At 34.4% G+C, this 144179-nt stretch overlaps 2 protein-coding genes and 1 long non-coding RNA gene across 7 annotated transcripts; 1 reads left to right on the forward strand and 2 right to left on the reverse strand.

The window, feature by feature from the left end:
- Positions 1 to 3790: 3790 nt before the first annotated feature.
- LOC138713723 (decorin-like) lies at positions 3791 to 52568 on the reverse strand. 3 transcript variants are annotated; one of them, XM_069846038.1, is made up of 3 exons: positions 12144 to 12463; positions 6182 to 6248; positions 3791 to 5388 (listed from the first exon to the last, which is right to left on the reverse strand). In XM_069846038.1, the coding sequence occupies exon 3, from the start codon at positions 5373 to 5375 to the stop codon at positions 4155 to 4157; it is 1221 nt and encodes a 406-aa protein (XP_069702139.1). In that variant the 5' UTR covers positions 5376 to 5388; positions 6182 to 6248; positions 12144 to 12463; the 3' UTR covers positions 3791 to 4154. The 3 variants fall into 3 exon arrangements, with proteins under 3 accessions (XP_069702139.1, XP_069702140.1, XP_069702138.1); XM_069846039.1 differs by lacking the exons at positions 6182 to 6248; positions 12144 to 12463 and adding an exon at positions 52367 to 52568; XM_069846037.1 differs by lacking the exon at positions 6182 to 6248 and having other exon boundaries at positions 12144 to 12461.
- LOC138713722 (insulin-like growth factor-binding protein complex acid labile subunit) lies at positions 24424 to 120307 on the reverse strand. 3 transcript variants are annotated; one of them, XM_069846036.1, is made up of 2 exons: positions 120124 to 120196; positions 24424 to 25689 (listed from the first exon to the last, which is right to left on the reverse strand). In XM_069846036.1, the coding sequence occupies exons 1-2, from the start codon at positions 120126 to 120128 to the stop codon at positions 24600 to 24602; spliced, it is 1095 nt and encodes a 364-aa protein (XP_069702137.1). In that variant the 5' UTR covers positions 120129 to 120196; the 3' UTR covers positions 24424 to 24599. The 3 variants fall into 3 exon arrangements, with proteins under 3 accessions (XP_069702137.1, XP_069702136.1, XP_069702135.1); XM_069846035.1 differs by lacking the exon at positions 120124 to 120196 and adding an exon at positions 68173 to 68246; XM_069846034.1 differs by lacking the exon at positions 24424 to 25689 and adding an exon at positions 93626 to 97168 and having other exon boundaries at positions 120124 to 120307.
- Positions 120308 to 134634: 14327 nt separating this feature from the next.
- On the forward strand, positions 134635 to 143388 carry LOC138713725 (uncharacterized). The gene is made up of 2 exons (XR_011335971.1): positions 134635 to 134874; positions 139467 to 143388. It is a non-coding gene; the product is annotated as an uncharacterized lncRNA (long non-coding RNA).
- Positions 143389 to 144179: the final 791 nt, after the last annotated feature.

Below are 144179 nucleotides of genomic sequence, written 5' to 3' on the forward strand. Positions count from 1 at the left end.
ATTCAGACCTCTTCGCGGGGACTGGTTGTCTGTCCATTGTCCCAGTGTGTGTATGTGTGTGGTGTCTCACTGTGGCCCCCGGGTATCCTGACCCTGTAAACGGGGGAGTCCTGCAGTGTGTGCGTGTGTTCAGTAGAGTTTTGGGTCTAGGTGCAATAAGCCCCAGGCTGCGGTGCCGAAATTAGTAAAAAAAAAAAAAAAGAAACCTCTAAGCTTCTCCTTAAACAAAGTTTGATTAGGAGGCATATATTGTTGGATTTGTAGTTGGCAAAGGTTTTTAAGTATTAATTAAGTTTCTCTCATCATTTTAATACTACATCATTATCCCTCTGCATAAACCTTGCAGGTTCAAATTATTTATCTCTGTTACGTATTGTATACCAAAGAGCGTATTCCGAATCTCACCGGTGAGCAATCCGATGGCATCACGGTGTTCCGAATTCCACCGATAACGTCATTGATGCTCCACCGATGTCGCACCGGTGCCATGAACTTGCAGAGGTGGTGGCAGTCTCCATCAGCCGCCATCAGTGAATCTGATTGGTTCTTGTATAGGGCGGGAATTAGCAGACGAATAACATCGTGCACTGTTGTGTCATGGCGGTATGTTCTGCTTTAGTTCTGCTGTATTGTTTACAATGAGCACAATGTAAAAATAATATGTTAATGGCTTATGAGCGAACATGTCAACGGACCGTTATTACTACAGGTTCAATAAATAAATTGTTTATGCTATCTTTTCTTTGAACGAGATGGCAGTACGAAAATTTCGCAAAATTTTGCTAGCGTAGCACAGACAACAACTTGTACAGTCGCCATGACAGCCATCGATCCTTCCAGCAGTTTTGTTCCTTATTTCGCTGCAACGTGACGTCATTGATGCCACCGGACCGGTGAGATTCGGAATACGCTGAAAACAACTTCTATTGTGGGACGATGACGGTCTGGCCGGTGCATACTACATAATCACCTGTACCGTAATACTTTTACAATAATTTCAATTAAAGTATATTTAGCTCAACTATGTCAATGCACGTTGCATGAAAATAAAAATACGAGGAGTTCCGTAAGGGAAGGGCGAACCCGCCAAAAGTACCTGAGATAATCGATGTTCAAAGTATTTTACCTGTAAATGAGATAAGGGCGAAGCCGCCAAGGACACGTCTGTAAATAATGATAATTGCTTTGTACACTGAAAATCCGAATACCTTTATTGAAAATTCAATTAAATATCCAATTTAATTTTCCAGCTTAATATTGATCATAGATGACATTATGAATTCATCAATATTATTGTAATAATTTGAAAATAGTTGTTGTTTTCTAATGCCAGGCGTTTGACAATAAAGTCATTTGTCCTCTTGCACTCCAATATTTTTCAAAGATATTATCATGGCCAGCCACTGAAGCACAGATTTTGAGGTGTTCCGAATCCATTGCTTGGTTTGAGTTGCACAATGGGCAGTTAGGCGACTGATATATTCCAATTCTATGCAGGTGTTTGGCCAAACAATCATGGCCTGTTACCAATCTAAATGCAGCTACAGACGATTTTCGTGGTAAATCGGGAAACAACTGTGGATTATGATGCAGAGAGTTCCATTTTTTCCCTTGAGATTGTGTTATCAAATTTTGTTTGTTGAAGTCTAAGTATGTAGATTTAATAAATCTTTTCACAGAGTAATATGTAGATTTAGTAACAGGTCTGTAAGTAGCAGTGCTGCCCTTCTTTGCTAAAGCATCCGCATTCTCGTTTCCCAGGATTCCACAATGGGATGGTATCCATTGGAAAACAATTCTTTTATTGAGTGATATTAATTGAGAGAGCATTTTAGTTATTTCTGCTGTTTGAGATGAAGGTGTGTGTTTAGAGACTATTGATAGAATAGCTGCTTATTTGAAAATAGTATATTAGAAAAAAGCAAAGGGCGTTGAATGAACTCAGTAGTGGCAGACATTAGTAATAATAATAATAATAATAATAATAATAATAATAATAATAATAATAATAATAATAAATAAAATCACTTAATCGCACTGTGATGTGACATTTGAAAAGTGTCTGAAATTATTAATAAACAAGTAGATGCCTGTCATATTATTATTATTATTATTATTATTATTATTATTATTATTATTATTATTATTATTTATATCTTTATGTTCATTCAGATTTCTGCCCATTAATTCCGGGTACAGTTATGAGAGAAAAATGTGAATATTTTAATTGTCAAAATCTATATGCTAGACGCCACGAACTAGATTATCTGTTCTTTTGTAAAGTCCTCAAATGTGATATATCCTGTGACTCTTTCTTAAACAATATTACCTTACGTATTCCAACAAAAGATATGAGAGCCCACAAACTTTTCTATATTAGAAATTCGAAATTTCTTTCACCAGTCTCCAGATGCATTAAAAATGCCAACATGCATGGCTGCGAGTTCGATCCCTTCAATGTATAGCCTTAGTTTGCTCTTGGCAACGATTTAACATTTATGTATTCTTTTAGGCATTATACTCAATTATCATTGTCTTATAGTATTCTTAGTTATGTATTTTAAAGTCATCCATTATTTATCCATTCATCGTCATTATTGTAATGAATGTAATTTTATTTATGTGTAATAATTATTTTTGTATTATGTTTTTGTTATATTTGTGCTGAACTGTAATTGGCCACTAGCTGTTGTACAGTAAATTAAGTATAAATAAATAACTAACTAAATAAATAAATAAATGCATAAATAAATAAATAAATAAATAAATAAATAAAATTATTATTATTATTATTATTATTATTATTAGTAGTAATATTATTATTATTATTAGTAATTTGAATTATTTGCGTCATTCAGAGTAAACTTATAGAAAAAAAATTTTCACATTAAGATTTTATGTGAAGGCAACGAAAGTGATTTTGAGGTGTGATTTCTAAGTAGTGAAACATATTTAAGGGGAGAGGATGGTATTTTTGATGAAAAATGACTGAATTAAAAAAAAATTCTTTAAAATAGTCTTTGATATGTGTGGATCGCCATTTTTAAACTTCCTGCATTATGGATTTTTAAATTACTCGCCCACTTTTAGTGTTGTTTCCGGTAAATTAAATTTAAAAAAATGTTTTCTTTAAAATACTCTTTGATATGTGTGGAATGCATTGCGTAAAATTTTGTGGGTATTTGTGCCCTTATCGGATGTTGAGACGTCATTTTTAAACTTCCTGCGCTATGGATTTTTAAATCACACTCCCGCTTTTATCGGTTTCCAGTAACTTCATTTTTTTGCTACATTGCCAGACAAAATGGATATAATTTCTGAACTATTAAAGATACATGCATGAAACTTAGAACACACATTCTTTAGACTATTAGGAAAATTTTCTCTGTAACAGAATTTTGTTAATTGATTTCATTTTAAAAATACGTCCGTTTGTTTGCAAGAAAGGAAATCAGAAAATTGTTACTAAATTTTAATTGTTTATTTTACAAAGCACGGACTAATATCAAAATTCTGTTACAGACAGCTTGTAAAACATACTTTTGCAAATATGTTGCAAAAACTGTTTGATTCTATCTTTAAAAAAGGTTTAGATATATCCGTTTTACTACAATCCTGCAAGGGTATATTTTTTTTCAAATTTGGGCCCCCAAATAATTTTTTTCAAAATATTTTTATTTGGTTCAGTTGCCACAGATATGACTTCTCTACATACAAAAAATTAATAATTTACACCAAATAGGAAAAAAAGTTTAAAAAAATACCATCCTCTCCCCTTAAAACAAATATGACAAGTAATAAATGCATTTTTATTAACAATTATTATTATTCATCTCATTCAGATGAAACTTACAGAAATATGTATAAATATTAGAGCATTTTTATCAATAAAATAATTATCATAACAAGTATTTAAGTGATTGAGATCAATAACCATTCATCTTTTGCAAATTTGAAATTAATTTTTGGATATTTCCACAAGTTTTACAACTTTAAAAATTGGTATATTACTTCGTATTGATCTCTAATTTAATCAGAAAAAATTACGTGAAAAAATTGTAATTAGGTAAGAAATAAAAAGGTTTTTTTTTTTTTGCATTTTTCTCGAAACTTGTGTAAATGGACTTGAATGGTTATTGATCTCACCGCTTCAATTAGTTACGAATTCTTTCAATATGTAAATCCTTATAAACAAATGAACTGCGAGCACAAATACTTCCAGTTTCCTCTCTCTCTCTCATTCTCCTTCGTCTCACAATCAGCAAACCTATTATAACTGAAAGAACTAAGACAGTCAACAATATTGCACCTGCTGATACATATAAAATCATTTCTCCGTCTATTTCACTGTTCTTAAACCCAGGATCAAAATCATGGTTTTTATCATCTGACAATTCGCTACGTTTTCGATAGCATGCCAGGGATTGGTACATATCTTCCAGTCGGACAGAGCGCGGACATTTTTTGAGTTGTTCACTACACCAAAACCATACTGCCTTACTATCACAGTAACATAACACAGGAATATTTGATGACGTAGTAACAGCAGAAATGGTGGAGTTGTAGTTGATATAATCGTCTAGGTTATATCCTATTTGTCGCAGTTTGGTTTGGAAGACGTTCATTAAATCGATGTTGCTATGAACGTCAGCTTGTGACAAAAAATCTGTTACTGCGATATCAATGTTGATATTATATCTGAGGTCTTCTAGTCGGGATATATTTTGGAAGGAAATAAGCGAAGGGTATTTTAAATTACAGAAATTAATGTCAAGTACATTAAATGGAGTAACTGAGAAATAAACTGAAGGAGGATACAAAATAATAGGATTGTTTTCTACGCGTAGAATTGTCAAAAAATGGTTGTACTGGAAATTATAACTGTCTATAATTCCTATATTATTGTTTCCAAGATCAAGCATTGTTAAAACGCTGTTGTCTTTGAAGAGATGAGACTCGATGAAATATATTTGATTGTCGTTCAGGTACAAACGTTGTAGCTTTTGTAAGCAATTGAACGCTTCATGATCAATGTATTTTATTTCATTTTTGCTTAAGTCTAAAGTTGACAGTTCCTTTGCCATACAGAATATTTGAGACTCCAGAGTTGCAATGTGGTTGTGGAGAAGGAGGGCTATCTTTAGACTGGGAAAACGCCCTGTTTCATTCTTCCTTAAAGTCTGGATGTTGTTATAGGTGAGATTCAGTTTTATGGTGTCCTCGCTCAAGGTTTGTGGTACACTGGACAAGGAGGCGTACCAGCATGATGTCTCACGACGCACGCACTCGCAATTGTGTGGACAATATGTCTGACTGCAGCAACACAGACAGAGGACTGTGAATACCATCAGACATGGAGCAATAACCTTGGTCATATTGTACCTGTAACTGTAAACACAGCATAAGACTTGTGTCTTATTCGGGTTCAGAATTAAAATAAAATAAAATTAAATTAAAAAAAAAATAATAATAATAATAATAATAGTAATAATAATAATAATAATAATAATAATAATAATAATGATATAATTTATTTTGTGCTCGACCATGCCGAAATGTAGTAATTATCAAAGCTCGGAACTTGGGGACTTGTGTCTTTGCACATGGTTAAACGACCGGACTTCAATGTCAACAAACTCCCGCTTCCCGTACGGAGGTACTGTCAGGTCTGCTAGAAAAGTGGTTACTAGCTGGAACAACATATTGATAGTATTATGGTAGGTCAAAACACGTAATTTTATAGCATGTATAATAAAAATAAACATGAGCAATATATCAAATTTACTGTTCTGCTCTGTATATTTTATTACAGTGTATGACTACGAACATTCGAAGATTTTCGAACCCATAACTTCTTCGCCTGTTAGTTAAACATGATTTGAAACGAGAAAAAACTTATTTCCACGTCACATGAAATGATGGGAGCAAACTTAAAATAAATGTTTTAACTGTCACTGTTTTTTGTTCGATTTTCAGCAGTTGCTAGCTGATCTCATATCTGAGAAAGATAAGCATATCCCAAATTTTTCTCGAAAATAGTTTCAATTTGTGTGTCACTACTAGGGCAGATCCCTCTACGACCTGATCCATGGCTATGGACAAATTTTCCACCGATTTAAGGGACTGCAATGTCTTTCAATTAATGCCGTTTCCAGCCTTTAGTTTGTGTGGCACAACTTACAAGATATAAGCTCTCCATTCGAAGAAAATAATGTATCTCCTTCGAATTCCTCCACGAAATTCTGCACCTAAAATTTAAAAAAATATTTTTTCAAACTTCTATAATACCCATTCGAATAACACGTATTTTCTAATTCCTCTAACAGACCGTTTATTTGTAATTCTCTGATTGTCATTGGCTTCAACATGACACAGTTTCCTCGTCCGTAGATGTGACCACTTTCTTAGTACATAGACTGTCCTTGAGCGCTTACAGCGTGAGCTTTGTGTACGTTGTACCTGTAACCTTACCATGCATACGACACACAAGTCCCCAAGTTCCGAGCTTTGGTAATTATACACCTGGTAGCACCCCTTTAATGCACCTCATTAAAGTACACCTATTCATTAACGTTTAGGTGTTCCACCAATCAGGTCCACACCTGTGGAGTAATGGTCAGCGCGTCTGGCTGCGAAACCAGGTGGCCCGAGTTCGAATCCTGGTCGGAGCAAGTTACCTGGTTGAGGTTTTTTCCGGGGTTTTCCCTCAACCTAATACGAGCAAATGCTGGGTAACTTTCGGTGCTAGACCCCGGACTCATTTCACCGGCATTATCACCTTCATATCATTCAGACACTAAATAACCTAGATGTTGATACAGCGTCGTAAAATAATCCAATAAAAAAATCCACCAATCAGAAAATACCACTGTAGCAATATGAAAGCGTAAGTATCGATTAATCTCGGATATGCAATCGAAAGACAACAATAAATCAATAAATCACCTATATTTGAAATAAAGTCAGTTCTGTTACTATAATAATTAGTGTTAATTGTAAATATTATTCAAATAAATTCAATTTGTCATTTCTTTTTTCAATGTCTAATTCAATTTCAAGGTTATATCAAGATTAATGTTTATTTTATTCTCTAGATTATATCAAGGTTAATGTCAACATTGTTTCTCGGAAAAAATCAATACTTTCGCGTCTGCGCACATCTCACAATTTACGAGGTATTGCACGAGGTCAGTTCCGCTCCTCAGTCAAATAAGAATAACATGAATACTTATGAATAATTGCAAGTTAGAAATGTGATCGAGCATAAAAAGTCGTATGAAACTTGCCTATAATGGTAATTAAGACGCTCGTATGAAAATTATGAAACTCGTTTGCGTTCGTTTCATAAACATACTCGCGTCTTAATTACTACCATTATAGGCTCGTTGTATAATGTACTATTATTTTACGTAGAAGAGTTAAGGCTTTGAGGCTTTATCTTTCACTCTACCAGATCTAGAATTCGTACAAGCAGGTTTACGTGAATAATAATAATTATAATAATAATAATAATATTATTATTATTATTATTTTATTTAGTAGGTTATTTTACGACGCTGTATCAACATCTCAGTAAGCCTAAATGGTAATGGGTAAAATGACCACATAGAGAGGGACGTTTATGGGCGAAAAGTAGGCTAATCGAAATAATATTAGAAAAAAATTAAAATCCCAATAACTAGAAAACTATGCATGACAGAGAAAATCTAAACACAATTTCGAATTCAGCACACAAGTTTCTATTAGAATCACAGAAAATGGTGAAGTGGATGTTTCTGGTCTAGAGACGGCTAAGGAAGAGACGACTAAGGACTTAGTAAGTAAATTGAAATATGAATTAGAGGAGTGTAATAGGAAGTTAGATAAGACGATAGAGGTAAGGAAAGTAGGTAAGGAGTATGGTGGAGGAGGCTAGCTAGGATAACGAAATATAATATGTAGAAAATTAGTGAGATCTGAAAATGAAAAGTACACAAGAAACAGACATAATAACGAACATATTGGACAATGGTGTAATATGTTTTAATAACAAGTATTATTAGAAACAGTGTGTGTTCGATATAGTCTAAATCAGGCATGTCAGAAATCAGACTCTAAATGTGCAGTTTTGTGCGCGGATCGCCGGTCTGTGCGGACTGCATCATTCGAGTATTGCTCTTACCCTTTCTTAGCTGGAGGGGTGTGCAATAATCTAGTCTGCGCTTCTAGGGTTGGATTAAATAGACATTTGGACATTATAAACACACTTAGCAGAAGGAAAAAACACGGTTATTATCAGTGTCTATACTTGACAATTGTAATACAAGAAACTTTAGGCTTACGCAGTTATACTTCACAAAGTAGTGGTTTGTAAAGCACAATTTATTAATATGATTTTTATATAGTATTTGAAGAATAAAAAAATTGCAGTAATTTCGAAACAACAAAAACGAACAAGTATTTCATTTTACGTAGTAGGTACTAAATATTTTAAAGTAATAGATCCTACTCTTTCATTGTTCGTCGATTATTATTATTTATTGGGACCATTGGTACAAAAATGTTAAAGAAAATATTATACTCCCAATTAATTACATGCAGTAGGACATTGTGAAGTTTTTATACTGAAAAAATGTCCTTGCTGTATGTCAATATAAATTAACATTAATATTAATACATAACATAAATTAAGCTTAGAATTTAAATTCATATATAGTTTATTTGGAAAACGTTGAGAGCAAGTATCGACAAGTTTGGAGCGTTACTGAAAGAAATTAAAAGTGTAGTTCACAAGTTGTGAAGCGAGGATATTCTATTTATGTCAGGTTTAAAGATTTATTAACGTAAGTATATTAGAATAATGTAGTGACGTGAGATGAAAAATTTGCCATTATATATTTTTCCAGACAATTTTTCCGCCTTGCAAATAGTTGCTTTCATCGCTCCTTACAACCTCAAGAGCCTCACATGTATTCCTCACTATATTCTCATCACTTACCAGCTTATGAAATGAAAGTCATAAGTCGTCTAACCATTGATTGTTAGTACAGACTCCAAAACAACGCCATTGTCAAGTTCGTTTTGCCGTGAGAGTACTGATTAAGAAATAAGCGCTGGCAATATCATATTTTGAGAACTTTACTAATAAAATACTTAAAATAATTATTATTGGCTGAGGAAAACATTATAACAATTATGTTATATGGTTCGTAATTTCTCTTCTTCGTTATCTGTGAACTCCTCACTTTATTTATCATAACTCTTTCACAGACACAGCCAAATCAGCACCCGTACTGAAACTGTGTTACTGAAACAAAAGGTCATATGCTCTGCAGGTATACTGTATAGCCTTGTCGCGCTCCCCTCCAATGCGATTCACTCCCTCCAAGTAGGGGAATAGAAAGTGCACATCGCACAGAGACAGAAGCACAATGTGCATGCCTGGTCTAAGTGAACTTAAAATCAAGAACGGAGTGATAAAAGTATCAATTTTGAATGAATTAGAAGAGTGTAATAGGAAGTTAAATAAAACGATAGAGATAATGAAAATAGGTGAGGAGTATGGTGGGGGAGGCTAGCTAGGATAGCGAAGTGTAATATGTAGAAAATTAGTGAGATCTGAAAATGGAATGTACACAAGAAACAGACACAGTAACCAACATATTGGACAATGGTGTAGCATGTTTTAGTAACAAGTATTAAGTTATTAGAAACAGTGTGTGTTCGATATAAGTGTACTGAATATCAAGAACAGAGTCGTAAAAGTGGCCAATTTTTTAATGATCTAAATTAAGTTGTTACATTTTAAAGGTGGGAAACTAATCAACTTAATGGGGTCGAAAGTTCAATTATAAGAGCGTCTACAAAAGGTATAACTGTAATGAATGTAATTGTGGCACCGGATACAAAATTGTGAGGTCCACATTACATGGATGTAAATGTTGACATCATCAAAAAAAAATGTATATATATATATATATATATATATATATATATATATATATATATATATATATATTGTATTGTATTGTATTGTCAGCATTTACATCCATGTAATGTGGACCTCACAAATTTTTGTATCCGGTGCCACAATTACGTTCATTACAGATAAACCTTATATAGACGCTCTTTAAATTGATCAATTATTTCCATCTTTAAAAACCTAACAACTTGATTTAGATCATTCGATAATTCTCACCTTTAAAAACTTAACTTGATTCAGATCATCCTAAATTTCCAATTTTACGACTCTGTTCTTGATTTTCAGTATACTTATACCGAACACATACTGTTTCTGATAATACTTGTTACTAAAACATACTACCCCATTGTCCAATAAGTTCATTATTATGTCTGTTTGTTGTATGCAATTCCTTCTTCAGATCTCACTAATTTTCTACATATTATACTTACTATCCTAGCTAGCCTCCACGGTCAGACTCCTCACCTATTTTCAATTATCTCTCTCGTTATACTTAACTTCCTATTACACTTCTCTAATTCATTCAGAATTGACACTTTTAATACTCTGATCTTGATTTTCCGATCACTTAGATTATATCGAACACACACTGTTTCTAATAGTACTTGATACTAAAACTTATTACACCATTGTCCAATATGCTCGTTATTATGTCTGTTCAAGTGAACGTTTCAATTTCCGCTCTCACTAATTTTCTACATATTATACTTCGCCATCCTAGCTAGCCTACTCCTCCATACTCCTTACCTATTTTATTGATTCTAAAAAACTGTTCATCATTAGCCGAATGTCGTCTTTATATATATATATATATATATATATATATATATATATATATAAGAATCACAACTGTTAACTCCAGAAAAAAAAATTGATTTTTTTAGAATAGTATTATGGAGACTATTACACTTTTACTACGTCACACTACTTTCGACCAATAAAACGGTACGAAAGGACGTCTTTCAACCAATCATGGCCGCTTATCGCACAATTTTATCGCGTCCCTAGCATTTGTTTAATTTTATCGCGTCCCTAGCATTTGTTTATTTTTATCACTACCCTAGCATTTGTTTCTTTGTTTGCCAACATTTCAAACTGCACTGGTCTGGCCGTCAAAAAAACAGAAAATTACAAACCACTCCAGTCGATGCACATCACTTTCAAATATGACTCGCATTTTGACATTCAAGAACAAGAATTAATAAAGATCACTGGTCATATATGAAGAGCACCATTCGGAAATCCTGAATGAGTTGAGGGATACACCATGTACACCAACGAGTTCACTTCTTTTACGCACACGTCCAATATAACATCAACTGAACCACCAAAACATTCTAATTTGAAAATTGTACTTTCAATAATTGTTTCTTTTAAAATTATCCATGTTTATTTTTTATTTCATCATCGTTAATTAAAACGTTTCTTGTTTATTTCATCATCCCTAATTAAAACTTTTCTAACACTTGTTTATATTATTTAGGTTATGTTTGTTATAGCTTCTGCTATATATTATGGATAGTCACGTAACAGAGATTGTTTAATACTAAGATTTATTGAAAATCATCTGTCAAGTGACGTTGATTACTGGGATCCGGATGATTGAAATGGAATGCAAATGTTTTAATAAAAATGAAACTGAATCAACAAAGCCTTCTTGACTAGTAACAGTCCACAGAGTTCAATGATGATTCCATAGTTGGCACAACTGATATCGGTAACAAGAAAACATCATCATAAAACACTACTGCCATCTAGCGTAATGTTGAGATGGTACAATAATACATTTGAAGACAGTTGTATTTTCGTAAGCCAATTAATATTTTATTGTACACTTTGTTACTTCTAATCTTTATATAGCCTACTTTCTTCTAACCGTGTAATAGTCAATTAAATCCCACTCGAGTTTTGATTTTCTCTAGAAAAATCACATTTCACATGTGGATATTAAGTTAGAGGAACTGTCGGAATTAGTAAAAATTTCTAGACAGTATTCCTTTCTGGTTATCCTACTTACAGTTTGGAAACCTCAGAGAAATCCAACCAGGCAATGAACTCAAGAGGGATTCGAACTGCACCAGAGCATGAATCCGGCCCGATAACATCCGAGGTAACCGATGGCTCACGAATATTAAAGAGGCAAATTTGTCTTAAAAAGTAGCTTGATATTGGTAATACTTACTTTTGTTCAAGTCAAATATTTTTAATCTTCGTGTTCCAGAAAGCAAGACAAGTTTTTCCTCAATGAACAACGAAGTTCTGCCTTCAAAAATGACATTTTAAAGAACTGCTGTTGTATTCAGTTGCAGATAACTTCACAAACAAGAGCAAATCTGAACGATGTGTACTCCGCGAATGAACTAACTCTATGAAGCAATATCATGAAAGAGGATGAAAACTGCAATGCCTGATAAAATTTATCGGTGATAATACACGTGTATGTACATCTTGCATCGTCGTCATCGATCAGACAAATACGTAGCTTCGTGGATTTCGTAATTCCAGGTATTGCACACTACTCTCTTTCCAGCTAAAGATTGAAGGAAATGTAAATAAATGCACGTGGCATAATGGTTCCTGATTGGCTATTGAACGCACAACGCCTACAAGCTCATGCTTGTCATCTTCTTCCTCACATTAAAATAGTCCCTTCTAAAATAATAAGATGTATAATATACATGGAATACGGGTAAATTAAACATGCTTAGAAGAACACTTTCTAATGATTTAGACAATATGTTTATATTGGTAGTTTCAGACACGGCATGATAAATCATAGTAACGTATTGTACCAACGCGCATGCGTAATAGGCATCAAGTTCTTCTCAAGGTGACCTGCAGCTTCACAGAGCACATCAGCACCGGTATGGCATAGCTGCGCCCCGAGGTCAATTCGGAGGCCTAAGCATGGCATAGTTGCGCCCCGAAAAAGTCAGTAGCAGAATGGACATGGCATAGTTGTGCCCCGATGGGCATAGTACACACGAAAGTGATTGTCGTAAAATAAATAAACTAGACTTACTTAAAAATATTATAATGGTAGCTGCACTGAAATCAGGAAGCAGAATGGACATGGCATAGTTGTGCCCCGATGGGCATAGTACACACGAAAGTGATTGTCGTAAAATAAATAAACTAGACTTACTTAAAAATATTATAATGGTAGCTGCACTGAAATCAGGAAGCAGAATGGACATGGCATAGTTGTGCCCCGATGGGCATAGTACACACGAAAGTGATTGTCGTAAAATAAATAAACTAGACTTACTTAAAAATATTATAATGGTAGCTGCACTGAAATCAGGTAGCAGAATGGACATGGCATAGTTGTGCCCCGATGGGCATAGTACACACGAAAGTGATTGTCGTAAAATAAATAAACTAGACTTACTTAAAAATATTATAGTGGTAGCTGCACTGAAATCAGGTAGCATATGATCAATTTTTCTATTTAAAATAACATTTTTTTTTTTATCGATGACACACAATAAATTAATTTATTTAACTTATTTATTTATTTATTATTTTGCTAATAATTATAACATAACATATAATATATACACAAAAAACTTTAGCTCGCTCCTGAAAGAGGAGAACTCGTGCTCAGGGGCGGATTCCTCAATTGAAATTAATAAGTATACTTACTTACTTACAAATGGCTTTTAAGGAACCCGAAGGTTCATTGCCGCCCTCACATAAGCTCGCCATCGGTCCCTATCCTGTGCAAGATTAATCCAGTCTCTATCATCATATCCCACCTCCCTCAAATCCATTTTAATATTATCCTCCCATCTACGTCTCGGCCTCCCTAAAGGTCTTTTTCCCTCCGGTCTCCCAACTAACACTCTATATGCATTTCTGGATTCTAATAAGTATACAATACAATTTGTCTTATGTCTACTATGCAATTATAGTATATAAATTTAAATTTACAATTTTTCAACTTTTATAAAATCCAGACATAACTTTTTAAATTTAATACTAGAACTATTAGAATTGACAAGATTAGGATATTTAAATATAAATTTGTTATATATTCTTGGACCTAAATTACTACTATGATTAAATACTGTAGCAGTGTTGCATTTTGGCTCAAACAATCTTAAAGAATTCATACCTTTTGTTTCATAACTATGAGAATATGATTCAAAATTTTTTTCAATTTTTATGTATGAATTTTATTAATACAATATAATAAATTTGTCTTATATTAAGTACATTAACGTCTAAAAACAAATTTTGAGATGGAAAATCAATAGGTTTTTGAAGACATATTTTAATTATTTTCTTCTGTAATAAATAAAGTGGATTAAAATTGGATTTAAATGAGGTACCCCATCCTATAATTCCATACATAATTACCGATTGAAATAAAGTTAAATATATTGTGCGTAATAAACTTATTGACAAGTAACTCCTCAGTAAAACAAAATAATATACTATTTTACGTAATTTATTACAAATGTAATTAATGTGTTGGTTCCATTTTAAATGATTATCGAAAATTGTGCCTAAGATACTTAACATCAGAAGACTCTTTAATAATCGGACATTTACACTGTATAAGACAACAATCAGAATTATGTAATTTAATACTTTATATAGATGTAGGAGGTTTGTTACATTTTTCAGATAATGAGAAAGGAATAATTATGGTTTTATTTTCGTTGATAGAAAGGTAATTTATGTCAAATCATTTTTTTATTAATTTAAGTCCATTATTTGAATTATTATATGCATCATACCAGGTTTTTCCACCAAAAAGTAAAACTGTGTCATCTGCATAAGAATAGTGAACACCAAGTCAATTTTTAATAAGTCATTCATATATATTAAAAATTGAATAGGGCCTAGAACTGTGCAATAGGGCCTAGAACTGCATTTTTTTGTTTGTACACCGATATCTTAACCGTACGGTACAGGGTTTAACAAATTGAAACTTAGAACCATTGTGAATTATTAATTCTTTACCCTTTTCACTAAATTTAACATTCATTTTAAATTAACCTCACTATACGCCACAGACGGTGTGAAAATCACTAATAAAATGTCAAGATTGCTAAGGCCCCATACTTCAACGACTCACTCATTTGAATATGTCAGCTAATAAAGTACTGCCAACTTCATGGTGTTCATTTTAACGGTAGGCTATCGATAATCACAGCATAAACAATAGAAAAACAGTTAATAAAGTACTGCCAACTGCATAGTGTTCATTTTAACGGTATCGATGATGAATATTAAATCAAATAAGAAATCAATAAGATTGGTTGATTACGAGTCTCGAGTTCTTGTAATGTCTTTTTCTCTACGGGGCGCAACTATGCCATGCCCCTTTTCTCTGCCTGATAGGAACGGAGCGCAACTATGCCCACAAAACAGGGACCCTTTTTTATCTGCTGAATCTTACCTGACCGTGGGCCGCAACCAGGGACGTCGCTAGGGGGGTGCGAAAGGGTGCGCAAGCACCCCATAAAAAATCGGAGCACCCCTTTCTGCACCCCAAAAGGCAATTTATTAAAAAAAAGTACTAGGCATAAATTATTTTGAAGAACAGAAACAAACAATTTCTTGGATGTGAAAAAAACTACGTCTCTTAATATATCGTTATAGATATGCTGACCAATAATAATAATAATAATAATAATAATAATAATAATAATAATAATAATAATAATAATAATAATAATACTAATACATAGTAATATTAGTAAACATATGTATAGTATGCGCGCAAGTGCATGAGAGAACATTTTGGATTTTTTATGTACCACATTTTTACAGCTCGCACCCCATTTTTAAATCTCGCACCCCATCCGCACCCCTCTTGCCCTGATCCTGGCGACGTCACAGGGCGCAACCATGCCCCATCAACACAGTGCGAGATTCAGTGTTGCCAACCTCAAAGAAATTTCTGTAGAATTAAAGAAATTCTCCGCTCTTCAAAGAATAACATTTAATCACGAATCTACGGAAAAAGAAAATCCACTATTCCCAGTAGAGAAATACTGAACTCTTCGATATCAACGCGCATATATCTAGCTAATGAAAATTCTTTGATATCCCTGTGTTATTGAATCACCGTGTCTGTCAGCACAAAATTCGTCTCCCCTCTGCCTCTAGCGTGTGTGAGATCCGAGAACGATCTCGTGAGAGATGCATGCCTTGATCACGTGAAAGATGCCTTTGTGAATTCCCGACTTCGTCTTTCTCGCACCATCTGAGGTCGAGGTCAGTGTCTTAGTTACAGTTTGTTCGTGGCAGACGACAGTGATTATTGTATTGTATTGAAGTAGCCTATTGTTAAAGCAGTCAGTACACGAAGCGTGTGTTATAGTGTTGTGGTTGTGTCGGATATGGAGGGGATAGAGCCGCTATCATGTTCCGATTAATAGTATACGAGTTCACACACTAACGTAAGTAGAATCCTAGATCATATATGTAACATATAACTCCTCGCTACGTTAAAATCGGCAGCACTTTGAAGAAAACAACCGCCAGGATCGCCACCCGTCCGCCGTAAACGAACACGAGATGGCAGCACAGTCGCTAATGCAATTCAAATGGGTATTATGACGTGACTCCTTATGTAACAACTAGATGGCAGCGTAGTAAACCTGACAAAAGTTGTTAACCTCAAAGCCTATGACCCCGACATATCTGTTACATATATGATATAGGGTAGAATCTAATCATTATATTAATAACATTTTAACTTTATTAAAATCATGTAAGTCTTGTTATTAACGCTCTGTGAGCATTTTACTGGTTAGTTTAATGAATGTGTTGAAATGTTGTCTGCAGTATATCAGATGATGGCTGCCCTGCGTGCTCACTTGCTGAAAATAATGCGCCCTGGTGGCTGCTTTGGTAACTAGCTTGCGATTGCGGAGTAATACATTTCGGTTTTGTTTATGTCTACTTAAATCTTTAGGCTAATTCACACGGGAATAGTTTACAGGAGTCAAGTGCTTAGAGCAAGTCGACTTTCCTTCAACTTTCCCCGTGTGATGTGGTCGAGACAGTTAAGTTGTGACTTAGCGGTCAAGCAGAATTTGAGTTGACGACCCCTTCAACTTTTGTGTCCACTTTCCCGTCACGTGACCAACTTGACTCCACCACTTCCCGCGTGTGAATGCGAACTTGTACCAACTTGGCTAGTAGAAAGTTTGTAGTTTTAGGCCTATTGTCGAAGTAAATTAATAGTAATTAATAATGAGCGCCCCTAAGTGGAATTCAAACGATATCATAAAGTTTTTGGAAGTTTATGAGAAGTATGAACTTGTATGGAATATACGTGACAAAGAATACCTCAATAAAAACAAGCGGGAATTAGTATTCCAGAAACTAGTCAGTGAACTCATGGAACAAGGTTTCGAAAACAGACGTAGAAGTGGTTCGAAAAAAAGTTAAAAACCCTTAAAACAGGACTCATTCTGAGATGTTTCCTGTATTCTGCAGGATCTTCTTCAGCTAATTCTTTCAACAAGGTATTAGATGCACCGTGCATAATTCTTCTACGAATCCATTTCTTAACCCATGTTCTTTTTTCCTTTTTTTCAAGAATATTTTGTAATTCATACAATAACAAGGCGCCAATTAGCTGCACTCATGCCTGAATATGTGCTGGTGGCATCTTCAGTTTCACCAAACTAAAAACGCCAGTTCACTATTGATTTTTATTAACTATAACAGAATACAAGAATTCAAACACCACTACGAATACAACATTCAGCGCGCGCTTTTTTTCAAGCATGGTTTCAAGTTTAATGTCTCCGTGTGATCACAAATATAGCATCAAGTTTAGAGGCTTCAAGCACTTGACTCCTGTAAACTATCCCCGTGTGACTCGGGTTTTTAGTTGGAAATAGTATAGTCGCCTGGAATCTGAAAGCATAACGGCAGTTAGCTTCGTCTGTAAAACAAGTGTGCGCATGCGCGAGCATATACTAATAGCAGTACTGCTTCTACCCAGTGGGTACTACCCACCGCGTAACGTCACTCATGCTTGCAGATCCCAGGTGGAAAGTGTACATAAAATCCAAACGCTCGCGGAAGAATATAACTTGCAAACTTGAACTTTGCACGCTTTCCATCTTTTATAGGCCTATTTCTTAATTTAGAGACATACCTAATTATGAATTCGCGAACAATGGAGTTAGTGAGATGATATTTATTTACTTACTTATTTAAATTTATTTATTTATTTAAACTTCACCACCAACAGGAGCAAGCTTCTAATTATAGATGGCTTACACTGATAAAATTTATATACAAAATGCATAATAATGAAACAAACAAAACAAGCGACACAAACGAAAGAAAGATATATATAATGGATGCTAGAATATAATATTGGAGTTAATATTAGTGCCAAATGTCAATAGGATAATAATACACAACTATTTCAAAATTAGAATAAAACATTACAATACACTTATTCATAACTTAAATACCTAAGGAAATATAGTTCTTTTTAAAATTGTATGACATTTTTAAACTGATAAACTGAAATCTAATTTATTGAGAATCACAGTTTAAAGACAGAGAGTTGTAAGTATTACACATAACAAACAATGGAGAGTTCTTGAAGAAAATAGTTCTAGGAATTGGACTAACAAAAGGTTACCTATGACGTAGGCCTAATTCTGTTCTTTTTACATTGAAGTGAAGGAATTTAAGAAAACCACAGTTATTCAATACACCATTAACAGTCTTATAGAGTAAAATTTGGCTATTTATTAATCGTCTAGATTTTAAAGTTTTATAATTAAATTTAAAAAATGAAATTATTACATGAAATTTGCTTTTCATAAGATGACACGTGATGTTTTTTAAAAATATAAGTAACGTAAAAATTTTTCTGTATTCTTTCTATTTGAATTTGATGGGAGTGGAACTGAGGTGACCATATTATAGACGCGTACTCTAGTTTACTTCTAACTAGAGTTTTATACAGAGTACAGTGTCAATAGTATTTATATTTTTCAATTCCTTTGTATTTCTCGTTATAAATCCTAATTTTCTATAGGCATCAGTTACCACGTTACCACATTTTAAAACATAAGTTATGTGTAAAATCAATACCCAAATCCTTAAATAATTCTTTCTTACTTACTTAGTCACTTATGGCTTTAAGGAACCCGCAGGTTCATTGCCGCCCTCACATAAGCCCGTCATCGGTCCCTATCCTGAGCAAGATTAATCCAGTCTCTATCATCATATCCAACCTACCTCAAATCCATTTTAATACAGGGTTGGGCAGATAAAACCGGCCCGTGTTATGACATTGATAGGTACTAATGATTTGAAACAGACTTCAAATGGAATGAAAATAAAATGCATTTACCTTCATAATAAATGTTGGAAGTGCCCTCCATCTGCATCGAGACACTTCTGTGCACGTTTCAACAGGTTCATGAAAACACGTGTCAATTCCTCATGGGTGATACTGCGGATGCAATTCCTGAATGCTGCTTTTCGCTGGTACTGAGCGAAGCGGATATTTGTCTCTGAATAATTGTTGTGTTTCCTTAATATAGCTGGTCTGTACGTACGCCTCCACAATGAATATTCGCTCTGGTATTGAATAAGTCATGCTTATTTAAAGGAAAACTCTTTACATGTGTTTAGAACGTCTGACTTTAAAAACAACTCTTTACGTGTGTTTAGAACGTCTGACTTTTAAACAGCAACCAGAAGAGGTTTTAAGCAACAACGGCGTAACAACAATGACACAAAACACGTGGAAGATACAGTATAGCCAACATAATTACATTTTCAAGAAAAAAGAAAGAAAAGAAATCAATACACTACATAATTTATTTTCCAAATCATATGACATGAGATGGGGCCGGTTTTATCCGCCCAAACCTGTATTATCTTCCCATCTACGTCTTTGCCTCCACAAAGGTCTTTTCCCTGAGGCCTCCCAACTAACACTCTATATGCATTTCTGGGTTCTCCCATACGTGCTACATGTCCTGCCCATCACAAATGTCTGGATTTAATGTTCCTAATTATGTCAGGTGAAGAATACAATGCGTGCAGTTCTGCGTTGTGTAACTTTCTCCATTCTCCTGTCTTAAATGATTCTACTCTAAGTAATTTCACATCATTAATTTCATACGAATGTTGAGTAATTATCTTATTTTTAGAATACGTCATAAAACAACATTTATTAGGATTTAACAGAAGATTAGTTAAGTGTAAGTAACGTTTGTAAAATATAATTCGATATTTTGTATGTGAATAGAGGAAATCCTCAAACGTTAATTAAAGATAGTAGAGATCTTAATGCTACGAGAATATGAAATAAATCCAGTCTTTTTCATTACGGTTAGCATTTTTAATATAACTGTGATTATTACACACTATTACACTTCTACTACGTCTTACTTACATTACGATATAGTTGTACAGGGACACCATTTTATTTTTACTTCAATTTTTATTGTGCCTGAGTTTTTGAATGTACTTCACTCCCACCCCTTCTACTAATGAAGTTGAACCATCCTCCACACAGATCCAAGACCGCATATACAGTCATAGTAGCCTTACGGTCATAGAAAACAGTACGTTCCAAAAATATATTCGCGTTTTCCAGTGACGAAAGAGCTTCAAAATTGAATCATTTTCGCACAGGTACTGTCGTCCATTTGCCTACGTCGCATCCCGGTTTCCCCCACCAGCTTTTATTCGCCAGCTAGTGGCTAGGCTGTCTTAGCTCTTTTCTGAGAACATTGATTTCTGTTAGGAATTGGACGTCTACGTTATACGAGCCCGTATTATAGAACTGTTTAAAATAACTTAAATAAAAGGGCCTTGTTAAGTAATTAACTGTCACGTGATTTCCTCCCTTTCTACGACCCTGCGACATAACCACTTGGACGGACAGTAGATTGTGTGTCTGAGTAATTTTATCTTTTCGGATCGGGCAGAAGTGAAGATTGAATTTACAGTACGTAAGATACTCTTTTATAGGGTAGGTACAGAATTATTTCAACATGAGTTACTAGTTACAAGGACGAAACTGGTAATTGGGATTACGTACAATAGTCTATAGTGCGATAATATGCACATTATAATTGAAGCCTGTATCGAAATGAACGGCCACTATTTAAAAAAAAAGTGTGTTTAAATATCCATATTATGATTATTTTTCAATTTAACTTCATTATTTATATCGTACGCTAATGTGCTGTAGACAATATAATATACACAGCATAATGAATACGTCCACATGGACAGCTCAGTTCGTGAGTAAAAACACTGACTGTTAATACTGTACTGTATTTTGATTAAACAAAAACCTAATGAAAATGATCAAACTCAAAAGCGCAATATTTTCTAGTTTACGTAAATGGATAAGCTACTTTTCTTCCCTCCTATACCTAGTAAAGTGATTTGTTTGTCTATTACGCGAGTATAATCGAATTCCCGTCATGGAAGGGGGTAGCAAACGGCGTTGATCCAGAGGTATAGGCAAGTTAATATTAAAAATGTTAGTAAAAATAAAATGATGTCCCTGTATAAAAATAGTATGTAACATATGTCTTGAAAGGCTGATTGCGATCCTCTCGAGGTTTAACTCGGGTTGCAACTATAGCTCGACCACCTACAAAAATACCTTCGACTTTTCCAATACTTACGTGGCCATGGAGAAGGAGACGTCATCACTATACGAGCTGCTCGCTAGGCCGGATTACACTAGTCGGACTCCAACTGTGGTAGACAATGACGCTGCCCCTTCCTTCAAAACGTTTATCAAGCTGGCCGAAACTCCCGTAGCTTCCTTGTTGATGTGACAACATTATATTTCTACTTAAAATATTTTTTTTTTCTCTTTTAAGGGGTCAGGTACATCTTACAGCAGTAAAATTTTGGAAATATTTAACATTTTTTCCTCCATTACTGTACCTTGTACAATAATGAAAATTGGTATGTGTAAAACTCTGTCCTTCTGCTAATACTTACTTACTTACTGGCATTTAAGGAACCCGTAGGTTCATTGCCGCCCTCACATAAGCCCGCCATTGGTCCCTATCCTGAGCAAGATTAATCCAGTCTCTACCATCATATCTTGCCTCCCTCATTTCCATTTTAATATTATGTTCCCATCTACGTCTCGGCCTCCCCAAAGGTCTTTTTCCCTCCGGCCTCCCAACTAACACTCTATATGCATTTCTGGATTCGCCCATACGTGCTACTTGTCCTGCCCATCTCAAACGTCTGGATTTTATGTTCCTAATTACGTCAGGTGAAGTATACAATGCGTGTAGCTCTGCGTTGTGTAACTTTCTCCATTCTCCTGTAACTTCATCCCTCTTAGCCCCAAATATTTTCCTAAGAACCTTATTCTCAAACACCCTTAATCTCTGTCCTCTCTCAAAGTCAGAGTCCAAGTTTCACAACCATACAGAACAACCGGTAATATAACTGTTTTATAAATTCTAACTTTCAGACTTTTTGACAGAAGAGTGGAGGATAAAAGTTTCTCAACCGAATAATAACAGGCATTTCCCATTTTTATTCTGCGTTTAATTTCCTCCCGAGTGTCATTTAGATTTGTTGCTGTTACTCCAAGGTATTTGAATTTTTCCACCTCTTCGAAAGTTAAATCTCCAATTTTTATAGTTCCATTTCGTACAATATTCTGGTCACGAGACATAATCATATACTTTGTCTTTTCGGGATTTACTTCCAACCCTATCGCTCTACTTGCTTCAGCAAGAATTTCCGCGTTTTCCCTAATCGTTTGTGGATTTTCTCCTAACATATTCACGTCATCCGCATAGACAAGAAGCTGATGTAACCCGTTCAATTCCAAACCCTCTGTGTTATCCTGAACTTTCCTAATGGCATATTCTAGAGCAAAGTTAAAAAGTAAAGGTGATAGTGCAATATGAAAAAAATTTATTTTTACGATTAAAAAAAGCATTATTTACATTTTTTTTTTCAAAATTCATTTCACTGTGCAGTGATTATGCATTTCCCAATATTCTGTGATGAAATGTTTAGTGTATTTATGTATGTTATATCTACAATATGATGCAAGATCACTTCTCTACCTTTGATAGATTGTCTGATAAAAAATAAATTCGTTTAAAAAACAGATTTCAACTCCGCGAGAGAAAGCACACAGAATGCCTTCTGCTGTGGACTCCACATGGTTACTGGCGCTAACTGGCTACTTCCGCGAACGACGTAGTTTGCGCATGAGATGTACACTCCCGCCATGGAAACACAGGAAACATTTTGAGTTACCCTAACTGTAGAAGCAAACCGAGTGTAAATATCAACAATACTTTTCAAGTAATAAAATAATGAAATGTTATACGTTTAAGCCGAACATAGTGTGCTATACTTCGGGTCTCTGCATATAATCGTATATAATTTTTTTACTCATAAAATATAACGTTTACTGTGTTCTTACTTCGAAAGCATGTCCTATGGTGCCTTGGCGTTGAGTTGCTTGTCGCTATTTTCATTTACAAATAGTTGAAACATGTATTGCAATGATTGAATCGAAGTTCTTGTGCTTCCTGTAAGTCTCAAGAGATGTCAGGAGCTTGACGAGCACAGAAAAGAAGTGATCGATAACGATTCCACCTAGTGCCAAATTTGAAACTAAATGCATGTATGAAGTATAGCATACCATACTCCAGGACTCAGGAGGATAAGATTTTCCAATAGGACAGGAAAATATCTCGAATGCCAAAAGTATGATCAAAGCGATAATGGTTTTCAGTCGTTTGACATAATTCTGGAACATCGCACTACTTTTCCCGTTTTATATTTCGATGATGATGTCTTGCATAGGCGTCTGAGATATAATGGGTGTTCAGTTCAAAGTTTTTCATGGCTCGCTGTATGCCGTCATATGCATAGTCGATGAGCCTAGAGAATTCAATCTTCCTACAATTCCACAGAGGCGTATAACCTATGTGTCAGAGAAGTTGCCTAGCAAGTACGGCGTTCATTCAGAAGAGTCTTACCGATATGTACGGTAACGCCGGTAGTGGCAGGAATGTGAACTGTTTGGAAACACGTACTGAGGTGAGTTTTTTTCTTACTGTCGGGATATGGGGAGAGGGTTAAGACGATTACTTACATATTTGTTTACATTAACGTCGGCGGTCAACATGGACACGAAGCATTTGATTTGTATTGTGGAATGTTACCGTACGCAACCGATAACAAATACCCTGCGTACGACTTGGCCGCGCTAAACACAGTTCGAAAGAGGTTATGGTAGCACACAGACTTTACAGACATCCATCTGTTGCTACGACGTTCAAGTTATACCGTACACGTTCTCAAGTTCAGATTGAACGGCTTGATTAATAAGCAACTTCTCTGACATAAAAGCTGAAACTCGCTTCAAATCGCTGACTCACAACAGTGACGTCATGATACACTTTGAAATGAACACCCAGTATAATAATTAACAGACAACAAAATATTACTAAATAATAAATTTATATGCCAATACCTTAAAAAAACTACACTTCAAGTGAAGTACGTCATCAATAAATTTAAATAATGCAAAATAACTTTACAGTATTAAAATATATTAAATAAAATCTAATCAAACTTTTATGTTCAAAACAATTTTCATCAGTGTTTATATTCAACCTTAATTATGATGTAACACTATAATGAAAAATGGAATTGAAAGTGGAAGTAGGGTCATTATAACTATGCTACAACATTTTATTCCACTGGAAGCTATTGTTTTTTCAATGCTTGCTCTTAACTCAAGTTTCGGATTACATTCAAGAATTTCGTATTGATCTTCAGGTGATGCGCATTCCGTCGAGTTCTCACGACACCAAAACCAAACGTCTTGAAGATCACAGTGACACAAGACGGACATTCCAAAAGACGTAGTAACTGCATTCTTCGTAACATTATAAACCAAATAATCGTGCAGAGTATAACCAAATGGGCTAAGTTTGGCCTTTATAATATTTATTAAATCTTGTTCATCATTGGACAAAACCTTATTCGTTAGCAACTGCCAGCCTTCAACCACGTCGTTGGTACCAAGACGCATATTACGCAGAATATTTATTTTTTGGTATGATAAAATTGACTGTTTGCAGAAATCAACATCTATAACATCCAAACGGTGGTCCCCAAGAGATGCCCACTTGGAGACTGGAAACAAAGTATTATTCTGTATCAATATCAATGAAAGTTGTTCATTTTCCTGAAAGGTATCGGGAAGAATAGCCTGAATTTTATTACTGCTTATGTCTAATTTTGTAAGTTCTGTGTTGTTCTGAAGGAGATCACGAGGGAGTGCACTAATGTTGTTGTTATTCAGGTACAAATATCTCAACTTGTTCAGGCAGCGAAACATGTCATCATTTAATGTGGACATTCTGTTGTGACTCAAGTTTAGAGTCACTAATTCCACTGTTGAACAGAACACCTGGGACTCCACTGTTTCAATGCCGTTATTGCTGAGATGAGAAATCTTCAAACGGTTCAGATGTCTCAAGTCTCCGTTATGAAGTAACGCCAGAAAATTAAAAGAGAGGTTAAGTTTGACTGTGTCTTTGCTTAGGTCTGTCGGTATTGCCGATAAAGATGCATTCACGCAGGTTGTTTCCTTCGACGTGCACACACAAGTACTTGGGCACTTGGCCGTCGTAGTTGTTGACAGCGAGAAGAATATGCACGAAAGCACCAAAGTTGCAGCAAATTTCATCATGACGAATCTGAAAGTTAAATTATGATTTTCAGCATTCTATTATTAGTGTTCCATTATGAGAGAAGTTTAAAATCTATAGAGAGAAAAAAAGTATGAGACATAGCTTATAACGTTTTAATTTTTAGTTTTAATGATTTTTAGGTTATTTTACGACGCTGTATCAACATCTTAGGTTATTTAGCGTCTGAATGAGATGAAGGTGATAATGCCGGTGAAATGAGTCCGGACCCCGGACTCATAAATCCTAATCCTCAATCAGAAACAAGGAAACACAAATAAAAGGCGCGAAGACCAGCACCACCAGTTCTGAAGATAGCCAATAACAGGCTAAAAACTAGTCAACAAAGTACTGTACCTAATATTTATTATTCACTTGTAGTTTCTTCTAAGTATATGCCCCTTTGTAGACCTAGTCTTGTGAGGCGTAGTTGTTACAATAATCGCGTACTTGCTCGTATAAAATATTTATTCAATTTCGATATTATGGATGATTATGTTCAATAATATTTTATACTCTTTTGCTACCCGCCAAACATAAGAAATTCAATAGAGAAGACTGATGAAGTCATATTTCACCTACAATCGGTTTATAAATCGATATGAAATGTTTTAATAGAATATTGACTGCTGGTAACAGTATGATAACACGAATACCAGGTTCGTGCAAAGAATTGACCGGGTTTTCTTTAAATAATTGATTAAATGGCGATCTTACTCGTGTTAATTGTGTAAGCATGTGCGGCTTACAGCTGTTTCGGTGCTTCTTCACACCATCCTCAGAGCCAACTAGATCTCGGCGTCATCTCGAACTTCGCTGCCTGTTGTGTGGGTGCGTTCGATTGTTGAAAAGTGTTGAAATGTGATGTGAAATAGTGTGTGTGTTCTGAAATTGATCTGTGTGTTGAGAATTTGATCAGGGTGTGTTTTAGTACTGTCGCAACTATTGCATGTGAGTTTTTATACACCTGTGTGGTTGTATTTATTTGTTTGTGTTGTTTGTGTGTTGAGATGTCTTTGTAGTGTGTTTTCTGTTCTGTATGCTATGTTGTATTTCTGTGTAACATCTACATATGCCGAACACATAACTAATGCTAACCACACATACAATAACATAAATACAGACATGGAAATCCTACACATACAACCCAAAAAAAAGAAACTCAACACACTAGAACAATATGAAATATACAAACTAAAACACACCATGATCAAATTCTCAACACACATATCAATTTCAGAACACACACACTATTTGACACCACATTTCAACACTTTTCAACAATCGAAGCACCCAAACAACAGGCAGCGAAGTTCGAGATGACGCCGAGATCTAGTAGGCTCTGAGGATGGTGTGAAGAAGCACCGAAACAGCTGTAAGCTGCACATGCTTACACAATTAACATGAATAAGATCGCCATTTAATCAATTATTTATATTCAGTGTTAAAAGTAGTGTACGAAAGATTCAACATGGGTTTTCTTTATTTGAAGTATCAACAGAGGACGAGTTCTTTGTAGTAAAACAAAGATAGTGCCGTGTTTCTATTCTCATTAAAGATGACCCACTTCTAAGAAGCTTTCAGCTTTCAGTTTGAAGCTGAGACTGTTACCTGCAATGTATATTCATCAATGTTGATATGCAGGCTCCCTTATTAGATGTACACTTCAAAGGTCCAATATCCTTCAAGTTATGATTTAAGCCTCGGGGGTCTGCAACCTTCCCTTAACAAGGGTAGAACTGATTTGTAGATCCATGATACTACACCACAAAGAAGGGTGCAAAGCTAATATAGTTGAGGCTATAGGGGATTCCACGTTAGGAAGCAAGCATTGAATAAATGGGGGCTGTTCCCATGAACTATTTATAAATGTTTTTTGGGAATTAGTAACTACTTAGTTCCTTTTAATTAACTGAATACAATTTCATTGAGAACTAGAGCGAGTTCATGTGTTAAAATATTGTTACACCTCTAAAATTATCGTATATTTAATTTGCGAATAACGTGGTAACAGTTAAATTGATGGAATAGCCTTACGCTTTCTTGCCAAACGTCCCCGCTGTGGACTCCAACAGACAAGTAGGGGCGGTACAGTTGAGATCAATATTTCACACTGTTAAAACACGTACAACATTATCTGCGATGTTTACAAACATATGTATACTGCATAAAATATGCTATAATTAGACATCTTGATCACACAACTTTTAACACTGTATCATTTCGGGATATGTATGATAAGAACTTTCTTGTGTTAAATATTAACGTACCTTGTTAACATGTTTCGACCTTTTTCGGTTCGGAACTGGTCGTTGTTGGTCTTGGCGCCTCTTGTTTCCTGTGAGGGTGTGTTCGTAGTGTAGAGTCAAAGAGTGTATGTGTTTTGAAATTGAGTTGTGTGTTGAGAATATCGTTGGGGTGTGTTTTCGCGTGTCTTTATATTTCATATTATTCTAGCGTGTTGAGTTTCTGGCTTTTTGGTTGGATGTGCAGTATTTCCATGTCTGTGTTGATGTCTCTGACAGGCAGATCATTTCAAACACGTTACAAAGAACACATCACAGCCATAACAAAATTACAAAACACCTCCACATTTGCAGAACACATCACAAATGCCAATCACACCTACAGAGACATCAACACAGACATGGAAATACTGCACATCCAACCAAAAAGCCAGAAACTCGACACACTAGAACAATATGAAATATACAGACACGAAAACACATACCAACGATATTCTCAACACATAACCCAATTTCAAAACACATACACTCTTTGACTCTACACTATGAACGCACCCACACAGGAAACAAGAGGCGCCAAGACCAACAACGACCAGTTCCGAAGATGACCGAAAATAGGTCGAAACATGTTAACAAGGTACGTTAATATTTAACACAAGAAAGTTCTTATCATACATATTCCGAATATAATTAGACCTCGGATTTTAGACTAAATCCCTATTTCTTTTGCAGGAATAAATTAAACTAAAATAGCTGCACATTTGGTATGGACGTTTTGGTGCGTAAAATACCTATTCTCCTAATTATGAGTTATTTTAAAGTTTTAGAGTTTTAGTAATATGCTTTCAGTTTTTCATGTAGCAGTAATAGCGTTTATTAAAAATAAATGTGTACAACTATCAATCATTAATTTGTATTTGTTTTGGAGGACTGGCTCGGAATTCTTGGAATGAGGGTGTTGAGGTGTATTGATGACATGATGAGAGGAAACGGGAGAACCCCGAGAAAAACTCCGCGCGCCCGCTTTGTCCACCACAAATTTCTTCCTTACTCAGATGGAATCGAACACGGATCGACACGTTGGAAGGCAGGGAGGCTAACCAGTCCGACAACAGTTATTTCATTTTTCTAAGTAGGCTATCTAGCAGATTTAGTGCAGAGAAACTCAGTAGATTTACTGGCATGTAAAAGAACTCCTGCGGGACAAAATTCTGGCACACCGGCGAAGCTGATGTAACCTCGGCAGTTGCGAGTGTCGTTAAATAAACCATAATTTAAAATTTTATTTACATACACACATACATTACAATACATCTATACATACATACACATACACACATACATACATACATACATACATACATACATACATACATACATACATACATACATACATACATACATACATACATACATACATACATACATACATACATACATACATACATACAGTGCTGCTCATCGGAGTGACTACTACCGCGGAGGAATCGGAGATTACGAATAAAGCTCTCCACCGGTGATCTCCGGTACTACCGAAATTGGAACAGGGGAAATACGGAGGGATGCGGTGGTTCGGAGCGAAGCGACAATTAGCTCAAGGACGACCGGCGCGTAGGGACTGACGGTAGTTGTGAGTGGAATAAAATGGCACAAAATTGGATAGGCTATCCGTCGCATGGAAATTCTTTAATTTAGTTAAATGTAATAATAAAGTCGCACATTGTAAACTTTGTGGGCGAATTTACTCTAAGTGTGGTGGAACTTCGAATGTGTTAGACCATTTGAAGGGATCGCACAAACGCGAACTTGATGAAAACAATTACGCAAAACATTTGATACGATTTCTTTTTAAATTGTTTAAGTGCTATTGTTCCCAAAGGCCCACGGTATAGGAAAAAGTCTTGAAATTTCTCTAAAACGTAACTTCATAGGCAATAAAAAACATATGAAATATTTAAAAGACGACTTGAGTTATATTTGGCAGTTTAGACAACTTAAGTTATATTTTACTGTTTGGATTAAAATATTGAGTTTCTGAATGAAACTAAAGAAACATGTGGTAATAATATAATTACAATTATTCTTAAATTGATATCCGCTTATATTTTTATTACAGAAAAAGTGTGGCGCGTTTTAGAAGAGACAGTTCAAATACTGACACCCTTTAACACAATAATCACAATCCTGTCCGGTGAAGAATCTGAATAAATTATGTTGGACAGTAAACTTTATTCCATTGATAGCCCACGCTTCTTTTGTTCCATTCCGAAGCTCCTTCAATATATTTTACGTTAAACTAAACCGATTAGAATAATAATTTACAAACACTGTTTGCGATTAAACGAGAGTTTCTAGGAGAACTACAGTATACATGTTTACATTAGCCACTGAAAAGCTTTACTTCTGCGTTAGTTTTGCAGTTAGATTGAATGCTATTAATTTGATCAATGACATAAAACTAATACGCCTTTCCACATATACTATGAATTTCAAAACTAGAAAAAAATCTGTCAGCTAACGTAGCACTTCAAGCAAAACAAGAAAAAAAAGAGCCGAAGAAAGAGAGAGAGATTAATATAAAAGAGAGAATAAACAAAAACAAATTGCAACTTATTTTAAAGGATACGCGGATGTCAGCGGACTCGAATCACTACCTGATGCGATTAAAGGAATGCTCAGCGGAAAGTGTATGTCTGCACCACAGCACATATACAACCTGCGCGGCATCAATCGGAGGTAACCGGAGGTTTCCGATTGAAAGCGCGCAAACAACTGCTCCGGAGAAAACCTAAACATAAGCAGTACTACACACATACATACATACATACATACATACATACATACATACATACATACATACATACATACATACATACATACATACATACATACATACATACATACATGATACATACACGCATAACTCTTAGGTTGACCATATGTTGATTTCCCCAAACCGGGAAGCTGACTGTATATAAATATTTATCTTCCAGGCAAATATTTCACGGGTCCCAGGTTGTTAAGCTTAACAATTCTGAACTAATAAATTTATGAAAAATATATCAATATTAACTTTTAAGTGACTGATTGGCATCAGAATAATTACACATTTCAGCAGGCTCTTCCAAGGTTTGTTAGCTTAAAAAATCTAAAGTATTTTTATGAGTTATGCATTTTTTAAATGTTTCTCTTGTTAGGATGAAACAGTCAAATTTTTAAAATAATTTTTACTCCTTATGAATGCTGATGAAAATTCAGAATTATTTAAAACAATTTTTATAATGTTATTTCACTGTGTTTATTCCTTCCTTGCTTAACAGCTATAGTATATCACTGCATTTCCTTTAACAACTGTGTGTCTTTTTTAGTTTGACATTTTTATTGTGCAGGTGACCTCAATATTAATTTTACAACGCGACAAGAAGTAGTAACAGTAACAGTAATAATAATAATACGGTAATAATAATAATAATAATTTTATTTATTTATTTACTATTGTTTATTGTGCTGTACAACAGCCAGAGGCCAGTAATAGTTCAACACAAAGCATAATTACAATATGATAAAATCACAATAAAAGTGCATAAGATAATTATTACACATAAATACATTAATAATTAACGACAATAATGACATTGAATGGACGGAATAAAATGGATGATTAAAATACATAAAATAATGACAATTAAAAGTAATTGTAATTGAAAATGAAAGGATGGAATTACATAATTAAACTACAAAATGATATAAAACATAACGAGAATAATATTATAATACATATTTGAACAAAAGACATAAATTAAACTCATATAAAACTGCAAAAGTATAATACACTACACACCAAATAGATCCAAGTTAGATCCATGCAAATTAGCATATTTTATTCACCTGCAGACCGGAGAGAGAGATTTAGAATTACTATTGTAAAACATTTTATGAAGTCTTAAACCCTTAGCAGGAGTACGAAGACTGATATTGCTTAGGAAAGATTCATAATCAATATAATCCTTAAGGACTTTACAAAATAATAATAATAATAATAATAATAATAATAATAATAATAATAATAATCTTCCTGATGCTCATGATTAATTCCTATATTATTTTTCCCGGAACAATTCGCAAACCGGACGGGACCTTACAATAGGAATCATCCCGGTAAAACCAGGGCGTACAGCCAGTCTAATAATACTATGAAATTTTTATGTACTACCGTATCGATTTTGGGAAGGGAATCGTAATAATCCATACTGAGAACATTTTTTTAGTAAGTTACTTTACGACGTTGTATCAACATCTCAAGTTATTTAGCGTCTGAATGAAATGAAGGTGATAATGCCGATGAAATGAGTCCGGGGTCCAGCATTTGCTGATATTTGGTTGAGGAAAAACCCAGGAAAAAATCTCAACCAGGTAACTTGCCCCTACCAGGATTCGAACCCGGGCCACCTGGTTTCTCAGCCAGACGTGCTAATCGTTACTCCATAGGTGTGGACCTGAGAAGAACATATACAGCAACTCCACAATGATGTTCTGGTAGTACCAAGCTTGTTTCCGGGACTGTAAAGAATGCTTGCAACGTAGAATAGTATGAATGAAATGAAAATGGGATGCGTCATTAGTGATCTATGAAACAGACGTCATTTCCCGAGATTAAACGTTCACCGGACTTTTTATTTCGACGAACGACGAACGGACGCGTGTGAAATGTTGATGTTTGATTTGTAACACTCAGAAGAAACACATCATTGCACTTCCTTGAATCGCTGGGGAATGCAATCAATATAAGAGGAAGCACCGTACGATATATAGCTGAATAACACTGTCGATATCTTTCATTGAAAACTGGAAGAACTTTATGTTTATTTAATCACTTGTATGGATCTCCATTGAGTGATGTTAGTCAAACGGCTAAGGCATTGGCTTCTTACCGATAAAGGCCGGAATACAAAGTTTATTTTAGATTCCATCTTGAATCTTGCGTACACTACTGTTAACACTTAAATACAGGGTGGGGCATAGGAACCAAGTGTTTTTAAAATAATCATAAAACAGTTAGTTTTTGTTTTCAACACATTTTATTGGTAGAACAACGTTTGTGAGAACATACCATTTCAATTATGAGCGGAAAATTACATCTGGAATGTGATGTCCGTCTGTGTTGACGCATTGTTTAAGGCGCTGACGAAAATTCAGCTGTATTCTTTCCAGGAGATCTCTGTTGATTTGAGTGATGTGTTGACGTACTGTGTCCTTTAATTCATCTAATATTCGAGGCTTATCCTCGTAAACACGTGCCTTTAGGTACCCACATAGAAAAAATCACGTGGACAAGTCAGGGGACCGAGGGAGCCATGGAACATCACCAAATCTCGAAATGGGACGATTGGAAAACAGGAGGCAAAGAACTGCCATTGACGCTCTGGAGATATGCGTCGTGGCCCCATCTTGCTGAAACCACCTATCTTGAATGGGTGTAAATGTAAATCGCCATGCCAAATCTATCTTACCGTATGATTGCTGATTCCAAGAGCAGCTGAATGTCTTCGAGAAGAGCGGCCTGGGCTGCGCAGTATCGCTTGTCTGACTGAAAATTTTCTGGAGTAGCCTACGCACTCTGTTTTGGGGGCTGGGCGATTTATTTTTCGGTATTGCGCCTATTTTTTTTATGATTTTTTAACCCAACATAAGATTGTGTCACGCACGGGAACAGAATCATTGCGATTAATATTGAATCTGTAGTAAAACTCACGCCGTATCGAGCTCACCGACTCGCCATTTCTAACAAAACAATCATACACAAACATGCGTCCACTGCTCCATGATGCCGACTGCAGGTGAAATGCTATGAGCCACGGAATGGACTGTCACATGCCGCACGTCTCTCCCTTTCATAATGACTGAGTACAAGCCATTCCAAAAACACTTGGTTCCCATGCCCCACTCTGTACAAATGATTTATAAAATGGCAAACTTACTAGTGTTAATTATACAGGGTGTTTAAAAAATACGGGGCATAATTTCAAGTATGTATTTCCCACAAGTAGACAATCAAAATAGTTCATTACAACATGTGTCCGGAAATGCTTCATTTCCGAATTATGGCCTTCACAACATTGAAATTCACCGGAACGTTTTTCTTTCCGTAGGTCGTTGTCATTACAGAAGATGTTCAAAATGTCCACCTCCTGCTTGAATACAGATCTCACATCGATGTCTCATTGACCTGCGAACACGATCCCAAATTCCAGGAGTATTGCGTATGTCAGTAGTGTCAGAATTGTAAGCTCCGAAACCCGTTGTGGAGCTAGAGACGTCCAGTCGGAGCGTGAACTTGCTTATGTCTGTGGAAGCACCGGAGCAGGCAACGAGTTATAGTGGAGCGCTCCGCTCCGTTTAGGCTCTGTCTGACAACGCTGGCGTATGTCCTCAGAACATGCCACAATTCGATTCCGAAGGGATTCCAAATCAGGCACCGGAGACGAATAAATCAATCATTTTAAATGGCCCCACAAGTAGAAATCGAGAGGGTTCAGATCAGGTGAGCGTGGAGGCCAAGCAATTGGGCCACCTCTACCTATCCATCGATCAGGAAACCTTCGATCCAAGTACTGAATGTAACTTTCGCCTCGGAATGAACTGTCAGAGTGCCCTCTTAATGTCTCCTTTGACGGCAACGACCTGCGGAAAGAAAAACGTTCCGGTGAATTTCAATGTTGTGAAGGCCATAATTCGGAAATAAAGCATTTCTGGACACATGTTGTAATGAACTATTTTGATTGTCTACATGTGGGAAATACATACCTGAAATTATGCCCCGTATTTTTTAAACACTCTGTATAAGCACGTGTGGCTTACAGCTGTTTCGGTGTATACTGTACACCAGTGGTTGCCAAACATCACGAAAATGTGACGTAATAGAAATGCAACCCGCACACCACTATCACAGGAAGAGGGGTGGGGTGGGTATCTCCTCAGAAAATGCAGTGAATAACTGTGCAGAGACGGACTGTGACCAGAAAACACAACCAATATAATATTCTTCTACTTATTAACTATACACACTTTTTTCCATGTTAATTTTTTTATCCTCCTATTCATTATTTTTGTATTGTTAATAAAATAAAATAAATTTATTTTCTTATTTACCATAAAAAGAACGTGTACTTTACATCAGCAGATATTTGAAATTAAAAAAAGTACCAGGCTGGTCACGAAGTTGTAAATTACACTACATACTAAAAAAAACGTCGACGTATTTTACCCGATTAAGACATAGAAGCCGATACTTTTTATTGTCCGTTTATTAATGGGAATATTCAAGTTACAGGTAAGGGTGTGGTAGTCTTCATAACAAGAAGAATAATGACAACGTAAATTGTTCTTTTATACTTCATTAAAAATTTTACAACAAATTAAGTATCTGATATTTTTGCCATCTGCACAAAATTAATACTTTTTCTCCTATGCTTCTTAAAATTAAGGTTTTACTTATTATCTGTTTTTGAAAAGACATCGAAGCATATTATCCTACACTTGTAACATTACATGTGTACGTCCGCTGCTGATAAATGTCTTTACTTATATCGAAGTGATGGCTGTAAACAGAGGGTGGGGGTATGATGTCATGGTTACGCTTGAGTGGAGGCAGGGGCATGTGTCGCGACACAACTTTTGGCGATCACTGCTGTACACCATCATCAGAGCCTATTAGATCCTGGCGTCATCTAGATATCGCTGCCTGTTGTAGGGGTGTGTTTGCGTGTTCAAAAGTGGCGTCAAATAGTGAGTGTGTTCTGAAATTGATCTGTGTGTTGAGAATTTGATTAGGATGTGTTTTAGTGTGTCCGTATATTTCGTATTGTTCTAGACATGGAAATCCTACACATACAACCCAAAAATCAAAAACTCAACACACTAGAACAATACGAAATATATAGACACACTAAAACACACCCTAATCAAATTCTCAACACACAGATCAATTTCAGAACACAGTCACTATTTGACTTCACTTTTCAACACGCAAACACACCCCTACAACAGGCAGAGATATCTAGATGACGCCAGGATCTAATAGACTCTGATGATGGTGTACAGTATACACCGAAACAGCTGTAAGCCACATGTGCTTATATAATTAACACTAGTAAGTGTTCAGGATAACACAGATGGTTTGGAATTGAACGGGATATATCAGCTTCTTGTCTATGCGGATGACGTGAATATGTTAGGAGAAAATCCACAAACGATAAGGGAAAACGCGGAAATTCTACTTGAAGCAAGTAAAGAGATAGGGTTGGAAGTAAATCCCGAAAAGACTAAGCATATGATTATGTCGCGTGATCAGAATATTGTACGAAATGGAACTATAAATGTTGGAGATTTATCCTTCGAAGAGGTGGAAAAATTCAAATATCTTGGAGCAACAATAACAAATATAAATGACACTCGGAAGGAAATTAAACGCAGAATAAATATGGGAAATGCCTGTTATTATTCGGTTGAGAAGCTTTTGTCATCTAGTCTGCTGTCAAAAAATCTGAAAGTTAGAATATATAAAACAGTTATATTACCGGTTGTTCTGTATGGTTGTGAAACTTGGACTCTCACTTTGAGAGAGGAACAGAGATTAAGGGTGTTTGCAAATAAGGTTCTTAAGAAAATATTTGGGGCTAAGTGGGATAAAGTTACAGGAGAATGGAGAAAGTTACACAATGCAGAGCTGCACGCATTGCATCCTTCACCTGACATAATTAGGAACATTAAATCCAGACGTTTGAGATGGGCAGGGCATGTAGCACGTATGGGCGAATCCAGAAATGCAAATAGAGTGTTAGTTGGGAGGCCAGAGGGGAAAAGACCTTTGGGGAGGCTGAGACGTAGATGGGAAGATAATATTAAAATGGATTTGAGGGAGGTAGGATATGATGGTAGAGACTGGATTAATCTTGCTAGGATAGGGACCAATGGCGGGCTTATGTGAGGGCGGCAATGAACCTCCGGGTTCCTTAAAAGCCAGTAAGTAAGTAAGTAAGTAAGTAAGTAAGTAAGTAAGTAAGTAAATAAGTAAGTAAGTAAGTAACTTTGCCATTTCATCAATAATTTTTATTTTAGATTTCATTTCTACTTATTTATACGTCGAATGTCATGTTTCTAATTCATATGTCAATATATTTTTATAACGGTGTTGATATGTTGTGTTTTATTGCGAGATCTGTGCTATTTCTAAATGACAGAACTTTGACCTATTCCATAGGCTCTTGATTATGAATATTCCTGTGACACGAGGATTCAGGCCACGAGCTAACTCATACCTACGGTTCGTGGAATAGAGCAATTCGCTTAATAAGTCTGCAGCTGTAGACGTGTGGGCTGCGACTATCGCATTAATCTCTTTTCATTTTCCCTCGTCACGTCGGCCAGAGGGCGATGTTGTTTGCACCTCGATCATTGAGAGTTTGTTCAGATTATCTGCATGACTGTGTCTGCTGTTCCATCAAATGCCTCCCGAGCTTTCAAATTGTATTAAGAGTTACACAGTGACGACAATACGACATAGGAATATAACTCACTTTTATATCAAAGAAATGTAACGATAGAATTATATTATATTAAATCATTCAATAGATACCTTCTGATCAACCGTCAAAATACCCAGCTAAATAATTCGGAAGGGTCAGGTCCGGATTTATAGTCCGGGTCAGCTTACTTCATACCCCAAGGGTGAAACCTAACCATTTTTCCCCTATTACTACAGATGCTAGTGGATTTTGGTGATTTTCTAGTTTGTAGGTTGAATTTTCTTTTACCAACTTCGTTTATAATTTCGATACTGATAAATACTACAAATGGTAGTAATTTTGTAACTGTTATGTTGGTAGATGAGACATATGTTGTCAGTACTGGAGTTCCATGAAATTAAAATTGTACTAGATTTCTGAGTCGTTTACTTGAAGCTAGTGAAGTTTGAATATACTAATTAATTAATATGAATACATAATATTTTATGTGTTGTGTTGTGGTTATAATTCAAGACTATAGTCAGGTAAGTTTTCGGAGCTAGTACTAACAATTTTTTGTGGTCAAACAAAATACACTTTTAGGTTAAGTTTAGTAATTCAATTGTTTAGTCAAATCAATGAATTTCATATTGCCAGACAAAATACCTAACATGTTGATCCCTTTCGCGTATAGTTTGCCTACGAAAATGTGTTACTAATTATTGAATTATTTTGAATAACCTTTCAACGTTAAGGTAAAGTACGGTACGTAAATAAGTCTTTCAGTAAGTAGGATCGTGTGAAATCTGGTAACAGTTGGCAACACTGACAAGACGGCAATATTTGCTGTTTAGGAACTGTTCTTACCTGATCCTCACTATAGGTATAGTGCCGCCCCTAGGTAGCGCTAAAATTTGTCACCCCTCCCCCCCCCCCAACTCCCACAAACAATTTATGAGCAGCTATTATACAGGTCATATTCAGTTTAAATTAGTTTTAAATGAAATGTTACAATTCAGAATACAATAAATTACTGGAATCAAAATACAGGGACATCATTTTATTTTTACTTGCATTTTTATTGTACCTGCATTTCTGAATGTACTTCACTCTCACCCCTTCACTAATGTCCTTGCTCCCGTCAGACACACAAACTTACGGCCGCTGTTGCATTCGAAGTCTTCAAGCAGTGAAGTAAACACTGCATTGTATAGTGTGTTTCAGAAATATGGTTGCGTTTTCTATAGAAAAAAGAACCTATATTAATAATATCGTACTAAAAATTATATTGAAGCAACGATAAATTAAATTTCAGAGAATATGCTTCAAAATGTTTTTAATAATATGCGTAAAGAATTGAAGCCTGCATTGTAATGAACGGCAACCATTTTCAGCAACTTGTTTAAAAATTCAGATTAGCTTATTTTTAATTGAGGTGGCTAGAAGCAAAGGAATGCTAGTGACATTTGTAATAACATGAGTTAAGTGCATCCAGTGTAAGGTAAAGTATCTAAAATTTTAGTGGCAAAGGGATATTTTAATCGCATCACACATTAAAATTTAAATAAAAATTTCACCGGTTTTACGAAAGCTTAAATATGTAAACCCCATTTTCTCAAAAGTAACTTAAGTGCACTTACAGCCCTTTACTTATGACCCCCTCAATTTAAATGCACTCTCTATATTGTATGTTAACATCAATAATTAATATGCTAAATAAAGTAGACATTACATAACGAACATAGCCGCCTAAAAAGTTGAGTTTTTGAAAAAAAATGTTACTATACTGTATTTTGATAAATTCCGTAAAATTGATCATCAAACTGAAAATCGTAATATCGTATTTCCCTACAACATAAATGGATACACTACTTTTCTCTCCTCCTATACCTAGTAAAATGATTTGTTTACATATTGCAATAGTAACATCAAACTCCTGTAATGGAAGGGGGCAACAGTGTTTCCGAGTATAGCCAGGTTATTGTTAAAAATGTTGGTAAAAATAAAGTGATGTCCCTGTACATGCATCTTACTTGTGAATTATAAAGATTTTTATGCTCGACCATGCCGAAATGTAGTAATTATACACCTGGTAGCAGTCCTTTAATGCATCTCATTAAAGTACACCTACTCATTAAAGTACAGGTGTTCAGCCAATGACAACTCAGCTTACAGGTGTTCAGCCAATGACAAGTCAGCTTTGTACCGTTATAAAACCGCAAGTATCGATTATTCTCTGATATGCAATCGAAAGAGAATTAGCGAAAAGTCACGGAGGCTGGAAATCCAATACTGTCGCAGAAGGTTATGTTCTGTTACTATAATAATTAGCGTTAATTTTAAATAATATTCGAATAAATTCAATTTGTCATCTCGTTTTTCAATGTCGAATTCAATAATCAAGGTTATATCAAGTTTAACGGGATTACATCAAGGTCAATGACATTATTGTTCATCGGAAAAAATCAATACTTTCGCGTCTGCGCACATCTCACAATTCACGACCTAGAACAAGGTCACTTCCGATCTCGTCAGATACAAATAAAATGTATACATCTGAATAGGCTAATTTCAAGTTAGAAATATGGTCGAGCATAAAAAGTAGTATGAAACTCGCCTATAATGGTAATTAAGACGCTCGTATGAATATTATGAAACTCGCTTGCGCTCGTTTCATAAACATCCATACTTGAGTGTTAATTACTACCATTATGGGCTCGTTGCATAATGTACTATTTTCGCACTTTCTTCACAGAGAAAGCATTGACGATGCAATCAAAGTCGATCTGACGAAGTAAAGAAATTCAAGCTTATTCATTGTTGAGACCAAATTGATTTGTGAAAGGCAAGCTGTGGTTTATTTTTAAACATTATTTTGTTGGTAGTATAATTATTACGAGTATTTCTTACTTCGATAAATAAATTGAAAAATAAACTCCAACGCTTTGCGGAATATACTGTACCTTTTATATCGAAATATTATATAGTATACAAGCTACAAAGTGTCTAAATAGTATTGTTGATGATATATTAGATTGGAAATGTAATTGAGAGTTGTGGTTCTATTCATAGCGATAATATAATAAACACACATCCAATTTGATTTTCAACAATGCATCCTTGTTTATGCACGCGCCAAGCAGTGAACTTTAAGCAGTTTCATAGTACAGCGTGGGGCATAGGAACCAAGTGTTTCTAAAATAATCATAAAACAGTTAGTTTTTGTTTTCAACACACTTTATTGGTAGAACAACGTTTGTGAGAACATACCATTTCAATTATGAACGGAAAATTACATGTGACATGTGATGTCAGTCTGCGATGATGCATTGTTGAAGGCGCTGACGAAAATTGACCTCTACTCTTTCCAGGAGATCTCTGTTGATTTGAGTGATGTGTTGACGTATCGCGTCCTTTAATTCATCTAATATTCTGAACTTATCCTCGTAAATACGTGCTTTAGGTACTCCATAGAAAAGAAAAATCACGTGGACAGGTCAGAGGACCGATGAGGCCATGAAACATAACCAAATCTCGAAATAAGACGAGTGGAAAACAGGAGGCAAAGAACTGCCATTGACACTCTGGCGGTATGCACCGTGGCCCCATCTTTCTGAAACCACAAACGTTGACGATCAATACCCCTTCTTTGTAACTCAGGGATGAAAAATGTAGACTATTAATTATCTCAATGTAACGCACAGAGTTTAAAGTAACTGTAACCTCATTTTCTTGAAAAAAGTAGGGACCGATGACGCCAACCGCGCACCAAACTCTTACTTTAGGCCTATGCGTAGGTTTTTCGTGTAAATGACGCGGATTTTCAGCAGCCTAATACAGAAAATATCAGTTAACGTCTCTAATACGGTCGAAATGGGCTTCATCACTCATTGCAACCATCATGCTTTCATATTGCTCGTGGAGTGCAAGCATTTCCTGTGCGAATTTCATCGTTGGAGTAATCCCTTACATTGAATTTCTAAACAGCCACTCATCTTGTATGGATGTAAATATAAATCGTCATGTAAAATCCGTCTTACCGTATGATTGCTGATTCAACGTGCAGCTGAATGTCTTTAAGCAGAGCGCCCTGGGCTGCGCAGTAACTCTTGTTTGATTCTTTCATTTTCTGGAGTACGCACTCTGCGTTGGGGGTCGGTCGGTTTATTCTTCACTATTGCGCCTTTTGTTAAAGATTGTTAACCCAACATCAGATTGCGTCAAACACGGGAACAGAATCATTGCTATTAATATTGAATATGTTGCAAAACTCACGCCGTATCGCGGTTACCGACTCGCCATTTCTAACGAAACAATCATACGCAAACATGCGTCCACTGCTCCATGATGCCGACTGCAGGTGAAATGCTATGAGCCACGGAATGGAATATCACATGCAGCACGTCTCTCCCATTCGTAATGACCGAGTATAAGCCATTCCAAAAACACTTGGTTCCCATGCCCCATCCTGTATAACATAATATCAGCTTTACAATATAGCTATGCAACTGCACACTTTCTTTTTACTCTCGCCATGACCACGACAATGCGATAACATAACAATATCTGACTTCCACAAGGTGTTCAAGAACAAGCTTAAGAAAGATTTACCAAGTGGTTTAAAAACAAATTTCACTGTAAAATTAAAATGAAAAAAGGAAGAGAAAGAGAGATAAAATGGCGCCCCCTCTGAAAATTGCCGTCCTATGCAACTGCCTAGGCTGCCTAGTTCTAAATCCAACACTGGGAAGAGCCAAGTAGGATTTCCGGCAGGGAAGTGAACATTTTATTCTCTTTCATTGGTATTGCAAATAGTCTATGGACGATTACTAATCAAGGAGGCTTTGTTGATTTAATTTCATTTTTATTAAAACAGTTGCATTACACTTCAGTTATCAATATTGAGGCTATCAAATGCAAAACACGCCTTATCCAGGTAAAGTGATTTGTCAGAAAACAGGAAAATTCGTTATGGATATGGACAGTTTTGCATTTGATAGTATTAGTTTTCTGAGCTCTATGGAAGAGGAATTAGACAAGATTTGCACAAACCGACTATATCAGTAGATAGGTGCAAGAAGTACAACATCCCATATGTAACTCTTTTTTTTTTTTTTTTTTTTTTTTTGGATGAGGCAAGTTTTTCACTTGATAGCCTTATATATTAATCAATCTCTGTTACGTGACTATCCATAATCTCATACAGCAGAAGTTGTAACATAACCTAAACAATATAAATGATAGAAAGGCTTTAATTAAGGATGATAAAATAAACATGAATCATTTTAAAATGTATAATTGAAGCGTTGGGCCGAATAACGGTATATGTTACAATTTCTCAAAATCGAATTTTTAATGGAATAATGCTCTATATAGTCTTACACAGCAGTCACAAAAAATATTTTTAATATGTGTACACGAGTTACAACCATGGATTTCTTGGTTGGAACAAGGGTCTATGTCACTAGTCACTTATAGCGTATTCAGTTGTTTACATCGTATCGGGAGTTATTGCACGGGAGTTTGTTCTCTTTACCAATACTGGGTACTTGAACTCTGTGTATTAGGTTTCGGTTGATCTATTACGTAAAATGGACGATTTCTACGGTAGATAATGACCGGCTAAACAAATACAAAAAAGGATCCAAACAAATTAATATTAATAAGTGGAAATAAGGTCACGAAAGTCGTTGAGAGATAGTAGTCTTGAGTATACAACAAGGAAGACGAAGTCGCAAGTTAATGCAAAAGATCCCACCAGTAATGTAAGTTCCTGTCTGTTATTTTTGCAGTATTTTATTGTTGTTTAGTCAACTGTCCGAAGACAGGTTTGAACCTCATAAGTAACACCGATAAGGCATCACTCATGAGACAACTAGGCCAGGAGATAATGGGGTCGTGATGGCCAGTTCCCTTCCCCTTCCAATGCGTACATCGCCGATTACCTACATATTCCACTAATAAGATTTCAAATGCATACAATCAATTGTCCTTCCTCTGACACATATCGTCAAGTGAGATGTACTGCCTGATAATAGATATACATATCAGCCAGAACCTCAATCAGAGGTAAGTATTTTATTAATTGTATTTTAATTTACACTTTACCTAGTGTTAGTTGGTCTATGTTGTGTTTTGCCACTATAGAATTTTATCACGGTATTTCATTTCAGGAACAGATTTGTGGACATTCTTGTAAGGAGATGTGCTCACAGCTTGCTCTTGATGACAAAAAGGAGCTGCTTAAAATGTATTCCTCTTTTACAGTCAGCATTTAAAAACTGTGATAGTTATTGTCTACATTATTAATACAATTTATACTTAACAGATAAGCCAACTGTTGGGATGGAAACTGAATATTAGGGATGGGGGTTCAAATTCCATCCCCCAACAATTTCTCAACTGTAATATTTAATTTTCTTTATTCATTTGTTATTGTTACAACTGTCATTAATTTAATGGTGTCCCTACATCTCAATACTGCAGTTATTTTCTAACAATAGTGTTATTATTTGATCAATATTGTATGTTTATTCATAATATGGCGTTGAGTATAACTTTAATAAATATCATAATCATTTTGTTCATAATTTAACCTTTTTATTGATTTTGTATATTTCATAATATTCTCATTGTATAAAACTGTTTATTGTCTGTATTCCCCAGTAGCATTTCTGTGGAGTTAAAAATGTTATAGGTCTCGCAAGTACGGATTACCGACGGAAGGAATGCGAATCAAACACTGAGATAAGGAAGAGCGGGCGAAAGGAAAGGTCACGAGATAACTTAAATGATATTCAAGAGTACAGTCGGAAGAGAAATGACATCGATAGAATCAGTCTTGCGTTGTGATAGTTACATTACGACTTTAGTTTGTTCCAATGCATGTGAATACGTGTCTTGTATTGCACGGTATTATTATTTCATTCGTAAACATATGTTGCGCGTTGAATTAGCTTCGAATTGTTCTCTTGCTACGTCCTTTATTTCCACAGCGATGTCCTCATTTGTTCATCTTCTTGGAAGAGACAGTACTTCTATCGGCTCGCATCTCTCCCCCCTCGGCGTGCCTATCATACACACGTCAAAACAGACAGCAACGCCACCATTGATTTTCGGTAATCGTTCCTTGCACGAGCTATACAAACTTCTATGATGTGTAATGTGACTTTCAATAACATAGAATCGTATACTTCGCTTAGTGTACAAAACATATTGATGGAATAACGGTCTATGTTGCCCGTCCGATAGTAAATTTATGAGCGGAATTACGATGTAACATTTTTGTTCCTCCTGCACAGTTAGCAGATTGTAACATAGACCGTTATTCGGCCCAGCGCTTCAATTATTGAAAGTACAATGTGGGGAAACAAAGTAACAAATGCTAGGGAGGTGATAAAAACAAACAAATGCTAGGGAGGTGATAAATACAAACAAAAGCTAGGGAGGTGATAAAAATTGTAGGATAAGCAACCATGATTGTTTGAAACATGTCGTTCCGTACCGTTTTATTGGTCAAAAGTAGTTGGTAGAGTAGCATAAATCGCACCGCTTCCTAAATGGCACCACTGCTATTTTAAAGCAAGTTACTGTAGTAGTGTGGCATCTAGTGGTATTGTTACAATCTACCATATGAACTTCCACCATGTCACTTGATTTCTACCACTTCTTTGTATCTGCAACGTGGTGATAGTGTATCTAATATAATCGCTCAGTTGGATATATATTTAGCTAAAATTTTGTAACTAAATAACGGATTTGTATGCAAAGGAATCCATAATCTTAAGATGTTATTGGTTTAAAGAAATATTAAAGAACATTTAACTTAATACGATTTTCGAACATGTGGTGATTATAGGCTAGAATGAAGGAAATAACTTATGACGTAGTGTCTCAATTCGCACCACTTTGTAGGTGCCTAATTCGCACTGGTGCGATATGAGCAACTGTAGCAATTCTAGTCGTATGAAAGAAGTCCCCAAAAATTTTAGCTGAACGAGGAATGCATAAGGTGGGTCAATATCAAGTGGTGAAAAGGGCGTTAATACAACAAGTGTGTGTTGTACAAGCGCACCAGGTATTTTGTGCCACCTGTGATAATTTTTAAACGTCAAACAGTCCATCCTACATTATCAGCTGGTGCACCTCCAGGATGAGTTGTTTGCTCTGAGTCAGGTTACATCAACAGTGAACTATTTGTCGAATAATCAAACTTTTTATTTGCCACTCAAACCTACCATAGAAAAAAGTGCTGCTTCTGTATGTCCACCTATACGACCCATTCCAAAAATTTAGAAGCTAGATTATCTCGGGAAAATGATGTGCTCCTGTTTCAGCTTCCTCGTCATAATACTCATAGGCCCAACCTTAGATGTTTCTATGTTCAAACCATTTCAGACAGGTATATCATGAAGCAGTTCTTAGATGGCTTCGAGATAATCGTGGAGAAAAGGTGACGCAATTTACAGTCTGAACTGCCTGGTGAAGCACATGACAAATGTGCAACAATAAAAAACGCATTCAGGCAGTTTAAATGTTAGATAATTTATGCTCTATTTTTAAATTTCATTTGAATATGCGTTACTCTCTTTCATTAATTTCAATTAACTTGTAATTTGCATTTATTACATTATTCATATTAAATACTGTTCAATATGTTCAATATTAAAAGCTTTCGTTCATCCTGTTCCCTGCAGTTAAAGAGGTGCGATTTAAGAAACTGCAGGTGCTATTTAGGAAACTAGTTGCCTAAATGACACCACTGATAACTGTTTCGAAAATGTCATCATAATTAAAAAATATTAAATCAAATTCAAGGATTCTTTTTTACATGAAAGGTAACTGTTCTGGGAATTTATCTCTGTAAAGGAATGCAGAAAATGAAAGCTGTATTGTTCAATAAAAATTATAAATGCTAAAGTGGTGCGATATAGGCAACTTTACCCTATGACGTAGTAAAAGTGTATTATTTACTTACTTACTTACAAATGTCTTTTAAGGAATCCGAAGGTTCATTGCCGCCCTCACATAAGCCCGCCATTGGTCCCTATCCTGTGCAAGATTAATCCAGTCCCTATCATCATATCCCACCTCCCTCAAATCCATTTTAATATTATCCTCCCATCTACGTCTCGGCCTCCCCAAAGGTCTTTTTCCCTCCGGTCTCCCAACTAACACTCTATATGCATTCCTGGATTCGCCCATACGTGCTACATGCCCTGCCCATCGCAAACGTCTAGATTTAATGTTCCTAATTATGTCAGGTGAAGAATACAATACGTGCAGTTCTGCGTTGTGTAACTTTCTCCATTCTCCTGTAACTTCAACCCTCTTAGCCCCAAATATTTTCCTAAGCGCCCTTAACCTATGTTCCTCTCTCAGAGTGAGAGTCCAAGTTTCACAACCATACAGAACAACCGGTAATATAACTGTTTTATAAATTCTAACTTTCAGATTTTTTGACAGCAGACTAGATGATAAAAGCTTCTCAACCGAAGAATAACACGCATTTCCCATATTTATTCTGCGTTTAATTTAAGTAAAAGTGTATAGTCAAAATAATTATTGTTATAGGAGGATGGCGTTGTGCTGACCCACGTGCTCCGAGTCTCACCATGTGGCCGTCTAAAAATGTGTCATACCTGGAAAAAGTCCGGAAAAAGCTCTAAGTAAAGCTGTTAGGAGATAGCTAGTATCGCTGAAAGAAGAATATATTACAGTATAGCTAATTATTTTTAATGCGTTTCCTGTTTCGAGATAACGAAAGTTTCCGTGGAATAATTCCCGCTAACAGTGTGGTAATATTACAGCAGGAATAGCCCGTACACTTCTTGATATTTCTGTCACGTGCTAGACTCATCCTGAACCTCTGCATGACTGGAGGCAGGATATGATGTAGAAATAAACAGAGCGAAAAAAAGTGTATGTAATGTGTGCATACGTAAGGGAACAAGGAATGTGACGGACGGAGAGGGGGGAGGCGGCGGATATCACCGTCAGAGTCATTAACAGATCTCCCTTTGCGCAGAGAACGGAATTCCACCTGCTACTGGTGAGCTGACCCCTGATGCAGAAAGTTAACGAGAACCATATACTCCTATTCCCGAGAACTGTACCGACGAATAGACGCTCTTCGCAGTCGGTTCACTGGTGCTTGCTTGGAATGGCTGATCTACATTTGCCACGTGTGTAAATGAGTCAATTCCGATGCGCAATGTTCCCACGTGAGTCGCCAATTGTCATGACTGTCTTTTGTCATACCTATATAGAGTTACCACAGTCTACTATATACAGTCACGAAGCTCAGTATGTAGTAAAAATGCAAACAGGGGTAGTTGCCCACCACTAGGATCGCTACTATCGCCTCATCATCGCAGATCTCTCTCCTAGCAGCCGACAAAATATGTTACACTTTCGTTGTCGTGTTCTTTTGGAAAAATTAACACCTTCCTTCCATTATTGAAATATTAAATGCATAAAGTTAATTTATTATTTTACCAGGTGGCCCGGGTTCGAATCCCGAGTCGGGGCAAGTTACCTGGTTGAGGTTTTTTCCGGGGTTTTCCCTCAACCCAATACGAGCAAATGCTGGGTAACTTTCGGTGCTGGACCCCGGACTCATTTCACCGGCATTATCACCTTCATATCATTCAGACGCTAAATAACCTAGATGTTGATACAGCGTCGTAAAATAATCCAATAAAATAAAATAAAATTTATTATTTTAATGAAGTATATTAAATTCCACCATAAATTCGAAGATACCTGCAAGAAATAGGTTAATATTATTTTTGTTTGTGCAAAACGAACTGAAATTTACTATAATCGCTTCACTCATTCAAGATTATAGCGATAATTAACTATGAAACCAATAAATATTAATTTTCATTTCCCTTTACAACAATAATAATGGAAATGTGAATTAATGGAGTAACTTACGTGTACCGGTACTTGTAGTGTAGGCTTACATAGTTAAAAAATGGGATGAGGTTAAGCAATAATAATCACACCAGAATTGGAAATAAAACGTGATCAATACATTTTATTGTAACAGACTTTCTCTACCTCTCTAGTTAAAGCAACAAATAAAAATAACAAAATTAACAGCTATAATTAAAAACATATCCTTTGAAGAAAAAATTAGGCCTAAGCAATAATAATCCCACCAGAATTGAAAATAAAACGTGATCAGTAAAGTTCATTAAAACAAACTTAATTTTTCTATGTCTTTAGTAAAATAACACATAAAAATAATAACAAAATTAAGAGCTACAATTAAAAATATATCCTCTGAAAAAAAAGTAGACCTAACCTTTATTTCTCTCGAAATTTAGCAGCCTAAGTGACAGATCTTTGACCGGTATCTAATGTCCTTTCGGTTAGACTGAAACATTTCATTGTGAAATTTAAGGATATAATGTATTCTAACAGTCACAAAGAACTTCAAATTAACAGTTTTGTTTCTGCACAGCATTCTTGTGGAAACCCAGGAACCTTTCTGAATCTTTCGGAAATCGGAAAAAGGATAACTCTGGCCTCTTTCTCTTACTGTTGCTACAATTTATAGCATTACAAACGTCTCCTCCTTGTCCCATATTATTATTCCAATTATTATATTTTAGCCATTAACATTTTAATTATAACCAATAACGAACATTTCACAAGCATCAATGTGAAATACGCAACGAGCTAGCACTCGATAGAAATACGACACAGTCCAAAGTCGACCATGGACAGTCTATTGTTTCTAGTTGCTAACCGCTTGGAGCGCCTTATCACGAGATTTGCAAAAAAACACCTCAAGCTTCGCGACTGTATATAGTAGACTGTGGAGATACCATCCGTCCGGCAAAAGGAGAACATATCCTCTTTTTTAATCATTTTATCTAAGGCATTTGATAGTTTGGATATTAATTATACAGGGACATAATTTTATTTTTACTAACATTTTTAATATTAACCTGGCTATACCTTTGGATCAACACCGTTTGCTACTCCCTTCCACGACCGGAGTTCGATGATACTGGTGTAATATACAATCAAATCACTTTGCTAGGTATAGGAGGGAAGAAAAGTAGTTCATCCATTTACGTAAACTAGGAAATATCGCGCTTTTGAGTTTGATCATTTTCATTAGGTTTTTTTTAATCAAAATACAGTATAGTATTAACAATGAGTGTTTTTACTCACGAACTGAGCTGTCCATGTGGACGTATTCATTGTGAAGTGTATATTATACTGTCCACAGCACATGAGCGTACAATATAGAGAATGAAGTTAAATTGAAAAATAATCATAATATGGATATTTAAACACATTTTTTAAAATGGTGGCCGTTCATTTCGATACAGGCTTCAGTTCTAATGTGCATATTATCGCACTATAGACTATTGTACCTAATCCCAATTACCAGTTTCGTCCTTGTAACCAGTAACTCATGTTGAAATAATTCTGTACCTACTCTATAGGCCTAATAGAGTACCTTACGTACTGTAAATTCAATCTTCACTTCTGCCCGATCCGAAAAGATAGAATTACTCAGATATACTATCTACTGTCCGTCCAAGTGGTTATGTCCTAGGGTCGTAGAAAGGAAGGAAATCACGTGCAGTTAATTACTTAACGAGGCCCTTTTATTTAAGTTGTTTTAAACAGTTGTATAATATTACGTAGATGTCCAATTCCTAACAGAAATTAATGTTCTCACAAAAGAGCTAAGACGACAGCCCAGCCACTAGCTGGCAAGTGGGGGAAACCGGGATACGACGTAGGCAAATGGACGACAGTACCTGTGCGAAAATGATTCAATATTGAAAGCTCTTTCGTCACTGGAAAACGCGAACATATTTTTGGAACGTAGTATTTACTATGACAGTAAGGCTACTATGACTGTATATACGGTCTTGGATCTGTGTGCAGGACGGTTGAACTTCATTAGTAGAAGGGGTGGGAGTGAAGTACATTCAAAAACTCAGGTACAATAAAAATGGAAGTAAAATAAAATGATGTCCCTGTATATGTATAAAATTAGAAGCCTTAGGTTTTAGAGGTACATTTTTAGCATTTTTAAAATCATATTTGTCTAATCGAAAAATATGTGTAAATATTAATGGTATTCTTTCTAATGAGTTTTATATAAACATGGAGTCCCTCAGGGTTCTGTACTTGGACCTCTTATATTTTTACTTTACATAAGTGATTCGACCAATTATATAAAGCAGTGGTTGCCAAACACCACGAAATTGTGACGTAATAGAAATGCAACCCGCACACCACTATCGCAGGGAGAGGGGTGGAGTGGGTATCTCCTCAGGTAATGTAGTGAATAACAGTGCAGAGACGGACTGTGACCAAAAAACGAAAGCAATATAATATTCTTCTACTTATTAACTATACATACTTTTTTCCATGTTAATTTTTTATCCTCCTATTAATTACTTTTGTATTATTAATAAAATAAAATAAATTTATCTTCTTACTTACCATAGAAAGAGCGTGTACTTTACATCAGAAGATATTTGAAACTAGAAAAACGCACCAGATTGGTCACGAAGTTGTAAATTACACTAAATACTTAAAAAAAACGTTGAAGTATTTTACTCCGATTAAAACATAGAAGCCGATATTTTTTACTGTTTATTTATTAATGAAATATTCAAATTACACTCATACGTAGAAAAAAACGTGGAAGTATTTTACACCGGTTAAAACACAGAAGCCAATAATTTTTATTGTTAATTTATTAATGAAATATTCAAATTACGCTACATACGTCGAAAAAAACGTCGATGTATTTTACCCCGATTAAGACATAGAAGCCGTTACTTTTTATTGTTCGTTTATTATTCAAGTTACAGGTAAGGGCGTGGTAGTCTTCATAACAAGAAAAATAATGACAACGTACATTGTTCTTTTATACTGAATTTAAAATTTTACAACAAATTAAGTATCTCATATTTTTTCCATCTGCACAAAATAAATACTTTTCCTTCCGTGCTCCTTAAAATTAAGTTTTTACTTACTATCTGTTTTCGAAAACACATCGAAACATATTATCCTACACGCTTGTAACATTACATGCGTACATCCGCTGCTGATAAATGTCTTTACTTATATCAAAGTGATGGCTGTAAACAGAGGGTTGGGGTATGATGTCACGGTTATGCTTGAGTGGAGACAGGGGCATGTGTCGCGACACAGCTTTTGGCGATCACTGATCTAAGGCATTTGATAGTTTGGATAGTAATTATATATATATATATTTATATATATATATAAGTTAGAAGCCTTAGGTTTTAGAGGTACATTTTTAGCATTTTTAAATCATACTGGTCTAAATCGAAAAATATGTGTAAATACTAATGGTATTCTTTCTAATGAGTTTTATATAAATATGGGAGTCCCTCGGGGTTCTGTACTTGGACCTCTTATATTTTTACTTTACATAAATGATTTGACTAATTATATAAAGGAAGGTAAAGTTTTATTATATGCAGACGATACCTTTATTACTGTTTGTTCGGAGTCTTGTAATGATGACACAGCTATATCTCAGTTCAAAACGTGGTGTGATTATAATAAATTAATTGTTAATATGCCCTGTGTCATAAATAACTATTAACACCATGTTTTGCTAATTAATATGCTAAACAACTGCACTGCATGTTATCATAGTACATATTATGGATGAAAAATTACCATTATGGTTCATAAACTTATTTTGAGATAAATTGAGAAGTTATAGAAAGTGTAATTATTGTTAAGACGGGAAAAACTAAAATAAATTTATATTATAGTTCATAAGTTCTTGTACACATAACATAGATTAATGTACGTTACTTGTAAATATTAGGATATTAAATGCTGAATACATTAATGTTATTCTATTATAATTAATTTGTGAACATAATAAACACTGAATTGTTTATTTATACTTACAATCGAGAAATCAATGGTGCATTCCTTAAAAGAAGAAAATAAATAATAACAACAGTTTATGAGAAATTCTTTTCAATCACTTTGTAGTATTCCACGGTCCTCTTTCAACTGATACGATTAATTATTCTGACAGCCCGAAAGGTTTCTGCCGTGTTATCGGTGATAACATCCGGGACCAACCTTAACAAACAAAATTCTCTGTCGTACCCATATCTAACGTGAATAATGTACTATCATGCATGTGTATCCACTACTGTAATTTTCCTTCATCCACTTTTCCTCATCCAACCAACAATCAATCATCCACGCACACACACACACGCATATACTTACCCACCATTCTATACATTCATCGAACCAAGTATCTACCTATTCAACCGCTCACCCTTCGAACCAACTATTTGGGTATGCATTCACTCACCCAACCAACAATCTACCTATTCAACCAATCATATAACCAATTACCTACTCATCCATATATACAACGAACCAACTACGTACACATACAGCCATTCAACCAACCATCCACTCGTCTCTTCACTCACCGAATCAACTACCTTCCTATCCACCCAACTGCCTGCTCATCCATCCTCTTGCCGAACCAAATACCTAGCCATCCAACGAGGAATACAACCATCCATTCGCCAGGTCCATTCCTGTGGAGTAAAGGCTAGCGCGTCTGGCCGCGAAACCAGGTGGCCCGGGTTCGATTCCTGGTCGGGGCAAGTTACCTGGTTGAGGTTTTTTCCAGGGTTTTCCCTCAACCCAATATGAGCAAATGCTGGGTAACTTTCGGTGTTGGACCCCGGACTCATTTCACCGGCATTATCACCTTCATCTCATTCAGACGCTAAATAACCTAAGATGTTGATAAAGCTTCGTAAAATAACCCACTAAAATAAAAAAAATCCATTCGCCAGTAATACAACTAACAGCCTACTGATCCATCACTGAATCAACAACTTACCCATCCAACCAATCACACAACCAACTATATACTCATCTATCTATACAAAGAACCTACACATTCAGCCAGTCATACAACCAACCATCCACTCGTCTCTGCACTCACCGAATCAACTACATTCCTACCCACCCAACTGCCTACTTATCCATCCACTCGCCGAACTAAATACCTAGCCATCCAACCAGGCATACAACCAAATGCCTACTCATCCATCCACTCGCCGAACAAAATACCTACCCATCCAGCCAGTCATACAACCAACTGCCTCCTCACCCATTCACTGAATCAACAACTGATCCAGCCAACCAATCATACAACCAACTACCTACTCATCAATCTAGACAACGAACCAACTACCTACACATTCAGCCAGGCATACAACTAACTATCCACTCGTCTCTCCACTCACCGAACCAACTATCTTCCTATCCACTCAACTGCCTACTCATCCATTCATTTGCCGCACCAAATACCTACCCATTCAACCAGTCATATAACCAACTACCTACTCATCCATGCATTCACAGAACCAACAACCGATCTATTCAACCATTCATACAAGCAACTACATACTCATCAATCTTTAGGGGCTACACAGAACCAACTGCCTACCTACCACCAACCTTTCACCTATCGAATCAACTACCTATCCATCCAATCATTAACTCTTCGAACCAATAACTTATCTACTCACCCACCCATCCAAGCTACTACATACACAGTCATCCAACTAATCACCCATATATCCAATCATCTAAATACCCACCCGCACATCCATCCATTCATACAACCAACCGTTTACAAAAATATCTATTTACCCACTCACTCACTAACACTGAAATCTGCACAATGTTGACCCATATTAGGGACTAAATATAGGAAGCATTGAACCGGATATGGCACGAATTGTTCAGGAGAAAAAGAAATATGATTTCTACGATCAAATTTAGGATGAGTAATTATTCGAATTGTCATGTTTTATTCACTTGTAGTAAAATATAGTAAAATTAAATTTATATTTTTCTTGTCTGTATTATTTTAATTTTCATTTTATGGTCTGTTTTCTTTAAACATTGCTTTGTATAGGCAACTACTGCAATAAAATGGCTTCACTTTTAATTTATTTTGCGGCGCTCACTTGAATTAACAATTCATACATATGACGTCGACTACGTTTTCCCTTCTCCTCTAGGTGTGTTTTTTTCTCTTTTTTTCTCTTTCTTCTTCTTTTTGCTCTTGTGTGTTATTTATCGGTTTGAATTAAGTTATTTACTGTATTTCGTAGACTGTCCTTATAAATTTTATGTTATATTATATTGGCTAAGACCACACCGTACACGAGCCTGGCTCTTACGGTAGTGGTTAGAAACATGCCATTTTCTGGGAGCACCGCTTTCTTTTTGGTTTCTTCTCATTGATTTCCGACTTAGAAATTTTAAAATGGCTATTCTTGTATGCAATACAGAATATGATAATTTTGCTAGAACTTTTACTTGCGTTTGTATTATTAACTTTATGTACCGGACTGGTCTCTCTATTATCTTGTTAGTCATTCTTTTCTTTACTAAATTTATGTTACTGTGTTACAGTTTCTTTGTGCACATTTCTAACGAAGAAATATTCATAATTTTGTATTATCTTAAGTTAAATAATTACTTTAGTTCTCATGATGTCTAAGAAAATATTTTGCTCATGTAGGCCTACGAGTCATACACTCACTGTTTCGTGCCACCCAGACATCATTTATTGGTTGGTTGTCATTTATTAAAAAAAATTACGACAGAAACATGGATCGGTGGAGTGGATCACAACTTCTAGTTGCTGTTAAGGCATTTCATAAATATAGTGATTAATGCGATCGCTGCTATTAAGGGGTTAGGTACAGCTTACAGCAGTAAATGTTTTGGAAATATTCAACATTTTTTTCCTCCATTACTGTATCTTGTACAATAATGAAAATTGGTATGTGTAAAACACTGTCCTTCTGCTATATGAAAAAAATATTTTACGATTTAAAAAAAAATTATATATATATATATATTTTTTTTTTCAAAATTCAAAACGGTGGCAGTTCACTGTGCAGTGATGAAGCATTTCCCTCATAACTCATAAACTTGTTAAATTTTTCATGTTCTCTCTCTTTTATTTTATTGCTGAAACTCATGTTTATAATATCATGCTCTTTCAACTACATTCCTTAATAAATAATATTCTTATCAGACAATCTATCAAAGGTAGAGAAGTGATTCTGTATCATGTTGTAGATATATCATGCATAAATACACACAAAAAATTTCTTCACAGAATGTTGAATACCTTTGAGTTATGAGAGAAATGCTTCATGACTGCACAGTGAACTGAATTTTGAAAAAATAAATAAATAAATAAAACGTAAATAATTGTTCTAAATAGTAACAATATTTTTTTTTCCATTTAGCAGAAAGACAGTGTTTTACACATACTAACTTTCATTATTGTACTAGATACAGTAATGGAGGAAAAAATGTTGAATATTTCCAAAATTTTACTCCTTTAAACTGAACCTAACTCCCTAATGAAAAAAAATTCAGAATTATGAAAACTGATAAATTAAAATATTTTTAGCTTTAGTACAATCGTTATTATAATATGGTATAATAAATTGAGGTGGAGTAGCATCATCTGTACTTGATCCATTAATTTTATTACACAGAAGATTAATAAAAATTTGTTTAACCAAAAATATGGATTACCCAACAAATTTAAGTTATACAGATTTTGATGTATTAACTATTGAAGAAATTTATAAATATAGTTTACTAACTTACTACCACAGAAATCAAATAAAACATAAATCTAATTGACATAAATATCGTACTCGAAGACAAAAGTCTACTTTCCCATTAATTGAGCCTAAATGTCATACAAGTGTAGCTCTTAAACATGGTGCTAGTTTCGGCCCAAGACTTTATAATAACATTACAAACCATTTTCCAAATTTGAAATATTTTAAAATTTAAGCTTTTAAAAAAGACATTTATAAAATTATTCATGATATATAATATTAACAAATGTGTGTATTTTTTACCTTTTATTTCTGTCGACTATATTCATGTTTTTATTGAATATCACTGGCTTCTGTCTCAATGTCAATTTATATTAAATGTGTTTTTTCTCTTTTTTTTTCTCTTTCTTCTTCTTTTTGCTCTTGTGTGTTATTTATCGGTTTGAATTAAGTTATTTACTGTATTTCGTAAACTGTCCTTATAAATTTTATGTTATATTATATTGGCTAAGACCACACCGTACACGAGCCTGGCTCTTACGGTAGTGGTTAGAAATATTTTTGTTTTATAATTTTAATTTGTACCCACTAGCTAGCTAGGTAAATAAAATTTGAAACAATTAAAATTTAAACTTTCAAAATCCAACATAAGTAATGAATTTTCTTATGCCTCTAGCACAGATTAAGAATGTATTATACATCACAACTCATTCTCAAGAGTCTGTGCTTCAAATAAAGTTGTTACTCATGTAATTAATGAACCAGTAGAAGTCTAGACTTTGTGTGAAGTGCTGATACTTAGTGCTTTGTTAATGGAAGCACTTGACAGGCTGTATGTAATGTTACAAGAATACACACACTGTCCATTCGTACGAGACACTTGAAACTTTAGTACATGATAAATGAGTATTTCTTCTTCGTCTTGTTTTAGTAATACAGGCAATAAATGAACCATAACTGTGTTTCTGGTGACTATAATTAGTATCTGTTTTGGTTGACTGATTTATTTCTTAATGCGAGAAACGAGACCACGTATGGATTTGTATATATACGTTAATTACTCATTAGACTAAAAACTCTAGTCAAGTCACTCGTCAGAACAGAAGCAGATATGCCGCAGACATTAATTTACTCCGTGATGTCATTACGGTCTTGCGTAATTACAGCATGCCATGACGGAAATGCTGTATAACTCTTTGTTGTCGAGAGACGCTCCGTTCGAATCACAACCGGAATATCTAAGTTCAGAATGGTAACTGAATTTTGTTTCTCTCCATGAAATGAAATAAAACGTCAGTTTGACAATCTAATGGCTTACATTTTTACCCATGGCACAAGGATAAGTTAAACAGATGTAAGTTATAACACTTGAACTACAGTCTATACAAAAGTAGAAAGGTATTAACAGTTCTCCCTCGCACACGCGGAAAGGGAGCGACGTTGTGAAGTTGTGCGATAGTGCAGTCACAGTTTAGTATATACAGTTGCGAAGCTCAATACTTACCAAATATGCAAACACAGACAGTGAAATATGCATCCATAGATAGTTGCTAGCTACTATCGCCTCATCACAGACTCTTTCCCTAGCAGACGATAAAATGTATTGTACTTTTTATATCGTGTCCTTTTGAAAAATTAACACCTTCCTTCCACTATTGAAATACGAAATACATAAGGTTTATATATTATTTTCGTAAAGTATATATTATATTTTATAAACTCACCTTCCTGGATCTTTCGGAATGAGGATAACTCTGACCTCTTTTTCTTACAATTTATAGTGCAACAAACGTCTCCTTGTCCCATATTATTACTCAAATTATTGTATTTTAGCCATTTACAGTTATTACAACCGATAACGAACATTTCACAGTTTACACAACTTTTCACAACAAAGCGAAATACGGCACAGTCAATGCCTTCTCGATCTAGACCAGGCCGTAATGTATGTTCGGGTTTTCTATTTCAGTGTATGGAGCTCAGTGAAATATTATATTATAACTTTATTGCGTATCATTGCTAAGCTTTATTTAGTGTAATGTGTTCATAAGTTCCGTTTACTTCTTGTTGCATAATATGTTGCAGAAATAATTACAAAACTGTTTTATTTTAATGTGAAGAGAATTTTATATGTTAACATAATCTGTTCGCATCAACATTTTAAGTTTAGAATGGAAGCTATTTTGAGGTTCAATAAAAACGAATTTATATTGTGATTTTAATTTAGCACATCTACCTTCCTTAATTGTAGACAGAAAATTTACCATACCACTCCTATGAAATTAGTGTACGTACGATTGTGTTACTTCGTCTCTTAAGTAGTAGATAAATACAATAATTCAGTATGTACTCGATTGTAGTATTAAAATACAGACAAATAGAATGTGACGGGTGTCATACATGACATTATGTTTAATTATAATGTATAATTGCGAATATAGGAATATAAGTTAAATATAGTAAACATAACCTATACTTTCCATATAACATAACATACATAATTATGTAGTGGCAGGGTATTGCAGACCACTAAAATTAGACAGAAATGGGCAACTGGTACAGTAAACATTACCTATAATTTCAACATATCTAAATATTCGTGCGGTGCAACTGAAAATTATTGACTCGTGCATAAATTAATGTAAGAATTTCGCAATATTTAATCAAAATAAAGGCAGGTATTACATTTACGAACAACGTAATTTTCACACCAAAAATAATATTACACCTTAACTCGCAAGGAATTATGTCTGAAGTATCTCCTAATCATTGTTTTAAATGTTATTAATGCAATTACACTACATTTTAGAGAAATATATGTTACTCTTTATGCATTCCAATTAATTTATATGGTTGAAGCGCCGCCCTTCGTGATCGGGTTAAGCGAGTCACATGGTCTGCCTTACGGCCTGTATTAGATCACGATGGCAGTGACACAGTCTATTGTTCCTAGTACTCACAGCGCTCCAAGCGGCTAGCAACTATTGTGAGAAATTCAAAAAATCACCCCAAGCTTCGTGACTGTATATAGTAGACTGTGCTAAAATCAAGTCTATACAAAACTAGAAAGGTATTGACAGTAGGCCTATGTTCTCTCTCGCACACGCGGAAAGGGAGCGACGTTGTGACGTTGATAGTGCAGTGTGACCCTTTGCGCCACCTGTCTGCCATGTCGGAACTAACTCATAAATCTGTATCGCACGGTAGTCTTTGACCAGACTAAAATTATATAATAACGAGCCCCTACAGCCGAAGCTGCGCAGAAGTTTAGAGTAGGGACAAATTGAAGCTTGCGTCCGCCGCCATGCTTTGGGAGAAGCACCGGCTAGCAGAAGGCTGTACTATACAATGCTGAATGTTTTATATATATACAGGGACATCATTTTATTTTTACTAACATTTCTAATATTAACCTGGCTATACCTTTGGATCAACGATTAAGAACCGGAAACACCGTTTGCTACCTCCTTCCACGACTGGAGTTCGATGATACTGGCATAATAAACAAACAAATCACTTTACTACGTATAGGAGGGAAGAAAAGTAGTTCATCCATTTACATAAACTAAGAAATATAGCGATTTTGAGTTTGATAATTTTCATTAGGTTTTTTGTTTGATCAAAATACAGTACTGTATTAACTATGTGTGTTTTTACTCACGAACAGAGCTATCCATTCGGACGTATTCACTATGCAGTGCATATTATACTGTCTACTGCACAGAGAATAAAGTTAAATTGAAAAATAATCATAATATGAATATTTAAACACATTTTTGAAAATGGTGGCCATTCATTTCGATACAGGCTTCAGTTCTAATGTGCATATTATCGCACTATAGACTATTGTACGTAATTACAATTACCAGGTTCGTACTTCGTATCAGTAACTCGCGTTGAAATAATTCTGTACCTACTCTATAAAAGAGACCTTACGTACTGCAAATTCAATCTTCACTTCTGCCCGATCCGAAAAGATAAAATTACTCAGACATACTATCTACTGTCCATCCAAGTGGTTACGTCGCAGGGAGGAAATCACGTGACAGTTAATTGTTTAACGAGGCCATTTTATTTAAGTGATTTTAAACAATTGTATGGGTATAATATTACGTAGACGTCCAATTCCTAACAGAAGTTAATGTTCTCAGAAAAGAGCTAAGATAGCCCAGCCACTAGCATTTACAGAGAGGCGAATAGAAGCAAGTGGGGGAAACCGGGATGCGACATAGGAAAATGGAAAATGATTCAACATTGAAAGCTCTTTCGTCACTGGAAAACGTGAACATGTTTTTGGAACGTACTGTTTACTATGACTGTACATGCGGTCTTGGATCTGTGTGGAGAACGGTTGAACTTCATTAGTAGAAGGGGTGGGAGTGAAGTACATTCAAAAACTTAGGTATAATAAAAATTGAAGTAAAAATAAAATTATGTCCGTGTATATATGTTTGGTGTCTCTTATAAATCAATCTGAATGGATAAATGAAAAAAAAAATCTTATTAACATTTAAAGCGACCACGTTAAAGACATAATCAAGCTTAGTTACCGTTAGTTTGACATGAAACGAAAGAAAACTGTAGCAATTTGATACCGTAAGTAAAGACGTTATATAGTTATTTGACAACATATAGAACGAACAGAAATACAAATGCATATTGTAGTAATTGTTCAGATGAAAAGAAAATTATTAGTATTAACTATTATTAACAATACACTGCCTGTGTAAGACGTTACATTAGGCCTACATTGTAAACACATTTGCTTTGATGTGGACGAGAAATGAACAATTATTATTATTTATTCGCTTCCATATCACATAATATAGGCCTACACCCGTAAAATAGAAACACTTACCTAATGTTTTAGTTAGAAATACAATCACATTTTGACAATATTGTGTCACTGAGAATGATGTAAGAATGAGGGAATTGCAATCCTGTCTGCAGTAGAAGAATCATATCGCCTCTGATTCTCAAAACATTGAGGCTTATTATTACAGTGCGTTAGGTGTTTGGAAAATACCATTGGGTATATAGACATTTTTAACGGATATCCCTCTGTTTGTAATATAATTTAAATAAATTATTTACGTATTTTCTAACATATATAAAATAACACAAGTAAAAATATTCCATGTATTCGATCATAGAAAATAGAAATAAACTAGTAAGTCTATTTATGAACAATATAAGGCGTTTATATTTAAAGCAATGCTTAGTTACATTATTTAGATTTACTTCTGTTATTTTATATTATACGTTATAAAATTACGTAAATAAGTTTAGTTATATTACAGTGAAGGAGGAAATCCAATAAGAAAACGCCAATATACTCAGTGGTATTTTCTAAACTCCGAATGCTTTATAGAAAGAATCATTCGTGCTCCCCAAACATGGAGCAGCGCGAACCTTCGCGAGAAGTTTCAAATTTGTACACGACACCAGCGCCAATTGTGTGTCTAGATATATAACTACAACGTCTTTGTGTAATAATAATAATAATAATAATAATAATAATAATAATAATAATAATAATAATAATAATAATAATAAACGTATGAATGAATGGGAATATGGTACATAGTGTGTAAGCGATAATTTCTCTCCATTAATACCTTACGACCATTGATTTGTTTATACTTGAAACATAAATTCTTTAAGACAGTGTGCAGGGAAGAAACACTGCCGTGGAAAAGATCCGCATCTCGAAGCGAAGTTTGCAGCTTTCTTAACGTAGGATGCTCCTCCCGTCAGTAATACAAATATACATGCCGCCGGATTGCATCCTCCTGAAAGGCATCTAAATTTGTCATCCGCTTTTCCACTTTCCTTTCCTTTCCCTGGGTTTCAAGTCGGGAAGGTCCATCCTTATGCTCATTCAATTTTAATTTTTCCTTTCCTATTTTAACGACGGTGTTCTTTCCTATTTTGAGAGTCTCTGCAGTACTATTTACCACCTGTTGTACAGGAATAAGAGGCGCGCCATTCTCTCTTCTTTCTCGAAATAGTCCCGCACATTACAAACCATTTCTCTCACCTGACTTGCAAGAGGAGCACCTTTTCCGTTACTTCTAGACCTCTTGGTGTCCCTTGTAGTATTCCTTTCTCCCTCTGAGCCTGTGGTTCGTTTTGTGCCGCTAACTGCAGGAGTGATGTCTTGCGACATTGTATAAGTGAAATACACGGACGCTATAAATCACGTTACAAATACACTCACAACTAAATTAAATTTAAAACTAAACTCAAACTAATTCTATCTTCAACAACAATAAAATATCTACGAAAACAATAGCCAGGACAAAACACCAATACTTGCTGTAACACAGTAATTAATATTCAACACTTCCGAACAAAACACGTACTTGCTGCGAAATACTCGGCAACGTCGGCCTGTTGTCATGGTCTCTGATTGGCTAGTTTGAGCGGTTGCTATGGTGACACTTAGAAGCCGCTGACCTGTCAGTACCTTTCTAGTTTTGTATAGACTGTAGTGGCGAAGCTAAGGTGTAAATACTGGGTAGGCTGAAAAAATCTGCTTACCTTGCATCTTTTTATACAGCAGATGTTTCTCTGATTTTATATCAAACATTTTTGTGACACAGATCTCCACAAGAAAATGATGACCACTCATTTTCATCCCCAAACAGAATACAGGTATAACAATATACCTAACTTATTTGTCTCAGAGCACCCTGTTAGCCAAGGATATTTCTCATACCATGACAATTGAAGTGTTCAGAACCATAGTGGGCCAAGCGCCATTTATTAAAATCGGAGAAAGCAAGGGTTAAAGTTAAGTGAATGCCATAATTTAATGAAGATTGACATATCATTTAGTTTTAATATGTATACTTTATATTACATGCTATATGTTTCCATTGAATTATGGTACAAACTTCATTTTAACCCTTGTTTTCCAGGATTTTAGTAAGTGGTGCTTGGCCCGCTATGGTTCTGAACCCTTCAAATGAAAATTTCTATTTTGTCTTCCTCCATCCGCTATTTCAATACGTAAATGTAGTGTAAGCAAATTTTGTTTCATACGTCCAAATTGAAAACGGATTCTCTTTCAATTCTACAAATAATGGGGCGCATGTCATTTGGACCAATGTACCTTAATAACTCAGGACTCTGAAGCTTAAAAAATAGGGAACTCTGCAACCCACGGAACTTTTTTCATGGATGAAACTTTTAAGTGTTGGAGCAAGGAATTTATTCAACTATATAATAATAATAATAATAATAATAATAATAATAATAATAATAATAATAGTAATAATAATAATAATAACAATTTACTTATACTGGCAAAGTTAAGGCCATAGGGCCTTCTCTTACACTTTACCAGGTCACAAAGTGTACAAGCAGTGAAAATTTAACAAAAGTTACAGAACAGAATACTAACACATTACAAATAATAATAATAATAATAATAATAATAATAATAATAATAATAATAATAATAATAATAATAATAATAATAGTAATAATAATAATAATAACAATTTACTTATACTGGCAAAGTTAAGGCCATAGGGCCTTCTCTTACACTTTACCAGGTCACAAAGTGTACAAGCAGTGAAAATTTAACAAAAGTTACAGAACAGAATACTAACACATTACAAATAATAATAATAATAATAATAATAATAATAATAATAATAATAATAATAATAATAATAATAACAATAATAGCATAACAAAAACGACGCTAAACAACATGAAATTAATACCATAATAGAAAAAAGAAAGTAAAATACATAAGAAAATAAAAAACAACTCATTTAGTACAAATAGTTAATATGGAAAACGTAAGGAAAAATATAAACAAAAGTGGAATGTAATAAAATAATAATAAGACAGAAAAGAAATACGAAAATTAAATAAAATCCACAATAAAAAAGGTGTGATAATCAATTCATCTGGTGATCAAGAGAACAAAAAAGGGGAAAGGAAGGAAAAGAAATATATATATTTTTACAAAACTATCGCAGAGAAAAGGGCTTATAATTGAAAGAAATCTGAATTGAAAAAGTGCAATTTTAGTTTATTTTTGTAACTAGACAATGTCCGACAGTCTCTGACATATACGATCCACGCTGATATCAAGAGCACGGAGAAAGAGTTGAACATCGTACCTGTTGGATTTCCTTTCCTCCCCAATAAGCAAAGATCGACCTATGACACTCTTTTCAAAGATGAAAGAAGTTTTGTCCAGCTGGAAACCTAAAGAGGTGAAGATTAATTTTGAGGTTGCCTGTATAGCTTCCATTTCTATCCACTTTCAGGGTTTTAACTCCATTTGAACCAAAAGTCTTTGGCGCAAAATTTTCAGTGGTTTTCAACCGCCGGTCCGCGAAATTATTTTGGTGGTCTGCGGCGGAAATTCGTTTTTATTTTGGGTTATTTTACGACGCTTTATCAACATCTTAGGTTATTTAGCGTCTGAATGAGACGAAGGTGGATTTTCTTAGTTTTTCAGCAACATTTCACCACAGTGTCCCATTAACAGGATTCAAATTCGGATCTCTAGCATAGAATGCGGATGTTCTTAGCCGTTCGTGTAACGGTCCCTTAACATGTATGCATAGTTCTATAAATAGAATCTAGAACACTTTAATTTCCTTTTCATAAGAAATGTAGTCTATACTAATATTTCCTAGAATATCGCATCAGTGAAGCGGGACAAATATAAATAATGATAAGAATTATCACTCAAAACGCTTCCTATGTGTACACCTCTTGCATATTTCACACAGACACACCCAGAAACCAGTACGAGTAAAGGCTGATGTACATAGAATCAAGTTGTTGTTTAGTCAACTGATCGAAGACAGATCTGAACCTCACAAATTATACAAGGCATCACTTATGAGGCAACTAAGTCAGGAGATAATAGTGCAGGATCGCCAGTTCAGGTTTAACATTTTTAAACTACTTAACAAATTTAATTAGGTATCCTTTATTAAATGTCTCTCCTAAAGAGCGATTTTATGATCGTGTAAGCGAACTTTCCAACCACGGGATAAGTCAGAACCAAACATATGAAAAATTGACAAACTTTGAAAGAGTTGCGCCAGTTCTCAATAGGTGGCACCATTATTGGGAGCCATTAAACAGTGTCAGGGAAAGTGATTATATAGATTAAGCATAAATTATTCTTCTAATAGACAATATTAGCGGTTTCCAGCCAAACTCAGTGCTGTTTTACAATCAATAGAGTGGGATGGAAAATTCAATTCTATAACACGGTATATTTATCTACGATTGGCAACAATGACTATCATCTCCGCCATCTATTCACAGAAGTAATAACTAAAGAAGCCACATTTATACCAACAAATTATCATAATTCTTGACACCTATGAAAAGAAACAAATCTGTTTAGGCCTTTTCCTTGATACAGAAAGGCGTTCGATAAAGTGTGGCATAATGGCCTCTTATTCAAACTAAAAAACCATCTTCCCGACACATATTACCGTTTAATTCATCAATTTCTTAGAAGACGAACTTATTCAGTAATTTATGAAGGTGTACAGTCTCAGATTTGATATATTTCTGCAGGTGTACCTCAAGGGAGCATTCTAGCCCATTTTCTCTATTTAATTTACACTCATGATATACCAACACCTAAATCAGATTCTCTAACTGTAGCTCAGTTCGCTGATGACATTGCTGTCCTTAGCAAAGGAGATACTGGTGAACAAGTGACAACCAATCTACAAAACTTTCTACAAGAAATTGAAAAATGGAACAAAAAACGGAGAACAGTCATGAACACAAATAAGTCATCAACAGTAAAATTCACATACCTCAAAAAAGAAAAAGCACTTCCATTATACCTCAACTGTTCACCAGTACCACAACATGAAGAAGTACGATATCTTGGACTCATCCTAGACAATCGCTTGACCTGGCATAAACATCTCACTTACACCCTCCAGAGATTAAGGTACAGACTTCACCGATTGGAAACAATACTTTCCAACTCTTGTCTTTCCCTTTCCAACAAAAGGCTAATATATGTGATGCTTCTCAAACCTATTTGGTCCTATGGATGTTCATTATGGGGATCGGCTTCTATAAGCCAAATCAAGCGTATTCAAACATTCCAAAATCGTGCACTAAGGATAATCACTGGAGCTCCATGATACATCAGAAATGAAACACTTCATTCAGATCTAGATCTAGCCAAAATAGAGACTGTACTTCATTCTTCCTATACACGATTATATGCAACATTGTCAACACATTCTAACAGCTTAATCAACCAGATTCCTCGGAACCTGTCCCCTGCACGGCCTGATCGTCGCCTCAAGAGGAAAAGACACACTGATTTGTTGATGCTTTGAGCAACGTTAATGGACGTTACCCTCTCCACAAGTCTCATATTGTTTAAATGTTAATTATTTAAGCATAATTGATAGTACCAATGTACAAAAATTTTCAAATAAATAATAAATAATAAAATTATCACTATCGATTAGTAGGGTCAGGTATCTTTGAACGTCAGTGTACACAGGAGTTTCTATGCAGTGAGTACGGCAAACTGCTGAAGCGTAATGCTACCCACTTTCCTTCATCTCGCAGCAGATTTCGAGGATTTGCACGGCTCACGATCCATGCAGGTCTGTGTGCTCGGATTCGTCTTCGCCTACTGAACTTGTGTTTAGAAAATGGATATGTTCTCTTTCTTGGATTTACATAGCTTTCGAACGCAAAAAGAACAAAAAACTTACCTGTATCACATTTATTATTTGTTGAATTCAAAAGAGTTATAACTGGAATATTTTCATCATTATCATCATCAAGATCATCACTTTTAACGTCTGAGCTATTTGACCAATTAAATTCCCACGATTCTAGATTTTAATCAATTCCTTGTCCCCACTTCAGTCAAGGCATCAAGTTTTATTAAAACGGAAAAATAATATAATCATGAAATAAATTAAGTGTCGATATGTATAAATTACTGAATACTAGTGTTTCAGAGATACCAAAGAGTCTTGAATAGAGCCCGTAAGTTTAGGCATTCATAATGACTAAAATAGGCAGACAAAAAAAAAAGGAAATTGCAACATGAACAAGGCTCTGTAAATTAAAACAGTGACACAATAGGCAAACAAATGGTTATTAGAAATATGAAAAAGACACTGTATGTTTAAATAAAGGCAGAATATGTTTTATAACCTAATGTAATGATATTCAAGCAATATATCTTTACCATACGGAATTTTTTTTTTTTTATATATTCTAACATTAAACTCTAGCTTCTATCGGATATAACAATTTTTACAAGAAGTAATCTCACTAGAGGTTTTGATTTATCTAAAGAAAATCAAAATTCGAATGGGATTTAATTGACTATAAAGATTTGAAGAAATAAAATACTCTAATACAATAAAATATTAATTAATATAATAACTTACTATGCCTAATTGTCTTAAGTATGTATTATTGTACCATCTCACCATTACAAATATTTCGCTAGATGGCAGTAGTGTGTTACAATCAGTTCTCTTGTTACCAGTTGTGCCAACTATACAATCTTCATTGAACTCTATGGACGATTACTAGTAAAGAAGGCTCTATGAATTCAGTTTTATTTTTATTAAAACAGTTGCATTCCACTTTAATTATGTATATTAAACAATCTCTGATACGTGACTATCCATAATCTCATACAGCAGAAGTTATAGCATGACCTAAATAATATAAACAAGGTAGGCTAAATGTTAGAAAATCTTTAATTAAGGATGATGAAATAAACATGATTTTAAAAGGTAGGCCTACAATAAAATTATTGAAAATACAATGTTGGCAAACAAAGAAACAAATGCTAGAGAGGTGATAAAAACAAATGCTAGGGAGGTGATAAAATCTGTAGCATAAATAGCCATTATTGGTTGAAACATGTCAATCCGTACCGATTTATTGGTCAAAAGTAATACGACGTAATAAAAGTGTAATAGTCACAGATAAAGACAGTTCTCCATCAATTGACCTAATTGCATCTTGTTTTTTAAGCAATGTAGTGTAGAAGATTCCTTTCTACAGTAACTGTAGTGTTACCTTTCATTATTTGGCTCAAATAGCGGTCCCTGTCCCCTGCCGGCTGGTCCTAGCATTTTATGAATAAGCCAGTAATACCTGAAAGTAAATTCCGGATGCTATGATTTTGGTGGGTAAAAGATGACTGTAGGCATTATGGTAAATCCATTTGTATAAGGGAACAATTAGAGTAAATAAAGGATTATATCTGCGGGTTTGTCGTATGAGACGGGAAAAACATGACAATCAAAATGTTGGTTGTTATAATAAATTAAAATAGGTAAAACAAAATTTCAATTTATTTTTAAAAATCAAAAGAGGTGAAAATAGTCACTTATTCATAAAATAGGTAGCAAGAGCTTAAATAGGGAAAGCAGGTAAAATGAAACTTGGCCCTATCGATTACACCGCTCTGCATTTCAAAACTTATTTTCTGTTGTTTTCAATCTGATCGGCGATTCTAAACGGACTTTTTTTTGTGCTGAATTCGAAAATAATCTCCATTTTTCCCCATCACGTCAGGTTTTCAGACAATTCATGAATAACTAGAAATGAAATTATTGCTTTGTGAAACGTCATAAAAATTATTTTCAACAATAATTTTGTGAGAAAAACTAGGCCACAAATTGCCACTAATTAATCATTAATTAATATTAATAAACATTTCAACTTCCTGTTTAAAGATAACGTTAGGTGCAGACAGATAAAAATCTCCAAGAATAAACAACGGATGTCTTAACCTCGGTTCATTTTAAGGGGGAGGATACAATTTTGTACATCCTCCAAGGGCGGATATAGTCAGTAGATTTTAATAAATATCAAATACAAACATAATAAAATATATTATGTCACATTTTACGTAATACATTTTAAATTATAAGCTGCCATGCCTTTTTAACAAACGACAAGCAACTGTAATATTACTACATTACGAAAAATATTGAAAACATAAAATTTTGAATTATAAAAAATTCTGACGTGGTACGCGAAAACGGATTTCATTTTTGCAATCAGTGTGAAATTGTGATTCAGAAACGCTAATTTATTTCAGAACAACAAAATTCATGCAGAACGGTGTTACAAATAGCTCAAAATACATTTACAGCTATATACATTTGACATAGGTCAAACCAATAATAGAAGACATTTTGCCAAATATCCGGGCTCTAGTCATGAACATAAAAAAATAAGCATCACTAAGGTTACGCACACTTTGACGTCATTAATCTTACGCGTTTCACAATTCAATTCTTTTAACATACCACAAATTATAGTTCCGTTTATAGTTCACTTTCTTGAATTATCATTCCATGACGTAGGCCTACATAGTATGTGTAATGTTTAAAAAGTCCTCGCTTACAATAGTCTACACATATACAATATTTAGTGTCCTACCCAAGGACAGGCCTTCCACTGCAAATCCAACATTCTCCAATCTTTTCTATTTCCTACCTTCCTATTAGACTCTGCATATGAGTCTTCTATCATCTGATATCTTCTTCTGCCCCGAACTCTTCTCCCGTTCACCATTTCTTCCAGTGCATCCTTCAGTAGGCAGTTTCTTCTCAACCAATCACCCAGCCAATCCCTTTTCCTCTTCCTGATCAGTTTCAGCATCATTCCTTCTTCACCCATTCTTTCCAACACAGCTTCCTTTCTTATTCTGTCTGTCCATTTCACACGCTCCATTCTTCTCCATATTCACATTCAATAGAAAAGGTCCAACACAAGGCAGCAAAATATGTCAAAATGGGAAAGGGACATGATGAAGAGATAGTAATAGACTTAGGGTGGGAATCTCTCACATCAAGGATACGAAAAACCAGACTCACCGCATTGTTTAAGGCACAAATGGGACACAAAGCATGGACCGACATCAATGCTAGATTAGCAACACCATCATACTTAGGCAGGGTAGATCATATTAGGAAGTTTAAATGTAGAAAACAAAATGGACGTGGCAAAATTTTCCTTTGTTAACCCGCACAATAGTAGAATGGAACAGCTTATCTGCGGCAATCTTTCAGGGTGGTCCTCTCAAAATCAATACATTTAAGGAAAGGTTGAGAAGATTAGACTGAAAATGTAATTGTAGGGCAGGGTAATTATCTAAGTTGTCTCATGTAATTAAATAAATTGATATGTAATTAATTAAGATGATATGTAATTAAATTGATATGTAATTAAATTAAGGTGATATGTAATTAATTAAGATGATATGTAATTAAGTTAATTTGTAATTAATTAAGGTGATATGTAATTACTTAAACTGGTAATAGTTGGGTGAAATAGAAGTACTTATAAGTTAGGTTTACTTTTGCTTATTGTAGGAGTTATTATAGAATAGTTTTTATTTATAGTCCTAGGTTTATTGCATCTATTTATTTATAGTTAGAAATAAAATTTAGGTTTATGTTATTTTATTTTATTTATTTATTTTTTTTATTTTTCTTTTATTGCTGTAATTATTGTATAACTGTAATGGTATTATTGTATACTATATATCACTGCCACCGGGTGTATACCCAATTGTAGTGTTAATAAATAAATACATACATACATACATACATACATACATACATACATACATACATACATACATACATACATACATACATACATACATACATACATACATACATTTCAAATGCTTCTAGTCGCTTCTCTTCACTTCGCCGTAATGTCCATGTTTCTTCCCCATACAATGCCACATTTCACTTCACTAGACTCTTCCTTAGTTTCTTTTCAGGGGTCTGTAGAAGATGCTCCTTTTTCTATTAAAAGCTTCCTTTGCCATTGCTGTCCTCCTTTTGACTTCCTGGCAGCAGCTCATGTTATTGCTTAAAGTACACTCCAAATATTTGAATCTGTTCACTTGCTCTACTGCTTCATTTAGTATTCTCACATTTATCTTCTTTATTTTTCTCCCAACAACCATGGTCTTCGTCTTATTTGGATTTATCTTCATCCCATACTGCTCACAGCTATCATTTCGCATCAGTAGCATATCCCTTAGTATCGTCTCCTCTTTTTCTATATAACAATGTCAAATCAAAGCAAATCTTATGCACTTTATTATTTTTTTACTAACATTATTACATTTAATGTGCATAATTCTAAATAAATTAATTTTTAGTGATGAAAATGATCAAAATCCGTGCGGTAGTTTAGGTGAAATCTCTGTACACAGACAAAGTGACGGACAACGTACTCAAAACCACTTTTTCGGCATGAATAATGCCCAAAACGTAATCTCCTGTGAAAATTTGGAAACTGAATTTTACAATAACAAAAATATGAAAGTAAAAATACAAACTAACATGGTAATAAAAGAGAATAAAGTACAAACCAGTAAGCAAATACCGGAGTAATCACTTTCATTTACACTGTGAAAGAGAAAGAAATATTATTCATTTCCGTTCTTGGTTAATTAGGATTCAGAGGAAAACGTTCAGGAAAAGAAATAATTCTGAATTATACAATGTCTTATTTTTTTATTTTATGTGAGTGCAATAACCTATTTTTTTCACATTTATTTCAATATAAACTCTTTTTCTTCAATTATGTTTAATTTATTATACATAGTGTTAGGGAAATAAGTAGAAATATTATTGAGTAATAGAAAACATAAAAAGGAATTTAAATGTTTCTTGAAAATTTTGACATATTTTGTACTGCTTTTAAGCAGTGTTAAAATCAGTCGTTTTTAGTTTAAATAGTACTGTATGTAGCGTTTTCAGGTAAATGAACTGAGAGTCGACCTGTGTGACGCAGTCGGTAGAGTGCCGGGTTTCTGTGCCCTATGTTGCGGGTTGGATCCCGGCCCAGGTCGACGGCATTTTAGTGTGTTTAAATGCGACAGGCTCATGTCAGTAGATTTACTGACATGTAAAAGAATTCATGCGGAACAAAATTCCGGCACACTGGTGACACTGGTATAACCTCGGCAGTTGCGACCGTCTTTAAATAAAACATAATTTACAATTTTTTTTATGAACTTAGAACGATTGATTCACTGGAGATCATAAGAACGTAAAGGTCATTACATATTTATGTAGGCAGACAATATTGCAATGGCTTAAATGTTACAATCATTGAAAATACTGCTAATTTGGAGAAGAGTATGGAAAAAGTTGCAAAGGAAGTTTCAGTTTTTATAAATTTTATGTATGACCTGTCAAAATATTTCCTCTCATTCTCCTAACACACTTTGTAAAATATTAGACACATTAGAAACCTCTCATAACATACAATTGAACATTTTATATAAGAACAATGATTTGTGTTACACACTAATACAGCGTTGTCAGACAGAATAAACGGAGCGGAACGCTCCACTAGACTCGTTGCGTGCTCCGGTGTTTCCACAGACATAAGCAAGTTCACGCTCCGACTCTAGCTCTACAACCGGTTTTGGAGCATACAACTCTGACACTAATGCACTAGTACAAAAAAAAAAATATTGCGGTGAATATAGATAAAATGGCAGGTATTTAAAATTGATAGGATATTAAAGTTAGAAATTATACTCTAGTAACTTAGAGTCTAATGATTGAAAAAATTCCTCTCCCTCCTATATTTCGGAATTTGATATTATTAAAAACCCAAGGAAATTACCTCGTTTAAGGAAGGATAATCGTTAAGCCACTCCGTGCAGGCAAACGAGTAGTTCCGTTCTCTTTCAGGTTAATTACATGAATAGTAGATAGATGGAAAGTTAATTTGCCTATGTGTTACGAACAAATCACACGAAAGGATGGAAATGACGGGAGTGTTGAAAATCGTTTGCCGAGACTTATCGGAAAACATGCTGAATACAAGAGCAGCCAAACTTCCAAAATGAAGCGACACAGCGATTCTATTGTCTGCGTGGACAAAGGAACAAGCTCGTGCTGTTACGTTGGCACATAACCCGCACTTCGTGGGCAATCTGCTCATCAAAACGTAAATTCAGCCAGTCCCTGGAAATTGAATATGGAAAAAATTCAGAAAGTTGTAAAATATAAATAAACGAAATGAAGTTCTTCCTCAAAGTTGGAGATTAAATAATTTTGAACCAAAAATAGAATACAGCTATACAACCATAACGCGAGGACGTTGTGAAAGAACGAAATTAGTACGAACCATTCCAGATCAGTTTGTTCACTTTATATTGTCCACAATCATATAGTCTATCTTCATTTGGTACACGGATATTTCGTCCATTTTTTTTGTCCATAAAGGAATCGTCCATTTTCAATATTATTCATTAATATCATAGGTCCACAAATATGTTGCTTATTTACTTTGGTCCACATTATTTGTCCATTTTTTTTAAAGTCTGCTTAAATTTTGTCAAGTTGAATTGCAGTTAATAGAAAACAATTTCAAAATTATTAATTACACTGGTGAACAATGATTTTGCTAAATGTGCAATTTCTGCTGTTTCCTATGTAATGCCATCTGCTGATTACAAAAATGAAGACAGAATGTTTCTATCACCCAACATTTTTTTTTTTTTTTTGTAATTTTAGAAAAACTGATTTATTTTTATTGCTATGTACAGTCCTTAACATGCTAATGGATAGAAAATATTTCAAATATTTCATTTTATTGCTTTAACCATTGACCTATAACTTTAGATTACTGTTGCCTGTGAAGTCAGAATTCATAAAAATGAATTTTATTCCTCAAGACTGTGAGAGTTAGTATTAATCCTCAGTTGATTTGAAAATTACAATCATAAAACAAGTTTCATAACCCGTGTTTTGTTTACCCTAATATTAAGTGTGGTAAAAGTATCTTATAAAGTGAAACATACTTCGAAATATTGTGTAAATCACAAACAATTTTTGTTACGTTTGTGGTTAATTAACTTTGAAAGCACACAGCTGAATTTTACTACACTAGTTAAAAGAGCTTACGAGTGTTCTTTTGATTGCAAAATAGATGAGGACAGGAACTGGACCCCTGAAATCTGTTGTGCTCCATGTAATTCTATTAGCCTAATTGGTTGGCTAAAAGGATCCCGTCATATGCCTTTTCCAGTTCCAATGATATGGCGGGAACCTAAGAACAGACTGTTACTTTTTAGGAACCACAGATTAAAAGGTTACAGAGAACTTGTTAGCGAGCTGATTCAGAACTCTAACGTGATTGGGAGTTATATCTTCCAAAATAACTTCTTGGATTCTCATCTATTTTTTCTTTCTTCAAAACCTTCGTATAGTGCAGGCCTGCAGAACTCGCAAAGTAGGGAAACTATGACGTCAGCCTCACTCCACTTCTATTGGGGATGATCGACTTCCGCCCCGAGAATTAATGTTGATGCAGCCGAGCGTAACTAGAACGCCGTGACCGCACAGGTAGAAAAGTGGGTGGGGTAAAAGAGGGGAGAAAAACAGTCGCTCTCAAGAGCTACAGTTCTGCAGGCCTGGTATAGTGAGTTTTCATCAGGATTTTCCTGAAATGGAAAAGAGCTACCAAGAAAAATGGAGCCAAAATATTCTGTCAGACTACTGCTGGACACTCAAAAGATACGTTTCTCAAGCGACGTATATCCTAAAATCTATTTCACACATATTTTAGGTGAATAAATATGATTTTTGGTAAAATGTTACAAGGTAAAGGCTGTGTGATGTATCTTGTCTCACTGTGAAAAGAGAGAGAAAGGAGATATGTCTTACTTATTCTGTGTTGTTATGGCGATGGGGGAGTGGAGCGGTGCCGTCCATCCATCCAGTGGCGGAAGGGACTAGTTGATACATTCTGTAGCGCAAAATAAAATAACAAAATATCTCTCTTCGCACTGTGTAGTTCCGTCACTGAGCTTGTCTTTCAAGAAACTGAGTTCCGGCAGCCTGTACAATAACAAGATTTTGAAAGGAATCCTGAAAATTTACAAAAATCTCCACCCTCATTCGAAGGGACTTGGTTTTATTGCTACTGAGACAAGATAAACCTTACCAGGTATATCAATACTAGAAAAAGTCTAAAGTATATTTCATACAATTACTCAAAAACCCTGGGTTATAGAAACATTTTGAAAACAGATCTGAAATTAGCACGAGAAATGCTATAAGAATCTTTCTTGTTTTATCTTTTAACAAAAAAATGTGTTCAATTTTGTTGACCAGTGTTAGTAATGTGCTTTCTTATGGTTTCGATTATAGTGATATCTAATTTAATCTAGCCTATGTGCTAGAACTCTTAATGAGGAATCAAATTTATACAATACAACTTCAAATACATTATAATGGCATATTTACTTCCTTCGTCTAAAAGCAAAGATAACGTAGTTTATAACAATTAGGCCTACATATTATATCAGTTCCACTCATTCAGCGTAATAGAGACCGATCGCATTGGCGATGAGGAAATCGTGATAAATACAATGCCCGTTGTGTCACAAATTTGGAATATACATATACATGTTCGTATCTATATATTTAAGGAAGGTAAGCACACATGTTGGGAATAGAACGGAAATTGGAGCGAAAATCGTTGTGGCAGGAATAAAAAAAAAGGACGAATAACACCCAAATGAACTTCCCGCAGCCGTAATAAGGTAAGAAATTCAGGCCACTTGAAATCACGAAATACTACCGAATTCACCAGAAAGAAATTCATTATTGCATACTGTCAACAGAACACAAAATATGCCCGATTTATATTTGCGTGCCATCACATTCAGATTAATATAAATTGTGCAACACCGAAGAGAGGGATGAAGAGAGAAGTAGAAGAGTTACTATGTTATTTAAATTTTTCTTCATTTCCTTCTAAAATTAAATTTGTAGTTAATGTTATTGTATATGACTGAAATAAAATAGCCTAATATAATTTTGTAAATAATGTATTAATCTTATAGGGGAGAGTCGGGTAGTATCGGACATCGGGTAGTATCGGACAGTGCGTTTCTTTCATATACCACCATATGGTAGTACCTGAATGACATGGTTACGTTTCTCTATGCGACATCACAGAAACGTAACCATGTCAATCAGGTACTATCATCGTGTGGTAGATGAAAGAAACTCACTGTCCGATATTACCCGATGTCCGATACTACCCGACTCTCCCCTAATGGATCATAAATATTGTGGACATTTCAGTATATTGGACGATTTTTATAGGTAAACGTAAATAGGTGGACAAAATTCTTATGGACATAATACTGTCAACTAAAATCTCAACTGGAAACAACAAGCATGATTCCGCACAACACATTTGATTTTCTTAATGCTGCTAGTTTATTTTATTAATATTTCTCTTAAGAAAAATATTAATAAAATAATCTAGCAGCATTTCTCACAAAATAAATGAATAGAAACATTCAGCTACCTCATAAATACCTGCAGTAAAAATTTCATCCAGATTGATTAATATTTGGCATAAGAAAGCTGGTGTTGAATCAACAAAAATGAACATAGAAAAATAGATTTGAAAATAAAATGAATATTTATGTAAATTAATATTCTCCTCCGCTACATTCATCTAGTAACTTCAGGGAGCCAACTAGATTTGTAATCAGAAATTTTAAAAAAGAATTCTTCGATGAAAAACAATTTTGACAGCTCTTTAAATTCCACGCCCCCTTCCAGCCTTAATTTAAAAAGTGTAAACATACGAGTATTTGTAATCAGAATTGAGCTGAATCCATTTGGGTTATGAAAATATAAATTCTGAATAAGTGAAATAGCTGAAAAAAATTGGAAACATGTTCATGATTTTCAGTGGAGTCTTCCCTTAAGTCAACAATAACAATAACGATAATCCCGGATTTTTGGGATAGATAGCCTATTATACAGGATGATTCACGAGGATTTACCGCCACTTATGGAGCTTATTTTCGAAGACATTCTGAGCAAAAAAAGTCATATAAATATGTGTCCTAATCTCAATATTTTCAGAGTTACATTAATTTGAAGTTGTTTGCAAAATACCATTAGTCTTTAGTTTTAAGGGTAAAAGAGTACTGATTTATTAATTTAATTTGATTTATAAAATCTTCTCACCTTTCGTGAGCTCCACAAGGGTCAAAGAGTACTTAACCATATACATTTTTACAAGTTCATTGAACCATTGATTTTGTTTTAACAATGAAACTCCTACAAGTACATAGCTGCAAATACATTTTGAGATTAGTGGAAATATACCTAGTTTTAGAGAGGTAAATATTACAAAAAAGTAAAGAATGCTACTGAACTTAGTTTCATTTCGAATATAGGTGATGGTTCAGGAGAGCAATTGATCCTTTCAATGCAGCTAAGGTTACAATCGGAATAATAGATGTAGGTATTCCAAGCCTCTTAAACACATCTTTCATGAAGAGAGTAGCGGTACCTCTTGCTCCAACCAGAAGTCCGATTACTTCAAGCTCTTTTAACTGGTATGTTTGGAGGTAATAGGGAATGGTAGGATTGTAGATATTCTTTTTTTCATTATCCATTTCTGCTGGCTGTTCCTCATTCGTTTCGAAACGTACAGTGGGATCAATTATGTATCCAGATCTTGAAGATTCCTTGAAAGCTATTCTGAATGAACTATTCAGAAGTGTCATTTCTTCAATTAGCTAGTATTCTGAACCTAAAAATGTGTTGTGAATTCCATAGTTACTTCGTACAGAATTTATTTTTTGATTTTAACTACAAAATTACATTTTTCTTATGCATTTATCACAACAATTGTTATAATTCACGCCACTCTTGTAAATTCTTCAAGACTGTACATAAGAATGTAGGCTATCCAGTTCCTAAAGTCGTATGATTGATAACAATTGCGTAAGAATGATGTAATTTCTAGTTAAAAATCTATAGGCCTACTAATAATAAATCTGTAGCCAAAATTTTTCTGGTAATTTTCGATTTTCCAAAAATAATTGGTGTTAACATGTATAATTAACCATCCTGAAACCAAAAATCGCTTTTTTGAAATTTTTGTTTGTATGTCTGTCTATCTGTCTGGATGTCTGTTACCTTTTCACGCGATAATGGCTGAACCGATTTATATGAAAATTGGAATATAAATTAAGTTCGTCGTAACTTAGATTTTAGGCTATATGGCATTCAAAATACTTTATTTAAAAGGGGGGTTATAAGGGGGCCTGAATTAAATAAATCGAAATATCTCGCTTATTATTGATTTTAATAAAAAATGTTACTGTACATAACAAAAGTTCTTTTAAACATAATTTCCGATAAGTTCTATTCTATACAAAATTTTGATAGGACTGATATTTAATGAGATAAATGAGTTTTAAAATTACAACAACACCATCTAAGGCGCTGTACTGATATAAAAACAAATGACTTCGTCTATAAGGGGCCTTGGACAACAACAATCGGAATCTATTAAACATAGCCTACAGAGAATGTTTCTGTGTTTGTATGAAGTAATATCGGAAGCTAATTAATTGTTTAATTATTATTTCACCATTGGAAAGTGTAGTTTCTCTAGATGGACATAATTCTACAATATTATTACAGTAACTTCTGAAACATATAGCAAGTAATATAAAGTATACACATTAAAACTAAATGATATGTCAATCTTCATTAAACTATGGTTGCATATAATAACAATTAAAAGACATGTTAAAGGAATTGTCATTGCACCAAATGATTGCTCTCTGGACCAAAATGACCGCATTTTAATAATTTAAATAGAATTTAAATGAAGTAACATATTAAACGATTTATCCTTCTATCAAACACGAATGTTCCTTGGATCAAACGTCCTTTTTAATTATGTAATTATCTAACAGGTGCAGCGGAGCGCACGGGTACGGCTAGTTGAAAAATAAAATCTGTACAAAGCAATTAAGACCATATTTTTAGCTTCATTTTAGCTTCACTAAAGAAAAAAGGTATTTTACTTACAACTTCAAATTAGTGTAACTCTGAAAATATTTGGATTAGAACAAATGTTTATATGACCTTTTTTGCTCAGAATGTCTTCGGAAATAAGCTCCGTAAGTGACGGTAAATCCTCATGATTCACCCTGTATTTCTGAAATGGAAAAATGATAGCAAGCTTCTGTTTTCTTACATTCATTCTCAAATTGTTACGCCAGAGACCAATTGAAATATCTTTTTGGAACGTTGAGAGGTTGTGCATGCCCTTATCCGAATATATTCACAACTTGAGCCTCGGGAGTTGTGCGAGATGTTACGCCCCTTGCCACCGACATCTCATCGATACCTTTCCAATAGTGCGAGGGAATTGAATTCTCCGAAATGATAGTAGGATGTAGATTCTTCCTACATGTGCAAACAGTTCCCAAGGGGGTGGCATCAGTGGGAATGAATTCACTCAAATCAGGATTCGAGCGGACTCCTAACACCAGCGTTCTTCAAATTGATTGCTTCGAGGAATGGAGAGAAATAAGCCAAATACATAAGCTTACGATTTCAAAGTTGTATTTCTTTGGAAATATTGTTCTGCAGAAATCTAAAGTTAGAGGGAATATCTTACGTTCTCTGTACTACAGCAAGAAGGAAAAAGAGAATAATTTTTCCAAACGAAGAATTTCAGCGCATCAGTGATATTTTTATATTTTAAAAAAGTGACAGCGGATTTTGAATCTCTATACTTGCGCAAAATGTTTACGCTGTTCGTGACTATTATTGTGAGCACGATTGGGATTTTAAGAATGTTTGTGATTTGAAATAATTTTTTTTTTTTCCAAATACAGTGGAAGCTCTTAACTTCGACAGAAATCAAGTTCGACATCCTATAGTTCGACTGCTTACGTAGGAGAATTAGACACGCCCCTATACGGGCCCTAAGAAATGGGTTTGCCATTTGAATGGAAATTGGCCCTGTGTCTTGTAGTGATACTTTTGTTAAAGGAAAACAGAATATTTTATTGATTAGGACATCCATATTGATCACTGATTTTAAACTAACAAACTCTTCTTTTCCTATTTGAGAATTGTGCCGTTTGTGAGACGGAACTGTCGAAACCCACTGTGGTACTAGAAGCGCATACACAAGTCTCGGAGCGGACAGTAAATGCAAGTACAGTACTGTATTCGTTGATGGATAACCAATAAGAATTTGTATTCATTTCACCTGCCACAGTCCATATCTGTGGAGTAACGGTTAGCGCGTCTGGCAGCGAAACCAGGTGGCCCGGGTTCGATTCCCGGTCGGGGCAAGTTAGCTGGTTGAGGTTTTTTTCCGGGGTTTTCCCTCAACCCAATATGAGCAAATGCTGGGTAGCTTTCGGTGCTGGAACCCGGACTCATTTCACCGGCATTATCACCTTCATCTCATTCAGACGCTAAATGAGCTGATATGTTGATAAAGCGTCGTAAAATAACCTACTAAAATAAAATAAAATTTACCTGCCACACCCACTACCCTTATTGGCCAGAACTTTCAATTCTCTTCTGTCGAACTTAGGAGAGTCCACTGTATTTGCAATGTAGGCTCCTATAAGCAGTAACATGAGCTGCAGCCTTCTGGCAATGGCAAAGGAAACTTTTAACAGAAAAAGGAGTATCTTCTGCGGAACTCTGGAAAAAGAAGGAAGAGACTAGTGAAGTGCTTTGTGTGGAGTGTGGCATTGTATGAGGGATAAACATGAACATTATGACGAAGTAAAGAGAAACGAATAGAAGCATTTGAAATGTGGATATGGAGAAGGATGGAGCTTGTGAAATGGACAGACAGAATAAGAAGTGAATTTGTGTTGGAAAGAGTGGGTGAAGAAAGAATGAAGCTGAAACTGATCAGAAAGAGAAAAAGGAATTAGTTGGGTAACTGGCTGAGAAGAAACTTCCTACTGAAGGATGCACTGGAAGGAATAGTGAACGGGAGAAGAGATCGGTGCAGAAAAAGATATCAGTTGATAGAGACATTAAGATATGTGAATCATATGCGAGACTAAGAGGAAGGCAGAAAATAGGAAAGATTGGAGAAAGCTGGGTTTGCAGTGAAAGACCTGTCCATGGGCAGAACACTTATGTATGTATGTATGTATGTATGTATGTATGTATGTATGTATGTATGTATGTATGTATGTATGTATGCAATATTTTTAATTTCTGTCTGTATTCTCCCTGCATTTAAATTTAATAACGTAGAACTTTGTTGTTTATTACTTCATAATCGGTTCCTCATTCCACGAGGCCTAGTCTCGAAACAATGATGCAATTGATAGTCGAAACGATTTACACGTCAGAATGACGTCAGTGAGTTGTTTGTAATGGTAATAAGTAATATGTCATTACAGGTTTCATTTGGAAATTAATACCACAGTTAATGGAAAAGTATGGTGAAAAAATAGTGAAAAAATTAAGAAAACTCACTTCTTTTGTCTTTATATTCGTAATTGTATTTGAGTCGGTCTGGGTGGTGTAGCGGTACAGTGCTGGTCTTCCGTGTCCGAAGTTGCGGGTTCGATCCAGGTCCAGATCGATGGCATTTAAGTGTGCTCATGTCAGTAGATTTACTGACATGTAAAAGAACTCTTGTTGGACAAAATCCCGGCACACCGGCGACGCTGATATAACCTCGGCATTTGTGAGCGTCGTTAAATGAACAATAATTTAATTCAATTATATCTGAATATTATAGTTTCATAGCTAATATGGTTTCATTTACTATTTGACAGTCCTTCAAACTGTGTCACGTGACTTTTCTATTTTGCAATAGAGAAAAAATAAATTGCAAAAAAATTACAGAAAGTTCCCTGTGACTAAAACCTCGTTCTAATCCAAAATCTTCACCGTTCTAAGGTACCATCCCATATAAGCAAATGTGGCCAAACCTACTTTACGTGAGTGAGTTGATAGAAATGTCTTTTTTTTAATGCCGTTTTCTGGAATTTAAAATTTTAAGCAGTTCCTTAAGTAAAAAAGGGTTTCTTGCACAACAGTTATTGTCAGATTGGTCTGAAACTTCTCACAGAGGTCAATTAACGTTGACAAATAAAATTTAATTTAGTATTTGCATGAAATATTAAACCCCTTCGGGGCGTATTATTATTGCACTTATTGTTATATTAAAATATGCTGTAACGATAAATGCATGATTTTTTTTCGTTATTTAACGACGCTCGCAACTGCCGAGGTTATATCAGCGTTGCCGATTTGAAGGAATTTTGTCCAGCAGGAGTTCTTTTACATGCCAGTAAAACTACTGACATGAGCCTGTCGCATTTAAGCACACTTAAATGCCATGGATCTAGGCCGAGATCGAATCAGCAACCTCGGACACAGAATACCAGCACTGTACTGGCTGTACCACCCAAACCGACTCAAATATAATTACGAATATAAAGACGAAAGAAGTGGGTTTTCTTAATTGTTTTGCTATTTTTTTACCATAATTGTCCATTAACTGTGTTATTACAGCACCTAGCAGTTACCAGACAAGAATGACGCTGTCACGAATAAGACATTATGCCATATCACAATATCTTCCTTTGACTAGAGAAAGGATTATTACTAAAAATAATTTGGCTCAGGCAAGATAGGCCTATGTCTTCTCATATCACGTTCTTATTATTTGCGTAATTGAACTTGTTTTCTTTTTTTCGCTGTTGGTAACTCTATTGCATCTATTAGATGCTTTATGGTTGTGCTAACAGATGGAGTTACTTGCCAACAATGTGACGCTGAAACGTGTGTTCAGGTTACTGCCCAGCGACACTCACAATCATATACATTTCCAGACTCTAGACACCCAGGGAATTTTTCTTCTTCAAGAAAAATTCACCGAGACAGACCTGGGAATCGAACCCGGAACCTCCTGATCTGGAAGCCAGCATGCTGACCAACAGACCACGGATACAGTCGAACTGAACCTGTTGTTTTCTAAACAATATCTGTAAAAAATTAAGTGTTAAAATATTAAATTAAACTAAGATTAGTCTTTTCAACATCTTGGTTGTATACGTATTATTGATCATTAAAAACAAATTAAGTAGGTCTGCATTCATTGCAACTTTATAAGATGAACTCTTCCCATGTAAATTAAAAGCATTTTATTTTCAAGCACTTAAACCAATAATACTGTATGAATACCCGCACATTGATTAACTTCTACAGAATGTTCGCTTACATAATACAGGTCGACTGGGCGGTGCACGATTATTTAGTGCTGACAGTCGCCGGAGATGTGCGCCTGGGGCAGGCGAGTCCATTCAGTTACGCCAAGGGGTGTTTGGGTTAGTCACTCACTTGCCTTCGGAGCGATCGGATATCACGCGTGCGGTAGAGCGGTATGTTTATAGTACAATTAAGCTGTACTGCATTCCTTTACCTACCGCTCGCCCTTATCTCTACTCCGAAGCTCTTCCCACTACTCCTATTACTTCCCCTCTTTCGCGTCGCCGAGCTGTCAGGACTAAATAATCGGTCTGTACGAAGGTTATGCAACACGCGGAAAACCGTCTCGCGCTCGCTCGGCAGTCCAGTTACCTCTCTTTAGGAGTGGTTGTGTTGACGTTAGATTATTCTTCTGACTGTGTTAGTGAAGTGTTAAGATTTAGGAGTGGTTGTGTTGACCTTAGATTGCGTGTTATTCTTCTGATTGTGTTAGTGAAGTGGTTATGTTGATTTTAGACTGCCTGTTATTCTTCTGATTGTGTTAGTGAAGGGTTATGTTGATTTTAGACTGCGTGTTATTCTTCTGATTGTGTTATTGAAGTATTAAGATTTAGGACTGGTTGTATTGACCTTTGATTGCGTGTTATTCTTCTGATTGTGTTAGTGAAGTGGTTATGTTGATTTTAGACTGTGTGTTATTCTTCTGATTGTGTTAGTGAAGTGGTTATGTTGATTTTAGACTGCCTGTTATTCTTCTGATTGTGTTATTAAAGTATTAAAATTTAGGACTAGTTGTATTGACCTTAGATTGCGTGTTATTCTTCTAATTGTGTTAGTGAAGTGGTTATGTTGATTTTAGACTGCGTGTTATTTTTCTGATTGTGTTATTGAAGTATTAAGATTTAGGACAGGTTGTGTTGACCTTGGATTGCGTGTTATTTTTCTGATTGTGTTAGTGAATTGGTTTTAAATTGCATGTTATTCTTCTGATTGTGTTCGTGAAGTTTTTAGATTAGCTTGCTCACATTGCACCACAGAAATTTACACTAGAGCAAAGGATTTTCCGGTAGAGACTTATCTGAAAAAGAGTGATTGCTGAAAGGCAAAAAGACAATTTGCAAGAAAATTTCCTAATGTTACCGTTCCAAAAAGCAACAGCAGCAAAATACCACCCCTAAATCTAAATACTTCACTATATCAATCAGAAGAATAACACGCAATCTAACGTCAATACAACCACTCCTACAAAGAGACTGAACTGGACTGTCGAGCGTGCGGGAGAGGGTTTGCCGCGTGTTATGTAGCCTTCGTGCCGGTCGCGCGCCCCTGGTCGATCTACATTATGTAATCGAACGTTCTTTACTAAAAATCTGTCTACTGCCACAATTTAACATCACGAGACAAGAAAAAAGCATACACTCTTAAAATACGCATATTAAGTCACATTGAAAGGACACGGGTTGGTACATAAATAAGTTGCTGAGGTAGTCACATACCATTATTTAGGAAATCCAGCAACATATTTTTAATCCAGTTAACTATCCTACTTGTTTTCAGTCTTAGAGATAACTACACCTGTCGCCTGTACTTGAGTCACTGTTGCCATAAGGTTACTCAAGATTCAGAGTTCGTTCTGCGCGTTAAGTTTGTGACCTGTATAACTGAAGTACGAATATTACGAAAGTTTTTAATATAATTCAATAGTAATAGCTGAAAATGTTAATAACACGGAACAAATTGCTGGTTCACAAATCGACATTTCATTCTTTTCCTGTGGAAAATTTTGTTTTAGTATATTCGAGATCATGTTGCCAATTATATCTAGCAGATGACATTTTGCACGATAAATTCAACTGGATTGTCAGTGCCTCAATATTGTCGTCGCTATTACTATAGTCTACACTTTATTTTCGTCTGCTTATAGGTTCAAAAAACTGGAAACTAATGTACAAAAAAAATAATTTACGTTTATTTCGCTCAAGTGAATTTCTCAAGACTGAATTATATATATATATATATATATATATATATATATATATATATATATATACAGGGTGTTTCAAAAATACAGGGCATAATTTCAGGTATGTATTTACCACATGTAGACAATCAAAATAGTTCATTAAGACATGTGTCCGGAAATGCTTCATTTCCGAGTTATGGCCTTCACAACATTGAAATTCACCGGAACGTTTTTCTTTCCGCAGGTGTTCAAAATGTCCACCTCCTGCTTGAATACAGACCTCACATCGATGTCTCATTGACCTGCGAACACGATCCCAAACTCCAGGAGTATTGCGTATGTCCTCAGAACATGCCACAATTCGATTCCGAAGGGATTCCAATCAGGCACCGGAGACGAATAAACCAATGATTTTAAATGGCCCTACAAGTAGAAATCGAGAGGGTTCAGATCAGGTGAGCGTGGAGGCCAAGTAATTGGGCCACCTCTACCTATCCATCGATCAGGAAACCTTCGATCCAAGTACCGGCGAGCCGTACGACTGAAGTGTGCAGGAGCGCCATCATGCAAGAAGTGAATGTGTTAAAATTGATCAGTGGAGTGTCTTCTAAAACATGAGGTATGGTGTTTTCCAGGAAGTTTGTGTACGCCTGCCCCGTAAGTCTGTTTACAAGTACAATGGGTCCAACTAATCGATCACCAATGATACCGGCACACATGTTGAGGGAGAACCGCACCTGGTGATGAGATGGAATAGTTGCACGTACGCCCATACATGCTGATTGTGGAAATTTGTTATGCCATCTCGTGTGAACTGTGCTTCATCTGTAAATAATACTAAGGCAGGAAAGTTCGGATTTACACCACACTGCTGCAAGAACCACTGACAGAACCTAACTCGTGCAGGGTAATCTGCTGGTGACAGGGCCTGTACACGTTGCAAATGATAAGGATATAACTTATACTCTTTCAACAGTCTCCAGACAGTCGTATGAGGAACATTGACTGCAACGCTACCCTTCGTGTGCTGATAGAAGGAGTCATGTTCACAGCCTCCAGAATCTCCTCCTGTACTTCTGGAGTTGTAGATCTTGGTCGTCCCCTTCCCAAACCAGGAGAGTTAAATTTTCCATACTCGCACAGACGGTAATGGAGACGTACAAATGTCTTCCGATCTGGACATTGTCGCTGTGGGTACCTCTCCTGGTACAAACGACGAGCCAGCGCAGCATTGCCGTCCTCCTTACCGTACATGAAGTGTATCTCTGCCAGCTCTTGATTTGAATACATGTCGCACAGTCTAACGCCTACACAACACTGAATGTAACCTTCGCCTCGGAATGAACTGTCAGAGTGCCCTCTTAATGTCTCCTTTGACGGCAACGACCTGCGGAAAGAAAAACGTTCCGGTGAATTTCAATGTTGTGAAGGCCATAACTCGGAAATAAAGCATTTCCGGACACATGTTGTAATGAACTATTTTGATTGTCTACATGTGGGAAATACATACCCGAAATTATGCCCCGTATTTTTAAACACTCTGTATATGTTTATTTCATGTTTTCCTTGCAAGAGAAGCCAATTTGGGCATTTTAATAGTAAAGGAAAAAATTAGGTGCAGCACTTAAAATTCTTAGCTCTAGTTATTACTAAACATTCGTATGTCAGACGATGTCACACTGATATCTTATTAAAAATTCCGTCATTTTCAACTGTCATCCTTTTCATGTAGACTTGTAGACTGATGAAGGTATTACAAGTAAAACTGGACACAAATATCACGAAACCAGAAATACATTAAATGAAGGGTTCAGAACCATAGTGGGCCAAGAGCCATTTACTAAAATCGTAGAAAACAAGGGATGAAGTTATTACCATAATTTAATGGAAACATGCAGCAAGTAAAATAAAGTATACACATTAAAACTAAATGTTATATCAATCTTCATTAATCTATGGTATTCACTTAACTTTAACCCTTGCTTTCTCTGTTTTTAATAAACGGCGCTTGGCCCACTATGGCTCTGAACTCTTCAAATTAGCAACACTGTTAATCTGAGTAGTCAGTCAGACGAATGATTAGCGATCTAGGGTTATGGTTGCTGAGGTCGGGTGCACACAGAATCAAACGCGGCATGGCGCTACATTTTGTCTGATGGTATTTGGGTTAAGTTGATTTCTTATAATGTGACGTACATAGAATCAGACGCGACAAGACGGTCGCGAACAGACTCGAAGAGACAACATTGGATGACCGAGCTTTGTCGCCAGCAGACGGTGGCTGCAGTGTACTGCGCATGCGTCAGTAGCCATGTCCATTAACTCGACGTAGAAATTTTTCATACACCAGTCGAGCCTCAGTCAATCATCGTATTCCGAATCTCACCGGACCGGTGGACAACAATGACGTCACGCTGCAGCGAATTAGGAACAAAACTGCTGGAAGGATTGATGGCTGTCATGGCGACTGTATAAGTTGTTGTCTGTGCTATGCTAGCAAAATTTTGCGAAATTTCCGTACTGCCATCTCGTTCAAAGAAATGAGAGCATAAACAATATTTATTTCTTGAACCGGTAGTAATAATTGGTCCGTTGACATGTTCGCTCATAAGCCATTAACATATTGGTTTTACGTTGTGCTCATTACAAACAATACAGCAGAACTAAAGCAGAACACACCGCCATGACACAACAGTGCACGATGTCATTCGTCTGCTAATTCCCGCCCTATACAAGAACCAATCAGATTCACTGATGGCGGCTGATGGAGACTGCCACCACCTCTGCAAGCTGATGGCACCGGTGCGACACCGGTGGAGCATCAGTGAAGCCATCGGTGAAATTCGGAACACCATGATGCCATCAGATTGCTCAGCGCTGAGATTCCGAATACGCTCAATAAAAGAAAACCCCCTTCAGTCAAAAGTAGCAATACTCATTCTAATGATTTCTTTTTAATCTTTCTCGTCACTTCTTAATTCTTGCATAAGTTCATTTAGATCACGTCTTTTATTCCATGGATCTACCCAAAATATACGTTTTATTCTTCTCATCTTCCAAAATATTAAAAATGCATCATGACGTCATTTCCTAGGTTAGGACAGTTTTCCAAACCCACACAACCAGCCGATCAATTGTCGCGAGGCGTTGTGAGACACTGTAAAGCAAAATGTCGCGTCGCGAAGAGCTGCGCCGTATCAGATTCTGTGTGTACCCAGTCTTTGGCAAATCCTTATCTTCCCTTGTTTTAAAAATTGTCAAAATCTGCTAATTTCTAAACATGATCCACTGATTAAGTTATTTCTTCAATATTGTTATACATAGATTTCTTGTGGTAATGCTAAGACCCTATGTCCAATACTCAGACACACTCACTCACATACACACACATACAGGGTGAGTCAGGAGGAAATGTATATGGTGTGAGAGGTGATAATATCGGTGATTCTGAACAAAAAAGTTTCTATGAACATATCCTCTGTTCTTAACAGAATCTGACATACAGCTGTTTGAAAATAACGGGTGTCAGTCTCATGTCCTTAATCAGTAGGAGCGGATTTTTATGTGCTAAAATGTTTAATATATTTATTTTTTATGTGCTAAAAAGTACGAAAATATTTGATAAAAATAAAAAAATATTTTTTAAATAGAAAAAAATACCTTACTTAGCTTTGAAAAAAAAAATTTACTAGGTACTCACCAACCACACATGAGTGCTAGTAGTTGGCCGAGAATTGCAGTGAACAACAAAGGTCATCTCCAAATTCTCCATCACAAATGGATGCCGATTATCTCTGAACAACGACTTATACTGTGAAAACGATCTTTCCACATCACAGGACGTCAGACGTGCATATTTAAAGAGAGAAATGTCACAAACACAAACACCGTCAGTTTCACCTACAGGCACACCCTCCAATCCTTGAACAACTTTACACATTTTTTATATCCACTGTTTTTCCCAAACACATTCTGGAATTTGTCCCTTAGTACTTCTACTTCTGAACCTGGTAGCGAGTATAGTTTAATTTCCACGGCACGCACCTTCCTGTTTGACAACAGGTTTTTGGATGTTTCGAGTTTTTTTATGGTGTCACACAAAAAGCTTAGATTTGCTAATAGGAAAGCCAAATCGTTTTTTAAACAACCATCTTTCAGTATATCTTGAAGGATATCGATTGACGAAGCCGATAACAGGGAATCACACCAAGATATATGCCTTACTTGATAGACATGAGCGAGAGGGGAGAGATTTGTTTAAATTAAATAATGTTCATACCCGAGCTCTTATCTGTTGTGTTTCACAAACAAAGCGTGGAATGAAATCATTTTCAGTATTCAGTATTCTTATTGTTTTGTGTATTCTTATTGTATTGTGTATAAAATTGTATATGTGTTGTAAATTGTATTATGTATTGTAAATTTTATTGTGCATTGCTTATCATTTTATTGTGTATTGTTAATATTGTATATACCACTGCCACCGGGTGCTTGCCCACTTGCAGTGTAAATAAATACATACATACAACAATAAAAATTATGTGTTGCAAGATCTCTCCTCCTTGTCCATGTTAATTTATCCACTAATAATAACATAGATATATGCTGCCTAGCAGTTCTCAGAACTTGCGGCGATACTATTACAAAAATGGATCACGGACACACCACACAGCGCTTAGAAACACGAAGCAACCAAGAATTCTTAAAAAGACAACATACTTCTGAGTGACATAATTGATTTAGTTTTAAAATGTTTAAAAGTTCTTGTAAAAAAATTATTTACGTAAGAAAACTCCAAGATTTATGTGTTTTTAATAGATTCCCTGAAAATATGTATTTACATAATTTTTTTTTGTGAAAATATGTGTTTTTATGTGAAATAAAATTTGGGTTTTAAACTTGAAACTTCATGTTCGGAATTTTTAACTTTGTTATTTGTGTTTTATCACACGCAAAAAAAAAATATATATTTAATTACATAGAAATCCGCTCCTTATATCATCAGCACTCAGATATGCGAACACAACCAAAACGATATTAGGTTGTAGTAGGATCAATGAAACGTATCCTGGCCGTTGAATTGGTCGCGGTAGAATCATTTCTTGGCCACCGAGGAAGTCTACAAGCGCAAAGTGGTAACTTCTCGCTCGCAATTTACATGTTTTTGCTCAAATAAAGGAATATCCGAATCAGCTCAGATCAGCAACACAGCAACTGTATACAAGAACTACAAAGTGCATTGAAGTTGACGGTGGACTTTTTGAACATGTTCTGTAAAGAAAAGTACACAATTAAACAGAACATATGGTAACAATGTTTTAATTTACTATCACCTGCACTTTTCGTGTTGCTCATTGTTTCCATTAGTTTTCTCCGAAATTGTTAAGAACAGGACATATGTACATATAAACTTTTTTTTTTTTCAGAACCACGAATATTATACCACTCAAGCCATGTACCTTTCCTCGTGACTCATCCTGTATTTACAAAACTTCCCTCATTACAGGGCTACCACATGGACAAAGTGATACAAACAACTCGAAAACTTATAATAAAATAAAAAGGTCGAATATAAAATTGCAGTAATTATAGTGCTAATATATAAAAGAGTCTACAAAAAGTAACAAAAATAAAAGAGTATGACTTCTTTCACATAAAAATATTAAAATTTATAATTACTGCCAAGGAAGTGATTTCTTAAATGGTTGGGTACAGCTCACAGCAGTAAAATTTTTAGAAATATTCAACAATTGTTTTCCTCCATTACAGTAACTTGTACAACAATGAAAATAGGTATGTGTAAAATACTGTCTTCTGCTATATGAAAAAATATTTTTACGATATTAAAAAAAGATTTACATTTTTTTTTTTCAAAATTTAAAATGTTGGCAGTTCACTGTGTAGTGATGAAGCGTTTCCCTCATAACTCATAAACTTGTTAACTTTTTCATTTTCTCTCTCTTTTATTTTATTGCTGACACTCATGTTTAAAATATCATGCTCTTTCAACTACATTCCTTAATAAATTTTTTTTTTTTAATTTTGTGTTAAAAGAAAATACTGATATTTGATCATTTTTAAAATGAATTTATTTTTTATCAGACACTCTATCAAAGATAGAGAAGTGGTCTTACATCATATTGTAATATGACATGCATAAATACACACAAAAACTTTCATCACAGAATGTTGGATAGTTTTTAAGTTATGTGGGAAACGCTTCATCACTGCACAGTGAACTGAATTTTGAAAAAAAAAAATGTAAATAATTTTTTTTTTAATTGTAAAAATAATTTTTTCATATAGCAAAAGGACAGTATTTTACACATACTAATTTTCATTATTGTACAAGATACAGTAATGGAGGAAAAAAATGTTGAATATTTCCAAAATTTGACTGCTGTAAGCTGCACCTAACCCATTAATATAGGAATAGACCTCATAGACTAACCACAGCAATCGCAATATTTAAGAGATACCTACGATTTCTGTAGTTCTTGTGAAAGTTTGAGTTTTAATTGGCATTATTTCAAATGAAAATTATGTCAAACAAAGATGTTAGAATAAATTTCAAGTAAATTTGCACTTTGTACTACGTCCATTTAATAAATTTAAATAAATTATTGTTATTTTATAGATATATTTTTGTAAGTTATGCGTATAATTTAGAACGTTGAACTCGCACATATAAGCATTGCAATCAGTGGCGGCTCGTGGGTATTGAATTCAGGGGGGCTGCATACAGAAATAAACCATGCAACTTATCTTATTTAAAGATTAGTTCCATGTGCCTTGTCTTGTAGGTTGTAAACTTTTGAATCAGCATCTTATTAAAATCCGATATGTCGTTTAACATAGTTTTTAAAATGGAAAACATATGCGGTCAGTCTCTCTTCTCTGATCGTATTTCTAAGACAGGATTTTACTCTCTTCAAACACGAAAAGCAACGTTCTGATTCGGACGTTGTCATTGGTGTGGTGATAGCTATGCGTAGTAGTTTCACAACTTCTGAAAATGAGGCCTGCAAGTTCTCAGATAGAAGAAACTGCTAGAGCTTGACTGCGTCACTGATATTTCTGAATTCTTGTCTCTGATGCAACACACTGAGTTCCGTTTAGAGTTTGTCTTTATCAAACATTGGAAAAAGCTTCACACATACATTTAGGTCGTTTTCAGGAAGTGAGCTTTTGTAGCATTCAAATTTTTCTTGACACAGAAGAGAAGATAATATCAGATGATCTATGAACTGCTGGAATCGGGTATTAGCTTGTGTGATAATGAGGTCACACACTTCCTTGGCTGCCGCAACCCTTGTCTGAATCCCTTCGACCTTACGACGCTCTTTAGGGTTTTCATTTTCACAGATCCGACTAAGCTACCGAGGCCGACTATGCATATCAAGTTTTGTTAATGCCATACAGACAATACGGAACATTGCACAGTAATGTTGAGCAGCGAGATCTGTGTTTAAAACTGCGCGCTACTGACAAAATGCTGCAAATTTTGCAGTACCAGGAAACTCTGGATTCAAGGCAAGGGGAAGCAGGGGGAGGGGTAAAACTAACGCGCAAAGCATCAGAGGCGAGACTGGCAGCTCCAGGGGAGGAAGTAGCTTCACCCATAGTCCTTGTTTCTGGTTTCGCTCTTGCAGCACCAGGGGAGGAAGTGACTTCACTAACCATTGCGTGCATGTCAATGAGAGCGAAATTCTTTAAGGGAACTGGGTAGTGATGCTTGTGCGATTATAAAATTTCAGTACAAAAGTTTAGTTCAATATTTCTAGGCTTTTAGTGCTCAGATTAAAATAACAATTTTCATGCCTATACAATCAATCATTCTGAATTCAGTGATATAAGAGACAACTAATTAATTTCGTATCCAAGTGCAAAAGAAAGGCCCTAACTGATAACCTGTTTTCCCACTTTGATAAGTGTACTTCATTCTTCAGGTGCACATTACTTGCTACAGTCTTCACTCATATACCTTGCATTTTTTTAAGTTATCTAGCAATGTATATTGTAAATTCTAAAGCAAAATTTAGTTAAATATTTCACCCCTAGTAAAACAGAAAAAATACTGAACTTTGTTTAATATTTTTTTTAATTTTCTCAATGCATAAATATTTTTTTTCATGTTATGTGCGTGATATTTTTAAACCCCTAGGTCTACTATGTACAACACAGGCTGCAGAAAACACTGTAAAAATGTCATGTAAATTGATTGAGTAAATTCAGAGAAAAATGCACTTAAGTATGAAAAATGTCAACTTACGGAAAACTGCATTTAAAAAAAGAAGGATGTATGAATTACATGCACCGTCAAATTTCAAGAGGCTATTTAAAGGGCTTATCTGCAGAACTAGCCTCTCCTACAATATTTATATTGTTTTAAAGAGCAAGTTTTGTACTTTTTTTTTAAACACAAATAAAAAATCGGATTTTTGAACCCTAATCACTACCTGGTTCCCTTAAAAAATTCGAGCCGCTAAATAGAGACTGCATAATAAATGTATTTCACAACATAAAACGAGACAAGAGCCACAAATGTCTGGGGGTGCTGCAGCTCCGCAGCCCCCTTCGAAAGCCGCCCCTGATTGCAATAGTTTTTAGGAAATAGTTGTACACAATAGTAGACCTACAGACAGCATAAGTTGTATTAAAATGTAAGTAAGTTTCCGCGAAAATATAAAGAATGAACTTCTTCTTAGCATCACAATTTTTCTTCACACTTATGTATTACAATAAACATTTGTTTCGATGAATAACGACACCACTTCGCAATCCAGAGTCAGTTACGGCACAGTATGGCAATGCACAATACTTAAATCAGTGGTCAACACTCGCTGAAATGTGTTACAGGTAAGCAGTGCATGGCTACATGCACCTTTTTTGGAGGAGGAAGCATACCCGCTAGTAGCCACGAATGAACGCTGGTACTGTAAGGCCCGATTGTATAAAACTCCCTGACTAAAGATCAACTTTGATCGAAGAACGAAAAGTAAACCGAGTTCAGACACTTCTTCTATTGTATTAAAACTTTTCTGCGATCAAATTACCTTGGTTCAAATGCAATCTAAGTTCACGTGAAAAGGATTTGGCAACATCGCATAAACAGGTGAAATACGTGATGCCGGACCATGTTATACAGGTTTGTTCAGTGTTGCCAATCTAGCGATTTTAACTCTTTTTCAACAACAATTTCTTTTAACTTTTATATTGCTTAAATAGGGATTTAGTGACCTTTTTAGCACCCCATAGTGACAAAATTTAATCTTTCTTTGTTGATAATGAGAAATCTAGCGACTTTACAACTACTTTTTGGCGACTTTCCGTATTACACTCTGTTGGAGACGCTGTTTTTTTTTTTGCAATGTAAATAATGGCGGACAATAAGAAGAAGGTTGACTATTCTCCTAGTTGTTATCATGTTATGGTGTTTGATACATAATAAAGCTTTATAAAACGACAATTTTCGTTTAGTAATACAGTTAATTGAACATTTATGAATGTACCTATCATATCCATTAATAATTAATGGTTGTTATAAACATAATATCATTATAGGTTATGTTATTTGATACTGCTGAACACGAAGAGCCTTATAAAATATAAGAATGTTTGTGTATTAAGGCAAGAAATTGAAAGAAATATATATAAATGTACCTAACATATCTATTAATATTAATAATAATGGATATTTTATTTGCACAATCTGTCACTCGTATATTTCAAACAGAAAAGAAATAACTGAACTTGGATCATCTAACTTAATCGGAGAAATTTCTTCAATCAAAGTTGACTTTAGTTTGAGACAAATTAATCTCAGATTAGACTTTATACAACACAAAATTCCAAGTTCAGCTGAAACAAGGATCAATTTAACCTCTGATCTAAGATTAAATGGTTTATACAATCGGGCCTAAGAGGCCTGCGGGTAAGAGACGCTAGCCCGAGAATGCAGTGTTTTGATGACCGCTGATTTAAATGATTAACTACAGCGCAGAACCTTATGCTCGATATCACCAATTGTGATTTTCTTCACGTCTTCGTCGTCTCTTCTTGTAACAGAACACTCCAAGCAAAGTAACACATAGGCATACAACAAACGTGCAAAACAAACCCAAACAAATGTACATAATAATAGAATTGTTGCTCGTTTCGCTAGCTGTTTTTACTTCTGACAACACTTGTTCCTTACCGTACTCTTTTATATCGTTAGTAGTTCTTTCGAATTTATTTTCTTCGTCGTCTTCTTGCATTTTATGCGTAGGGGACATTCGGGAAATTTCAGTTCCACTACTGAGCGGAAAAAACTCTTCCTTTACATTAGAGCATGTTAGCAATGGCACCATATCCCATGATCCTTTTGGATAACTGCAATTTGCAACACATAAAACACTATTGTCGATACACCATTCATGCAGCTGTTTCACTCTGCAATCCGAGCACACCAGAGGATTAGAAGAGAAATCAAACAATTTAAGGCTCTCCATATCACGCAGTAAATCAGGACTTAATGTTATGATGCTATTACTTGAAAGATCCAGTTCTTGTAGTTGATATAATCTGCTGAACACATTTTCTTGATCCGAATGATAAAATTTCAAATGATTATTGTCCAGTTTTAGTTTTCGGAGATTCAATATGCCTTGAAATGTCTCTGACATTAATTTAGTAATATTACAAGAACCCAGATCAAGAATTTCTAATACAGGCGCTCTTAAAAATTGCGTATCTCCTTCAAATACAAATTTGTTGCTACGAAGACTGAGTGATTTTAACGGAATCGCTGAAAACAGTTCAGAGTTCAGAGTAGTTAACGTATTGTTGCTTAAGTCTATCTCTTTGAGCTTTTTCGTTTCTTTGAAAGTATCTCGGAAAATTGCTGTTATGAGATTTGAACTCAGATTGAGGTACTCCATGTTAAAGTTCTTTGCAAATGTCTGCGGATATACAGAAGCAATTTTGTTACTGCTTAAATCAAGAAATTTAAGTTTAGTATTGTACGAAAATATTACCTCATCTAACGTACTGAGTCTGTTACTCTTCAAATTTAAAACCCTCAAATCCGTATTAAATCTAAACATTTGTGGATTAAGGGAATATACTTTGTTGTAACTGATATCAAGAAACTTGACACGGACGTTCTCAAAGAAAATTGTTTCATGTAGTGAATTCAGTTTATTGTTATTCATGATGATATTTTCTAGATTGGGGTTATACTTGAAAGTTTCTACATGAATATTTTCGATAGCGTTATTGCTGATGTCTAGTGACTGTAGGTTTATGTTGTTCCTGAACAAGTCTTTCTCGAGAAACTTAATTTGATTGTGGCTCATGTTCAGACTTCTCAGAGCACGAGTGGATTTTAGCATGTCGCGATGAACTGTGGATATTTTATTGCTGCTCATGTCCAGTGTGCTAATTTTATCTTTGTTTTCAAATACTCTAAAATCCAGATCAGTAATTATATTACCTGATATATCTATCGTGGTCAAGACAATATTTGAAAAAGTGGCTATATCAATATCCTTTATTTTGTTGTGTCCAATTATAACTTTCCACAAATCTTTATTGAATTTCATTGTGTCTCGATGCAAATGATTAATTAGATTATATTCCAGGTTAATCTTATACAAATATATATTATTTCTGAACAAATTTTTGTCGATATATTCAATCATATTGTGACCTAAATCCAATTCTTGAAGAAATTTCAGATGTTGGAAGGTTCCGGCGTCCACTTGACGTATTTCGTTGTGTCTTAGGATTGCAAGTGTAAGATTTCTCGTGGAATTGAAGGTATTGTTGTTTAGGATGCTTATCTTACTGTGGCATGCTACGAGTTTTGATGTACTTTCGTTCATGTTGGATGGCAACGCTGTTAAAGACTGCGCCGAGAAGTTGACTGTTAGCCCTTTGATGTTGGTTGGAGTATGACAGGAATTCTCGTTGTAAGCCGCCACAATTGTGACAAAGAACATCGTCACAGTTACTTGACGGTAATCCATGTTACCTAGAAATACAATTAAATCTGATAAATTCTGAACAGTAAATTAATCATTTTAGAAACTTTTCAAATCTAACTTGAGGGATAATGCATCTCCACGAAATTGCAAAATTATAGATAGTATATTTGTAAAAATTACTTGAATATTCAAGGAAGAAGAACCTCATGCTAACAAAAAGAAAGTTTTGTTTAAAAAGTACATATAGGCCTAATGTTGGCAACTATTACATAGTTACTGTAAGTGTTATTGTAAAATTCTAATTAAACTCATTAAGAGTAGCTGAAAATAATATTACGAACATCAAATTTTAGTTTCTGAAAAAATTAAAGAAAAACATATTTAAAAAAGTAATCGATAAAAGCATCTAAATTCTCGAGTGAGTAATATTAAATATAAAAAATAAAGAAAATTGTAGATGAATTTAAAGCCTTTCCCCCCACCCTCTCCAAAAAAAAAAAACCTATGTTGAAAATTTAAACGTAAAGTTTGGTGAAAAATCAGAGACAACTGGTATATTAGATAAAGATTTTAAAGCGGAATTACTAGATTTCATTATGACTCCTACAATTTCAAAGAAAATAATTACCGTAAGATCATCAAAAATATGAAATCATCTAGGTTTGGTGTAGTCCCTTGCGAGGGTTTAAACGCACGTGTACGTCTGATGACACTATTTTAAGTATTTTATACAATGAATGTATGAAACATGGTATCTTCATCTACAGTCTAAAATTTTCAATTGTAAAATTCATGTTCAAAAAGGCTATAACAGAAACATATCCAATGACAGGCTCATTATCGTTAAAAGCGGCTTTTTCTAAATACAGTGAAACCTGCCTTTGCGGTCACTTCATTTAAACTGCCTCCTGACCAAAAGGCCAATTTTCTCTGGAACCAATTGGGTTTTCTATAAGATTAATACAAATTCTCTCTTTATTTAGCGGCCACCTCTTGCGCCGGCCAGCGGCCGTGGTCTATTTGGATTGGAACCTGACTATAACAGTCACTGTCCAACAAAAAATGTTTTCACGGATACTGTCTGACCTATTTTTTCAATGGTTAGAGGGCAGGAAGCAATGTCACGAGGACAATAGCTAAGTGTACAACAGTACACCCTCCATATCTTGGGGTTAGTTGGTTACTGTTTTATGACTCTTTTGTCACTTTCCACTCCGACCCTGCATAGCTTTAAATTCTTACTCGTTTTTAAACGTTTGAAACATGGACATTTTTCTATCGAAAATGTCACAGTATGTTTTAGGTCAGTAGTTAACCATTCGAATTTTTATATTTTTTTCTCCACTTTCTATCTTTCTCTATTTGGGCCAGCTTTTACGAATTTTTCTTCTTTTCATTCAGTTGATTCAGAGGAATTGTGAAGTCAGTTTGAGAGAGAAATCATATCTAACAATAAATCTAGAGAGGTGTTAAGTTCAGAGGCAAGACGAAAAATGATTGAAGAAAGTGAGAAGGGAACATGTGCGAGAAAAATTGCAGAAATATTCAAATGTGGAAGGACACAAATAAACGGTATAATTAAGAATAAAGATGAAATATTAAAAGAATGAGAGAAAAATATGCGTGGTGGCCAAAAAAGGAAGAGACAATCTGTGTTTAGTAATGTGAATGATTTCGTTTACGAATGGTTCAAGTGTGCGAGGGAGAAGAAATTGCCAGTAAGCGGGCCTATAATTCAAGAGAAAGCTCTTGAAATTACCAAAGAACTCAATGTAAGCAATTTTTTGCTAGTAATGGGTGGTTAGAGCGGACATCACACGTCCAGCCCCTTGATCAAGGTATTATCCATTAATTTAAACTGAGGTACCGCAAGCGAGTTTTGAAAAGGCTAGTTGCAAGAATGGAAGAGGCTGACATTAATATGCACGATTGTTGTGTGCGCACAATACTAAAAAGTGAATGAAATTCAGTATTTTCATGCTGATTCATAAAAACCGCAACCTTAATCAAGCGGCCACTTGATAAAACGGCCATTTTACAAGGTAACTTCAGATGGCCGCTTTAGACAGGTTTCACTGTACTGAAAATGGTAATGTAAAATTTGGCACAGATGAATAAAATTGTAAAGTAAGGCAGATCTGGGGTAATATAGAATTGTAACAGGCCTGTCTGACAGAAATATGATGGATGAATTAATATAATATAATATAATATAATATAATATAATATAATATAATATAATATAATACAATAACTACTGTCTTTTAAGGAATCTGGAGGTTCATTGCCGCCCTCATATAAGCCCGCCATTGGTCCCAACCCTGAGTAAGATTAATCCAGTCTCTACCACCATATTCCACCTCCCTCAAATCCATTTTAATATTATCTTCCCATCTACATCTCGGCCTCCCCAAAGGTCTTTTTCCCTCCGGCCTCCCAACTAACACTACATATGCATTTCTGGATTCGCCCATACGTTCTACAAGCCCTGCCCATCTCAAATGTCTGGATTTTATGTTCCTAATTATGTCAGGTGAAGGTACAATTCGTGCAGTTCTGTGTTGTGTAACTTTCTCCATTCTCCTGTAACTTCATCCTTCTTAGCCCCAAGCACCTTATTCTCAAACACCCTTAACCTATATTGCTCTCTCAAAGTGAGAGTCTAACTTTCAAATCCATAAAGAACAACCGGTAATATAACTGTTTTATAAATTCTAACTTTCAGATTTTTTGACAGCAGACTGGATGATAAAGGCTTCTCAGCCGAATAATAACAGGCATTTCCCATATTTGTTATGTGTTTAATTTCCTCCCGAGTATAATTTATATTTGTTACTGTTGCTCCCAGGTATGTGAAATTTCCACCTCTTCAAAGGATAAATTTCCAATGTTTCTATTTTCATTTCGTACAATATTCTGGTCACGAGACATAATAATATACTTTGTCTTTTCGGGATTTACTTCCAAACCTATCGCTTTACTTGCTTCAAGTAATATTCCCGTATTTTTCCTAGTCGTTCGTGGATTTTCTCCTAACATATTCACGTCATCCGTATAGACAAGCAACTGATGTAACCCGTTCAATTCCAAACCCTCTCTGTTATCCAGGACTCTCGTAATGGCATAATATAATATAAAATATAATATAATATAATGTATCACAGCATATATCATATCATATCATATCATATCATATCATATCATATCATATCATATCATATCATATCATATCATATCATATCATATCATATCATATCATATCATATCATATCATATCATATCATATCATATCATATCATATCATATCATATCATATCATATCATATCATATCATATCATATCATATCATACCATACCATACCATACCATACCATACCATACCATACCATACCATACCATACCATACCATACCATACCATACCATACCATACCATACCATACCATACCATACCATACCATACCATACCATACCATACCATATCATATCATATCATATCATATCATATCATATCATATCATATCATATCCAGGCTTCGCATGTTCGCCACAAGAGCTGTATTGGATGGAGTAGTTTATCCTAGTACATTAATGATGTCAGTCAAAGGCACAAATAGGTTACAAGACCTCTATGAGTTCTGACTTGTGTTATGTAGAAGCACACGTTATTACGTAGGTTTGTATGTCAGTGAGTTCATTGTGATCCCTTTCAGTTATAGAGGAGGTGCACCAGGAGATAAATACCGCCACCGATCTATACACTGCAATTGTTTATTTCGTAATTTGGAAATGATTATTTTTGTGTAAGGAATGGTAACATATTCTGTAAAGTGTGAAAAGTGGAATTGAAGGTAGAAAGACAACTAGCATTCAAATTCACTGTGGCGGTAAAAAACATAGGAACATTGCAATTGTTTCTTGCTGTAAGAGATGTAGATTCTAATTGTGACCTTTCGCAGTTTTTCAGCGATTTGTGCGTAATGATGAAAACTGATAATTGGAAAAGGTTTCAGTTACATAATCTCAGAATGTATGTCTTTTGTCATTGTAATAGTAGTTATTTCAATAAATAGTTGTAAATGATCGTTTGTATATATAGTATGTATAAAACTTCTGTTGTATATTTATTATCAGGTTATAAATTTCGAAATGCAATTGTAGTCAATTGAGAAGCAAACTTATTTGTTCATGTCATGTCATAAATACTGAAAATGGTAATGTGCAAAGGACTATATACGATATATTTCGATAATAATAATATATTAGTCAAAGAACAATCTGGTTTCAAAAGAAGAGCAACGAAAAATGTTGTATAGGCTATGAACTAAAACAGCGTTTCTCAAACTATGGTCCGCGGACCACCTGTGGTCCTCGAGGTCTGCCCTTGTGGTCCTTCAAAAAAGACAGAAGAAAAATAAAATTCGAATGAATTGCGTATCACACTGTAGCTTAAAATCTCAGAGTTTGTAAATGACACATGGCAATCGAATTTCACTTTTTCTCCCAGTACAGACATTTTATGAAATGTATTACCCTACCCGTCTATCGACTTCCCACTCTAAAGCACTATATATGTGGTGTTTCTCGACATATTTTCCCTGCACATCTGGCGCCGCGCCTGTAACCCAGCCAGGGACCACCCGAATTCATAACAGAGGACCAAAGTACCAAATCTTAATTCAATTTTAAAATATAAGTATACTGATATTAAAATATGCTACGGAAATGATAAATTTGCTTTCGAAGGAAACAAAGTAAGGTGGTCCGCGGAACTGTTCTGACTTTAAAAAGTGGTCCCCACTTCAAAAAAGTTTGAGAAACTCTGAACTAATATATTATGTACTGTGGTATTAATAATTATATTTTGTGATTTTACTAACGCTTTTGACTGTTAGCCATGAAATGCCATTAGATAAAACTTAATTTCTATATCATTAAGGGTAACATTTAAAGTAGCTTTAGTCATATTTAAGTTACCGAAAGCAAAAGGTAAACATAATTTCTACACTACTAATAAAATAAATCAAAATTAGATGTTATAAAATACTGTTCCCTCAGGATCCAAATTTAGAACCATCGTTATTTATACATGACAACAACGGCAATACAATTAATTAAAAACTATTAGCGCTATTATAACAAGCTAAAGTGTTAATGACTTCGAAACTGAATTAAATAAAGTATCTGGCTGCATGAATTCCAAGTTTAAAACAAACTATCACTAAATACAGTGTCAATGATTTTAGCAATATTACGTTTTAGGTACTATTTGTTTTAAACTCATGTAATTGACAAATCTGTACATTTTAACCTGATTTTATACTATTTATTTTAAAACTTTTAACCTGTTTTTGTGATTATCTGGTGATTGTATATTTATTTTTTATTTTATTCTTACATTTATTCATATTGTAGTAGCCATGTATTATATAGCTATATCTACTCTGACGTTGTCTATGGCTGTAAATCGCTGAATGACATTAAATCCATCCATCCATCCATCCATCCATCCATCCATCCATCCATCCATCCATCCATCCATCCATCCATCCATCCATCCATCCATCCATCCATCCATCCATCCATCCATCCATCCATCCATCCATCCATCCATCCATCCATCCATCCATCTATCTATCTATCTATCTATCTATCTATCTATCTATCTATCTATCTATCTATCTATCTATCTATCTATCTATCTATCTATCTATCTATCTACAAGCAAATCAAATCACGCCTGACATGTAATGCTGCAGATCAGGTGTTAAGTGTAAAAAATGGCGACAAGTTTCTAAAACAAGTTGTAAGTACTAAATTTATTGGTATTTTGTTGATATTCGTATAATTTGGAAGGATCGTATTGCATACATTACTCGCAAACCTGGTTGAGCCTGTTATGGTATTAGGTAAATGAAATGTCTTGCTGACAATACACTAACAATAATATAGTTTGCTTACTTTTTATTATGAAATGTGGTGTAAGTTTTGGGAGGTAACTCAGTGTCGTCAGACTTATAATTCGTAGAACTATTTGATCCGGACTTTACATTCTTGTGATTGTTTGAATAAAGTTGTTTCTTCCTTCAACAAAACTATGAGATCTCTGTGTACGAGTAAAGGACAATGTCGCAAACAGGATGATCTTAGAAAGGGGTGCGACTTGCTCTAACGTCATGTCGATGTTAGACGAAAGCGGAAATTGAGTCATCAAGTAAGAAACATGTCATAAATGTATTTTCAGCTTAATGGGCGTGGTAGAAACGCCTACCTCGCATCTTTTGTTACTGTTTAATATCATAGAGATCTTTTAAGTTTGGTATTAGCCTAATCTGCTTCTAATGTTTAAAATTCGTGTGTATTAAATCGGGGTCAAGCAATTTGTTGTTCACGAGACCACGGTAATCTCTGATCTTATTTGTGTCTTAGGAAATAGCAAAATTCTACTCATTTTGTGTCAAACAGTGTTCATTCATTAGATTCTATCTTAAGGCTGGTTCACAATAAAGCGGGAACGGGAACGACAACGAGAACGAGAACGAGAACGGAAATATTGTTAAAATAAATATATTTATTTTTACAATATTTCCGTTCTCGTTCTCGTTGTCGTTTCCGTACCCGGTTTATTGTGAACTAGCCTTTACCTAGCGACACGTTTTCAGTTTCTCACACCTGTACGGAATCAGAATCAAGTACTTATTTCTATCCCTCATCACAGAACGTCATTATATTCCTCATATATAGTATCATTATCTCTGTCTAGTAAAATTAAGAATGCCGGACGTCATCGAAATTCAAAATTAAGTTACAAACTCATTCTTTGTCTAACGAAATTTATTATGTTCAAAGATAAACCACACATGTTAGGCCAATTATACAGTGTTCATAGATTTGATAAGAAATGTAAAAATTTATATATTACAGTTATATGAACAATAATAAATATAATATAATTATTAAAGAAGTTAGAAATAGTCAGACATGTTTCGGAGATGCTTCTCCATCCTCGGTGACTATTTACCACGACGGCTGGTTCAGATGATCGAACCGCATTGTTGCTTGGCTTAAAGGAGACTTAAAGGAGTTACTAAGGGTCGAATTCATAGACATTCTTAGCGCGGGCTTTCGGTGGATGATCAGCGAACTAACGTTTTTCGTATTCATAAACCAGTGTCAGCGATATGATATGATATGAATCCTGTTTAGCACGCTCGTATGCCGGGCTAGCGAAATGTCTATGAATAGCACCCTAAGAGTCTTTGTCTTACCATTTATAATTACCTATATTTCTTGTTTGGATTATCAGTTTTCCTTTTTGATTTAGTTATTTATATTAATAATATTAATATAGATTTTAAGCTTTGTTTAATAGTATACCAAATTAAAAATGTTTAATATTTTTGTATTACATTATTTGTTCTATGTTACTGTAATTGTAGACGCTCCTGTTTTGTGTAATTGAACGTTATTAATTAGTTTCTTAGCTACTGTCCTAAAGCGACTTGGAAGAGAAGGCCTGTTGGCCTTAACACCACCAGAATAAATTTATTATTATTATTATTATTATTATTATTATTATTATTATTATTATTATTATTATTATTTTCTTCATTCGGAAAAAACCAATGGAACGTTTTTCTGTGACTATTACACTTTTACTACGTCATACTTTTGATCAATAAAACGTACGGAACGACGTGTTTAAACCGATCATGGCTGCTTATCCTACAATTTGTATCACCTCCCTAATATTTGTTTGTTTTATCACCTCCCTAGCATTTGTTTCTTTGTTTTCCAACATTGTACAGTAGTGGGAAAAGAAAACCGGACCGATCCTTGTAACTGATTTCAGAGCCTTGCTCACTCCAGAACACGATAGTCTGGTAACTAAGACGTTCGGGGTTCGAGTCCTGCATGGGAAGGAAACTTTTTTTTTGTTCCTTATTCAAATTTATTCCCAATACTTTTCGATGCAGCGATATTTTACTACTTAATTAACTTATTATTTCAAGAACATCAATTTTACCAGCAATCGAAAAGTATTGGGAATAAATTTGAATAAGGAACAAAAAAAAAGTCCGAACCACGAAAGTCTTAGTTACTAATCTATAGTGCTCTGGAGTGAACAAGGCTCTGAAATCAGCTACAAGGGTCGGACCGACTTATTTTGCCACTACTGTACATTGAATACTTGCGCCTTTTAAAAGTATTCATGTTTATTTAATCATCCTTATTTAAAACTTTTCTATCATTTATCTTGTTTATATTATTTAGGTTATGTTATAGCTTCTGCTGTATGAGATTATGGAAAGTCACGTATCAGAGATTTTTAAATATATATTTATAATCGAAGTGCAATGCAACTGTTTTAATAAAAAATGAAACTGAATCAACAAAGCCTTCTTGACTAGTAATTGTCCATAGAGTTGAATGAAGATTGTACAGTTGGCACAATTGGTAACAAGAGAACAGCTCCTCATAACACACTACTGCTATCTTCCGACATCTGCAAAAAGGACTAAGGAAGACACTAGTGAAGTATTTTTTATGAAGGGTGACATTGTATGAGTCAGAAACATGGACATTACGACGAAGTGAACAGAAGTGACTAGAAGCATTTGAAATGTGGATATAGAGAAGAATGGAACGTGTGAACAGACAAAATAAGAAATGAAGCTGTGTTGAAAAGAGTGGGTGAAGAAAGAATGATGCTGAAACTGATCAGGGAGAGGAAAAGGAATTGGTTGGGCCACTGGCTGAGAAGAAACTGCGTACTGAAGGATGCACTGGAAGGAATGGTGAACGAGAGAAGAATTCGGGGCAGAAGAAGATATCAGATGATAGACGACATTAAGATATATGGATCATATGAAGAGACAAAGAGGAAGGTAGAAAATATAAAAAAACAAATTGGAGAATGCTGGGTTTGCAGTGAACGACCTGCCCTTGAGCAGAACACTATGAATTAATTAATTAATTCAAAGAAAAGAGTTATGAAAATTCTTATGAATTCAGTGACTTATTGTTAGTGTCGTTTCAGATATATTAAATAGCTGGTACAATGTGGGATTGATCTCACCGGCCCTGGTCGAAGGAAAATATCACACAGGAAACTGAGAGTGGGGATGTGACATTAATAATAAGAGGTTTTGATAGGCTAAAGGTCGTCTGTCCATTCAGCTACAGCTATATATATATATATATATATATATATATATATATATATATATATATATATATATATATTAGTGTTTTTATGAATCTTGTACTGTAGACGTCATCATTTCGGAAGCTGGGGAAGACGGGTGTGATTTCAAGTAGTTTTGGAGTGAGTAACAGTTGATGCATTCCTTTAGCGTTCTTCACATGGCCGGTGAGATAAATCCCGTATAATATGGAATTGTAATTCTATTAGAATGCTTTCAGGCTGCATAAAAAATTGTGTTTTTATGGATTCCATGAGCAACAATGTACCATTCATTCATTCATTCTTTCATTTATTTTATTCCATAGATCTTACATGAGCAATGAAGCTTTAAGATGTGGAACAAGTCAAAATTTTACAATATTACAATTACAATTTTTACAAATTTTTATAGTTTTACAATTTAGTAATTTTCTACAATTTTTACAATTTTGTGCAATTTTTTACAATATTTTGGCGAGATGTAGTGAGATGAGGTGAGGTCCGATGATTCGCCAAAATATTACCCGGCATTTGCCTTTTGGTTTGGGGAAAACCTCAGAAAAACCCAACCAGGTAATCAAATCAAAGGGGGGTAATCTAATCAAAGAGGTTGATGCCAAGGACTCGCCATAGACCATCCGGCTTCAGTCCCACGGCTGTGGACTACCTCGGAAGAAACCAAAGAACTAATGATATACAGTTTTATAATTAGAAAAGAAATAGTAGCATTTTAATATCTATAAAATAGCCTACTAAAAACACTTTGAAAGATGTGAAAATTTCAGGATTAATGACAATTTTTTAAAACAAATAAGGAACATATTATTAAAGTTCCACCTTGGAACATATAGCAGATTTTAAATTGAGAAACTGCTGTCCATTCATTTATTCTTCCTTGTGTATATAATCGGGTCATTGCACTGCGTGTTCTTCATTTGTTTCCGTGAAACACTTTTCATAACCTATCAGACAACACGTCCTGTTGCGATACCTGTTCTGCATTTTTATCAAAGCTTTATTTGTTTTTGTTTCTACAATCACTGCAATTCGAGATGAATCACGACGGGTGACATTTTTATTAATTTTTAAAGATAATGCTACAATAACGATTAGTGTAAGTGAAGAACGCAATTCAAATTTCGCGAATATGAAATTGTAACAAACTATTTAATTTAATGAATATAAAAAGGATTATACAAGTAGCGGATTACATTATTGCTAGTGCGCTGGCCATCTATTCAGGCGACTCGGGTTCAGTGTTGAATTCAGACATTTTTAAGTGGGTTATTTAACGACGCTGTATCATCTACAAGGTTATTTAGCGTCGATGAGATTGGTGATAGCGAAATGGTATTTGGCGAGAGGAGACCGATGATTTTTCCATAGATTATCTGGCATTCACCTTACGGTTGGGGAAAACCTCGGAAAAAACCCAACCAAGTAATCAGCCCAAACGGGGATCGAACCCGCTCCCTGGCGCAACTTCAGACCGGCAGGCAAGCGCTTTAACCGATTGAGCCACACCGGTGGCTTTCAGACGTTTTACCGCGGGAGCAGGCTTATTTTTTTAAGACGCTGTATCAATATCTTAATTTATTTAGCGTCTGGATGAGATGAAAGTGATAATGCCAGTGAAATGAGTCCGGGGTCCAGCACCGAAAGTTACCCAGCATTTGCTCAAAGTGAGTTCACAAAAAAACCCGGAGAAAACCTCAACCAGGTAAATTGCCCCGACCGGGATTCGAACCCGGGCTACCTGGTTTCGTGGCCAGACGCGCTAACCGTTAAGGCTGGTTCACAACACACCGGGAACGGAAACGACAACGAGAACGAGAACGGAAATAATGTTAAAATAAATGTATTTAAATGTGAGTATTCACAATTAACTATTTTGAATGCTGACATTTAAATACATTTACTTTAACATTATTTGAGTTCTCGTTCTCGTTTATTGTGAATGCTCACATTTAAATACATTTATTTTAACATTATTTCCGTTCTCGTTTATTGTGAATGCTCACATTTAAATACATTTATTTTAACATTATTTCCGTTCTCGTTCTCGTTTATTGTGAATGCTGACATTTAAATACATTTATTTTAACATAATTTCCGTTCTCGTTCTCGTTTATTGTGAATGCTGACATTTAAATACATTTATTTTAACATAATTTCCGTTCTCGTTCTCGTTTATTGTGAATGCTGACATTTAAATACATTTATTTTAACATTATTTCCGTTCTCGTTCTCGTTTATTGTGAATGCTGACATTTAAATACATTTATTTTAACATTATTTCCGTTCTCGTTCTCGTTTATTGTGAATGATCACATTTAAATACATTTATTTTAACATTATTTCCGTTCTCGTTCTCGTTTATTGTGAATGCTCACATTTAAATACATTTATTTTAACATTATTTCCGATCTCGTTCTCGTTTATTGTGAATGCTGACATTTAAATACATTTATTTTAACATTATTTCCGTTCTCGTTCTCGTTTATTGTGAATGCTGACATTTAAATACATTTATTTTAACATTATTTCCGTTCTCGTTCTCGTTTATTTTGAATGCTGACATTTAAATACGTTTATTTTAACATTATTTCCGTTCTCGTTCTCGTTTATTGTGAATGCTGACATTTAAATACATTTATTTTAACATTATTTCCGTTCTCGTTTATTGTGAATGCTGACATTTAAATACATTTATTTTAACATTATTTCCGTTCTCGTTCTCGTTTATTGTGAATGCTGACATTTAAATACATTTATTTTAACATGATTTCTGTTCTCGTTCTCGTTGTCGTTTCCGTTCTCGGTTTATTGTGAACCAGCCTTTACTCCACAGTTGTGGACCCCGGGAGGAGGAAAGAGGAACCGGGAGCAAAATAAACATTAATTCAAATCTTAACTAACAACAAAAGAGGCAGTCTACTATATGTGAAAGAGAACATGGAAAACCAGGTTAATTAAATAAATGGAGCTTTCATTCGTTTTTATCTGTTTTAAATACTACTAAATGTTAATATAGGTAGTAATATAAAAATGTTAATATTGTTATGTGATGTGAAACATAATGAATGACTAAGCTCATGTGTAAAATTGTCCCATAAAGTCGATGTTAGGTATATTTTCACATAAGCCGCCTGAATTTAGTAAGCCTAATTTTATTACTGGTTAAATTAGACGAAATTCCTATGATAGCTTTGAAGGGTTCTCTGCAGATTTTACGGCGACACTTGTACTTCAACTCAAATTACAGTTGAATTTTCTCATTCTATTTTAATTTTTATCTCTATTCTTTAATTTACTGCAAATTTTCATTATTGTAAAACATTATCTACTGTAAATTTCAGTTTATTGTAAACAAATTTCTTGTAAGACCATTTTTAATGTTATTGTTTAACATTCTTTATCTTTGGCAACCTCACCACGTTGAGGAAGATAAAAATTAACAATTTTCTAAAGTCTTTAAGAGACAATGAATACCTGTTTTAAAGAGTTTCGAGGTTTGGTTTGACATAAATTACCTTTCTATCAACGAAAATAAAACCATAATTATTCCATTCTAATTATCTGAAAAATGTAACAAACTTCCTACATCTATATTAAGTACTAGCCGTACCCGTGCGCTCCGCTGCACCCGTTAGAAATAAATATAAAGTAATTACATAATTAAAATAGGACATTTGATCCAGGGAACATTCGTGTTTGATAGAAGGATAAATCGTTTAATATGTTACTTAATTTAAATTATATTTAAATAATTAAAATGGAATCATTTTGGTCCAGAGAGTACTCATTTGGTGCAATGACAATTCCTTTAACATGTTAATTTTTATTACATGCATCCATAGTTCAATGAACATTGATATCATTTACATTTAATGTGTATACTTTATTTTACTTGTTATATGTTTCCATTGAATTATGGTAATAACTTAATTTTAACTCTTGTTTTCTACGTATTCAGTAAATGGCGCTTGGCCCACTATGGTTCTGAACCCTTCAAATAACTTAAATAACTTAAATTATATTATATTATATTATATTATATTATATTATATTATATTATATTATATTATATTATATTATATAAAAAGTGTGTTGATAACGGATGTACCCCGATAAGTAAGTTTTCAATTTGTTATAGGGGCTCTTGATCTCAGGAGGAACAAATTTTATTTTACAACAGGACAACATAATCTGCTTGGCTCATTACCCAAATTTTTTGCATTGCATTTAATGCATATGTATTTTATGTATTTTAATTCGATTCAATTGAGGACAGTTAAAATTTGGATTATAAAATAATGAAATGATAAGCTAACATATTATTACTGCATACTAAATCAATACACTCTCGTTGTTCGTTAATTCTCTGAGATAAACATTATTTTAAGAAATACAGGAAACGAATACACAGAATAGCCTATCAAGTTTTCTGTGCATAAGAAGCTATTTTAATCTTACCTGTCCTCAATTCACTCAGAAGTTACTGTAATAACATAGCATTATGTCCATACAGAGAAACTACACTTTCCAATGGTGAAATAATAATTAATTATACAAATCGGTTAATTTAGCTTCCGATATTGCTTCATACAAACACAGAAACATTTTCTGTAGACTATGATTCATAGTTTTCGATTGTTGTTGACCAAGGCCCCTTATAGACGAAGTCATTTGTTTACTTCATTACACGGCCTTAGATGGCAGTTATTTTAATTTTAAAACTCATTTATCTCATTAAATATCAGTCCTATCAAAATTTGTCAAAGAATAAGACTTATCGGAAATCATTTTTAAAGAAATGTTTGTTATGTAACATTTTCCATAAAAATCAATAATAAGCGAGATATTTCGATTTATTTAATTTAGGTCCCTTATAACCCCCCTTTTAAATAATGCATTTTGAATGCCATATAGCCTATAATCTAAGTTACAACGAACTTAATTTATATTCCAATTTTCATCGAAATCCGTTCAGCCATTATCGCGTGAAAAGATAAACATACTGACAGACAACCAGACATACAAACAAAAATTTCAAAAAAGCGATTTTCGGTTTCAGGGTGGAAATTATATATGTTAGGACCAATTATTTTTGGAAAATCGAAAATTACCATAAAAATTTCGGCTACAGATTTATTATTATTATAGATTTTAAACTCATTTTATACATTTTACAAAATGCATCACCCGAAGTACGATCGAAATGCAACCAACTATATTTAGTTTCCCATAGGTTTTTATATCTGATTTCACGTCCAACAGTTTTTTTCGTTTACTCACCACTAACAGCACCACATAAAATTAACACAGATGGATTGACCGGTTCGTAGATTTCACTTGATAGTTTTCTTCATTAAACGCAACGGATGCACTTTCCATTGACTCCTTAATACGACTCGTAGGGTGCTATACATAGATATTTCGCTAGTCCACGCTATGAGCGTGCTAAACTAGCCCCGGCTATCGACTGATTACTTGTACAGGATTCAAATATCGCATCGCATCGTATCGTATCCTATCGTATCGTATATCATATCATATCATATCATATCATATCATATCATATCATATCATATCATATCATATCATATCATATCATATATCATATCATATATCATATCATATCATATCATATCCTATCGTATCCTATCGTATCGTATATCATATCATATCGTATCGTATCGTATATCATATCATATCATATCATATCATATCATATCATATCATATCATATCATATCATATCATATCATATCATATCATGTCGTATCTTATCGTATCGTATATCATATCATATCATATCATATCATATCATATCATATCATATCATATCATATCGCTAACACTGGTTAATGAATACGAAAAAGTTAGTTCGCTGATCATCCACCGGAAGCCAGCACTAAGCATGTCTATGAATATGGTCCGTAGTCTCCAGCGACAAAATACGGTCCCTATTAATCAGACATATACATACAAACAATTGTTCTTCGTTTCATACATATCGTCAAGTGAGATGTACTGCCTGATAATAGTTAGAAATAAAGTAACAGATAAAATTTCTAATAATGAAATAACTAATCTTTATTAAATAAAAAATTAAAGAAAATAGTCCAATACATTAAAAAATACACATAAGCATATTTATCCGATATGAAAATCAATTTAATATATACAATGTTCTTTATGAAAGCATAATTTAATGATATTGTACTTACCCAACTTCATAAAATAATAGGCCTACCTACTTCACATGCATGCGTAATTGTTGAGCCCACCTTCTGCTATCATCCGTCAGCATAATGCAATGTCATTACATTTTTAAACTCTATTTCATTTTGTAGACTATTACACTTTTACTACATCATGCTACTTTTGATTAATAAAACGGTGCGAAAGAACGTGTTTCAACCAATTTTATCGCTACAATTTTATCACTTCCCTAGCATTTGTTTTTATCACTTTATTCTTCTAGTCTCTATATATTTTATCACTTCCCTAGCATTTGTTTCTTGTTTGCAAATCCTTACGGTACTATAAAACATGCTTTGCGATCGTCATTTGTTTCCCACATAGATAGTCAACTGAAATCAGCAGCTTCGTTCAAACGTTTTGGTGAATCTAACATTAGTGAAATAGAATTTTAGTAAGTCAATTAATACCTATTTTATTGTATTAGGGTGCTTTATTTTTTTCTAATCTTTATATAGGCTACTTTATTCTGTTTTTATCACCTTCTACCATTTGTTTCTTTGTTTGTCAACATTTCAAACTGTAAATTCTTTACGGTACTATAAAACATGCTTTGTGATCGTCATTTGTTTACCGCATAGATAGTCAACTGAAAATGGCGGCTCCGTTCAAAAGTTTCGGTGAAGCTAACATTAGTGAAATAGAATTTTAGTAAGTGAATAAATTTTTTATTGTATTAGAGTACTTCATTTCTACTAATCTTTATATACTTTCTTCTAATCGTTTAATAGTCAATTAAATCCCACTCGAGTTTTGATTTCCTCTAGATAAATCAAAACCTCTAGTGAGATTACTGTTGATAAAAGGAACAAAGAAACGGTTAAATAATTCCTAAGTAAAGACAAATTTAATATAGTTTTTTCCGTAATAAAATTCAGTTACATTTTCTGAATCTCAAACCAAACCTCTTTTACGTGAACGATTTGCCACTATTGATTACGTTATTGATCGATGCCACATTTTCTTTTGTAAAGTTTCTTACATTTATTTCGAAATATACGGGTATGAAGAATAAAGGATGAGAAATGAAGGAAGTAAGAAAGGAAGTATAATTTTATTGAAAGAGTTTCAACGAAAGGAAGAAATACAGAATGTCTGTTTACAATGTGACACGCCAAGCAAAGTTTGCGCATATCTGTGCACGTCATCACACTTGTCGGCACTCCCACACAAGCGATATTAAATGTTGAGCAACTGTCATGGTGACAGGTTTAAGATATTTGTTTCTAACACAGAGCAGTGTTGTTTCCACCATGTGCATTAAATTGTGAACAGAAGCCAGTATAAAATAATGTAAGAAGTAAAAGAAAAAAAAACACGAATATTAGGCCTACTTTATAACACGTATAATTATAAAATTGAAATTTGACATAATTCAATAAAAATAATTATTCCGGAAGCTGTAAATGTGTTAATACAATATTTTGTTCCGCTACATGCATTTGCAGTTACAGCAGAGTTATAGACATTTACATATACGATATTTTCGCAGATATGAGATTGGAAGAATGTTCCTGACAACAGAGCAATACAGATGAGAATTTTTTTTTATTTTTCTGCTTCACTGAGCACATTCCTTTTGTTAGAACAGACTTATTTGGTAACACTGATGGACATCTAAAATTACAGTCAATAACAAACTCGTAATTTGAAAGCTGAACTACTATCATACTGAACTTGAATTTTAATTCATCTGCGACGGCACCAAATTTGACTTTGAATTAAAAACGCGATAATATTAAATTAACTTAGATTCGGTTGAGAATCTTTTGTCATCGAGTCTGCTCTCAAAAAAGCTGAAAGTTAGAATTTAAAAAACAGTTATATTACCGGTCCTTCTGTATGGTTGTGAAACTTGAGAGAGGGACAGAGGTTAAGGGTGTTTGAGAATAAGGTGCTTGAGAAAATATTTGGCTCTAAGAAGGATGAAGTTACAGGAGAATGGAGAAAGTTACACAACGCAGAACTGCACGTATTGTATTCTTCACCTGACATAATTAGGAACATGAAATTCAGACATTTGAGATGGGCAGGGCATGTAGCAAGTATGGGTGGATCCAGAAATGCACATAGATTGTTAGTTGGGAGGCCGGAGGGAAAAATACCTTTGGAGAAGCCGAGACGTAGATGGGAGGATAATATTAAAATGGATTTAAGGGAGGTGGGATATGATTGTAGAGACTGAATTAATGTTGCTCAAGATAGGGACCAATGGCGGGCTTATGTTAGGGCGGCAATGAACCTCCGGATTCCTTAAAACCGTAAGTAAGTAAGTAAATGATTGAGGGTCTAAGAAATGTCAATCGTTTAATTTGTATTCACATAAATATAAAACCAAAAGATCAGACAACATATGCTTGACAAAACCTAAATGTACTACAACTTTAGCATATAATCACAGTAGCAACTTCGGTTCAAGGCTTTATAACAAGATAATAGCTAAATTTCCAAAAATACAATTTGTTAATGCTCCTTAATTTAAAAAATCAATTTAATAATTACTGTTTAGAAAGAATATTTAAAGTTCCAATTATTGTGATATGTGCTTTTCTTTTTCTTCTTTAATTTTTATTCTGTTACTTAATAAAATATCTCGTATCGGCGTAATAGATCGACTATTGATCAGACTTTTTGTATTCGACAGATAATGGAGAAAAATGAGAGTATAAGGGTACAGTACATCAGTTATTCATAGATTTCAAAAAGGCATATGACTCGGTTAAGAGGGAAGTATTTTATGATATTCTTATTGAATTTGGTATTCCCAAGAAACTAGTTTGATTAATTAAAATGTGTCTCAGTGAAACATACAGCAGAGTCCGTATAGGTCAGTTTCTATCTGATGTTTTTCCAATTCACTGCGGGCTAAAGCAGGGAGATGCACTATCACCTTTACTTTTTAACTTCGCTCTAGAATATGCCATTAGAAAAGTTCAGGATAACAGGCAGGGTTTGGAATTGAACGGGTTACATCAGCTTCTTGTCTATGCGGATGACGTGAATATGTTAGGAGAAAATACACAAACGATTAGGGAAAACACGGAAATTTTACTTGAAGCAAGTAAAGCGATCGGTTTGGAAGTAAATCCCGAAAAGACAAAGTATATGATTATATCTCGTGACCAGAATATTGTACGAAATGGATATATAAAAATTGGAGATTTATCCTTCGAAGAGGTGGAAAAATTGAAATATCTTGGAGCAACAGTAACAAATATAAATGACACTCGGGAGGAAATTAAACGCAGAATAAATATGGGAAATGCGTGTTATTATTCGGTTGAGAAGCTCTTATCATCCAGTCTGCTGTCCAAAAATCTGAAAGTTAGAATTTATAAAACAGTTATATTACCGGTTCTTCTGTATGGTTGTGAAACTTGGACTCTCACTCTGAGAGAGGAACAAAGGTTAAGGGTGTTTGAGAATAAGGTGCTTAGGAAAATATTTGGGGCTAAGCGGGATGAAGTTACAGGAGAATGGAGAAAGTTACACAACACAGAACTGCACGCATTGCATTCTTCACCTGACATAATTAGGAACATTAAATCCAGACTTTTGAGATGGGCAGGGCATGTAGCACAGATGGGCGAATCCAGAAATGCATATAGAGTGTTAGTTGGGAGACCGGAGGGAAAAAACCTTTAGGGAGGCTGAGACGTAGGCGGGAGGATAATATTAAAATGGATTTGAGGGAGGTGGGATATGATAGAGACTGGATTAATCTTGCACAGGATAGGGACCGCTGGCGGGCTTATATGAGGGTTCCTTAAAAGCCATTTGTAAGTAAGTAAGTAATAAAATGTCTTGAAATTATGTGAAATGCCCCTGAGCACGAGTATGTAATTTATTGTTTCTGTGGATGCTAGAGTGATTATTATATAAAAATAATATGGATCTATGTTCTAGCAATAAAGTATTATTATTAGATAAATTTATAGCAGAATGATTTACATTTCCTAAAGTAAAAAACAATATTGAAATACCGTATTCGGAAGTTTCAAAAGAGAGAAATAGTTGTACGTATTCTTCCAGAAAGCAGTGCCTAATGTGAAAGAGGTGAAGAAGACCAAGAACAAGAAAAATATAACGAAAAGTGACAGACTTCAAGTTTATTCCTCAAAGAAGAGAAGGTAAATAGGGAAGAAAGCGCAGAGAAACAAAAAAGAAACAAATACATATCGGTAAACAAATAAAAGAAGATAAACAAAGAAGTTAAAGAGAAGACTAAAGTAAGTAAGGAATGAATAAATAAATAAATAAATAAATAAATAAATAAATAAATAAATAAACAAACAAATAAATAAAAAGAATGTGATGAGGGTGACATATACGAGTACTTTTTATTACACGTTTCACGCGTTAAATAACAATCAGTTTCTTTATCATGTTACGAATGATATTGTTGTTTGTAGCGTAGCTCAGTCGGATGAGGACCTTGCCTGTCGATCAGCAGTTCCGCTCGAACGTGGGTCCGATTCCGCTTTGGGCTGATTACCTGGTTGGGTTTTTTCCGAGGTTTTTCCCAACCGTAAGGCGAATGTCAGGTAATCTATGGCAAATTCTCGGTCTCATTTCACCAAATACTATCTCGCTATCATCAATTCCATGGACGCTAAATAAGTTAGAAGTTGTTGATACAGCGTCGTTAAATAACCAAGTAAGAAGAGTATAAAATTTGTATTTTTACTGCTATTAAAAAGAAGTAGGCCTACATAAATCAAATAATTTAATATGTCTCGAAATAAGAAGATTGAAGAATAAGGCCTACGTTAGAAATTAGTAACAGGATAAGTTAGGTTAGGTGTACAGTATAGTCTTCCTTATAATTACGTTGTTGAAGTTAATACGACATTTTTCCATAGTTGGTGACACTGAAAAAAAAACTATCATTTCCTTCCTTAGGGCCTATATTACGTCACATTAGAAAATATGGCGGTCTTCTTCCTACACGCACAACAAATTTGGTGTATACCAGGCTTGCAGAACGGGGCGACAATTGTGGCGTTACGTCACTCATCGGAATACGTCACTCACCCCATCCTTCCACCACCGCCTCATTGACTTGGTAAGGGAGGGGATCTGTATTTACTGTCTGTCTTACGTGATTGTGTACGGGCGACAGATACGTCATTCAACGCCGATGGGCTGTGGACGGGGAACCAATGCTTTCCCCATGGTTTCCACCCCTCTCTCGCAGTTCTGTATCCCTGGTATATACAGTAAGTGAGGTATGATATATGATATTTAACTAGCTAGCTAGCGAGTACAAATTAAAATTATAAAGCAAAAATGTTTCTAGCCACTACCGTAAGAGCCAGGCTCGTGTAAGGCGTGGTCTTAGCCAATAATATAACATAAAATTTACAAGAATAGTTTACTAAATACAGAAGTAACTTAATTCATATCAATAAATAACACACAAAAACAAAAAAAAAAAAATAAATAAATAAATAAAAGAAGAAAGAGGAAAAGAGAGAAAAAAACACATTTAATATAAATTGACAGTCACACAGAAGCCAGTGATATTCAGTAAAAATATTTCTATAGTCGACAGAAATAAAAAAAAAACATTTGCTAATATTATATATCATGAATAATTTTATAAATTTCTTTTTTAAAAGCTTCAATTTTAAAATATTTCAAATTTGGGAAAATGGTTTGTAATTGTATTATAAAGTCTTGGGCCGAAACTAGCACCATGTTTAAGAGCTGCACTTGTATGATATTTAGGCTCAATTAATGGGAAAGTAGACTTTTGTCTTCGAGTACGATATTCTTGTCGATTAGATTTATGTTTTATTTGATTTCTGTGGTAGTAAGTTAGTAACCTGTATTTATAAATTTCTTCAATAGTCAATACTTTAAAATCTGTATAAATTAAATTTGTTGGGTAGTCTATATTTTTGGTTAGACAAATTTTTATTAATCTTCTATATAATAAAATTAATGGATTAAGTGCAGATGATGATATGATATGATATGATATATGATATGATATGATATGATATGATATGATATGATATGATATGATATGATATGATATGATATGATATGGTATGATATGATATGATATATATATATATATATATATATATATATATATATATATATTTACGTCACAGCATTTCTTTACATGTAATGGTGTACCTCACATTTCTCTGTATCCAGTGCCACCATTAACACATTATTAGCAGTACAAGTCTACACAAATACTCCAATTTACACTGTATCTTTTTATTACTCGGTCTAATCTACCCTTCAATATTTATCCTATATTTCCTTTGCTATTTTCTATCTGTTCACTTATCCAAATATCTCTCAACTTTCAACCCCCCTTTTTTTTCTCTAACTAATATTCACTAAAATCTCAATTTAATTTTTTCCATGCATTATAAAATTCTATTTGTATTTACCCTATTCTACTACTACTACTACCACCACCACCACCACCACCACCACCACCACCACCACCACCACCACCACGACTATTACTACTACTACTACTACTACTACTACTATTTATTATTACTATTCTAATTTTTTATCATTATTATTATTATTATTATTATTATCATCATCAATAATTGTCTTATTTTTTTATACTTTGTATGTCTCATTTATTTTGACCTGCTGTTCACATTTTATTATGCTTTTTCTTTCTTTCTGTATGATATATATTATGTCTGATTTCTACTTACTTGTTGTTTACATTTTATTATTATTATCTTATTCAGTTTTGTGTGTAAAATTGTAGTGTACTTTGTAAATTTGTAGTGTTTTTCGTAACGCAGTTTTACTCCTGGTTGAGTGTTAGAGAAGGCCGTATGGCCTTAACTCTGTCAGGTTAAATAAATTATTATTATTATTATTATTATTATTATTATTATTATTATTATTATCATTTCCATTGACCTTTTCTCCTATATTTTTTTTAGTTCGTTATGTAACGATGCTGTATCAAGTACTAGGTTATTTAACGTCAATGAAATGGCGATAGCGGGATGGTATTTGACGAGATGAGGCCGAGGATTCGCCATAGATTACCTGGCATTCACCTTACGGTTGGGGAAAACCTCGGAAAAAACTCAACCAGGTAATCAGCCCAAGCGGGGATCGAACCCGCTCCCGAGCGCAACTTCAGACCGGCAGGCAAGCGCCTCAACCGACCGAGCCACGCCGGTGGCGTCCCCTAGCTTTCTGTTATATAATTTGCTGTAGTAAGTGAGGTATGTACTGTATTTTGGCGTGTTGGGTGGACACACAGCTCTTCTAATGATCATATCTAATCTCCACCTGCTCCATACTACAAACGATAGCGATTTTTCAGGTATTTTAGGACTGTTTTCTAGTGGCGCAGACAAGTTCAACCTTTGCCATAATTTCTTTACAGTCCAACGAAAAATATTAAGTACCTATGGAAAAAAAAACATTTATTCGAGACATAAACTTTGTATATAATTTGCCTTATATTTTAATGCTAACGCTAATAACAATTCGATATGAATTATAATGTGTTCCTACTGTAATTAAAATAACTTAATTTTAAATTTACCTCATGAAAGATCACTTATAATGCATGAAGAAGAACCGTAGATGTCCGAAGCACATGGAACTTCTGAATATACTGAGATTCTCACTATTCTCGACAGATGGCGCTGTTTGAATAAAGATAAGCAGCGTTCTAGGAAGAGGTATGCTTAACTTTGCAAACAGTTTTTACAACCGGGAAGTGTTGGCAAGTTTCATATGAGCCCATTGCAGCTTCCAGGAGTGTGACTAAACTGATGTTTCCCAATAAGGTTTAAACAAAGGAAACATTATATTTTTACATCTGCCCATTTTATCTCTCTGTCAAATATCAACATTGAAGGATATACCATTCCTGTCTAATCTTATAGCAAGAAAGATAGATTGACGCTATCTGGACTAGTTCGTTACGCCTCATTCACATTTTTCAAGTAACTTGAATTCAAGTCACTTGAAAAACGAACTTGGAAAGTGTGAACTATGTTTCAAGTTCACTTGAAATCAATTAACGGCTTGAATTCAAGTTTCAAGTGAAGTTGGATCCTTTCTACTCTTTACTTGACTTGAAAGGACTCTTGAAAAGTGTGAACGTCACTGGATAACTTGAATTCAAGGAGAAAAGCGCGGGAATTCAAATTAACAACTGTTTTAAGAGCATTAAATTAACAGCAGATTGTTTTTCTGTTCTACTGGGAATGTAAGTGAAATAATGACCAAATATTTGAATTTCTGAAGTTGTATAAAATTTACGAAGGCCTGCGGATTATAGAAACTGCAAAGTTTCGTAATAAAAATGCCAACGTACTATGGTAGGAACGATCATGATTTTAAAATCAAATGTAGGAAACAGAAAACGGATGTAGGTAAATTCTCATTTTTAAATAGAACTATAAATATTGGAATGACCTACCTGCAGCGGTCTTTAAGGGCTGTCCTTCCTTAAGGAGATTCAAGAATAACTTAAAAAGTTGTGTATAAAGTGCAAATTAAAATTAAGGTGACATTCAACATTTAATTTTTTAAGGTGACATGTATTTATCTAGCCTGACGAGTTACTTCCTTGGTTTGAATTATAAATTATTTAAAAATAGTGTGTAAGAGGGCCTTAGACCAGAAATGTTTAGTTTAAATGTAGTTCTGTTTATAAGTATGCATAAGGATGTAATTATTTGACTTATTTGAACTGTTGTATCAGTGAAGCGAGGTGAGTCAGTGAAGTTATGGTTTACAGTGCAGTGAACAGTTCCGATCAGTGATAATTTATAGCGTCAATGAAATGTGTTCTATAGTGTCAGTGAAATGTGTTACAGAGTGTCAGTGAAATGTGTGCTAAAGTGTCAGTGAAATGCGTCATAGTGCCACTACAGGGAATGAGATGAGAGTAAAGTGAAAGACTATTGAAACTTATATAGGGCCTATACATAATTATGTAGGTTATATTGTAAAATTAGGTATTTTATTTATGTTTTATTATTATTGTGTTAAATTGTATTGTGTATTCTTATTGTATTGTGTATAAAATTGTATCATTTTATTGTGTATTGTTTATATTGTATATACCACTGCCACCAGGTGCTTGCCCACTTGCAGTGTAAATAAATACATACATACAAAGGAAGCTGCCAAGAAGCAAGAGTTCATTGTAGAACTGAACAGCAGAGATTTTAACGTGGACACACGAGATAGCCTATGAAAGGCAATAATAAAAACCATTAAACTGTAGATAGAGAAGAAGTGAGGAAGATAAGAGATTAAGAAGAGAAGAGCGTTGCTTGAAGGGATGACATTTATCGGCCGAAACTGGCATGATTCAGTGTGGTTGATAGATTTTTTTTGGGAACTCTAACAGCTTCAAGATAATCATTTTCAATTATGGTAAATCAGACTAGCTAATATTTTATTACATTTTCGATAAGGATTATTAAATCTGCTTGAAGATTTCACTTATTCTATTTGTAATAGTCAGTGGTCGTGTATTTCTCTTACTAATCTAATTCCTAACCTATACTGAACAACGCGTCTTCCATTTCCTCAATATATTTATCATTTCCCTGGCACGGAGGCTTTCTACTAAAGAAATTCCTAATTGCACAACTTCCATCGACGCCATTTTATCCTACTTCAAAACAAAATAACTTGAATATGTCTGAACTGAGACTTGAATTCAGGTTACTTGAAATCACGTGACTTGAATTCAAGTTACTTGAAAAGTGTGAACGAGGCTTTAGTGTGAGAGAATTAATGACATTAAATTAAATGTTTGTCACAAAAGAAACGTATACTGTATATAAGTTTTATTAAGAAACTGCAGTTTTCCCCACTACTACTTCACATTTTCTTAAGTCATTATCATCATTTAATAAATCAAAATACAGCAAATCCGTCAAATAGAACGATCAACTGTCGTTTTATTCTGTAACGTTTATTTTTATCTTAAATTCATACATAAACCTTTTTTTAAAATTTGGCAAACTTATATCACAGTCTAGTACAGGGATGTCGAACAGCACTCTCAAACTGTGAAACGATTAATACTGTTTCCTACCGTAGCTGAGCTGAAACGACAGTCAGCTCGCTGTAGCTGTGTTCTGTACGTAGTGTGTTTATCAACTCTGGCGGCTGGTATGGATATGGAACGACGATTCAATAGTGAGTGGACAGATAAATATTTATTTATCTTAAAGGACGGAAAGGCACATTGCTTAATATGTAGAAAAGAACTTGGATACATTAGCCATCATAATATTAAAAGGCATTTTAATTCTACACGTCATGCTGAAGCTTAAGGATCAGAAAAGTTATCCGGTTTCACTCGTGAAAAGACTGTAGAAGAATTAAAATCAAGATTGAATTCAGAAAACCTCCCATCATCATCGGGTGTTAGTAGAACGAGCTTGCTTCGTGCTAGCTACAAAATTTGTGAAATTATTGCAAAGGCTTCAAAGCTACTCGTATTTACTGACGGACAATTTGTGAAAGACTGTCTCACAGCTGTTGCAAAAGGGACATGTCCGGAAAACGTTGGTAATGATTTTAAATCTATATGTTTGTCTCGTAATATTTTTGCAGAGCACTTATCATAAATGGGAGATAACTACCGACCGGAAAGATACGGCGCAGCTAGCTACAGTATATTCATAAGGAGTGTCGATTCAGATTTCAATGTTCATGGGAATCTTGTAGATGTCTTTTCACTAAAGGTTCGAACTCGAGTAGAAGATATTTTTGAATCTGTAACAACAACTATGAACAGATCTCAAGTTACGCTGAAAGTAATTCATTTTATACATCAAACAGTTTACGTTTTTGAACTTGAAGTTTGACTGCTGGAGCACATACAGACTAAGTTGATATTTTAAATATGATATTAACAACATTATTATTATTATTATTATTATTATTATTATTATTATTATTACTATTATTATTATTTATTTCCGTCACTAATGAACAACATTTATGGAATGACCTAGTAGATAAAGGCGGCCGGGTAGCTCAGTTGGTAGAGCAACTGGCTACAGACTGGAAGGTCCGGGGTTCGATCCCAGGTGGTGACAGGATTTTTTCTCGTTGCCAAACTTTCAGAACAGCCCCGAGGTTCACTCAGCCTCCTATAAAATTAAGTACCGGGTCTTTCGCGGGGGTAAAAGGCGGCCAGAGCGTGGTGCCGAGGTCATGGAAAGCATGGGGCTCTACCTCCATGCCCCCCAAGTGCCTTCATGGCATGATACCTTTACCTTTACCTAGTGGATAAAACTCTATTATTATTAGTATTATTATCATCATCATCATCATAATTCATCCTCATGTAGGCTACATTCTTTGTTTATCAGAGTTCATCAAGTGCAAATCTAAACTGAGTTCCTAATCAATTGGTAAGATGTATAAAAGTTATGGAAGTACCAGCCGCCGCAGTTTCGCCTTTGTTTACGATCATTCGGCCGGTCTGCCTGCTACCTGTGTGCAACCGTTGCACTGTAAGGGAGGAGTAGAGGCTCTGCAGTTTACAGCTCGAGAGCGCTGCTCGACTTCCCTGGTCTAGTATATACAGTCACGAAGCTCAATACGTAGGGAATATGCAGCCGTAGATAGTTGCTAACCACTAGGATCGCTACTATCGCCTCATCACAGACAATGCGAAATAGTACTGGCACAGTCTATTGTTCCTTGTACCCTCACAACTCAATCTTCGTGACTGTATATACTAGACTGTGCTTATATACAGACACACAGAGATAACTCCTATGATGTGGTTCCTGCACGAAGTTCGCGCCAACGGTAGGTGCATAAAGTCTGTGTGATGTATCTTGTCTCACTGCGAAAAGAGAGAGAAAGGAGATATGTCTTACTTCGTCTGTGTTGTTATGGCAAATGAAAGAAGGTTGTCCACAGTCACACACATTTTTCCGCACTTCTGCTGCGAAACAGATATCCTTCACATTCACAAACACTTCTCGTTCGTTTATCAATTTTTACCACACATATTTCAACATGGCTTTGAATATAAGAACTGACAACTCAAAGTGAATTAAACTAATAATAATAATAATAATAATAATAATAATAATAATAATAATAATAATAATAATATCAAGCTTTAAAAAATGAGAAGGCATTAGAATTCGAACTCGGGTTGCCTGGATGACAACTCAGCATCCAACCACGTGAGCTACGCCCTTACGCAGTCTATTGCTTCCCTATTAGGCACCTAACGGAAGTATGTCATAAACAATAGCCAATATTTCCAAAACGAGGGATCATTGGCCACCCATACCAAGTATGACTTTAAACAGTGTGTCTTGTACTTTCATGTCACAAAATCTGATTTAATTCGGTGATATACAGAGCGTGTCCTCTCCTTGTGAGTCCAAGTTCGATGGCGGTCAGCAGCCGACTTTACATCGGAGCAAGCCCGAAACCTAGAAAACAAACTTAGATGATGATGAAAGAGGGGAAATGTAATTATGATGGCGAGATGAATCCGAGATCCAACGCCGATAAGTTTCATTAGAGAAAAATTGTTATATAATACGCAGTTTCAAAGATAGATTTGATTTGCAGTAAAAAAAACTTCATTTTTTCACATACATCAGATCCCTTTATAAACATAAGGGGATTTCACATAAGTATAAGAACAATAACAAAACATCTCTTTCGACGGGCGAAGGGGTGTCCTTAAACTTCTGTTAGAACCTGTATTTATTCATTCGTTGTTCATACATTAACTTTATCTACCTACTTATCTAACTACTACATAAAGTACGATTATTTAGTCCTGACAGTCGCCGGAGATGTGCGCGTGGGCCAGGCCAGTCCATTTAGTTACGCCAAGGGGTGTTTGGTTTATTCACTCGCTTGCCTTTACCAACTGCTCGCCCTTACCTCTACTCCGGAACTCTCCCCACTCCTCCGAGTACTTCCCCTCTTTCGCGTCGCTGAGCTATCAGGACTAAATAATCGGTCTGTACCTATCTACCTATGCAATCATTCATCCGTCTAACTCTCCGTCAATCCATCCACCCGTCCACCCATCCACCCATACATCTGTCCATCCATCCATCCAATTATTTATTAATTTATTTGTGGATTAATTCCCAAACTTCCGCCATGTAGGCCTAAATCACGGTGCGGTGATTTTCATTTAGAATTTTTTCACTATGTCTTCCTTAGACATTGATCTATCAATTTTAAAAAATTACAGCGCGATTGACTATCATAGGAGCTACGACATGATAAATGTTAAAGGAGCAGGAAATATCGTGTACTATAATTATTGCGAAGTTTTACGAACGTAAAGATAGGGCTAGGATTTTGATGACCTATAAATCATGAAAAAATGCCCTAAAACAATGCATTTATGACCTAAAAATCTTCCAAAAATGCCCTAAAAATTGATCTTATATAATTGTCTTAGTAGAAAAAGAGGTTTTGTACTACTTAGTATTTAGACTAGTAATTAAATTAAATTCTAGTACCAACATTTAAGTTTATTTAATTTTACGTAATTTTTTCTAAGTAGTACACTTTAACTAATTATTTTATGTGATGTAGTGCCATGCCGTCCACCACAAGGCCACTCTTATCCGGAACTAGCAGATAGGCCTGTAGAGGAGTCTATATTGAAGGAGTGGTTGGACTGATCGATTACATGGGGTGTAGGCTACTACGTTAAATTGACAATATGTGTGCAGAAAAACAATTAAAATATTATACAAAATAATGGGTATTAATGGACAAAATAAGTAGAGAAAATATCGAAGGATAAAATATTATTTCACATTAATAATGGGGATTTATGGCCAAAATTAAATGAAAATGCCTAAAAAATGACCGAATAAAACAAAAAATGCTCTTATGATTTGAAACAGGCAAAAAATGCCCTAATAAATATGTCTTAAAACACTCAGTTTATAACATAACATAAATACTAAAGCAGCTATGTTTCTGGCTTACTAGAAAAAAGAAGCAATTTCATCAAAATCCTAGCCCTATTCATTACTGACGTCAACATAGCGTTAACGTTTAGCGTACGACGAGGGTGCCAAACCCTCGATTACCTTCTTGCACACACTCTAAATCAGGTATGTTTAGAGCGGGCATTTCTAGTCTTTACACGTGGCACAACAGTGACATCAAATCTCAGAATCTCATGCAGGCATACATTTAAAAGATATTCTACGTCATTGTTGCACCTCGTTTAAGGGCTAGAAATGCCCGAGCTGAACATGCCTGCTCTAAATATTTTGCGCGACAGCTCATGGAGCATCAAGGACTAACCATTCTATTCCTACCTTCACGTCTACATACAATCTGTAGGTTCTCGTCGACGTGTTTCAAAAAAGAAGGTGGAAGAAATTCGAGCGGAATATTAGAGAAGCCCATTAAATCAATTCATCAAGCATACCACCAGTTTAAAGTTTTCCCATCAGGTGCATCTCCTCCATATTCTCTACGGTAATTTCTTTGCATGATTTATTTTGTCTCTGCATACCAGAATAAAAATTGTGCGCACTGCTGCGGAGTCACACTTTTGCTTTATGCGATTGTGACGCAACATAGTGAGTGAACAATCAACTTTAAATTCATTAAATAAAAATTCTTTGAATTTCTCTTTCTTTTCGTACCACTCGCATTCCATAATTTGGTATACCTTGTCAGTAATGACTAATTAAAATTTGGGAGGTTTGAACGGAACATCTTAGCCTATATTCGCAGCTACCCTCCAACAACAACCAAATTTCTTGGCTTAAAAATCGATAATGTGTTAAATTGGAAAAATCATATTACAATAATTACCCCCAAACTAAATTCAGCATGTTTTGCTATTATATCTATGCAAAAGATAGTAATACCTTAAAAACAATATACTTTGCATACTTACACTCGGTAATGAGTTTTGGAATAATATTCTGGGAAAATTCAACAGATATAACAGTATATAACTATTACAAAAAAGAGTAATTACAATAATAGTAGGTGCCAAATCTAGGGAATCTTATAGGACTATTTTCAAAAACTACAAATAATGCCCATGGCTTGTCAGTATATCTTTTCATTAATAATCTTCCTCTTATGTAATCGTGAAACTTTGTAACTAATTCAACAGTTCATAGCAGAAATACACGTCAAAAAATGACTTTTATACTCCATCGGCAAGTCTATCATGCTATCAAAAAGGAGTGCGTTATATGGCAGTAAACATTTTTAATAGCCTCCCTATCGATATAAAAAATGAAACTCAAAACATAAGATTATTTAGGGCCAAATTGAAGAAGTACCTAATTTCTCACGCCTTCTATTCTGTAGGTGAATTCATGACATTCAATAACGCTTCATGAAATTGATACTAAAACTTTGAGTTGTACTAGTAGACTATATTGTAAATCTCTTCTGTATGTATTTCATCTAGATTGTGACTATAAATTAAAACTTTATAATTGTATTAAGTTTTTTTGACTTGTTCCATATTCTAGCTGTGAAGCAATGTATGAATAGCATGGAATGTTATTAAATACAATACAATATCTGGAGGCCGTCTTCTTTATCTGCAACCTGAGGACGCGTAATGCCGTGATCATAGGGATCCACAATACATGGCGGACATTTTATCTTTATTTTCATTAATTGAAATATAAGGTTAAATTTTTTAGTTTGCCTAAAATACTGACTTTGAAAGTTAATTAAGAAATAATTTTATTACCATGAAAACCTAGAAGATTGCAGCGACATTTTATTAAATTATTGCTTGTGTAATTAAGTTAAGATTTACTTAGTTTAGTTCTAAATAAACACACAAAAGAAAGATAAAGTAAATGAAGATAAAGCAAATATATCTCATCTTGTTTGTTTAATTTAAGTTATGAATATAACTTTATCTTAGATAAGAAAGAGCGAGAAATGTAATTAAATAACGCGATATTACGCAACATAGGACGATTTCTCTTATCTTTCAACCTATTATTATCTCATAAAATGTGATTACCGATGCACCTACTAGTAGAACTATTATCCTGGGGTTTGTGGAAGAGAAGGTTGTAGATCAGTGGAGATGTATTGAATAAGCAATTACACAGACAATACAATGGCAATCACGGTTGCATTTACCTACAAGGATAATTAGGTCATGCATATGTTCTGATGGCTTCGAGTGATGACGTTGATGGACCTTCACTTTGAATATGAAGAGAAGCTCTATGAATAGTTGGGACATGGTACATTATACAGAGACGTCATCTGAGTCAGATAATATAATAGCACACGAGCACCTTCAAATTATATCCCCATTTGCCTGAATATACATTGCATTGTAACAGAATGGCGCTCAGGGATTAGCTATGAATTGCAGGGATACGTTACAAATGTAGCAGCAGTTTTCTTTCTGTAGTAACTGATTTTGTATTAATGACGTCGCAAGCTAAAAAAACACTAATAATTTGCTTCCAGGATGATACGTCCACAGCAGTATGTCCATCAGACAATTTGTCCACTATCTCACGTCCACAGCTATTTTGTCCAAGGAAACTAGTCCAACAAACATTTCATCCACCAAAAAATTTCTCCATTAATATTTCGGTCAAGAATTATTCTGTTCATAATTTTTTCCCCAATTTTTCTTTGTCCATTAGTTTCTGTGCCAACTAAATGTTTTGTCCTGGAATATTTGGTTCATTAATATTTCGGTCAAGAATTATTCTGTCCATAATTTTTTTCCCAATTTTTCTTTGTCCACTAGTTTCCTGTGCCAACTAAATATTTTATCCTCGAATATTTGATTAATTAATATTTCAGTCAAGAATTATTCTGTCCATATTTTTTTTCCCAATTTTTCTTTGTCCATTAGTTTCTGTGCCAACTAAATGTTTTGTCCTCGAATATTTGGTTCATTAATATTTCGGTCAAGAATTATCCTGTCCATTTTTTTTTCCCAATTTTTCTTTGTCCGCTAATTTCTGTGCCAACTAAATGTTTTGTCCTGGAATATTTGGTTCATTAATATTTCGGTCAAGAATTATTCTGTTCACAATGTTTTTTTTCCAATTTTTCTTTGTCCACTAGTTTCCTGTGCCAAATAAATGTTTTTTGTCCTCGAATATTTGGTTCATTAATATTTCGGTCAAGAATTATTCTGTCCATAATTTTTTCCCACTTTTTCTTTGTCCGCTAATTTCTGTGCCAACTAAATGTTTTGTCCTGGAATATTTGGTTCATTAATATTTCGGTCAAGAATTATCCTGTCCGTAATTTTTTTCCCAATTTTTCTTTGTCCGCTAATTTCTGTGCCAACTAAATGTTTTGTCCTGGAATATTTGGTTCATTAATATTTCGGTCAAGAATTGTTCTGTCCATAATTTTTTTCCCAATTTTTCTTTGTTCACTAGTTTCCTGTGCCAACTAAATGTTTTGTCCTCGAATATTTGGTTCATTAATATTTCGGTCAAGAATTATTCTGTCCATAATTTTTTTTTCCCAATTTTTCTTTGTCTACTAGTTTCTGTGCCAACTAAATGTTTTTTGACCTCGAGTATTTGGTTAATTAATATTTCGGTCAAAAATTATTCTGTCCATAATTTTTTTCTCAATTTTTCTTTGTCCACTAGTTTCTGTGCCAACTAAATGTTTTGTCCTCGAATATTTGGTTCATTTTTGGATAACAGGTACTTCCAATATGCAATTTAAAAAAGAAGGGTTGCTATGGAAATGTATTTAATTATTTTGTAACATAATAATGTTCATTTCTATGGAAATATGCAGTTCATTGATTCAATATTAAATTTTGAAATAAATGGAAACATTTAAAATGGCTTATATGATAATAACCGTAAGAGGGTGGGACATGTGAGTCTACAACAATTTATTATATTTAGTAGTAATAGTGTACTGTATTAGTAGTTTTAGTTTTAAACCATTTATGCAAACGTACAATCAGGAATATTTGACTGGAGGAGACAATAAAATGGACAACTTAATAAAGAGATGAAAGATAAATGTAGGACACAATAAAATGTGGACCAAACTTTCAGAGGACAAAAGAGCACAATGTCAATTTAAACTGTGGACGAAATAATAGTGGACATAAAATACCATAGGACGAAAAAATATAGTGGACAGAATATCAAAGGGACGTACGAAACAGTGGACGAAATATCCGTGGACATAGCGTTTGGGAACCAAAAATTTTTATTTCAGATTTTATGCCATGAAGGTAAAGTTGTATTTTTTTATTCTGCAAGAATTTAATCAATATTCTGGTGAAATTGCGATTTTACAAAGATTCATGTTCCAGAGATAAAACTACGTAAATTTCCATATGTGTTTCTAAATTACAAATCAAATGCAAACAGAAGAGCAGGGAGTTCGAGGAAAGACTGCAGTGTGACATGATACAATTTATTTTTAACACCTTCTGAAATGGAAGAAAATTTCTTTCAATCTCAGTCATTTATGATGGAGATGATGATGATGATGATGATGATGATGATGATGATGGAGGTGGTGGTGGTGGTGGTGGTGGTGATGACGATGACGACCACGGCCAGTTGTGTTTCAAGATATGGGAGAATATGAACTGCAAGCATACAGTACTGTGGATGAAATAACATTAAAACTGGTAAAACGATATCAATTCCAAGAAAAATTGTAACAATTTCGCAAAGAAAGTATATGCGAGTCAATTTACGCCGGATTGGTGCTCATAAAATAGAAAGAATTTTGTAAAAAATTTAAAATCAATAATGCATAATAGTCATTTACTCCAAATAAAATCCAACGATTCAACTATTTTCTTCAAGATTGTTATATTACAAAGAATAAAGTGGCAAATAACTTAGTATAGTTTATTTCAAAAGAAATTCGAAAAAGGAATTACTTATTCATCTTGATTACACAACTTTTAACACTTATCACTTCGAAATAAGTATGATAATACTTTCTTGTGTTAAATTCTATCGTACCTGGTTTACACGTTTCGACCTATTATGGGTCATCCTCAGAACTGGTCGTTGTTGGTCATGGCGCCTCTTGTTTTGTCTCCTGCGAGGGTGTGCTCGTGTGGTGTAATGCGGAGTCAAGGAGTGTGTGTGTTCTGAAATTGAGTGTGTTGAGAATTTCATTGGGGTGTGTTTTTGTGTGTCTGTATATTTCATATTGTTCTAGTGTATTTAGTTTCTGGCTTTTTGGTTGGATGTGTAGTATTTCCATGTCTGTGTTGATGTCTCTGTAGGTGTGGTTAGCATTTGTGATGTGTTCTGCATATGTGGAGATGTTTTGTAATTTTGTTATGGCTGTGGTGTGTTCTTTGTAACGTGTTTGAAATGATCTGTCTGTCTGTCCTATGTAGAAGTTGTTGCGGGTGTTACATTTGACTTTGTATACGCCTGTGTGGTAGTATTTGTTTGTTTGTGTGTTGAGATGTTTTTGTAGAGTGTTATTTGTTCTGTATGCGATGTTGTAATTTAATTTCTTGAATGAGGTTGCAATCTTGTGTGTGTTTTTGTTTTCGTATGTTAGTGTGATGTATTTTTTGTGTTCTTGTGCTTATGTTGTATTCTTATGTTTTTTGTGATTATGTTTTGTCTTACGTATTATGTTGTCTATTATGTTAGGGTTGTATCCGTTTTCTTGTGCTATGTATTTGATTGTGTTTAGCTCTTCGTTGTAATCCTGTAGGATCATTGGTATGTTGAGTAGTCTGTGTACCATTGTTCGGAATGCAGCTTGTTTGTGTTGTATTGGGTGGTCGGATATGCTGTGTATGTGTTTTGTTGTTGTTGTTGTTGTTGTTGTGGGTTTTCTGCATACTTTGAATGTGTGTTTGTCGTCTACTGCAGTAGTTCCTAAAGTGGGGGTCGCGAACCCGTGAAGGGTCGTGTAAAGAGCTGAGGGGGGTCGCGAGATGATTTACAAAATAAAACAAAAAACGCCTTTTAACATAAACATAAACAAGGTTGAACATAAAAAAGTTCAATAGGTCTTATAAAATAAAAAATAATTAGAGCGATAAATGCGCCCTTTTTTGAGAAAGTAGTTTCTGAAGTTTGAATTCCATATTTACATACTGTTATCATTTTCAATTTCTTGTTTTTGTTTTGATGGCAATTACAGACCAGAAACTTATTTTCCATAAATACAAATTTGCAAATATTGTTTAAAAAAAAATAGGAACTTTTTTTGCAAGCACGGGGTATACTTGCATTCTTTTAATCCAAAACTGGTCTACTCCTTTTGCATTTACAGCCAGTTGAACCCAACTGTTTAAAAACCGGATTCAGTATCCATCTGTGACTGTCGTAATTGAAGGGTTCAGAGCCATAGTGGGCCAAGCGCCATTTATTAAAAAAAGAGAAAGCTAGGGCTAAAGTTAAATGAATACCATAGTTTAATGAAGATTGACATATTATTTAGTTTTAATGTGTAGGGTAAAGTTGCCTAACTCCGTGATACTCCTAATCCCGTGATACTTTATTTTTTAATTGAATGTCGGTCAAAGTTTTGCCGTTCGAACATAGCGCTAGACATCTTTCTCAAAACAGTGTATCTTTCGCTTACTTTGAATTGTGGTAATAACTTCATTTTAACCCTTGTTTTCTACGGTCTTAGTAAATGGCGCTTGGCCCACTATGGTTCTGAACCAGTAGCGGCCGGTGATCCAAATCCGGTGAGGCCAGATGCAACTAGTTTAAGTGCCTCCGATAGAAAATGTTTATTTATGATATTAATTATTATTGTTGTTATGTTATTAATAACATTATTACTGTATTATTATTATTATTATTATTATTATTATTATTATTAGTCTATCATTATTACTAGTAATGAAAAATAATAATTTCACTCACCAAATAAGTTGTTATGCTGCGAGTTTCAGTGATTGTTTCAGTGTGATGAAGCAACCCATATTATGTGTTGAAATTTCCCTTTCTTTCTTTTATTTTTATTTTTTTCCTTTGACAGCAACAAACAAGGCCAACAGAGAAGTTTATTTTGCACCACATTACCACTTAACCATTTATGTTGCCCATACCAGGATGCAATAGATACTCGCGTCAGAAAAATTGTCAGCGATGTCGTAGGTATCTCGGTCGACTTTCTCTTTATTTAAAACTTCCTTTCTTTCAATATTATTTCTTCTCGAAAAAGGATACTCTAACAATGAATTAACTACACCAGCATTATTTCTGGCATTTGTTTCTGTTTATATTTTCCCGAAATACATAACAACATTGGCCCAGATTCACTACAACAACCTCGCTTAAGTCATAAACTAAGACATAAGAGGAGAGAATAGCGTGGGTCTCTGCCTGCCAAAGAGCTGGAATGTTTGTTATTTATGGCCTATTTAAGAAGACAAGTCACCCTATTCCCACCCCACTCTACCCTTGAGGCCGGCCCATGGTTGAGAGGAGTGAAACCTGACCAGGCCAGACGAATTGTGCCTCAGTTACAACGTTTAAAGCGTAACGTCAAAAGCCCGCGAAGACAAACGAAAATCCAGAAGCAGACCCGGCCCGAGCGATTCTGGCCTCATGAACAAATTTTACTGCAAAACAGGTCTATTTAGGCTACATCACAAAATTTTCAAATGCTTCTACAGCGATATATGCTTCATTCAAATAACTAATACATTACATAAAAACAAATTTGATTTCAGTTAAGCCAATTGACTGAGGCCCGGCCTCACTTGCCTCAGTCAATCTGCCGCCACTGTTCTGAACCCTTCAATTCTTTTGCGTTTCTTCCAGAAAAAAACCTACAGGTAATCAGCTCTAATGGGATTCGAACCCACTTCTGAACGCAGCCTCGAAGCAAGAGTCCCGCTCACTTTTCAGTTACGCCGATGGTCTATATTTCATTTTAGTTTTCAAATACAATGAATGAAAATATGATAGGAAAACTGTTGATATGATTGTCTTCTGTAGTCAGTTATCATTGTGTGAAAGAGGCTATATTGATTTTCAAGCTCTACAAACAGGAGCATTCTCCACAACATATGAGTAAGCATTTATGTTATCTTATCATGGAGATCTGGCAATACCGCGGGTAGATATGACAGCTGTGCGCCTCATGCGTAATAAAACTCTTATCTATTTCTGAAAGGACTTTACTTACTGACGCATCAGACATTATGAAAAACACGGTTAGTTCGTAAGATGCAAGCGAGCTGTAGCATACCAACAATCAAGACCAAAATGTGTTATGTTGATAAATAACTATGGTTACGAGTTTCAGTAAATGCTGCAGAAATTTCCAGAATACTAATCGCAGTCGTGTGACAGATTAGGTAAGCACAAATTTATTTGTTTTCTGAAGTTCAGTTAGGTTGGATTAAAAAAGGACAAGTGAACGAAAGGACAAGTGAACGAAACAACAGAGAAGTTAACTAAGGATTTACTATTTCCTACATTCTGATGAATGTTAAATCTACGTATGCGCTGAACAGGACTTCTTCATAACCAGTTTGTGTCAAAAATAAATGTATTAAGAACTCGCTCAGAAAGGCCTGGGGTAAAATTGAGGCATTGTTGAGAGAAATTTAATTAAAATACTGTAAATGTAAACGTACTGAGTATTAGTGATGACTTACGTACTTCCAACAGTGTAGATACAGAACGGAGATTAGTATGAAAACCATATGAAAGTTTCGATTGCACAATGATAGAACCTTCTTGAACACCTAACTAGTTTAATTAAATGTAGAAAATAGTGTAATGGAGATTTATGTCACTATTTAATAGCTTAGGTGTAAGTTTCTTGTTCTCTGACAGTGCTATTTTGTTTCAAGAGGTGATCTTGTAGTCATATAAATTTTCTGGCAAATGAGTAACCAAAATTCTAAATGTCTACAGCAGTGATCGGCAAGGATTAGATTATAACAAAATGCAGACCGCAGTACACAGTAAAGAGGAACGTAGGAGGGGAGGGTATCCAAACTGCTTAAGGGGACACATATGACTTTATAAACGTCCACAATTTTCATCCAAAATTTGTGGAATTTAAAGTTCATAAACAGGCCTACAATATTATCACCTGTGCAAAATTTGGTGCCATTAGAGCTAATAGTTCCGACATTATATCTTTTAAATATATTTTATATTGACGTCACTAAAAAAGCTCCTTGCGTCAAAGTTTTCAAATTTTTTGGTTCATATTTGCTCAGTCTAAATAGAAAGTCACAATAAATCTTTAAATTTCGAATTTACCATTACAGCATATTTTAATCTAAGTGCAATATGAATATGCCCTGATGGAGCTTAATATTAATACTTCATACAAATGCTAATTAAATTTTATTTATCAATATTTAATTGATTTCTCTGAGCAGTTTCAGACCAATCTGACAATAACATTTATATTCAATAAACTGTTTAAAATTTTAAAGTCGAGAAAGCAGAATTAAAAAAAAAAAACAACAAATAGAACAAAAAATATTTCTCTCAACTCACACACCGTCCGTTTGGTCACGCTTGATTACATGGCTAGATCATTTAAAACAGTTTAAAATATAATTACAATCATAAAAACAAAAAAGTGGATTTTCTTAATTTATCAACAGTAATCTCACTAGAGGTTTTGATTTATCTAGAAAAAATCAAAACTCGAGTGGGATTTAAGGGGGACTATAGAGAATATGAATTGTTTTTCCAGTTTCTAAGATAGAACTTATGTATCATATCAATGTAAAAGGACTGTCAATGTTTCGGTATTCCATCATACCCTTATTTTTTTTAGTTATTCAATTTTTATGAAAATATAAATGCAAACTTTGAAAATTCTACTCTTAATGTCAATTTCATTCAATATATCTAAGAATTTTTATATGGCACCACTTCTATAATAGGAAGAGAAATATGCATCGATTTTTGTATTATAGCATTAAGGAGAAGGAAAATATTTTGTAACATAACCGTCAAATTACTTTAAATTAATTTGTTGATGCGACACACAAATTTTTTCTGATAAAATCTAGAGACTTACAAGGGAAATCGAAACATAACTACGTTTAGCATGATATAGTGACTATACAGAAAATAATTTAGCTTCATAGTTATAAAATTGTAGAATCCTTAGCAATTTTAATGAAGAGAAATGCATAAATTTGTATAACAGAGGAAAACGACTTTGAAGTTTGGTATGAAAAATGATTACAAACTGTTATAAAAAAACCTTATATGAAGTTTCCAGCCATATATGTGGGTCCTTCCTTGTAGGCCCAATGTTACAATTATGTTCTATATCCTAATGCCTAAGATTTCTAATTTTATTGGTGTGTTTTCTTGGTCATTATGATAATTTGAATTTAGACCTACTTCTTCAGAGTTTCTGGAATTATTTAGACCTACATCACTATTTACATCATTCTTTTTTCCACTTTTTATTAACTATTTCTAAGCAATGTTTTCTTACCGTTATCTTCCTGGGTATGTTGACACACAATTTACACTAAATATATATTATGAAAACGCTATCTGACTATATTACACTAATTTATGTACACAGAAAGTTTATTTACATAGTAAGAAAGCTAAATGCGTAATTCACAACTGAAACAGGAATTATACTGTTCATTCGAAAAAGAAACACGCATTTCACATTGAAGCAAAACAACAACATAGGAGGTGATTTTAAAAACTCATATCTAACAGGTATATCACTTTGAAACACAAAAAGATTACATCACGGACCTTTAATTATGACGTCATTACTAAGGGTTTCAATCGACTTTGGCCATTGAAACTTTGAAACTCGTAGAGTAGATTATTGGGAACCACTTTCAGAAGAAATTGAAAAATAGATTTCCATCACAAATGTCGTTTTTGCTCTATAGGCTTCCTTAATTGACTATTACTGGTATTTTTAATTTTTGTCATTATTTTTAATTATTGACATTATTTATAATTTTTTCATTATTGTCATTATTTGTAATTTTTGTCATTATTTTTAATTATTGACATTATTTGTAATTTTTGTCATTATTGTCATTATTTGTAATTTTTGTCATTATTTTTCATTATTGACATTATTTGTAATTTTGTCATTATTTTTAATTATTGACATTATTTGTAATTTTTGTCATTATAGTCATTATTTATAATTTTTGTCATTATTTTTAATTATTGACATTATTTATAATTTTTGTCATTGTCATTATTTGTAATTTTTGTCATTATTGTCATTCTTTGTAATTTTGTCATTATTTTTAATTATTGACATTATTTGTAATTTTTGTCATTGTCATTATTTGTAATTTTTGTCATTATTTTTAATTATTGACATTATTTGTAATTTTTGTCATTATTGTCATCATTTGTAATTTTTATCATTATTGTCATTATTTGTAATTTTCGTCGTTATTTGTAATTTTTGTCATTATTTGTAATTTTTGTCATTATTTGTCATTATTGTCATTAATTTTTGTCATTATTTTGTAATTATTGACATTATTTGTAATATTTGTCATTATTGTCATTCTTTGTAATTTTGTCATTATTTTTAATTATTGACATTATTTGTAATTTTTGTCATTGTCATTATTTGTAATTTTTGTCATTATTTTTAATTATTGACATTATTTGTAATTTTTGTCATTATGATCATTATTTGTAATTTTCGTCATTATTTTTAATTATTGACATTATTTGTATTTTTTGTCATTATTTGTAATTTTTGTCATTATTTGTCATTATTGTCATTATTTGTAATTTTTGTCATTATTTTGTAATTATTGACATTATTTGTAATTTTTGTCATTATTGTCATTATTTGTAATTTTGTCATTATTTTTAATTATTGACATTATTTGTAATTTTTGTCATTATTTGTAATTTCTGTCATTATTTGTAATTTTTGTAATTTGTAATTTTTGTCATTACCGGTAATTGTAATTTTTGTCATTATTTATAATTATTGACATTATTTATAATTTTTTTCATTATTTGTAATTATTGTCATTATTTGTAATTATTGTCATTATTTATAATTTTTGTCATTTTTAAATATTGTCATCATTTGTAATTTTTGTCATTATTTGTAATTTTTGTCATTTGTGATTTTTATCATTATTTGTAATTATTGTCATTATTTGTAATTTTTGTCAGTATTTTTAATTATTGTCATTATTTGTAATTTTTTGTCAATACCGGTATTTGTAATTTTTGTCTTTATTTGTAATTTTTGTCAGTATTTTCAATTATTGACATTATTTGTAATTTTTGTCATTTATAATTATTGTCATTATTTGTAATTTTTGTCAGTATTTTTAATTATTGTCATTATTTGTAATTTTGGTGATTATTTTTAATTTTTGTCGTGTGTAATTTTTGTCAATACCGGTATCTGTAATTTTTGTCATTATTTGTAATTTTTGTCAGTATTTTTAATTATTGACATTACTTGTAATTTTTGTCATTATTTGTAATTTTTGTCATTATTTGTAAGTTTTGTCAATATTTGTAATTTTTGTCATTATTTGTAATTATTGTCATTATTTGTAATTTTTGTCAGTATTTTTCATTATTGACATTATTTGTAATTTTTGTCATTATTTGTAATTATTGTCATTATTTGTAATGTTTTATTATTTTTAAATATTGTCATTGTTTGTAATTTCTGTCATTATTTGTAATTTCTGTCATTATTTGTAATTTCTGTCATTTGTGCTGAACTATTATTGGCCTCTGGCTGTTGTACAGCACACTAAAATATTAGTGAATAAATAAATTTATTATTATTATTATTATTATTATTATTATTATTATTATTATTATTATTATTATTATGTACCATACCTTCCTGAAAAATACCGACGCTAAAGAGTTGGCACTAGGTGTGAGTAGAATTTCCTGAAAATATCTGGACAAATTCTTTTCATTTCAGGTAGACCTATTCCTTGATGAGAATGGAAACGAGATGGATGCTCTTCGTCGTCCTCATGCTCTTCCAATTAAGAAGAGTGACGTCGTGCCCCACCACGTGCAACTGTTACAGATGGAAAACCAACTGCAGAAATGCATCCCTGAATGCAGTGCCTTCCAACATCTCAGAGAGCGTAAGGATTTTCGACGTCGCTTCTAACAACATCTCCACATTACACAACAGAGACCTTATCAGCCTGAAGAACCTGGGAATAATATTCCTGGATAATAATGGTATAGTAAAACTAGAGCCGTACATTTTCAAGGAGACAAGTGAACTTCGTCACATATACCTGAACAACAACAAACTTATCAGTATTAATTTAAATGTGTTTCAGTTTACTAAAAAGTTGAGATATCTTTATTTACAAAACAACGAAATTCGATATATCAGTCCTAACCTTTTCGCTCATAACAAAGATCTCGTAATGTTAGATATAAGTGGAAATCAAATTCAAAACTTCGAACCGGACACTTTTCATAATAATCCTATTCTCTCTTGGGTACACGTTAAAAGCAACCCCCTCAAACTTCCGCTTGAGTGGCAAACACTGTTAAACAATTCCCTCAATGTTTTGGAAATGGATTTTTGTTCTGAACCTGGTCCAACTCTTAGTGCCATCTTGAACGTACCAAGCCTTAAGCATATACAGGCAATACAAAGATCAAATGTAAGTTTAGACGAATTTACATCTTATCAAACAGTTCACGGTCTGGATCATAACGAAATAGAGTACATAAAATACAAAATATTTCACGATTTGTACAGCATGAGTTACGGCATGACAAGTGTGCTCACAATTGGAGAAGAACGGAATGTTTTCACTTTGGAAGATGACTCTGTTTTGTGTTACTGTGGGCAGCATTCTGTGTGGTTTTGGTGTGACGAACAGCAAACAAATTGCGCGAAAACTGTTACAAAATCAGATAAATATAAGTTTTTATCATGCGACGCTCAACATGAGGATGTGCTTTTGACATCACGAGACAACGAGGGAACTACAGATAGTGACAGAAGACGTAAGTCGTTGTGGTCAACGCTGAATCGCTCTGTAAGCGCGAAAACGATCAGAAACACGCTGCTGTATGCTTCGATACCTGGGTGCATCATCATCATAGTGGCCAGCGCATCCGTAGTAAGATTCATAAAGCGTCGCAGAGCTAAAGAACGAGAACGAATCAGAAATTCTCTTGTTTATTCCGAACTCTCAAGCATATCTCCAAACAGTTAGTTCCCACACAATTAAATAATACTTTCTGCCATATATTTTTAACTTCAATGAATGAAGAACAATTAAATCCCATAATTTCTAAGGATAGTTTCAAACATTAATCTCTCTGTGAACGTATTATTACTAATACTGTGATCGAAGACTGTTGAAGATGTATTATTAAATGGAAAATAACTGTCACAGCTTAGAAAATTAATTTTTCGAATGTCTAAAACTAACAAGGAGAGGACACGCTCTGTATATCACCGAATGGAATAAGATTGTGTGAGATGAAAGTACAAGACGTACTGTTTAAAGTCATACCTGGTATGGGTGGCCAATGACCCCTCGTTTTGAAAATATTGGCTATTGTTTGTGACATACTTCCGCTAGGTGCTTAATAGGGAAGCATTAGACTGTGTAACAGCATAGCCCATATGGTTGAATTCTGAGTTGTTATCCAGGCAACATAAGTTCGAATTTTAACTGGTCCTATTTTTTTTCTTTTAATAATGATTAATATTGCGATCACAGTAATCTATTCACATATCGACCTTCACAAGTACTAACATTGTAACTCACTTTCTTACATTTTCAGGAGATGAAAATTAAGTTTTAAAATGATCGTGTAAATTAGTGTATACACATATGTAGAGCAACAATAAGATTTTACATACAATTGGGGAGGTTTAGAGTTACAATGATAGTACTGGGAGAAAAACGAAACAATTTAAGACCATATTAACTAGGACAACTCAAAACCACAAATAATTGAGTTACAATGTTAGTACTTGGAAGAGTCGATATATCATATTTCTCAATGTATTGAACGCTTCATCATGTTTTAAACAAATTATAATTAGCTAACATTGTATTGTAAAGGATAAGCAATGAAACATTGCTCATGTAGGCAGGTAAGATGTGTCACTGGTGTCTGTTCTGTTTCTGTAGCAGCTATTCCACTTCATTGTGTCCCGATTCGTTATGATAAATGTCATAAAAACACACAAAACATACATATTTCCTGCACCATGCACAGCAAATGAAAGAAGGTTGTCCACAGTCACACACATTTTTCCGCACTTCTACTGCGAAACAGATATCATTCACATTCACAAACACTTCTAATTCGTTTATTAATTTTGATGCATACCACGCATATTTCAACATGGCTTTGAATATAGGAACTGACAACTGAAAGTGAATAAAGAAATTAAAAAATTAATAATAATAATAATAATAATAATAATAATAATAATAATAATAATAATAATAATAATAATAAGCTTTAAAAAATGAGAAGACGTTAGGATTCGAACTCAAGTTGCCTGGATGACAAATCAGTATCCAACCAGATGGGCTAGGCCGTTACACAGTCTAATGCTTCCCTATTAGACACCTAACGGAAGTATGTCACAAACAATAGCCAATATTTTCAAAACGAGGGGTCATTGGCCACCCATACCAGGTATGACTTTAAACAGTACGTCTTATACTTTCATGTCACAAAATCTTATTTAATTCTGTGATATACAGAGCGTGTCCTCTCCTTGTAAGTTATAGTTTATAAATGTAAGGCATCACAAATTCATTATCAACAATGATTGATTCTATTGTAGTAATTGATGTAGTAGATTGAGCCTGAGATCGATATGTTGTAGACAAAGCTAAATAATAATAAGCTTATGCTTGAAGAACCAAATTCATAAAGTATAAAGATAGATTAACAAGCAAAATGATCTAACGTGGTACGAATAGTACATACTACTTCAGGACAATTTGTCCACTCAAAAACTCCTATGTTTGCATTTGATCTATGCAAAATTGTCCAAGATATTTCGTTCTGTCAGGATCGTCCATAGAGTAACTTGAGCCTTACTGAATGATCCATAGTTTGTAAAAGTCTACGTGTAAGTTTTGTTCATAAATAGAGAAAGATTATAGTTTATTTAAAACTCTTGAGTATTTGGTACATATTTCATAAAAATAGACGTGTGTATTTGGTGCATAGTTTATTAAAAACCATGAGTATTTCGTGCATGACTTCAGATTTGTTCATCTTCTTCCTTGTCTCTTATTTCGGCGGGATTAGTCTTCTTCAGTCGATAGAAATTATTTTCAGGAAATTTCGAGGACAAGCATGGTGAAAGATGGATTCAGTGTATCAGTTGTGATCAATGGTTTCATGGTCATATCAGTACCTTTCAAAACATAAAAAGAACTTTAATTACTTGGGTTGTATGTATAAATCTAACTAAGGAATTTTACTGAATATGCCTACATATTTTGAATTTAAGGACAATCACGAAAATATCTTTGTACCACAGTCTACTATATACAGTCACGAAGCTTGAGTTTTGAGGGTGCTATAAATAATAGACTGTGACGGTAATATTTTGCATTGCCTGTAATAAGGCGATATTAGCGATCCTAGTGGTGAGCAACTATCTAATGTTTGCATATTTACTACGTATTGAGCTTCGCGACTGTATATACTAGACTGTGCATGTACTATGACGAAATTACACCAACCCTTCTAGAGTGCTAAGTATTTTTATTTATATATATATTGCTTGTTTGTAATTATTGTATAAATTTATTTGAGGTAAAAATGGTGACATGTAACTTCTCAAACCTAATAATTTATGTACATTAAAAACACATTTTTTTTAATTTGAACCATATTTTTTGCACCAAAACCTTAGTATCACGAAACTAGCCGAGTCTTCCCTAAAAAGAGTAAAAAATATATTGCTTATGAGAGTGATGAAGTACCAAATAGTGTCTTCATGTACCAGCCGCAAGAAGAAATTATTTCAAAGTAATATAATAAATTTTGAAACAAAGTAGGCTGACTAAGTATATTGTAATAACCAAAATTAATCAACTGGTATTGATATGAAACAAGAATACCGAAATTTATTATAGAGTTTTATAAGCAGTTACAGGTACAAGCATTTTCAATACCGGTGATTCCAAACCCTCCACAACCGTTGTTAACTCCAAAATCCTAAAGATTCATATTTCACCACAAAATAAACATTACATCGAATTCTTTTTATTACAAACATATATTCTAATCCCTAATCCTACTAACAATAAGAAATTAAAATGAAACACTAATAACATTTTTTTTTTTCTTTTCGACTTTTCTCTAACAGTTACTTACCATTCAGATGTCGAGTTTTGAAGTTGTTCATATATTATTATTATTATTATTATTATTATTATTATTATTATTATTATTTAATTGGTTTAATTTTACTGGGAGGGTTAAGGCCAAACGGCCTTCGCTTCCACTCAACCAGTATAAAAGTACATGGCAAATATAAATAACAGAAGTACAGAGAACAATTAAGTAATAATAATAATAATAATAATAATAATAATAATAAATAATAATAATCGTCACAATGATAATAGCAGTAAGAGCAATAGAAGATAAGTTGAGTTTCATGTTGTTC

This window comes from Periplaneta americana, chromosome 14 (assembly GCF_040183065.1).
Source record: "Periplaneta americana isolate PAMFEO1 chromosome 14, P.americana_PAMFEO1_priV1, whole genome shotgun sequence".
Taxonomy (NCBI): domain Eukaryota; kingdom Metazoa; phylum Arthropoda; class Insecta; order Blattodea; family Blattidae; genus Periplaneta; species Periplaneta americana.

Excerpts from the sequence above, each read along its gene's own strand:
- LOC138713723 (XM_069846039.1), bottom strand. The coding sequence starts at position 5,375 with ATGACCAAGGTTATTGCTCCATGTCTGATGGTATTCACAGTCCTCTGT.
- LOC138713722 (XM_069846034.1), bottom strand. The coding sequence starts at position 97,163 with ATGGATTACCGTCAAGTAACTGTGACGATGTTCTTTGTCACAATTGTG.